The sequence below is a fragment of the Macaca nemestrina genome, chromosome 2, assembly GCF_043159975.1.
Source record: "Macaca nemestrina isolate mMacNem1 chromosome 2, mMacNem.hap1, whole genome shotgun sequence".
NCBI classification, from domain to species: Eukaryota; Metazoa; Chordata; class Mammalia; order Primates; family Cercopithecidae; genus Macaca; species Macaca nemestrina.
The window spans coordinates 2,608,032-2,733,339 of NC_092126.1; the positions used below are offsets into that span (position 1 = coordinate 2,608,032).

Consider the following 125,308-nt stretch of genomic DNA (forward strand, 5'->3'; position numbering starts at 1 on the left):
TAAGCGCCGTGTGTGTGTGCGCATGCGCGCATGTGTAAGCGCCGTGTGTGTGTGTGTGTACACGCGCATATGTGTAAGCGCCGTGTGTGTGTGTGTACGCGCGCATGTGTAAGCGCCGTGTGTGTGTGCGCATGCGCGCATGTGTAAGCGCCGTGTGTGTGTGTGTACACGCGCATATGTGTAAGCGCCGTGTGTGTGTGTGTATGCGCGCATATGTGTAAGCACCGTGTGTGTGTACGCGCACATATGTGTAAGCGCCGTGTGTGTGTGTGTGTGTGTGTGTGTGTGTGTGTGTGTGTGTGTAGGCCAGGCTGAAGCCCTGCAGACCAGTGTGTGTGTGTGTGTGTGTGTGTGTGTGTGTGTGTACACGCGCATATGTGTAAGCACCGTGTGTGTGTGTGTGCGTGCGCACGCCCGCGCATATGTGTAAGCACCATGTGAGGCAAGCAGGGACCCCAAATCCACTGCTAGGGGAGAAGATGCCACAGTGCCCTGCCATGGCACCACTGCTCCTGCCAAGCCTGCCCCATTGACACTGGCCCAAGCCAAGGCAAAACCAAGCAGACCCAAACCAGTAACAACCTATCCTGTCAGCCAGAGAGCACCTCCACACAAGTCTATCCTGAGTCCTAAAAGAGGATGTTAAAATCTCAAGTAAAAATCTCCAGGGCCAGAAGTGGTGGCTCACACCTGTAATCCCAGCACTTTGGGAGGCCAAGGCAGGCGGATCACTTGAAGTCAGGAGTTCGACACCAGCCTACCCAACATGGTGAAACCCCATTTCTACTAAAAATATAAAAATTAGCCAGGTGTGGTGGTGGGTGCCTATAACCACAGCTACTCGGGAGGCTGAGGCAGGAGAATTGCTTGAACTAGGGAGGCGGAGGCTGCAGTGAGCCGAGATGGTGCCATTGCACTCCAGCCTGGGAGACTAAGCAAGAGTCTGAAAATAATAATAATAATAATAATAAACAAATAAAAAATCTCCATAAACATTCCCACCCCCTCCATACAGCCAGCTCTGAGTCACTGGCTGCTGGCTGGCCAGTCACACAGCACCATGGACATGCAGAGGTACCAGTGGGCACTTGGTATGTGTGGCTCAGATGAGGACACAGAGTTAGTCAGAAGATTCTTGGGCAAATGTATCCAAAACAGTCCTGGAATGCAAAATGTGAAGTGTTTCCACAGCAGTGGCAGGAACACATGACTGGCACTATTTATAAGCGATAAAAGGGTTATTTCATGCATCCTCTTTAAGCTGCAAATGCTTCATGTACAAAAGAAAAAAATCTGTCCTTTTTATTCATGAGACTGGCTTAAGGATCAAATGAGATAGTTTTTTAAAGTGATAATTTGGCTTGAAGATATGAAGGAGTTTTGATTCCATTCTATAATAAATCTGTTTTTAATATAAAGATCTTTTCTCAAAATCGCTGTATGAAATGATCTCCAGAGAGACAGATTCACTGTGTTTGCCCTGAGATTGAGAGGCCCCTGCCTGCCACTCCACACCCTGCTTGTGAAGGCCCAAGTCACTCACTATGCAAACAAGTCAGGTTGGGTTATTCCCTTTGGTTAATGTTAAAACCAGTCATGGGTCTTCCTGGAATGGTGGATAATCCACACGTGGATAATCAAGAGTTGACTATATGGGTTCCTCCCTCCCCTCCCCTTCCACCAGGGAGCCCCGACAGAGGCCACAGAGAGACCCTTCAGCGGATGTAGATCATGTCAGAGATGGCTCCAGGCAAGTGGGTAATGATCTGCATTCGCAGCCACCAGTAGTAGTCCATGGGGTGGTAGCGGGTGTAGGGGGTGGTGGCGGTCAGGGCGTGCGTGACAGCATCGATGACAGGGGACGTGTCTGTGGAGCCACTGCTGCAGTAGGTCTCCATCTTGGCGATCTTTTCATCAAAGTACTTCTTGCCGTAGTCCTTGCGCACGACCTCAGGCAGCTCGTCCCACATCTTCTTGGCGATGGCCTGAATGCTCTCGGGGCTGTAGAGGCTGGTGGCAGCGATGAAGTTGCCGGGCTCCACCACACTGACCTTCACGCCCAGGGAGTGCATCTCATAGCGCAGGCAGTCTGAGAAAGCCTCTACCCCAAACTTGGTGATGCAGTACGGCGAGCGGGCCGGGTTGGCCATGCGGCCCAGCATGCTGCTGATATTGACCACGCGGCCTACAGAGGGAGACAGAGATACCTGCTAAGGCGGCACTGCCCTATGACATGGAGGGCAGAAGTCAGGCGTGTCTCCAGAGGCTTGGCTGGAACCACTTCTGACCCACCCAGGAGCCTTCTCATTCAGGAGGCAAGGCCAGCTCAGACCCACGCATCAGCATCGGCACCTCTGATCTTCCCTGGGAACCTGGCTGTGCCAGGCCGGACAGGGAAGGACAAGTGAGTGAGAAGCAGGAGGGCACAGTGTGATGGGCAACACATAACTCTGTACCAGGAGGGCACAGTGTGATGGGCAACACACAACTGACTCAAAAACCAGATCAAGCCCAATGCGGTGATAATTTGGGTTGAAAACACAAGGGGAGAAGTGGGAAGCGAGACAGCTGTCTGTGTGGATCTGAGCTTTCACTATAGGCAAGGTCTGGTGCTGGTTAGGGAGAAATACAGCCTAAAAGCTTCCCCTTCCCCTTATGGAGCTTAAAATCCAGCTCCAGTAGTATGATGTGCCAAGTGTCTATCCACTGATCGCAACACTGGAGATAGGGGTTGGAGCACAGAGGAGGAAGTACCTGGGGCTGCAGCTGGGAGGGAGCCCTCAGATGGCCCTGAAAGAGGACAGGGCCTGTGCTGTTAGAATCAACTCCCAACTCCATTCCACCCAGGTAGGGTGGAGCCTGGGTGGAGCCCAGGACAGCCTGGAAAACAGAGCAGCAGGCGGGGGCAGGGGCAGGGTTTCTGAACCTGACTTCAGGGCTAGGACATGAGGAGAGAGTCCTGGGCATTGGGAGAGTGTGGTGACCCCCCTACTCCTCTTCCTCTAAAGGCCCTCAGCCACAGGCCCAACCTGGGGACATCAGGGGCCTCCTGCAGCTCCTCTTGGCCCTGGGAACAGAGGGGTTGGAAGTGGATTGCATTTGGCCCAGCCGGGGAAGCCCAGGCGGATCTGGGACCAGTTTTCCCTATAGGTGTGTACCCGGGAAGGAACTCAGGCCATCTAGGTGTGTACCCGGGAAGGAACTCGGCCCATCTAGGTGTGTACCCGGGAAGGAACTCAGCCCATCCAGGTGTGTACCCAGGAAGGAACTCAGGCCATCCAGGTGTGTACCCGGGAAGGAACTCAGCCCATCCAGGTGTGTACCGGGAAGGAACTCAGCCCATCCAGGTGTGTACCGGGAAGGAACTCAGCCCATCCAGGTGTGTACCCGGGAAGGAACTCAGCCCATCCAGGTGTGTACCCGGGAAGGAACTCGGCCCATCTAGGTGTGTACCGGGAAGGAACTCGGCCCATCTAGGTGTGTACCCGGGAAGGAACTCAGCCCATCTAGGTGTGTACCCGGGAAGGAACTCGGCCCATCCAGGTGTGTACCCGGGAAGGAACTCGGCCCATCCAGGTGTGTACCCGGGAAGGAACTCAGGCCATCCAGGTGTGTACCCGGGAAGGAACTCGGCCCATCCAGGTGTGTACCCGGGAAGGAACTCGGCCCATCCAGGTGTGTACCCGGGAAGGAACTCGGCCCATCCAGGTGTGTACCCGGGAAGGAACTCGGCTCATCCTGGGTGGAGGCACCTTTCAGAAAACTCTTTGAAGTCACTGAAGGGTTGGGGTTTTCATCTAAAATCCTACAGCTGCCCTCTGTGTTCACGCCGACTGTTGCTAGGACTTCACCGTAGATATATGGATCTTACCCTTTTTGCCACCGTTGTTTGCTATGTCAGGGAAAAAATCCAAGTCAATGACTTCTGAAGAGGTTTGCTCACATTTGGCCACCCACATGGTTTGGGGGTTTTCTTGGTTTTCCAAATTTCTAATCTTGATTATTACTATTGTTTCCTAATAGCACAATGATCTCATTTTTTAAACTACAGTATAAATAACCATAGAATGAATATGCCAAATTTTACTTAACCACACCCGATTGATACAAAGATGTATACACACAGCTTTGTGCAAAGGGTGATTCTCTCTATAGATTAGGTTCCCAGAGTGGGTGGCCGCTAAAATCTTGAAGCTTTTGCTGCATAGACCACTGACCTCTTACCTGCTCTACTTCCTGAAAGCCGCACACCTCTCTCCCCCTACCTGGCCACAGCCCCTCTGCCCACCTTCACCCAGGCCCAGCACAGCCCCTGGGGCCACCCTTGCTGTGTTGTGGACGTTGGAGCTGCTGGGACAGGTATGTCCATTCTAAGCAAAGATGAACATGTGGGGCCGATTCAGGGGCAGGAGGGAGCTCCCTTTCCCACTCACCTTTGGCCCTTCGGATAAGGGGGAGAAAGGACTTCGTTGTCCGCACTGTGCCCCAAAGGTTCACTTCTGCCACCTCCTTGTAGGTCTCCATGCTGGTGAACTCCACCTCCCCGAACGTGGAGATGCCGGCGTTGTTAACGAGGCCCCACATCCCTGGACAGGAGAGGGATAGGTGTGCGGTGACCACAGGGGCTTGGCCCCAGGCATTGCCCATCAGCCTGCAGGCCAGCCTCCTTTCCACTCCTTTCCTGTGACTTCCCCGCCTCTTGCCCAGTGCTCTCCAGAAACTTTCTAGAGTCACTCAGGAATGACAGGAGGTAAAGAGGCCTAACGTGCTAACTGCCACCCTCCCTTACGTCTAGAATGTCCAGTGCTCATGTCACATCTGCCCGGCTCGATTCTCTGGGCCCACCATGACCCAGCCTGCCGTGTCCCCTAGCCTTGAATCTCACCTCACCTCAAATTCCCACTGCCACTCCACTCCACCCCATCCTATCCCCACAGCCTGAGTTTCACACCCCGTTCCTGTTTACTCATCTCTGCCTCTGAGCTTTCGCTCACATCTTCTCTTCTCTTGCCAGAAGCCAGGGAAATCACAGGGGAGGCGGGCACGCGGAGGCAGCTGTGTTTTGCAGGGACCTCTCTGAGTTCAGTTTTTTGGGGGGCAAAGGCTGGATGGGTCAGAGCCTCGGGACAGAGCTGGGCCCTGCCTCTTTGTTGTGGAAACCCTCAGAGTTCACTCTCCCGTGGCCAAAGCCCCGTGCTCCTTCCCAAGGCACAGCCTCAGAGCAGAGCTCCTGTCCTGGGACCATCCGTGCTTGTGGGAACTCGGTGCTGCTTCATTTTCCAAGTTAATCATGGAAATGAGTTTGTGTAAATGACAGAGTAATTGGTCTCTAGCTGCTTTCCTTCCGTGTTACCCAAATTAAAGCTTCATTCACTGCCCTCTGGTGCCTTCTCCTTCAATTACGGAGAATTAAGGGCATTTATTAGAGAAAGGAAATTGCTAGTTAACACAGTGTCCATGAAGAGCTCACACTCCCACTCTCCACCAAACCCTGTGGGTGTCTCCCTGCTCTAGGTCTCACCTGTGACCTCACTCAGATGCTAATGACAGGATCAGCGTCATCCACAACAACCCCAGAGCTCCCACTGTCTCCCTGCAGACGTGCCCTGAGTCTTCACCCTCTTCTCTTCCCAGGAGGAGCAGCCGGCCGCTCCCCACCTCTCATGGCTGACACTTCCACATTGTCTTCGAGACCATAGACACCGATCCTTCCCTCTCTTTTACGCAACTTCAGCTTTTCCATTGCCCATGACTCCAGCCCTTCAGTTCGATACACACAAATGTGTGTTAGATTAATGTCTACAAATGCCACATTTCCATATCCCGAAGATCCTTCTGTAACTGTGCTACCTGATCTCCCTCCCTCCACGCCAGGCTTCCAAGAACACACTCTATCCTGTAATACAAAGATTAGCCGGGCGTGGTGGCGGGCGCCTGTAATCCCAGCTACTCTGGAGGCTGAGGCAGGAGAATCGCTTGAACCCAGGAGACAGAGGTTGCAATGAGCCGGGATCATGCCACGGCACTCCAGCCTGGGTGACAGAGCAAGACTCCATCACACACACACACATACACACACACACACACACACAATCCTCTCCATCTCCCTTCCATACCACACTGGGTCCCAGCCCTGAGCTGTCCTCACTCTGCACTCTCCACAGTCTCCAGGGTGGTACGCCAAGACCTCACCCCCAGTCTTCACTCTCCTCAGGCTCGCTACAATATCAGTACTGCCAGGACTCCTCGAGGCTCACTTCCCCCTCGGCATTAGTGATCCCCAGGCATCTCCTGCATCCACCCTGACACCTTTCTTTCACCTGCCCCCAGACACAAGTGGCCCCCCATTTCCTGGCCTAATCCTGTTCCTCTCAAAGTTGTTTCAACTCTTAGGTGTCTTCATCTTCTTCATGTTTGTGAATTTTCCGGCTGTTTTGTGTTTGATTCATAAGGGACAATATCCCATGACTTAAAATGCAGACAGCCCTTTTTCTACCCAAAAATAAAACAATGACATTTGACACTACTATCCAAAAAAGTTTAATGAAACATGACCCGTGAAGACACACAGCCCCTGGATTACAGCTTTGATGAGTGTTGAGAGGTGGTGGACCTAGGTGCCACCTGGAGTCCTCAGCCAGTGTTCTGAATAAACTCACGGAGGCATTCCCGCTGGTTGGGCAACAGCAATTTTCCTGCAACAACCCCAAGATGGCCTCCACACCAGTGGCCTCCCAGTTCTCCTCGGGAGTCACAGCTCTCTCCTCGTCCCATCTCCTGTCTCACTTCCACCTGAATGTCCCACAGGTCCCTGACTCACCCTAACCACCACCCTCACATCAAGTTTCCAAGCTGCCCAAGCCTGCTCCTCCTCTTCGTTAATGATTTTACTTTCGTCTGAGTCCTCCAGCTCCTCCACCCCTCCCCCATCGAATGAGTCATCAGGTACTGCTAATATTACAGATCAAGATCAACATGACAGCCGGCAGGCCCCTAATTAAACCCTTTACATTCATTAACTTCCCTGATCCTCACAACCAGCCTGTAAAATAGATCCTAAATTGTCTCATATCCGGTTGAGGCAAGTGAAGCTCAGAGCGGTTAAGCACTTTGGTCAGTGTCACCCAGCTGACAGGTGGGGAGGGTGGGATTTGGACCCAGATCTGTCTGAGGACAAAGCCCCCACGCCCCAGGCTGTTGCTGGCTTCCTCTGCTGGGTCGGTTACTCCTTCCTGTTTCCACTGGCATTCGCTTGGGTCCTCTCTCCTGCGCTGCTGGAGAAGCCTCCTCCTGGGTCTCTTTGTCTCACTCACTCCTCCACCTCCGTCTTCACCCCACCCCTCAGGCAGACCCCACCATCAGTCACTTTCTGCTCTATGGTCTCCATCTCCCCCTCAGGCCGACCCCACCATCAGTCACTTTCTGCTCTATGGTCTCCATCCCCTCCTCAGGCCGACCCCCTCATCAGTCACTTCCTGCTCTATGGTCTCCATCCCCCCTCAGGCAGACCCCCCATCCCCCCCTCAGCCTGACACCCCCCCATCAGTCACTTCCTGCTCTATGGTCTCCATCCCCCCTCAGGCAGACCCTCCCATCCCCCCTCAGGCTGACCCCCCCCCATCAGTCACTTCCTGCTCTATGGTCTCCATCCCCCCTCAGGCTGACCCCCCCCCAGCCTGACACGCCCCCATCAGTCACTTCCTGCTCTATGATCTCTATCCCCCCTCAGCCTGACACCCCCCCATCAGTCACTTCCTGCTCTATGATCTCTATCCCCCCTCAGGCCGACCCCCCCCATCAGTCACTTCCTGCTCTATGGTCTCCATCCCCCCTCAGGCCGACCCCCTCATCAGTCACTTCCTGCTCTATGGTCTCCATCCCCCCTCAGGCTAACCCCCTCATCAGTCACTTCCTGCTCAATGGTCTCTATCCCGAAGCATGGTAGGCCAGGCCTTTCCCAGGCTTCTCCCTTACTCCCCTGCGTGTGTTTTGCTGCCCCGTCAGCCTGACAGCAACTTGTGTTGAAATTCTTCCCATGTTCTTATAGTGGTCTGATCCAGGCATGAGTGCTGGACAGCTCTCAGATCACTCTCCCACTTCACAGATGAGCAAGCTGAGGCCCACACAGGGGGCAGGTGCAAGCCCAAGGTCACATTTCTAATAAGAAGTGAAGCCCAGGTAGGGCATGGTGGCTCACGCCTGTAATCCCAGCACTTTGGGAGGCCAAGGCAGGTGGATCACCTGAGGTCAGGAGTTTGAGACCAGCCTGGCCAACCTCGTGAAACCCCTTCTCTACTTAAAAAAAAAAAAAAGTAGCTGGGTGTGGTGACAGGCGCCTGTAATCCCAGCTCCTTGAGAGGCTGAGGCAGGAGAATCGCTTGAACCTGGGATGCAGAAGTTGCAGTGAGCCAAGTTCACGCCATTGCACTCCAGCCTGGGCGGCAGAGCAAGACTCTGTCTCAAAAACATAAACTAATTAATTAACTAAACAAATGTTGACTGACTGGTAAGTGATGTGCCAAGATCAGGCCGTGCCCACAGCCAGCTCTCGGGCCCACTGGCTCGGTGTCCCCTGGGGTGGGGACAGGGAGGGCTGGTCCCAGGTTCCAGATGTCCCGTCCCTCAGCGTCCTGCGGGCGTCGGGACCGGTGGCAGACGGCTCTGCGGCTCTCACCAGACAATCTTCTTCATCTCGCCCCCCACCGTGCCTGGCTCCCTGGGCTTTAGCAGCAACTGTTCCACGGAGCCAGGCTGCAGGGCATCAAACTCGCCATTTAAATGTGCCCCCTCGGCGGGGCAAGGGGGAGAGGGCCCTTCTGACAGGTCCTGCGTGGGGTGTGGGTCGGTGGCGGCCACAGCGGGTGGGAACGCTCCGGGAGGGCGCCACCTGGAGTTCACAGCCGGCATTGCCTGAGGGGGGATTGCAGAGGCGAGGCCAGGAGCCAGAGTTCAGAGGGGAAGCAGGGAGAGGGAGGAGAGGGAGACGGGGAAGAAAGAGAGAGCGGGAGATGGGGGACACACCACTGCATATCTGACAGATGTGCTGTTTTTTCAGACCTAAACGTCTTCAAATCATTTTCCCAAAAAAATGCAATATTGGTTAAGGAAGTTCATGGTGAGTGGTTTACTCAGCCTCCGGAATGCACCGCGTGGAAAAAGCAGCAGGGGAAGGTCTGTGCATCAGGCTGGGGCTGGGGTTTGAGCTCAGATCCCGGGGCAGGGGGTGAACGCCTCCCTCTGTGTGGGCCGGGCCCGCCCTGCCTTGCAGGTTAGGCTACCTGGCCAGTCCAGTACACAGAGTGGAAGTGGTTCTGCCCCAGAGGCAGGGGGCAGGGGGTAGGGGACAAGGACCGCCAGCCTGAGCAGCCCCGCCTGGTGCGTTCTCTGCTCGGGTCTCCGGTGATGATGCCTTTCCCTGGGCATTTTAAATCACCACAAAACCCACACTATAATCAATGGCTTTATGACGCTGATGCAGCTGTTTTCCTGCCCAGTAGTTTATGAAGGCAATACAGCAGCTGCCCAGGGAAGGTGGGAGGGAGAATTTACCGCCAGGGAGGGGCGAAGCAGGCTGCAGGTTCTGAGCTGGTAATCATCCCAGCAGGACCCATCCTGCCTTTTCTTAACGGGACAGGAGCGCTGGCTCTGCCTGTTAATTCTTAAACAGATGTTCCGTGAGAACAGAGAACAGAGGGGCCTGTGAATGGCCTGTTGGGAGGATGGGAGGGACGGTGGGCTGATGAGGCGGCACATCACTGACAGGCAGAGCAGCAGCGTCACCGATAGCCACATGCGTAGCCTCTGAGGCAGCTGCTCTGAGAGACAGCACATCCGTCTGGCTGATACAGGCTCAGCAGAGCTCCCAGCATGGGATCTGGTCACTCCTGCCCTTTCCTCCTCCTTCCTCAGCTCCTGAGAGCTGCCCCACCCCATTCTGAGGGAAAGCAGAGGCCTGAATGAGGCATCCCTTTTCTGCCTGGGCTGTCAGGGAGCTCAAAGGTAAACGTCATAGATTCACTTCTCCAGATGCTGCTAGGCGGCCGGCTCCAGGGAGCTCCGTCCCCCATTGCTGTATTCTAGGTGAATGGCACTCCCGAGGTTGGAGGCAGAGCTCCTCCCACGAAGGCCCTCCACTGGCTGAACTGGAAGGATATTTAGTCCTTATGCCACTGAAACTTTCTGTAGCTTTTGACCCTGTTGGCTACTGGTACTGCCCCCTCCCCCAAACTTTCTGTTGTTTAGATTCTGGAGCACTGTATCCAACCTCTCTGACAGCTGTCTCTCCCCATCCTCTAATCCCCAAACACTCACATTCCCAGGGGTCCCTCTGTGCGTCTGCCTGACTCCCAGTGTCACCTCCTGCCGTGGGCACCGGCTCTTCCAGCCTGGACATTCCCTGAGGGTGGGTGCTTCGGTATCTCCCCATCTCCCAACCTGCTCCTGCAGTGCGGGGCACCAGGTGTCCAGGACAGGGACTTCACGTCTCACCTCATCCCCACATCCAAGTCACCAAGTCCGGCCAGCTTCGCCTTCTCAATACTCCTCACACCTGACCCTTCCTGTTTCCCATCACCTAGCACCCTAGCTCCGGACCCTCGAACCCACGCTTAACTCCCCCTTTCAATCCAGCTGCACATTGCCACTGCCGTCCTCAGAGGGAGCCTCACAAGTCTCACAACGACCAGGCCACTCCCTCAGGACGACCCCTTCAGTGGCTCCCCAGTGCTGTCGCGAGACCGGCCAAGCCCCCTCGCCTGGGATCCAAGACCTCCCTCCCCACCCTCCTTTGCCGCCACCCCCTCCAGGTGACCTGACCCATGGCTCATGTTGAGGTGCTGGGCTAATACCACTGCCTGACAAACAGCCCCCACTACCCTCCCTGTGCTGCTCCCAGCTGTGGTTCCTGCTCTCCCCTCCTCTTGGAACGGCCATCTCTGCTCTCTGCCACAATCTGCCTTAGCCGGCCTGTTTCCACTGCACCCCCACGGCTGGACAGACCCCTCTTTCCTGTGCTGCTCTGCCTCTCTCAATGCATGGCTCCCTGATTTTGAACTCAGTCCCTCGACTGAACTATGAGGTCCTGGGGACATACCGAGCCTTGAGCAGCTTTGTGTCCCCGGCACCCAACCCAGCTCCTGGGCCAGAGAGGGCATCACTGGGCGTTGGCTGAACTGACCTGAATCACTGCGTAGCCACCTAGCACTCCATGAACTCTGAAATCACCTCCTGCCTATATTTTTCCATTGCCCTATTGCACGGGTGTGTTTAGTGTCATCCCCTTCCTCCTATCGTGCAGGAGGAAGATTCTAAACAATAAGGAAAGGAGTGCGGTGGCAGGGTGCCAGCCAATGGAAGGTGGTGTTTAGCAAGCGCCCCTTGGAATGGCCGCATACACAACCCCTGCCGCCCGAAGGGGCACCCGACCTTTCTCAGGGTCCTTCAGGCTCGAGCGGACGATCTCCACCACTTTCTCCACCTCTTCACTGCTGCAGACGTTGAGCTGGACGGTTCTCAATCGGTCACTGTTTAGGCTGTCCAGCTCCTTGACCCCATCATGGCCTTTGTCCTGGGGAGGAGAGAAGAGCTGTTTCTACCTCCTTCCTTCCCACCCTGAGGCAGACCCTGGGGACCCCTGCCAAGGCAGGAGCTGGCCTCAAGTCCCGGCCAACGCCTCAGGCATGTTGGCAACTGCCCACGGGATTCTCTGGAGGCCTGGCCAGGCCTGGCCCACCAGCGTGCCATCCTTTTTAATCTGAGCACTGATGACCTATCAAGCACCGAGCTATATGCCACAGACACACCATGAACAGGATGGAGAGCCGGCCCCCAAGGCCTCACGACAGGATTCTTTCTCCAAGCAGGGGTTGCAAACTTATGTGGGGCAGGTGGGGGCCCTGGCGAGTACAGGACATGTCAGGAATTACCCATGTGGGGATGCAAGCCCAGGGTTGCCAGATGCTTACATTTTTAAGCTAGTAATTGGGAAATCTCTTAATTCTTTTAAGTGTCGGCAACTTACGCACATTAAAAACAAAAACAAAAACAAAACAAAACACTGTGTGGGCCAAAGCACGTCCACAGGCCACATAGGACCAGCAGGCTGCCAGTTTGTCACCTCTGTTCTAAGCCAAGGGCCCATCAACTCCAAACTGGTAAGAGGCCAGAGCCAGCCTCTAATCCCAGCTCAGTCACTGAGCAGGCTCTGTGCACTCAGGGGTGTCCCCTAACCGGTGTCCATTTTTTCTGGCTGTAAAACAGGAACATCACCACCTGTCCTGACCTGCTCAGACTCATAGAGTAAGGAAATGGATTTGTAAGAAGCCTGTCAGAGTCTAAAGCACCACACAAATTCAGGTACTGCTAAACACGAGAAAGGCGTCACTCGCTCGGCAAACATTTCTTGGGCCTCTATCGTGCTCCGGCACCGTGCTAGGAACTGGAGGTCAAGATCGATAATTCAGCCCGTTCCCAGAGTCATGTTCTAGGGAAGGAGACAGGTGAAGAGTACATAAGCAACACGGTGACTGTGTGCTGTATGGAAACTTGCGGGAGGTGGGAGGGACACAGGAGGGATGGGCAGGGGAGAACTTCCAAAGGCAGTGACATCTGAGGACATTCGCAAGAGGGGGCCGATGGGGATGGGGCACTGGGGGAAGAGATGAGAGGATACCACCATAAGCCATCGGTAGCAGGCAGTGCAGACACATAAGGAAGTGGTGGACACAGGGCTGGAGAGGTGAGGTGGGCAGGGGTCTGCCTGTGGGCATTGCCGAGCTGCCAGGGGGCTTTCATCTAAGCAGACGGCATTTCCTGAGTGTCCACTGTCCTGAGCACGGTGCTAAGTATGAGGCAGGTTGTATTGTCATATTTCATCCTATTCGATGAAACACGGTTTCTTTCACGATAGGCATGAGCTACACTCGATGTGAAAATTAAACAGAGTTGGTCATCAGTGACTTAATTGGCAGTGATTTTCCTGAGTGGTGCATGGCATTAGTGATGCCTCTTGTAAGAGGACTGGACTAGCTGCCAATAATAAAGGGGTAGAGAAATGCCCACTCTCCAGCCAAGGGCTTGCCCATGGCACACACAGCCGCTACCGAAGCAAACATCCCAGGCGCAGGCAAGGATGGAAAGCCCAGGACGGTCAGCGCATGTCAGGGCTGAGCCTTCTGAATGCTTTCAACCAGAAGAACCCTAACCCCAGGACAGGAGAAATCGCATCATGCAATTTCAGAGGGCAGAGGAGGAAATGGTGAAGGGACTGCCCAGTGGGGCTGGAGGTGCTGGACATAGTCACCCCGGAGAGAAGACTTGAGTGGAACATGACTGAGGGAGCCAACTTGTTCCATGCAGCCACAGAGAACAGAGCCAGGACCAAGAAGTCAAGTTCAGCTCAAAATGAGGTGTGATCTTCAGTCTGGAGATGGCATGGGCTGCCTGGGGGTGTTTAGGCAATGAGTGTGGGTGGGGGGTTGTTTGGGGGTAGGAGGGATGTTTGGGGGTTGGGGGCATGCTTGAGGATGGGGTGTGGGAAATGTGGTACAGAGACAATCCAGGCATTGGACAGGAGGTCGCGCTGATCTCCCCTAACACCCCTTCCTTTCCTTGACTGTCATCTGCACAGCCTGGTTTTCCATTGAAAGGAGCCTCCCCAGTGGCCCTTCGGAAAAGCAATGTGACGTGACCCACGGAGTCTCTGCAGGGGCCTGGCACCAGGGAGGCCTTCGGACAGGGCAGCCAGGCTGGAGGCTCGGTGGGTCTAAAGTTTGGCTCTGAAAGCCCCTAGATGTGCCGAGCTTCCCAAACAAGACACAGGCATGAGACGCACAGGACAGATGGGCCTGGAGCTCATGCTGTCATTCCCACAGAGGACCCCACCAAGAAAGAACTAATGCCATCTTCAAGTCTAGGGTGCCACGATGTGGTGCCTGCAGACCCCTCTCTTCCACAGGCGGCACACAGGTGCCAGGAAAACACGTGTCTTGCTTTAATACAGTCTTCCATCTGGTGGCTCTTCAAATGCCCCTTGGAGTGGAGCTCACGTGGACTGAACCTCGGGAAGGGGGATTCTAGCTGAAATGCACAAGAGGCGTCTAAATGTCCTTCCTCTTGGGACTTGGTTAACCCTGTTGCTATCATTCAGCTCTTCTCAGACCCCTATACAAGACCTCTCCAGTGATCCAGACAGCATCACAAGGTCCCTGCAGTCCTCAGGGGAACCCCCCCCGACTCCAAGTCAGGTTGCCCATGTAAACTCTTAATTTGGCAGTTTGACAGTGAAGAGTCTTCTTTCAGAGGAAACTAGGGGATTACTCTCACTGCCCATGGCTTCAGGCTTTAGCGTTCACGCTCCGCAGGAGAGCAACGCCACCCTCCTGTCTTCACCTGACAGGCCCCCAGGAACCCTCATTTGCCTTTGGGCAGCCTCCACACCCCGCTCCTGACAACCACGCCAACAGGGAGAGAAACTACCAGTGTGTCCCCAGTTATTCAGGGAAACCTTCCCAACCACCCTTAGCCTGCTGGCTGCAGACTCTGTTGGCCCGTCGCCTTCAGGGTCTACGTGTCCTCAGACCAAGACTGCCCCTTGGGCCATACCACCTCCCTGGCCCCAGAGTTTCTGTGCTCCCTCTGCAGGTCTCTGTGCTCCCTCTGCAGGTCTCTGGAGTCTCTGTCCACCTCTGTCCGGCTGCTCAGGGACAAGCTTTTGTTTCCACTGTGTTGGTGCCTGTGTTGGTGCCTGTGCAACTGGCTTATTGATAAACCCACTTCTTTAATCTTACTGTCCCTTTCAACCTCACCTGTAAGCTATTTTTTTCCAGCCCTGGATGAAATTTCAGGCGAGTCTTACAGCTTTTCCACTCATTCTCAGACAGTGGACAGACAGCCTCTTTGTTTTGGCATGAAGAATCCTGTTCAGTCTCTTAAGCCAATAATTCCAGCCCAGCCCAGTTTGAAAACCTAAACTCCCAAACTTGTATGCAAGGTAAAGCTTTCCCCTGCCCAGCCCTGAGGGCTGCGGGAAGTAGGTGCTGGTGGAGGTTGTCTTTCTCACCGTTTTCTAGCTCCTCCTCCCCTCCTATTATTTCTGATCCTTCCAAGGTTGGATCCGGGGCAGCAAATTAGGGGCAAGACTGTAGTCATCTGAGGCTGGCTGTTGTCTGTTGTTGCTGCCCCGAGACGGCAGGTGCACAAAAGCCAGCTATTCCTTCTTGGGGTGCTTCTGCAGAGTCCACAAATATTCTGCCCTGGAGACCTCCAACCGCCGCTCCAGAGGCAGGGCAGCGTGCCTCCCCGAGCCGGGCATCTGCTCCCTCAGCCCCTGGCCTCAGTGATATACCTGCTTCTGGCTGGGGCCACGCGGATCCTCCTAGCCAGCTCACTGGATGGTTGCCCTTAAGGTGACTCCAAGCAGCTCTCTCTATTGTCCACACAGGGCCAGGCAACTGTTACCTGCCCGGGTAGAAGGACAGCCCTCTCCCCACCAGCTCTCTGTGCTCTGCTCCCAGACCAGCCACTCCTACCTCAATCTCGGGCCTTTAGACTTCTTCTGGTAGACATTAGCATCACATTCTGTGGCCTCCAGACTCCAGGGCACACGTGGTAAGCCAAGAAGCTCTCCGGGGAGTTCCAGAACTTGGAGAAGTCCAGAAGCTCTCCAAGGCATTCATGTGAAGCCCACCTCGTTTTACTCGCCATCAGAGGGAAAATATCAGCACACTAGTCCAGAAGCTCTCCAAGGCATTCATATGAAGCCCACCTCATTTTACTCGCCATCAGAGGGAAAATATCAGCACACTAACAACTCTTTCCAGTCACTCAACCTCTTCTACCTCCATTTCTTATAATACTGAGGCAGCCAATGAGCTGATTCTGGCAAAAAGGTTTTAGTCTCTAGCATACATGTTAAGATGGTTTAGCACCTCAGGGAAGAACATGAGGACGCTCAACCCATGTTATATGTCAGCATCTTATCACACGTGTTAGAAACACTTCAGAGGGGAGCAAGCCTGGGCACCGTAATGTTCACAGGATGGGCAGGAGGAGGAGCTAGCAAGCAGACGGGAAGAACCCTGAGAGCATGGAGTCAAGAAACAAAGTGTTATGGGCAAGGGTGGTTTATTTGGTCAAAAGCTGCTGCTGGGTGGAGCACGATGTGGTCTGGGAAGTGGCCAATGGATTTGGGAAAATGGGGGCTGTTGGTATCCTTGACAAAAGCTGGGTCAGAGGCACTCAGGGACCTTCCTGGTCTGGTCCTGCCTTCTTTTCCCAGCTCACCAGGGCACTGGGCTTTGGCCACCTCAAACTACTAGCAGTGCCTCATATGCCACCTGCCCCCGTTTCACAGGGAGCTCCCGTTCATCCTTCCAGATGGTGGTGAGACGCCACCTCTCATTAAGCCTTCCCTGTGCTGATACAAGATCTGCTCCCGCGCCCCTCACTTCACGCTACTCCCCGCTCATTCTGCTTCAGCCACAGGCGTTTTGTGCTGTTTCTCAGGCACACCCTGCACACTCCCTCCTGGGGCTTTGTACTGGGCTGTCCCTCTTCCCCTGGATTTCTGTGACACTCATTCCCACACCTCCTTTGGATGAGGGAGCTCCAATTTTTACCTTCTTGGTGTGATCTTTCCTCCCTCTTGAAAATCTGACACCCCATCTACCACATTCATGCTGCATCTTCTTTTCCTGCTTTATTTTTCTCTACTGCTTTTACCAGCCCTTGGAGAAGCAATTTACTTATCTTATTCCTTGTCTATCATCTCCCCCTTGGAATCTAAGCTCCACAAGGGCAGGAACTTTTCACTGAGTTGTTACATGCTGTATCTCCAACAGGGAACACTGGCAGCTTATCGTAGGTGCTCAGTAAACATCTGCTGAATAAATAAGTACATAAACAGCGTGATGGGGCAAAGCCTGATCCAGGTGTGTTGCACCCCCTCTGGGGGTGCTTTTCTGCAACAAGGAGCAGAGATGTGGGGAGGTAATGTGCACAGGATATGGTGGTGTAGGTCTGTGTGTATGAGTGAGTGTGTGTGTGTGTGCGCGCGCGTATGTGCTGAAATGACCCAGGAGAGAGCGTGGAGCCAGTGACGTAGGAGGTGGCAGACATCTGCTGGAGCTAAGTCCTTGAGTTGGCCCAAGGCAATGAGATATGAGACAGAAGAGGAACACTAATTCTGAACAAGAGCAGACCGAGTGTTTAGGTACAGATGTGGCCAGAATCCGTTGTGGGGCTAACACTACAGAATCAGACTAGAAACAAATTCCCCCTTTCAACTCCCATGGTGCCTTATCCAAAGTCTCTGGTGGTGCTAACTGCTTTCTGACTTGCCTGACTGGTCTGAGATAGCAGATGGAATAGGTCAAGAGGTAGATACCAACAGACATAACCTGCCAATGAGCTTGTCTGGTACTTTCTTCAAAATACCAGTCAACCTATTCTAGAATCACTGTTGCAGGAGTGGAAGGACCTAAAACCGCCAGTCCAATCCTATTGGTGTAAGTAAGAGGAAACCGAGGCCCAGGGAGGAGACATGTTTGCCCCCTTCCGGGGTTAGTGGTCAATCTGGGACTAGAACCCAAGGCCTTTTTGAAGAGTCTTCTGCAGCACTGAGCAGCCTCTGCCCTGTGCTGTGGAATGTGAATGTAGCTCCCTGTGTCACTGGCCAAGCCAGCACAATGGCACAGAAGCCTAACATCGGACAAGGGACTTTAAAACATTTTTATGGCATCATGGTTCTTGCTGGGACCTGCTGAGGCAGGTCCACATTCTGCAGAAGAACCCAGCACCAGGGATGCCACACCCATTCCCCAGAACCTCCCCAGACGGGTTCTCTCAAGCACTGTCAGGAGTGCGACAGCCTTTCAAGGGAGCAGTTTGGGGATCTGAACAAAACCTAAAACCTGCACGCCTTTGCAACTTGCACTTTCACATCTACACAGTGTTCCCAAGAACCGCCAGTGGAAGGAGGCAAAGACGTACGTGCAACGTGACTCACCAAGGCTTTGTTAATACAGGTTGAGCATCTCTAATCCAATAATCCCAAATCTGAAATGTTCCAAAATCTGAAACTTTTTGAGTGCTGACATGATGCTCCAGGGAAATACTCATTGAAGCACTTTGGATTTTGGATTTTCAGATCACAGATGCTGAGCGAGTATAATGCAAATATTCCGAAATCTGGAAAAATCCAAAATCCAAAACACATCTGGTCTCAAGCATTTCAGATAAGAGATACTCAACCTGTAATAGCGAAAGTCACAAATAATGTACACACCTGCGTTTAAGCTGCCTTGGAACAAGAGACTGAGAAGACTTCACTTCGTTACATAATATACTTCTGTATTATTTGAAGTTATTATGAATATGTTTTACCGCTTTCACAATTCAAAAGAAGTAAAGATGAAAAGAACAAAAAACCTTCTCTGATCCAGATGGAAGGATGTTCAGAGCGTGTCAATATAAATGATTTCTTGTACTTGTTTATATTATTGAAATTTTACATTGAATAGGTATCAAATATTACAAAGATATCAAACATAGTATGGAAAATTCCTCCCCTGGGTTCCTACGGCCTTGAAATAAAGACAAACGTCTCACCCACTGAACAGAGAAAGCAAGTTGTCCTGAATACCCACACTTCCCTCCATCCTTCTTCTGCAGCAGTAGAATGCCTGACGTTTTAGGCCAGGTACATATTGTCTCAGAATACTCACTACATCTTCCAGCCTTCCTTGCAGCCAGGTAAGGCCATGTGACTAAGTTCTGGCCCAGAGAATGAGAGCACAGCTGATATCTGGGAAGCTTCTGGGTCATGTCCTTAAAGAACAGGGGTACGCGCTCGGAAGAGAAACACAATAAAAACAACACTGAGGTACATTTCCCACCTATCAGAGCGGCAAAAACCAACAGCTTGATGCATACGCTGTTGGTGAAATTGTGTGGAAATAGGCACTCAAACACTCCGGGAGGGAATGTAAAATTACATGACCCCTATGATGGAAAATTTGGGAACATCTTTAAAATGACAATATATTTTATTTACCCTCTGATAAGAGCAATCTCACTCCCAGGAATTTACTCTAAAGGTCGCCCCCCAATGGCTGGACGCAATGGCTCACGCCTGTAATCCCAACACTCTGGGGGGCCGAGGCAGGCGGATTGCCTGAAGTCAGGAGTTCGAGACCAGCCTGACCAACATGGTGAAGCCCCCTCTCTACTAAAAATACAAGAATTAGCCAGGGGTGGTGGTGGACACCTGTAATCCCAGCTACTTGGGAGGCTGAGACAGGAGAATAGCTTGAACCCGGGAGGTGGAGGTTGCAGTGAGCCCACACTGGGCCATTGCACTCTAGCCTGGGCAACGAGAGTGAAACTCCATCTCAAAAAAAAGTAAAAAAAGGGATAACCCCCCAATAATAATGAAACTACAAGGTTATTCATTGTGGCATTATTTGTAATTGCAAAATATTGAAAGCACCTAAATGCTTATCTACAGGAGATTTTGGTGAAGTAAATTGTGACCCACCCACTCAGTAGGGTGCTTCAAAGCCGTTATCAAAGTGAGAAAGATCTCTGTGGGGCCATACGGACTCTGTGAGGTCATACGGACTCTGTGAGGTCATACAAACTCTGCGAAGTCATACGGACTCTGCGGGGCCATACGGACTCTGTGAGGTCATACGGACTCTACGGACTCTGCGGGGTCACACGGACTCTGCGGGGTCACGCGGACTCTGTGGGGTTATGCGGACTCTGCGGGTCCATACGGACTGTTTGAGGCCATACGGACTCTGTGAGGACATACAAACTGATTTCCAAGATACATTGTTAATGTTTTAAAAAACCAAAGAGTGTATGCAATATGCAAACACTTGTGTAACATGAGGGAAAATGAAAGAATGGAGTGGAACAGATAGGAGGTGAAGGAATCACGCTACTTTGATTTTACCTATTTGTATAATTTTTGACTTTACGGCTTGTTAATGGTTTACATATTCAGAAATTAAATTATATCAACAAGAATCAACAACAAGGAAAATAGATCACAAATAAATGGCATTATATTTCAAATAAATAATATAGTGATAAAGAAAAAACAAAAATTAATACAAGTAACTTTTAAAAATAGTGCTTTGGGCCAGGAGTGGTGGCTCATGCCTGTAATCCCAGCACTTCAGGCGGCCAAGGTGAGTGGATCTCCTGAGGACAGGAGTTTGAGACCAGCCTGGCCAACATGGTGAAACCCTGTCTCTATTAAAAATACAAAAATTAGCTGGGCGTGATGGTGGGCACTTGTAGTCCCAGCTACTCGGGAGGCTGAGACGAGAGAATTGCTTGAGCCCGGGAGGCAGAGGTTGCAGTGAGCCGAGATAGTACCACTACACTCCAGCTCCTGCTGGGCGACAGAGCAAGACTCCGTCTTAGAAAAAGTAATAATAATGCTTTGTATACCTTCAGTCATACCTTTAAAGTCAAAAAACACTTTAACGAAATCCTAAATAAGCTCTACTGTGGCAACTACGGAGGTGCCCCACTGAGACCTCCCTTCAGGGAAGTCCGCTGCAGGAACAGTTGACAGCTACACCATCGCAACCCCTGCAACTTCACAGCCATGGCGTGAACGCCGTGACCACACGTGCCTGGCCTGCCCTCAGCCAATGGCCGCACACGGAGGGATCGCAGGACCATTCCCGGCCAACACTGGTCTCCTCTAACAAACAACCTTTCCTTGGGGCTTCCCCAGGGTCCCAGCCAAGACTCTCAGACGACAAACACGGCAGTCTGAAGCTCTGCCTCCCTAATCTTCCTTCCTTGCGATTTCTTTTTTTTTTTTTTTTTTTGAGACGGAGTCTCGCTCTGTCCCCCAGGCTGGAGTGCGGTGGCCGGATCTCAGCTCACTGCAAGCTCCGCCTCCCGGGTTCACACCATTCTCCTGCCTCAGCCTCCCGAGTAGCTGGGACTACAGGCGCCCGCCACCGCGCCCAGCCTCCTTGCGATTTCTTACCACACTCTGTATTGCAATCAAAAGCTTTCCCCGCCTTTTTCTGCCCCTTCCCCCTTGAAACATTCTAGGCATTTCCCTAATCAATCTCTTGCACATCTACCCCTATTTTGGCATTGACTTCTCGGAGGATCCAAGCCGACACATCTACTTAGTAAGTTTTGCCGTCTGTAATGGTATGAATGTAGCGATTCTGAAACTACGTTGTGTGTATTGTAGGACTAATCAATTGAGTAAATATATTGAGATGGGAATTAGGGTCTAACTGCAGGAGAAGGAGGAAACAAATTTGGAATGAGATAAGCAAGGAAGAATGCTTTGTGTTGAATTGGAGTAGATCAACATAACCTCATGATTTTATGAATAAATAAATAAAATCACAAGGTTACACTGACTTTATATGTATGCCATAGATAGAGTGTGTGCATGTGTGTGCTTTTGTGGGATGATATGATATATACATCTTGTAGCTCTGTCCACTGACGGGGGCAGGATGAACAATGCCCCGAGCCCCACTGGCGATGAGCTCACCTGATGCCCAGATCTTGGCTTCTAAATTTCATTAAAAGGAGCTAGGTAGAAAACACACATTTACAGAGAGACCCGTATGTGAAAGTTCATAGCATCATTATTCACAATCACCCAAAATCCAAACATTTTTATCCAGACATCCATTAACTAGTGAATGGATGTTTTAAAAATATAGTATAGCTGGGCACGGTGGCTCACGCCTGTGATCCCAGCACTTTGGGAGGCCAAGGCAGGCGGATCACGAGGTCAGGAGATTGAGACCATCCTGGCTAACACGGTGAAACCCCGTCTCTACTAAAAATACAAAAAATTAGCCGGGCGTATGTTGGTGGGCGCCTGTAGTCCCAGCTACTTGGGAGGCTGAGGCAGGAAAATGGTGTGAACCTGGGAGGCAGAGCTTGCAGTGAGCCAAGATCACTCCACTCCACTCCAGCCTGGGCAACAGAGTGAGACTGTGCCTCAAAAAAGAAAAAAAAAAAAAAAAAAATATATATATATATATAGTATAGGTGGCTGGGTGCGGTGGCTCACGCCTGAAACCCCAGCACTTTGGGAGGCCAAGGCAAGTGGATCACCTGATGTCAGGAGTTTCAGACTAGCCGGCCAAGATGGTGAAACCCCATCTCTAATAAAAATACAAAAATTAGGTGAGCCTGGTGGCTCATGCCTGTAGTCCCAGCTACTCGGGAGGCTGAGGCAGGGGAATCACTTGAACCTAGGAGGCAGAGGTAGAAGTGAGCCGAGATTGCACCCACTGCACTCCAGCCTGGGTGACAAAGTGAAACTCTGTCTCAAAAAAAAAAAAAATTAAATTAAAAAAAATATATATATATAGTATAGGCACACAATAGAATACCATTCAGCAATACAAAGGAATGAACTACTCATGCATTCTGCAACATGGATGACTCTCAAAAACATTACACTAAGTGTTCAAGAAGCCTGGCACAAAAGGCCACGGATTGTATGATTCCATGTAGATGAAAAGTCCAGGAAACGCAAACCTACAGAAATAGAAATCAGTGGCCGCTTGGGGCTAGAGGTGTTCGTGGAGACTAACTCCCAGTGGTGGAGAGAGAGAATTCCGAGTGACGGAGTATTCTGAAAGTGGACGGTGGTGGTGGGCGCACAACTCTCTAACTGGAGACCTGCCCACTGTTTGCTTTTGCAGTCTCAGGTCCCAGTGCTTCCCTTCATGCCCCTTAAATTCTCCTCAATGTGTCCCAAAGGAGCCTCATGCTTTCAAGCCTCTGCTTAGGATAGTCCTCCTGTCCAGCAGGTAACTCCTCCCAGTCCCCACCTATGGCAGCGTTACTTACTTGCCATGGCCCAGAACAAATGTCACTTCCTCTGGCCTGCCATCGTCTATCCCTTCCTTCTATATAGTCTCACCGAACATTCTCGCACACCCCTGAGAATCTTCTTCACTCTAATTCTTCGGCTGTGTCTACGCATGGCTGTCTCCTCACCACTTGACAGGGAGCAACTTCAGGGCAGGGACAAGATCTCATTCTTCTACGTACCTAGCAAAGTGTCAGGTACATGATAGCATTTGACAAATGATGGATGGATGAGAGGATGGATGGATGGGTGCATGGATGATGGATGGACAAAGCTATGAAGAACAAGTGGGACTGAAGCCAGTGGAAAATGGACAGGCTGGTTTAAGCAAAGGTGAGCCGGTTGTTAGGAAAGGAATTTTTAAAAGACTATAAAACAATGACTTTGTGTAAAAGACCATGGTGAAGAAGATAACTGTCTCTTACCTTCATCAAGCAGCCAGCAAACACAAGGAAGCCTTTTGAATGTAGATGCTTGGCCAACGAGAACCCAAATCCAGAGTCACAGCCTGTGACCAGGACAGCTTTGCTGCCAACCTGTTTTACAAGGTCAGATTCCATGTTAGGAACCAGGAGTACAGGGGCAAAGTGGCCAGGCCTCGCCACCCTCTGTGCAGTGAGAGCTAGTGCTTCCTGAGTGGCCCCAGCCTGGCCCTCCCTACCTTGTTCTTGCTGTCTGGAGAAGCACCAAGGTATAGTGGAAAGGCCAGGTTCTAACCCAGACTCTGCCACCAACCAGCAACGTTGCTTGGGAAAATTACTTCTGCCTTTAGAATCTCATCTACAACCCCCCATGCTACATGTGAGAAACAGTGGTCTTTGTTTAAATGCTCAGTGTAGTTAGTGATAGAGCTGGAACTGAAACCAGGGCTAAGAGATTCCAGAGTCTAAACTCTTCTTTCTTTCTTTCTTTCTTTTTTTTTGACATGGAGTTTCGCTGCTGTTGCCCAGGCTGGAGTACAGTGGCGCGATCTCGGCTCACCGCAAAACCTCCACCTCCCGGGTTCAGGTGATTCTCCTGCCTCAGCCTCCCGGGTAGCTGGGATTATAGGTGTGCACCACCACACCCGGCTAATTTTGTGTTTTTAGTAGAGATGGGGTTTCTCCATGTTGGTCAGGCTGGTCTCGAACTCCCTATCTCAGATGATCCACGCACCTCAACTTCCCAAAGTGCTGGGATTACAGGCGTGAGCCACTGCGCCAGACCTCCAGAGTCTAAACTCTTAACCCCTAACTTGCTGGGTGGGGCTGGGAGTTCTGGCTCCACACTAGGCCTCCACCGATACCTTCCTGGCTGGGAGGGGCTGGAGTGCCTCATTACTGCTTCCTTCCCACATGGAAGGATGGGGGTATGTGAGCTCATTACTGATGAGGGGCTTTGGGGGAGGTTTAAGTGAGAAAGTGGCTCCGAGTGTCCTGGAAACACTAAAGCCCCACTGTGAGGGTAGCTCAGGGCCCAGGGGCCCAGAGGCAAGGGTTCTGACCATCCAACTGGCTCCCAGGTAGCTGGGCTTCCACTCACCGGCTCCACTGCACCGGCATAAGTCCGACGGCCAATCGGGATAAAGGAAGTAGAACCAAGCAATAGTGGGTGTCTGCAAGAGAAAAGGAAGCCGTGAGTACAAGGACAGACCTTGTTCCTGGGCAGAAGCAGCTAGACAGACCCTCAGCCACACTGGCTGTGTCTGCAGCCCCGGCTCCTGGAGACAGCTTGCTGTACAACTGAGTAAGAGGCCCTCTTCCACCAAGGCTGCTGGCTGACAGGAAGTGAGCCAGCATTGGCTATGGCTATGTTTGCCACTGTCCAGGAAGAGCCTTCCTGAGAATAAAGTCAATTTCGAAGCTATTTTTGTTGGGCAGGCTCTGCCAAACCCTGGCCATCCAGTGTCCATTCCAACGAAGGTCCATTTTCTGCTTTCTAAGGTGACATAGATAGGTAATGTTTCAAGCTAATTCAAGTGTGAACTATCCTTGCAGTAGTATAGCTTTGCTAAAGCCTTCTACAATTTCGATGCCTTAATCCCCAGTAGGCTAAGCTTCCTGATAGTTATTTCAATCATACTTTTTATTTCAAAATAATTGTAGATTCGCATGCAATTAAGAAATAATACAGAGAGATGCCATATCTTACCTAATTTCCTCTAAGGGTAGCATCTTGCAAAACTGTATTACCGTATCACAACCAGGATATTGACACAGATACAATAAAAATACAGAAATTTCCATCACCATGAGAATCCTTCATGGTACCCTTTTATAGCCACACCTACTTTCTTCCCACCCCACACCATCTTTAACCACCACAAATCTGTTCCCCATCTCTATAATTTTAGCATTTCAAGAATGTTATGTAAATGGAATCATACAGTATGTATCCTTCAGGGGCTGACTTTTTTCATTCAACATAATCCTCTGGAGATTCACCCAGATTGTTATGTATCAATAATTTGCTCCTTTTTCATTGCTAGGTAGTGCTCCATGACACACGGGTATCACAATTTGCTTAACTATTTACCCACTGAAGGACGGCTGAGTTGTTTCCCATTTGGGCATATTATGAATAAAGCTGATTGAACGTTCCTACACAGGTTTTTGTGCAAACGTTAAGTTTTCATTTCTCTCGGATAGATGATCAGGGTGCAATTGCTGGGTCATATGGTAGTTGTAGGTTTAGTTTTTTAAGAAACTGACAAACTGTTTATGAAAGTGGCTGTAGCATTCTACACTCCCAGTAGCAATGTCTGAGCGACCCAGTTTCCCCATATCCTTGTCAGCATTTGGTGGTGTCACTATTTCTAGTTTAGCCATGCTGAAAATGGTATCATGATATTTCGCTGTGGTTTCAATCAGCATTTCCCTAAAGGCTAATAGTGTTGAACATCTTTTCATGTTTATGTGTCACCTGTCTTAGTCTGTCTGGGCTGCTATAACAAAATACCATAGACTGGGTGGCTTATAAACAACAGAATTGTGTTCCTTACAGTTCTGGAAGCTGGGGAGTTGAAGAGCTAAGTGCCAGCAGACTGTATTTGGTGAAGGCCCACTTTCTTCATAGACAGATGTTTTCTCACTGTAACCTCACACATGGCAAAGGTCTCTTTTATAAAGACACTAATTCCATTCATGAGGGCTCCACCTTCATGACCTAATCACGTCCCAGAGCCCCTACCTCCTAGTACCAATACCTTGGGGGTTAGGACTTCAACACAGGAATTTGAGGAGAACACAAATATTCAGATCATAGCACCATATGTTTGGTAAAATGCCTCTTCATGTCTTTCGCCCATATTCTATTGAATTGTTTGTTCTACCCCGTTGAACGTTGAGAATTCTTCAGATGTCCTACCTGCTAGTCCTTTGTTACATATGTGGCAGGCAAAATTTTTCTCCTAGTCTATAACGTGCCTTTTTATCCTCTGTAACAGGGTGGACTGCAGGGGAAAGTGTCTCACCTGGACTCGGAATCAGGAGACCAGGGGTTGTAACCCAGACTCTGCTACCAACCAACTACTTCTGCCTCCAGGATGTGTGTCCTCATCTACAATCACCCATGCACCACGTGGGACAACAGAGGAGTTTTAAATGCCCAACGTAGTCAGTGATAAAGCTAACTAGTAAAACCAGGGCTGAGAGAGTCCAGAGTCCAAACTCTTAACCCCTAAATAAAATCTCATTTTTCCTTTTATGGGGCATGCTTTTGGTGTCAAGTCTCAGAGCTCCTTGCCCCCAGAACACAAAGATTTTCTTCTATGTTCTTTTCTAAAAGTTTTATAGTTTTGGCTGGGTGTGGTGGCTCACGCCGGTAATCCCAGCGCTTTGGGAGGCTGACGTGGGCAGATTGCTTGAGCTCAGGAGTTCGAGAACAGCCTGGGCAACATGGCGAAGCCCCATCTCTACAAAAAATACGAAAATTAGTCAGGCCTGGTGGCTCACGCCTGTAAGTCCCAGCTACTTGGAAGGCTGAGGCCGGAGGATCAACTGAGCCCAGGAGGCGGAGGTTGCAATGACCTGAGATCGCGCCACTGCACTCCAGGCCTATGGGACAGAGGGAGACCCTGTCTCAAAAAAAAAAAAAGGGTTATAGTTTTATGTTTTACATCTTAAGTCTATGATCCATTAATTTTTGTATAAGATGTCAGACCTAGGTCTAAGTTTTGTGTCCATTTGCTCCAGCGCCATTTTTTGAAAACGTTATCTTTCCGCCATTGAATTGCTTTTGCACTTTTGTCAAAAACTGGTTGGGCATATTTGGGTGGGCCTATTTCTGGATTTTCTATTCTGATTCATTGATATATGTGCTGCTACTTTATTTTTCTTCTTCAAAATTCTTTTAGCTATTCTATTTCCTTTGCCTTTCCATATAAATTTTAGAGTAATCTTGTCTTTATCTATAAAAAATATGACTGGGATTTTTATAGAAAGTGTGCTAAACCTGTGTGTCAATTTGGGGAAAGTTGTTGAGTCTTCCAATTCCTGAGTACAGTATGGGGTTTCCATTTACATAGATCTTTGATTTCTTTCATCAGTGTTTTGTAGTTCTTAGCATTTAAATCCGATACAAGCAGCCAGGAATGGTAGGTCATGCCTGTAATCCCAGAACTTTGGGAGGCCAAGGCGGGTGGATCACCTGAGGTCAGGAGTTCGAGACCAGCCTGGCCAACATGGTGAAACCCTGACTCTACTAAAAATACAAAAAACCAGCCGGACGTGGTGGTGGTGGGGGTGCCTGTAATCCCAGTTCCTCAGGAGGCTGAGGCAGGAGAATCGCTTGAACCCAGAAGGCGGTCAAAGTGAGCCGAAATCACACCATTGCACTACAGCCTGGGCAACAAGAGCGAAACTCTGTCTCAAAAAAAGCCAACCAAACAAAAACAAAACAAAAAACAAATCCTACACATGTTTTATTATGTGTAATATGTTTGTTACACCTATTTGTCTCTTTTTTTGAGCAACTAGGAATGGTATTGTTTTGTTTTATTTTATTTTATTTTATTTTATTTTTTGAGACAGGGTCTCACTCTGTTGCCTAGGCTGGAGTGCAGTAGCGTGATCTCAGCTCACTGCAACCTCTGCCTGCCACACTCAAGCAATCTTCCCACCTCAGCCTCCCCAGTAGCTGGGACTGCAGGCATGCACCACCACGCTCAGCTAATTTTTGTATTTTTTGCAGAGACAGGGTCTCACCATGTTGCCCAGGTTGATCTTGAACTCCTGGACTCAAGTGATCCTCCCACCTCATCCTCCCAAAGCGCTGGGATTACAGGCAGGAACTTCCACATCTGGCCGAAATGGTATTGTTTTAAAATTTGATATCCATGTGTTCATTGCTAGTATACAGAAATGCAATTGATTTTTGTGTGTTATCTTGTATCTTGTAACCCTGCTAAACTTACTTATTAGTTCTGAGAGAGTTTTTTGTGGATGCCTCGGGATCTTCTATGTACACAATCATGTAATCTGCAAATAGTGAGTCTTATTCCTTCTTTTCCAATCTATATGACTTTTATTTCCATTTCTTACCTTATTGCACTGGCTAGAAATTACAGCATTATGTTGGATAAGTGGTGAGACTAATATCCTTGGTTTGTTCCCCATCTTAGGGGCAAAGCATTCAGTTTCACCCTTAAGTATGTTAGCTGAAGGCTTATGGTGTATACCCTGTATCAAGTTCAGGAAATTCCCCCTCTATGTCTATTTTTCCTGAGATTTTTGAAATCATAAATGTGTGCTAAATTTTGCATTTTCTGCATTGATAGAGAGCATCATGTAAGTTTTCTTCTTTTAGTTCATTAATTTGGTGGATGAGATTCATTTTCAAATAACGAACCATCCTTATATCCCTGGAATAAACCCACATGTTCTGTCTTACTAGGCTGGTCATTTGGCTAGAGAGAGCAGATTTTTGGGGGAGCTTTTTGCATCTGAGTTTACCGGCATTTCTGGGTTGCCAGCTTCTTCAACTCCAAATCTGGGACATAAGAAACAAAAAGAAAACCTAGAGAACTCATCACTGTGTTGTTTCTTGGGTCCTGAGGTCCTTAGCTGGTCTGCCTTCTTCTCTCTGCCTTTTAAGAGGCCTTTTATATATTACATATTTACTAAATTATTTATAGTTTATGTAATATCCAGGGTTTTTAGTTGTACTTAACAGAAAGAATAGAGAAAAGTACATCTACTCCATCTTCCCAGAAGCAGAGGTCCTGTTAGTTTTTAAACGAATATTAACCCAGTAATGACAAGTGGAGGAGGGAGTGGTGAATGAGCAGGTGGTAATGGGGGAAAAGAGATGGGAGATAGACTTACCGTTTCTGTATACCATTTTACGGCATTCACATTTTGTTTTTTGTTTTGTTTTGCTTTGTTTTTGAGACAGAGTTTCACTCTTGTTGCCTAGGCTGGAGTGCAGTGGCACGATCTTAGCTCACTGCAACCTCCGCCTCCCGGGTTCAAGCAATTCTCCTGCCTCAGCCTCTTGAGTAGCTGGGACTACAGGCTTGAGCCACCACGCCCGGCCAATTTTTGTATTTTCAGTAGAGACAGGGTTTCATCATATTGGCCAGGCTGGTCTCGAACTCCTGACCTCAAGTGATTCGTCTGCCTCGGTCTCCCAAAGTGCGGGATTACAGGCATGAGCTCCCCGCACCCGGCCTGCCATTCAAATTTTGTACCATGTGAATATATTACCTATTCAACATATTAAGCTTTTAAAAAAATTATTAAAATATGTTCTTAAAGAACGTTAAATTCACTAGACTGAAATGAGGGTTCTCTAGGAAAACCCACCAAGGTAACCCCCTGTCCTTTTGCTCTGCCACACAGGAGTCTCTTTGGAGTTTAAGTCTGCGTGTGGATGGCCTTGAGTGAGCAGGATAGTGTGGTCGGTACACCTGACGCTCGTGAATGACTCCATCCAAAGAGCATCGCTCTGTTTTCCCACGACCCCCAGTGTGGCTCTGCAGAAAGAATGAGAAGCTGTCATTGAAACCGCCATTGCGAAAAACTGAGACAGTGAAAGAGAGCGGACCTAACCAGCTCCATCTTACTTCTAACCTCCAAGCTGTCCTTGTTCATTCCAAGCTAGCTGTGGGCTGAGCTAGCTTTGGGAGGAACTTAGTTTATAGTTTATAGTTTTATTTTTTTGAGATGGAGTTTCACTCTTGTCACCCAGGATAGAGTGCAGTAGTACGATCTTGGCTCGCTGCAACCTCCATCTCCTGGGTTCAAGCGATTCTCCTGCTTCAGCTTCCCAAGTAGTTGGGATTACAGGCACTTGCCACCACGCCCGGCTAATTTTTGTATTTTCAGTAAAGACGGGGTTTTGCCATGTTGGCCAGGCTGGTCTCGAATTCCTGACCTCAGGTGATCTGCCCACCTCAGCCTCCCAAAGTGTTGAGATTACAGGCGTGAGCCACTGTGCCCAGCCTATAGTTTACAGTTTAAAACAAAGATGGCAGCCCTTTCCCAAAACAAACCTCCTTCTTGCCTGGGGATTAGACTGTTTTTGTAGGACTAACAAATTAGGCACAAGATTAGAAATTATAAACTATAATTTACAGTCATGCAGCTGGAAGCTACAAGATTCTGACCCTCCCTAAACTGCTCCTAAGGTCAGTGCTTGAGATATTTTGCAGACCCTGCCCTTGATGGGTCAGCTGGCACCACCCAGATGGATAAACTGGCTCATCTGATCTTGTGGCCCCGACCCAGGAACTGACTCAGCGCAAGAGGATAGCTTCAATTTCCCATGATTGCATCTCCGGCCCAACCAATCAACTCTCTCTCACCGGCCGCCTCCCACCCACCAAATTATCCTTAAAAACTCTCGATTCCTGAATACTTGGAGAGACTGATTTGAGTAAAAACTCTGGTCTCTTGCACAGCCGCCTCTGCGTGAATTACTCTTCATCTATTGCAATTCCTCTGTCTTAATAAACCAGTTCTGTCTAGGCAGCGAGCAAGGTGAACCCATTAGGCAGTTACATCCCTAGTGGAACTAGATGATTTATTCCTGTCTCCTTAAAGGCCACCCCCTTAGAACTTTTTTTTTTTCTTTTTTTTTTTTTAGACAGCGTCTCATTCTTTCACCCAGACTGGAGGGCTGTGGTGCAACCTCAGTTCACTGCAACCTCTGCCTCCCGGGTTCAATCGATTCTCGTGCCTCTGGCTCCAAGTAGCTGGGATTATAGGCATGCGCCACCATGCCCTGCTAATTTTTGTGTTTTTAGTAGAGACAGGGTTTCACCATGTTGGCCAGGCTGGTCTTGAACTCTTGGCCTCAAGTGATCCACCTGCCTTGGCCTCCCAAAGTGCTGGGATTACAGGTGTAAGCCACCGTGCCCAACCTACCTGACATTTTTTAAAGTAATAAAAAGCAAAAAGGTTGTGGCCGGGAGCAGTGGCTCACAGCCTATTAAAAAGCAAACTCCCAGGCCCCTCCCGTTGACATTCTGATTCGGTAGGAAGGGGCGCCCCAGAAATCTGTGTGTGTCATTCACCTCAGGGGATTCCAGTACAAAAGGTCCTGGGGGAAGAACTGGTTCATCTAGGTTCAGAGCAGTTGTTCTCTGGGCCCCTGTTTATCAGAATCACTTGGAAATGTGATCATGGTTGTGTGGTTATATTAATAAAACGAGTTCTTATCATTTAGAGATAAATACTAAAATATTTGCAAATGAAATACTGCGTCCAGGAATTGCTTCGAAAAAAATCTAGTATGGGGAGGGGGAGGAAAACGGAGATGCAGCTGAAACAAGACTGGTCATGTGCTGATAATTATGGAAACCCAGGTGATAGGTACACCAGCGATTAATATAACGCTTTCTACTTTTGCATTTGTTTGAGATTCTCCATAGAATGATTTTTTTTTTTTAATCACAGGGAAGTTCTTTAAAGTATTCCTTTGCCCGGCGTCACTCCTGACCCAGGGATGAGGCACAGATACTTTTCCCTCACTGTTCTCTAGGTGAGTCTAACCCACAACCAAAGTTCAATACCTCTGCCCTACAGAAAAAGAAAAAAAAAAAAGGCCTATCCCCAGGGGGTTCCCCTTTGAGCCTCTTGACTGCCAAAGCCCCAATATCCCTGTGAACAGCTGGAGGCCACAGCCCAGCTGAGCTGTGACAGACACTGCTCTTTGCCTGCCAGCATCCATTCTTCTCATCTGCCTCACTAACCAATTTCTGGATTCTGTCCGGGACAGCATGTGCCCAACTCTTTCCAGACCACCACCCACCTGGTGGTCACGTGACCTGCCTCTGGCCAATAGCGTGCAAGCAGAGGTCGACTGTGATTGCTGAGTTTTGCTTTCCCAATGCAGGTGCGTTGCTTCTTCCTGCCTGGACTGAGGCTGGAGGTGGAGGACTATCACAGTATCCTGAGATCCTGAGCTGCCTTCAGAATAACACAGCAGAAAAAAACAAGGAGCCTGGGCTCCCCAAAGCCACAGTGGCCCTGGACTTCTAGGGGTTCCTGCTACTCTCAGTGTGAAGCAATCCCAGCAGATACACTGGTCTCCCAGGGCTAAGAATGCCCATGAGGCATTAGGCCCAAAACCAGCACATAAAATACTGTGTATTTCCCTGGAGGGTCTCCTCTGCCCAGGAGGATCCTGCAGTGACAGCAAGCTGCTGGCCAACCAAGCCACTAACACCAACAGTTACGCCGGTCTCGGTCTCCCGGGAGGCACAAGTTAAGCTCAAGATGGTCAACACACTTTCTTTCTTTCTCTTTTTTTTTTGGGACAGAGTTTTGCCCTTGTTGCCCAGGCTGGAGCATGATGGTGTGATCTCGGCTCACTGCAACCTCTTCCTCCCGGGTTCAAGCGATTCTCCTGCCTCAGCCTCCCGAGTAGCTGGGATTACAGGCATGTACAACCACACCTGGCTAATTCTGTATTTTTATTAGAGACGGGGTTTCTCTATGTTTGACAGGTTGGTCTTGAATTCCCGACCTCAGGTGATTCACCTGCCTCAGCCTCCCAAAGTGCTGGGATTACAGGCGTGAGCCACCGTACCCTGCCGGTCAACACACTTTCTGAAGGGAGAACCCAAAGGGGTGGCTGTGAGATTCAAAAGACGAGAGCTTCCTGATTTTTGCCCTAACCCAGGAACAGAATTAGAGAGGGAGGAAGAGGTGCAGTCTGGCACCTCCCCAAGGCCCTGTGGAAGAGCCTACTGTCCTCAGAGCCCTGGCCGTCCCGGCTGCATTTGAGAGTGCTCCCTATGCTGGCCAGGGCTTTCATTCTGGCTTCTCTATCTTACCAGTATGTGTGCCTATACCTTTTATTGTCCCCGTCAGGAATCAGCAACAATAACCAGTAACCCAGTTTTCTGCTGAGAGGAGCCATGAGTCCATTTGAATCTAACAAGACAGGGCTTAGGAGGAACACAGGTCAGTGGCACAGGTGCAGCTCGGGAGAAATATGGCCTCGCAGCAGCATCTGTGAAAAAAATTCAGCCTGTTTGACCATGAATCACACATGTGATATGGCGGCCAAAAGAAGCTATGTGAGCCTGGGCTGGACAGGAAAGAAACTAGGATAGGGGAGGCAAGAGCCCTTCTCTACTCTGCCTGGGTCAGGCCACCCTGGGAGCATCATGCGCTGCACCTGGCCTGGGAGCTGAGCACTGGTGACCAAAGTCCAGGAGGCAGGTCCCAGATGTGAGGGTAAGGCACCTGCTCCAGGGATGCCAGAGTCTTCTGGCAAAGCTGGAAATCTGAGAAATCTGAAATCGAAGGGCCATGGGGAGCCAGTAAGCACAGCAGGTTGTCAGGTGTTGGGGTTGGGGGCCTTATCCAGCCACTCCTGGGAAGGTTTTCATCTGGACGGAGCCATGTGTACTGGGTGACGCCTGCTCTGGGCATGTCAACAGTGGTGGTGTTTTGTTCAGGCACCACATCTTAAGAAGCAGCACAGGCAAAGTGCAGATCATTCAGGAGGCAGTCCTGGATGATAGTGGGCAAACCATGAGAGATAAACAAGGAAAAACCACGTGGGGGGAAAAAGAGTAGGTGAGTGGGTGGGTACTGAGGGGGCACAGTGCCCTGGGGAGAAGGGAATAACTCGCTCAGTGTGAATGCTGGGGCAGACCCGAGAACAGGGAGTGGCATTAACAGGAGAAAAGATTTCTGCTCAATAAGGACTGCATGAAAGAGATGTCCAAACATAGGAGGCCTGCTGTGAGAGGTACTAACCTCTCCATCACTGGACATATTCAAACAGAGGCTATAAGGTCACTTGTTAAGGATGCTATCAGCAAGATTCACTCACAGGTGGAGACGAGTATGAGGCCCTTTCCAACTGAGATTCAAGCAAAATGATCAGGCCAAAGGTTTTCCCCATCACTAAGACGTCCTGTGGGATCCTAGGCATGGTAATTATCCACCATGACAGCCTCCTTTTGCACCTGGGTCCCCCTCCACGCTGCCCACGCCTTCACCCTGTGACATTGACTCTACTCTGACTCAGCTCTGCGGCTGTCCACCCACCGCCCAGGCCAACCTAACCTAACCCCTCAACCTAACCAAGTTACTTCTCAGTCCATCCACAAGATTCCGAATTCCCTTTGACAACCTTTCTTTCCCCTCAAGTGAGCCAGGAGCTTGACTAATGCCTCACTTTCCTTAAATTTGAGAACAAAACCTTTGTAAAAGTATTTTAACTTCCTGTGGGATTATTTTCTCCTCTGTAAAAACAACTCCAGAAATCTCTAAAAGCCATCATGGAGACAGATCTTGCCATTTTTATTAATCACTCACTGAAAAAACAATTGCAGCAAGTCACCTTCTTTCAAAAGCCCTTCAACAAAGCCAAGCTCCGTCCCTGCTCTGATGGCAGGGGCCTCCTGCCACCTGTGCCAGTGGGGTATTCTAAACTCTTCTCACGCGGGGTCCTCAGGTAGGTGGAGCCCCAACTCCAAGCCACGCCTCTGTATCTCTCAGAAATAAATTCAAGCAAATGCTGCTAAAAGCCTGGCTGGGGCCGGGCGCGGTGGCTCAAGCCTGTAATCCCAGCACTTTGGGAGGCCGAGACGGGCGGATCACAAGGTCAGGAGATCGAGACCATCCTGGCTAACATGGTGAAACCCCGTCTCTACTAAAAATACAAAAAACTAGCCGGGCAAGGTGGCGGGCGCCTGTAGTCCCAGCTACTCCGGAGGCTGAGGCAGGAGAATGGCGTGAACCCGGGAGGCGGAGCTTGCAGTGAGCTGAGATCCGGCCACTGCACTCCAGCCTGGGCGACAGAGCGAGACTCCGTCTCAAAAAAAAAAAAAAAAAAAAAGCCTGGCTGGGTGCAGTGAATCCCAGCACTTTGGGAGGCCGAGGCAGGAGGATCACTTGAAGTCAGGAGTTCGAGACCAGCCTGGCCAATATGGCAAAACCCCGTCTCTACTAAAAATGCAAAAAATTATCTGGGCATGATGGCATATGCCTGTAGTCCCAGCTACTCGGGAGGCTGAGGCGGGAGAATTGCTTGAACCCGGAAGGGAGAGGTTGCTCTGAGCCAAGAGGTTGCCACATTTCCTGGGCAACAGAGGCTCAGTCTAAATGCATGTTCTTCTAAACATATTATTGGCCTAGAAAATATCAGTGTTCTAGCTCCTGGGACTTTGAATTTAACTTAACCTTCAATTTCACTCCCCTCAAATATAACAGAAAGAAAAAGGCATTTCTTGTTTTTTCCTTGCTCAGACTGCAAAAGAGTCAACTGTGGCAGCAGAGCCCACTGAATCCCCTGGGAAAAGGCAATTCCAGAAGCTCTCAAAGAAGAACAGCTGCTTGTCTAATTTGTACTTACATAAAGCTGCCTCAAAATCACACAAATGATTCAGTGAAGTCTTGGGACATTTCAGTTAACTGATTTCATGCATAAATTTTTAAAAGAACAGTTATCCAGGTGGCTAAAGTGATGAGCCACATAAAATAATGTACCTCCTGGCACGATGGGCTGAGAAAAGTACCACTTCACTGCCGCAGGCTTCTTGCCACACGAACCCAAACTGAGAGACACTGTACAACATAACCAGCCAGAGTGTCAAGGTCGTGAGCGAAAAAGACTGAGGACCTGTCCCCGGTAGGAAGAAACTAAAAACACATAACACTTCCGTGCCATGTGAGACTCGGGATTCGATCCTGGACCAGAAAAAGGTCCGTCAGCCGCTGCTTGGCGACACTGGAATGAGGTCTGCAGACTAGTTAATAGTATTCTATCAGTGGTAATTTCCTGATTTTGATCATTGCAGTATGGTTTTGTAAGATGTTAACATTTAGGGAAGTTAGCTGAAGGGGATCCAGAAACCCTTTCCAACAAATTTTGCAACTTTTGTGTAAGTCTAAAGTTATTTCAAAATAAAAAGGGTTTTAAGAAGTGGTTATGGCCGGGCACGGTGGCTCATGCCTGGAATCCTAGCACTTTGGGAGGCCGAGGCAGGTGGATCACCTGAGATCAGGAGTTCAAGACCAGCCTGGCCAACCTGGTGAAACCCCATCTCTACTAAAAATATAAAAATTAGCTGGGCGTGGTGGCGGGCACCTGTAATCCCAGCTACTCGGGAGAATGAGTTGGGAGAATCACTCGAACCCAGGAGGCGGAGGTTGCAGTGAGCCAAGATAGCGCATTACACTCCAGCCTGGCGACACAGTGAGACTCCGTCAAAAAAAAAAAAAAAAAAAAAAAGCGGTTATGAAAGATATTCCTCTTTGCCCTGTGTGCCCTGGGAATATGTCTTCCCAGGACACCTCTGAGTTTCCTCTGCTGGGAGACATAGGTATTGAGGGACATCTTTGAGAATCAGGCCTCATTACTGCCTACGCCGTCCATGTGTGAAAAGCTCTGCTTGCCCAGAAAGTCACCCTCAAAGCCACCACCACTTCTAGTTGCTTACCTTGCTCCATTTTCTCTATCACAGGCACTTAGGGTTTTTCCTGGGAGCCGTGACAGGGGTCTGGAGAGGCGGGTGGCCAGCATGGTAGCGACAGGTGGTAGAATGGCCCAGTTCCTCCCAGTGGTTCTGAAACACAAACGCACCCTCAGCATTACTTTGTTGCCTTCAGGGCTTTAATCAGGAGTAGTCATGTTTCTTTCAGGTTGTGAAAGTCAAACTGGGCTGCATCTGTTCCACCCAGCTCCAGTCCTGGTACCAGGCAGTCCGCTCTGGGTCCTCTCTCAAGCTGCAGCCCCATGATAGAAAGAGTCAGGAGCCAGGGTGCCTGGAAGCCTGGGTTCTGGCTCTAGCTGTGCCACCGAACGCACTGGGCAACCCTGGGCAAGTCATCACCCATTCATAACGTGAGCAGGGTGGCCCCATCAGTGATCCTCAAACTCCCAATCGCTGGGAGACTCGAGGACCCAACCCCTCAGGGATTCTGACTTGGTAAATCCTATTCCTCTAACCTGCTGAAACACCCACCTGTGGTGCCCACCTGCCCCTGCAGGCAGCTTGGCCCCATGCCACATAGCATCTGACTCAGCTGTCCACCTCTTTCCCCCATCCCAACAAACAAGGGGGCTCTGGCTCTGAGGCTGAATTAATCAGTAATTCATTATAGCATGGAGTTTGGAGCTGCCAAATAAGAGACTCTTGTAATTGACAGACACACACACACACATACACACCCTCCGCGTCCCTCCCCATTTGAGGTTAAAGCAACCTTATTGCAACAAGAATCTCTTAGTAACACCTTAAGGCTACTGGGCGCCAGGACTCTTCAGCGTTATTGACTGCTGATCAGCACGGGCGTGCGTTGCCCTCCGATTCTGTTAACAGTGATTCCTCCAGGCCTAAGGGAAGGCAGGCGGGCTGCTGAATGGGTTCTAGCCTCTCCTCTGCCTACCTGGCTGTAGTCTGTCACACAGTTCCCGAGAACAAGGTACTGCCTGGGAGGCTCCTCCCCTGCCTGTTGGCTGCTACCCCAAACCTGACTGACAGCCAGCCCCCTGGGGCCAGAGGTCAGCAGTGTTGACTAAGCAACCACTGCCATGCGCCCTGTTGGAGGGAGGTTTAATTTGTTTAATCCTCAGGAAAGGAAAGCAGGCAGGAATCTCTCTGGTGTTATCTTTCCAAAACTACAGTAAACTCTCGCTTGTACTCCTGCCCCTATTTGCCACACCCCATTCTCAGCACAGCAGCCCAGAAACCTATTTAACTCTAGTCAAGCTATGCGACTTATGTGTTTAAAGAACTTTCCGTGCCCACTGGGGCTGGCCTCTCCCTCCCTGGAGGCCCCTAGCTCACCAGGCCACCCTCCTCTTTGCTCACTGCGCCGTAGCCAGCACTGACTCCGAGAGCTCCTCGCCTATGCTAGAGTGTTCCTGCCTCAGAGTCCTGGGTCCTCCTCTGCCCTCATCCTGGATGCTGAGTCCTCTGACTCCCTCACTAAAGTGGCTCCCATTCAACACACAGGTTGCTCTCTGTAAAATCACTCTCATAGCAGCTACCTTAATCCAAAATTACCTTGTTTACTTACTTTATCTTCCTCTACCAGATCATAAGTTCAGTGACACCAGGAACCCTGTCCACCTGGTTCACCACCAAATCCTCAGTGCCTAGAACGAGCTTGACGCAGAGGAGGCACTCTGAGGCCCTGGAGAGTGGATGGGAGCTGAGTGAGTTCCCACAGGACAGTCTGGGGGTGGAAAGTTGGCCTGTGGCCACAAAAGAAGTTTCCATGGAAAGTTCCTTGCAGAGAACAGCAGAATGGAGCCCAGACTGGCTTTTTATAGTTTTATGGAAGGCACAGGCCCGTGCTGGCTCAGACTTTTTAATGAGGAAACCCCTCCTGCCATCAAAGTACTGGCTGAGCACACACATCTCTACCTCCTCCCTCCAAGACCCAGGACCAGAGTCTGAGGTCACCATCACTGGGAGACTTCCCATCCAGTCATCTATAATCAAAGTCCTTTCCACCCCTTAGCTCAATGCCTGTGGCAGAAAATGCTTTAATATGATCTCCAAATAGACAGCTGCTTTCCATTTTGTTTTCCTTGAAGTCAGCAATATCTAAAAGTACTAAAGTCAAAATAGTTAAAAGTGCATAACAGCTGAGTCCCTTGGACAATGCACTGTTCTCGATGTGGTCTGCTGCGTGCGTGTTTCTGAAACATGCAGCTATTTCCACTGCAGGGCTCCCAGGACTGCAGGGTTGCTGTCTGCCATCTTCATGTTTTGTGCCAGGCCTTATTCTCTATAAATAATAAGTTCTCAAACTTCACACACCATTCTCTTGCCTTTTAGTTTGGGAACAGAAATGGCTGTGGGAGGTGGATGCTCAGTCTCCTCAGCCTTGAAAGTCAGGTAATTAGTTGCCCCAAGGTGACTGAGCACAGGGGGCGTGACTCCCAGGGACCAAACTCATAAGATACTGTCACAGAATCAAAATGCTCACATAGCAACCTGGAATCTTGGAGACATTTTTCTATTGCTAGAAGCACTTGAGCCTTCTCTCAAGGGCCCTCTCCACTGTCAAGGTATAACTCATGGAAAGCACTCCTACTCCAGAAAAGAAGAAAACAGTGTGTGCGTCCTTGCCTCACTGCTGGGCTTGCTGTGTTCCATTCTGACATGACTATCTTGCAGAGGTCATGGCTGGGGCTTTCCTGTGAGGCAGCAGCAGGGGCTCCCCTCAAAGGGGCAGGCACTCCCAGTGCTAACATTCTCAACAGAGGCAGGGCGTCCGCAGCAAACAGGGTCACAGGAGGCAGGAAAGAGAACTCAGGTGTTTCTGGACATGAGGCCTACATGGGCCCTTGGCACTCCCAAGTGGGAGGGGAAGGTCCTGCCCCTGAGGAGGGCAAGCTGGGTTGAGGCAGGGTTTAGGCTCCAATGCAGAGAACCCACACTGAAGAGCTTCAGACCAGCCAGTTTCTGTGTCAGGTTCCCAAATCCTACAACTGGCAGCCTACCTAAACGCATTCTACTTGGCTGATTTGTTTGGCCAGCCTGATGTTTTAAAAAACAGTGTAACTAGGCAGCTAAGCTATGCTCGAACTCAATACAAACAGTTTGTACTTACTACGTTAAAACTATCCATGTCATCTTTGTTAATTGCCTGGATACTATGGGCATTTGAGTTTTGAGATTCCTGACCATATATATATATACACACACACATATGCACTATAATCAAAGAACTGTATTTTTATATATATATGTATTTATATGATATATAAATATGTATGTTTGGCCATTCCTCTTCCGAATGGTTCGTAGAGTCTTGCTTGAAAGTTCCAGCCCAGCTCAGTTATACATGGGAGCTTCCTTGAGGTCATGCCAAAGGGAAACCTGACAAGTTTTCAAGCCCTCATTCAAAAAGACACCTAAGACTCCTCAGAGAAGCACCATTCTGAAACAAAAGTCAGAAATAATTACACAGGAACTCAAGTGATATAGTAGACAATGTTCTCACCACCACTGTATCATACACGCAGACGTGACACTCACATAGTTTGTTTCACAGGGGCCTTCAATAAAAGCCAAGGGTCTAACATTAGGCACACCCACTGCAGACACCTTGACTGTCCTGAGAGACATTCCAGGCACCAGATTAGGCTTGGGTGATGACCAGTTCTCCTCCGATAACACACCACAAATACAGTCTCTGCAGTGACTACCTTTCCAGGGTCTGTCCTGCTCACCTGACGCCCCTCCTCTCAGACCTGCCCCTCCCCCATAGGATTTGGCCTCTGCAGCTGCAGAGACTGCGCTTTGGTCATGGAGGACTGAGCCAGGAAGAGACATCAGACCTAAGGTGAACACATTGTTCTGTCCCCTGGCACCGTGAGAGAATGCGAACAATGCTCTGCGGCGCAGGGCCATGCCATGGGGTTGCTGGAGGATGGCAGCTATACTCCACTGGCCCTGAAGCCACAAAGAGAGGGAGAAAGCCAATCCGCAGGGGGTGGGGGGGTAAGAGGCTCATGCAGAAGGCAGCAGGGGTGGAGGTGGAGGGAGGGAGAAAAGCAACAGCAGCAGCCGCCGCTGCCCTCCTGTCCCCCAGCTCTGGAAGCCGGGCTGTGCCTTTACAGTCTGTGTAATGTAAGGCAGCTGATAGTTTCTGCTACTTGCCGCCAAATCAATAGCAGCTAAAACACACTGAAGGCAGAACATTATTATCTGTAACTTTTTATTTTTGTGGGTACATTGTAGTTGCATATATCTATGGGGTACATGAGCTATTTTGATACAGGCATACAATCGCCTCAGGGAAAACGGGGTATCCACCCCCTCAAGCATTTATCCTTTGCGTTACAAACAATCCAATTATACTCTTTTAGTTATTTTTATATGTATAATTAAATTAGTATTGACTGTAGTCACTCTGTTATGCTCACAAATACTAGTTCTTATTCATGCTTTTTAACTTTTTTGTACCCATTGACCATCTCATCTTCTCACAGACCCTCACTACCCGTCCCAGCCTCTGGTAACCATCATTCTACTATATCGCCATGAGTTTAACTGTTTTAATTTTTAGCTCCTACAAATAAGTGAGAACATGCAAAGCTTGTCTTTCTGTGCCTGGCTTATTTCACTTAACATAATGACCTCCAGTTCCATCCATATTGTTGCAAATGACAGGATCTCATTCTTTTTTGCTGGCTGAATAGTACTCCATTGTGTATAGGCACCACATTTTCTTTATCCATTTATCTGTTGATGGACAGTTAGGCTGCTTCCAAATCTTAGCTATTGTCAAAAGTGCTGGAACCAACATGGGAGTGCAGATATCTCTTCCATATACTGATTTCCTTCCTTTTGGGAATATACCTAGCAGTGGTACTGCTGGATCCTATAGTAGCTCTATTTTTCGTTTTTGGAGGAACCTCCAAACTATTCTCTGTTGTGGTTGTACTAATTTACATGCCCACCAACAGCGTATGAGGTGTATTAATTTTCAGTTTGGACCTCTATTCTGAGAATGCCTCATTTATAATGACCTTATAATGACAACAGGAACATGTGCTTCCCCCATTCCACTCCTCTTCTGTCCTTCCCCAAGACACAGTGTTACCCGAGCTGTCAAAACTGCCATAATTACAACTGCCAGGTCAAGCGGGCACTCTATCGCTAGGAGAACAGGGCTTGCCTACCAAGTTAAAGGCTGGCCACCAAACGACGGAGTCTCGGACTCTGTTCTTGGTCTGTTCTCAGCACCATGACGAGCACTGATAGCTTTAAATAAGATTCGCATGCCGCCAACTCCCAAAGGTTGACCTCCAACCCAACCTTCTCCCTTGAATTCAGACAACTGTGCATCCAACATCACCTGAACGTTTACTAGGCATCTCAAACGTAACCTGTCCAAACTGAGCCTGCGCTATTATCCTGCAGACCTGTTCCTCTAAATCTTCCTCATTCTTGACTCCTCTTTCCTGCACACTCCACAGCCCGGTGCTCAGCAAATCCTATCAATGCCACCTTCACAGTATATCTAGCATCCTCCACTACCAGCCTAGTCTAAGCCTTCATCCCTTCTTGCCTGGATTATTGCAATAGGCTCTCAACTAGACGCCTGCCTCCACTGTAGTTCCTCCAGATTCCGCTCAACACAGCCTGCAGGATCGTGCAGAAACATAAATCCGATCATGTCACGCCTCACCAAACTCCTGCCAGAGCAAAAGCCAAAATCTAGAGTTCGCCTACAAGGCCCTCCATGTTCTGGGTCTCCATTGTCTCTCTGGCCTCATTCCTACCTTGTTCACTGTACTTTGGTCACAGTGGCTTCCTTGCTGTCTTTGGAATATGGCAAGCCAGCTCCTGCTTTAGGGCCTTTGTCCTTACTGTTCCCTTTACCCAGAACCCTCTTGCCCCAATATCCACAGTCCTTTACTAAAATGTTTACTAAGACATTCTCTGGCCACCCCGTCTATCTCACCCCAACCCTGACTATCTATCCGCCTTCTCTGCTTCCATTTTTTCCTCCTCCTTGGCACTTTATTACATTATAGCATTCTATATGTTATACATATTTATCTTGTTTGCTGTCATTCAGTCTCATTAGAATATAAGCTCTTTGAGAACAGGAATTTTGGTCTGTTTTGTTCACCATTGTACAACATGTACAACAGTGCCCTGCACACAACAGACAATATTTATTTATTGAGATGGAATCTTGTTCTGTCACCCAGGCTGGAGTGCAGGGGCACAATCTTGGCTCACTACAACCTCCACTTCTCGGGTTCAAGTGATCCTCCTGCCTCATCCTCCTGAGTAGCTGGGGTTACAAGCATGCACCACCATGCCTGGCTAATTTTTGTATTTTTAGTAGAGATGGAGTTTCACCATGTTGGCCAGGCTGGTCTCAAACTCCTAACCTCAAATGATCTGCCCACCTCAGCCTCCCAAAGTGCTGACATTACAGGTGTAAGCCACTATGTCTGGCCAGTACATAATTAAATGAATTAAGAGAGTTTTGGCCGGGTGTGGTGGCTCACGCCTGTAATCCCAGCGCTTTGGGAGGCCGGGGCGGGCGGATCACTAGGTCAAGAGATCAAGACCATCCTGGCCAACATAGTAAAACCCTGTCTCTATTAAAAATACAAAAATTAGCTGGGCGTGGTGGCGCGCACCTGTAGTCCCAGCTACTCAGGAGGCTGAGGCAAGAGAATTGCTTGAACCTGGGAGGCGGAGGTTGCAGTGAGCCGAGATCACGCCACTGCACTACAGCCTGGCAACAGAGCGAGACTCTGTCTCAAAAAAAAAAAAAAAAAAAAAAAAGTTTTAAGAAGAGGAGTGCCATTATCAGACTTACATTTTTAAAAAGATAACTCTCATTGGGTTAATAAGTTGAAAATGGACTAGAGCAGAAGCAGGGAGACCAGTTAGGATCTGTGGCAGTAATCCAGGGCCACCATGTATAGTCATGCAGGTTGTATATTGCACAACTCCAGTGAGATGTGAAAACGTGTTCCTTAGAAATGTACAAAAAGGCTGCCAGCCCCGGTGAAAACCATGGAAGTGATTAGAATTGGTAAGTCTGGTTTTATATTGAAGGTAGAGTCCACTACCATTTACCAACAGATTGAGGGCAGGATATGAACGAAGGAAGAATCAAAGCCATTTCCAAGATATTTGGTGTAGGTGTAAAAAATGACAGTAGTGCAAGTGATTAAGGAGGCTTTCTATTCACAAGTGCTTACTGCATTTCAAACCCGAGTACACAAGCTGAGCCCCCGAGTCCTCACCTGGCTCCTCCAAACCATATCTCCAACTATACTTTTCTCCTGTACTCATTAAACCACTTGCTACACCATCCCTCAACAAGCCCTGTACTTTCCAATTTCCGGGCCTTGCTCATCTGACCAAGTCCCAGCTGGTTCAAATAACTCTCCCAAGCTGCCTTTCTTAATCCCCTAATTCAAAAATCTTTCGCCCAATCTCCTCCCTTCTGTGCCTTGTAACAGCACCTACCTAGCCAGGGTCGTATTCGAAGGATTTCTGTTTATAAACATTCACAAGCCCCCATCCTACCACCGATCCCCACGGGGACTGTGAGCGCCCTACAGACAGGACCCGCATGTTGAATCACTCTCTTCTTGCTCATCCGAATATCTACTGTGTGGTCCCTAACAGGAAGCAGAGGCTCTGTAAATGTGTATTGGGTGAATACGAAAGCTTCACAAATTTCAAGGGTCAGCTTCCTTGCCGGCCAGGGATATATACGCCCTGTGCAGAGCCAGGCTCCAACGCCTCTTGTAGAAAGAAGGACATTCACCAGGACATTTGCAGCGTCACAAAGGATCCTGGCAGCGCGAGGCCTGCAGGCGGCCCTCCATAAAGAAATATGTGCTTCTGCAACTCCTCGAAGTAGGAACTGCAGGGTGACTCTGCATCAGCTGACTACAGGCAGATTTCCAGGCTGGCTGGCTGGGGAAAAAAACCGCGGAGTTCGTCGCTGCGCGCAGCACCAAACCCTTCCCCAGAAGGGCGCAGCCTGGAGGCGGCCGCGCGCAGGACGCACGCCCAAGGCGCCGGGGCCGCTCGGGACCGATTCGAGCGCTCACACCCACAGGGTATCTATTCGGCGCGCTCCAGCACCGAAGCAGAGCGCGAGAACGCCCGAGACCGCGGCGCAGCCAATCCCAGAGCCGCGCTCCCCAACGGCCGGCCGGAGGGCGGAGAGCGAGGGGGCTCGGCCAGGGCAGCGCTTCCCATTGGTTGAGGCGGCACCGCCCAGACAAAGCCCCCTAGTCTCCGTGCGAGTGGGCAGCCTGGGCTCCCGCCCTGGCCAGTCCCGTGCCCACCACCACTCTGGCATCCCCAGCCTGCCCCCGCGGCTCCTCCTCCTTCCCGGCCCCGTGGCCTGCCTGCTGTCCAGCAATCTTCCCAAGGGCGCTGTGGCGCGGAGGGAGCACTCCCCGAACCCCGGGAACAGAGCCTCGCGGAGGACGCAGGACGAGGAGGCGGAGGGACGTGGACAGGACCAGGAGATTCGGTCCGGAAGGGGACAGGGCCTAGAGCCCGGGCTAGAAGGCAGGACACCTGGCTTCGGTCTGGGCTCGGCCTTGGACTACGACGTGACCTTGAGGGGACGGTTCCTTCCCTTCGTGAGGCCTGGGTCCTCTTCAGTAAGATGCGCCGGCAGGAAACGCTGAGTCGTTTCACCTGGGAGCTGCAGGGCCGCGTGTTTGACCCAGGGCGTCCTCCTGCCTGGCACATTATTCCGAATAATAAATGCCAGATCATACTGCTGGAGCCGCGGACCGAGAAGCCGAGAGGGAGGCGAGTGAGGACACCCTGAGGTCTGGGCGAGATCGGTCCGTCCTACTCTTACCCCGCTGCGGCCGCAGGGCTCGCCCCTTCCCCACCCGTATCCCAGCTTCCGGGCTAAAGGAACACGTGAGGCCGAACCAAACCGAGGGCGCCAGGGCATCCCGCCCGAGCTGCGGAGACGCGGACCCCTCCTCTTACCCAAAACCAAATGGGCAGGGGGCTCCGCTGCAGAGGGCTCGCCGAGGCGCTCGCCTTCACCCGGCGCCGCGCAGGTGCCCGCGCTCCTGCCGGGAGAGCCGAGTAGGGGCGCTGCCGCAGGCTCTCTCTGGAAGCCCCTCCACCAGCACTGCTGTGGCCTGCGGCCTCCGCCACCCGGACGCGCCTACACACTAAGCGCGCGCTGGGGCTACGCTGGGCGGGGCCCACGGCGGCGTGGCTGGGGGGGGGGGGCCGCCGAGCCTCCTCCTCCGCCCTGGGCGCCGGGCGTGGCCCTCCTCACGCCCAAGGTGCCAGGCGCCCGGTGCGGCCGTCTCGCCCCTAAGCCGGGCGCCAGATCCCCCGCCGCCTTCTCGCTCCCCGACAGCCGAGCCGGGGCAGGGGTCAGGGGGGTGGAGCCAGGTGCGGAAAGGGTTTCAGCCTCGGGGGCTGAGGCCGGGAGGTGAAGACGCTGCTCCCCGAAGTGAGGAAAACGCCAGTGAGGAAGAGGCCTTTCCAGGTCCTGTGCGTGTTGCTGTCTTTAGAGCTCACTAGGGTTGGTTGGTTTTTAAATTTCTTTTGATCAGATGAAATTTATTTAAAGGCTGGGGGCGGTGGCTCACGCCTGTAATCCTAGCACTTTGGGAGGCCGAGGCAGGTGGATCACTTGAGGTCAGGAGTTCGAGACCAGCCTGGCCAACATGGTGGAACCCCCGTCTCTACTAAAATACAAAAATTAGTTGGGCATGGAGGCGCACACCTGTAATCCCAGCTACCCGGGAGGCTTAGGCAGGATAATCGCTTGAACCCAGGAGGCGGAGGGTCCAGTGAGCCGAGATGGCGTCATTGCACTCTAGCCTCGGCGACAGAGCGAGACTCCGTCTCACCAAAAAAAAAAAAAATCGCTCTGCTCCTCAGGATCTTTAAAAATAATTAAAATAATTTAAGAATAGCAGTTTCCCAGAGTTTTAATAATAGAACAGCGGAGGGCGATCGGCCACAGATAAGGGTTTCCTCCCAACCCCGCCCCACCGCGCTATCGCCCTGCGCCAGCACTCAGTTTCCAGGATAAGAAACAGGCTGAGGAGAGAAGATAGCAGGACACATCAGTGGCGGCGCTATGTGAAAGGAAAATAAATCTTGGGGCCCCAAAATCACTAAGCTAAAGGGAAAAGTCAAACTGGGAACTGCTTAGGGCCAACCTGCTTCCCGTTCTATTCAAAGTCACCCTCTGCTCACTGAGATAAATGCATATCTGATTGCCCCCTTTGGAAAAGTTAATCAGAAACTCAAAAGATTGCTACCGTTTGTCTCTTATCTACCTATGACCTGGAGGCCCCCTCCCCACTTCGAGTTGTCCCACCTTTCCAGACTGAACCAATGTTCATCTTACATATGTTGACTGATGTCTCATGTCTTCCTAAAATGTATAAAACCAAGCTGTGCCCTGACCACCTTGGGCACATGTCAGGACTGGAGGCTATCTCACTTGCATGAGTTCTTAACTTTGGGACAATAAACTTCCTAAATTGACCTGGCTCAGATTTTGGGGATTCACAACTATGTTTAGGTAAAGTACAGAGAAGGAATGAATAGAATAAAGAGAATGAATGAAACTCACAAATACAGGAAGATGAAAACAGGAGGAGGGAAGTACTGGCCTGACGAAGATTTAAAGAAAACTGTAGACCGGGTGCATTGGCTCATGCCTATAATCCCAGCACTGTGGGAGGCTGAGCCGGGTGGATCACTTGAGGCCAGGAGTTCGAGACCAGCCTGGCCAATGTGGTGAAACCCTACAAGTCGTGGTGGCACATGCCTGTAATCCCAGCTACATGGGAGGCTGAGGCAGAAGAATAGCTTGAGCCTGGGAGGCAGAGGTTGCAGTGAGCTGAGATGGTGCCACTGCACTCCAGCCTGGGCAACGGTGGGAGACTGTCTCAAAAAACAAACAAAACTGTTGACTCTGTCCGTCCATTCTGTGAGCTTCTGGAGGGCTAAGGCTCTCTTCTTTATCCCCAGCTCCTGGCACATACAGCCTTGACGACTGGGAGAATCATGAAAGAAGGATGCACTTGGTTTTCTGTGCCCATTTCACAGATAGACTCAAGCTTGGATTTGCTGCAGTGACGGTGTTTCAGAACATTAGGCATACAGTACCACAGGGTTAAAAATAAATCACTATACTGAAATTACAGCTTGAGGATTATGCTTTGCTAGAAAAGCAGTTAAATGAAGAATTCATCTTTCCCCCAAGGAAAAAAAAACATAGATCCTGACTCTGAGAATTAAACTGAATTGTAGTTCTATTTGCATAAGACAGAAAAGGACATTTGACCTTTCTAAGGTTGTATTACACACCTCCAGTGTCTGGCCTTGCATCTTCCCAGCCCAACTTTGCTGTGAACAGGTGTAACCTGAGAGCACCTTGCCTCAGCTGCACCTGGTATTCCCCTGCGTCTCTGGGACTGCAACCTGGGACCCTTGCAGGAATCCACTGCCCACTCTGACACATGAGTAAACCTGGAAGTACAAAGGAACACCTCAAGGGACAAACTTTGACCAAAGGGCAGGCAGGAACTGCTGGAAAAATACTCTGCTCTTCCAGTCTTGCAGTGGGCAATTCTGGGATATGTTCTATGCAGCTCCTAAAATGATAGCCTTCTGTTTGCCCATAGTAGTGACCAATTGATCAACTCACAAATACACCCTTGGATGCCGTTCTCTTTCCCTCCTTCCCTATTTAACTCTTCCCAGCCCTCCCCTCCAATTCCTTGGGATTTGATTATGTAGCTTTAAATGACTCCAAACACTTTCACTTTGTTGTGAGAGTGACATTGTTTTACTGTAATTACAACATGGAGTGAACTCTCCCTGCTCAAGGGAATTATATGTCACTCCTTATCAGACCCCACATGTGAGCTACTGACACCAACCACTGGACTCCAAAACACATAGAAAGCCAAGATTTTGACAGACACTTGGAGAGCTTAGGATGTGGCCAGACCACTCTCTGGAGGCCCTGAAGCTATTTTTGAAGCCTCGTCTCACAACACTGGCACCGCTCTCTAGCATCAAGGGACCTCATGTATCTTCATGAATCTCCATTGTATTAGTCAAGCTGTCCCTCCCGAGAACCTCTCCCAGAAAGTTGTGCCTCAAACTCTGATTGGACTTTGCATCCACAAAAGCCTGCTTTCCATCTTAAGTGGGCAGTTGAACTTGTTTTTTTTTTTTTTGAGATGGAGTCTCACTCTTGTCGTCCAGGCTGGAGTGCAATGGTGTGATCTCAGCTCACTGCAACCTCCACCTCCCGGGTTCAAGCGATTCTCCTGCCCCAGCCTCCCGAGTAGCTGGGACAGGTGCCCACCACCACGCCCAGCTAATTTTTGTATTTTTAGTAGAGATGGGGTTTCACCACGTTGGCCAGGCTGATCTCGAACTCCTGACCTCAGATGATCCACCCGCCTCGGCCTCCCAAAGTTCTGGGATTACAGGCATGAGCCACCATGCTCAGCCTCAATTGAGCTTTAATAACTGGATTCTAAATGAAACTGGAGCTCACTCGTTATGTGATTAATATACCTTGTCTGTTGAGTGTATCCCTTGTGAGATTTGTTCTCATTATTCTCCCCCGTTTTAAGAATTCTGAAAAAGAAAGACCTCTTTGGCAATAAACTGTGTGATTCATGAAATCATACTTTGATCTTCTCTTATTTTAACCATACAAAACGGATTCATTCCCCAAATAAACTACCTGTACACCAGTCCTTGCTCAGGCTCTGCTATTTGGGGGAACCCAGATTAAGCCAATGGTTAACCCAAAAGAGACATCTCAGCTTATCTTTCCCAACCCTGCTAAGGAATAATTTATTTGTTTGGTTTGCACTTTTTCTCCTTTATTTCCCAAAGGCCCTGCCCCTTAGGGCATCAGTAGTAAACTCTGACACAGATAGTAGCAAGAGACTCTCAGGAGAAAGGGCCAGCTGAGGAGTTGGGACTAGGTTAAGGGGTCAGACAAAGCCATTCTCAGCCCCACCTTCAACCTTTCCCCTCCTTCTGCCATTCTGGTTGTTGACTTTGGAACTGGAGAAACATTCAGCTGTGAGGTTGAACACGCACAGTCTGTGGAAATCAGGTCACTCCCAACACGGCAGGCACCAAGATTCTGTCTCCCTCACCCTACTATAAAACCAACTCCTCTCTGTTCAGGTACAAGGTGTCAGACCAGAGTCTTCAGCACTTAGCATACTCCCTGCAACCCAGGGGGGTACTGTTACAAACTAGCAAGCTAGTTTTGGGAGGGAAACGGTCCTTAGCCCCTGCTTTCAAGGAGGTGTGAAAAGTAAAGTAGAGGTTCCTCTTCAAGGACTTTTCTCCCCGTCTAATTAGGAATAAATAGTAACTTCTCTTAGGAGCAAAATTTATTCAAAGACCTGTGCTGACATTCTTAAATATCTTCTTGCTGTAATGAAGAAATCATATGTTCTTAGCTCCCACAATTTAGCCTAAATATTTGCCCTGGCGTGCTTATACTGGTCCAAGCAAGCATTAGGTCATAGCCTCTTCCTCTTCCTTATTTGAAGGTGTTTTTACCTTTCTCAGCGTTTCATTACTTCCTCCTTCCTTCGTTCTCCTCTGCCTTTGCCTCTTTTGAAAAGTTCTAAGTTATCAGCCAACTGGGACAAATACAGAATGTGAGGTCCTGTTCCAGCCAGGACACAGCAGTAGGGCGGATGTGTTAGGTTATAAATGACCCTGTCTCCTTTGTTCGGTGTACGCTCGTGGCAAAACTGCTGGCGAGTGTACCCTTTCTGCAGAAAGTATAAAAATGGCCTTGCTTGCGGTGGCTCACGCTGTAGTCCCAGCACTTTGGGAGGCCATGGCGGGCAGATCACGAGGTCAGGAGATGGAGACCATCCTGGCTAACACGGTGAAACCCCGTCTCTACTAAAAATACAAAAAAATTAGCCGGGTGTGGTGGCGGGTGCCTGTAGTCCCAGCTACTTGGGAGGCTGAGGCAGGAGAATAGTGTGAACTCGGGAGGCAGAGCTTGCAAAGCAGAGATCAGGCCACTGCACTCCAGCCTGGGAGACAGAGCAAGACTCCGTCTCAAAAAAAAAAGGCCTTGCTGAGGAAATTAAATTTATGTTCAAGTGCTATTTCTTTATGGTACCAAGGAACAAGCATTTCAAACTGAAGTGTGAAAGGAAGATATCTTGGGGCCCCCACATCACTAAGCTAAAGGAGAAAGTCAAGTTGGGACCGACTTAGGGCAACCCAGCCTCCCATCCTATTCAGTCATCCCCCTGCTCACTGAGATAAATGCATATCTGATTGCCTCCTTTGGAGAGGCTAATCAGAAACTCAAAAGAATATAACCATTTGTCTCTCATCTACTTGCGACCTGGAACCCACCTCCCTGTCCCACTTTTGCTTCAAGTTGTCCCACCTTTCTAGGCCAAGTCAACGTTCATTTTACATATGTTGATTGATGTCACATGTCTCTCTAAAATGCATGAAACCAAGCTGTGCTCTGACCACCTTGGCACATGTCATCAGGACCTGCTGAGGCTGTATCACGGGTGTGCATCTTCAACCTTGGCAAAATAAACCTTCTAAATTCACTGAGACCTGTCTCAGATTTGAGGGGTTCACATTTTGGTAACCATGGAGGGATTCTGAGTGGAGATGCCCCTGACCTTTGACAGATCTATTGGTGCATGGTAGCAACATGTGCTAACCTTACGGCTCAAACCAATAGGACAATTTGCTGAGGTCTGGGAGCACCCACTCCAGAGAATCCTTGACTTCCCCAAATTTGGTCAAGATCTAGAGTTTATTTTTCTGTACAACTTCCCCCCACCTTTTTTTTTTTTTTTTTTTGGAGTTTTATTTGCTTCCAACAAGGAAGGCAAGATTTCCTCTTTCCAGGATGATAGAAGGCCAACAACTCCTTTAGGGAACTTGAGCTCACTCCCAGCAGGGAAGATGAATTCGACTTTTTTCCTGCTTCTAGGATGGCAAAAAGCAGTCTTCAGCCTGAGACCCATCCCTACGCAAGTAGCTAAACTGGGGTTTTGTCTTGGTTCAAGTGTACCAACCAGCTGGTCTGAATTTCTCCTCACCGTGAGAGTGCTCAGTGATCATATTGTTGGGGTTTTGTTGTTGTTGTTTGTTCTGACCAACTCTAACAGACTTGGTCCAATCTGAGTGAGAATTCCAAATTATGGGTAACAAAACCTCTCTAATCTGGCTGAAATTTCTCGCAGCTAAAGAAAACAAAAAACAAAACAACAACAACATAAAAACATGCACCTGATTTCTGTGTTTGCTTCCTGACTTAAAAAAAAAAAAAAATCTTTCATTTACTTTTCTTCCCCCCATACCTCCTTCCGCCTTTGCCATCTGCAGTACCAAAAAAATCTAGAGAAGGTTTCTAATGACTTGAACCCCTTTAAAGAATTCAGAACAAAGGGGCCACTCACCCCTTTGGGAGTGTTCTGTTTTCTTTGTGAAGTTTCAAGAGTCATGGGCAGATTCTTCTTAGGTTTTAAGCTCTGTTTTCCTGTATTGCATGACCTGACCTCTTTGGCTCTGGGGGAACCAGAGATGACTTTGCACTGTGAGAGGATTTGACCTTGGAGCATATCACGGCAGACAAGAACTACAAAGTTATGGGTGGCTGAGCACAGTTTACAGGAAGTGGTGTTGGCTGGTTTCTTTTCTTTTCTCTCCTAGGAAATTGTTGTTTAAGGATCCTAATTGTAGTTCGGAGATACATTCTAAATGGTCTTCTCTATTGCTTTTTCTCCCAAAATTAATATCAGTTCGGTTTGTCTGTGTGCATTTGTGTGAGGAACTGAACTGTTGTTTTCCTAGGCAAATGAGAAACTAAGTTTTCTCAGCTCCAAAGAGAAAGGACATTTGCTCTTCCCAGCGAAAGGCACCCCTGGGTGACCAGGGTCCTCATGGGAGTGTCTGGGGAGTTGACCCCCTGCAACATGTAGTGGCCCTGCAGGGAAATCCCCAACAAAAATTAATTTAAAAATAGGTCATCCAGGAAACACATATAAGGGCTGATCACCTGGCATTCTGAGCCCTCTCAGAGGTCATAGACCTCTGAAGAGAGAAACTGAGATGCTTAAGAGGCTGGAAACAACTCAGTGATGACACACTGTGGAGTCCTGCCCACAAGCAGCTCACATCGATCCACCACACAAAAACCCTAGGCCACAGCTCACTTCTTCTTTTTAAGAAAAAAAAAGAAGTGGGAAACGCATAATCCGAGAATGAGGAGAAAACAAGGAGAATGACCCCCTGTAGAGTACCTTATTGGTTTTATGGCACCTCTATTTGCCAGAGTAAAATGGAAGTAATATAGTCTTTGTGCAAATGTACATTAAGGAAAAAGAGCCCTAAGGTCAACCTGCGAATTCTAGAGTTCCTAGTCCCGTTTTCTCTATTTTTCTTTCTGCCTGCTTTAAATCTGCTGTTATTTTTCTACTGAGATAAAACCACTGTTTGGATCTAACAGTTTTTTGGGTTTTTCTTGCAAGCTGGCAAATTTGTATTAATCTCATGGCTAAAGTACTGGAGTAAAAGTTATAGAATCTGTGTGTGTGGGTGTATGTACATGTACGTGTGTATATACTTGAAGGCCTTTATAATAGATGTCTCTAATTTTATGTTCAATTGTTAATTAAATTCATTTTAATTTCCCTCTAGCTCACCAGACTTTCACTTTGTACTTTATGATGTAAATTTTGCTGTCTGACTTTTACCTGAGTTGTTTCCTTTAATATGCAATTTTAAGGCTATTTAGCTGACAACTACCTAGGGTAAGGTAGAAAAAAAAAAGCAGGGGGAAAAAAGGAGGTCTTTATGAACCTATAAGATATATTTCAGGTGGGCAGAGTGGCTCACGCCTGTAATCCCAGCACTTTGGGAGGCTGAAGCAGGCAGATCGCCTGAGGTCAGGAGTTGGAGACCAGTCTGGCCAACATGGTGAAACCCTGTCTCTACTAAAAATACAGAAACTAGCCAGGTGTGGTGGCACATGCCTGTAATCCCAGCTACTGAGGAGGCTGAGGCAAGAGAATCACTTGAACCTGAGAGATGCAGGTTGCAGTGAGCTAAGATTGCTCCACTGCACTCCAGCCTGGGTGACAGAGTGAGATTCTGTCTCAAAAAAAAGTGCTTCTATTGGCATGCCTAATAGGTGTATATATTTCTGTGTTGTGTACACAATATTGCACTACTAAAAACATATAAAAGAGCTCTAATTAATTGGCTGAAAAATAAAATAAAAGCACTTAAACCAAATGTATATTTAAAAAAAGACTAGTCAAATGCTTTTTCTTTTTCTTTTTTTTTTTTTTTTTTGAGACGGAGTCTTGATTTGTCACTCAGGCTGGAGTGCAGTGGCACCATCTCTGCTCACTGCAAGCTCCGCCTCCTGGGTTCACACGATTCTCCTGCCTCAGCCTCCCTAGTAGCTGGGACTACAGGTGCCCACCACCATGCATGGATACTTTTTTTGTATGGTTAGTAGAGACAGGGTTTCACTGTGTTAGCCAGGATGGTCTTGATCTCCTGACCTCGTGATCTGCCCACCTTGGCCTCCAAAAGTGCTGGGATTACAGGCGTGAGCCACCGTGCCCGGCCATCAGATGTTTTTTCAAGTTCATGTGACTTAAGTAAAATCTTTAATAAATAAGCTGGCTTTAAAATTATTGGTAAAATAATATTAGAAATGTCTTAAGAATTTGCCAGCATACATTTTTGTTTGCATTTACTAATCAAGCAATTTCATACCTGTCCCTGCCGAATACTATAAGGTGTCAAAATTTGGCATAGGTGTTACAAAACTATAAACCTAGCCCAAAACAGAATGATCTTTGCTTGTGTAATCTTTAATAAATAAGACATTGATACTGGTTTAATAAAAATAGCTACATCTTAAGTTTAGTAAGATTACTATAACTTGGCCAGGCATGGTGGCTCATGCCTGTAATCCCAGCACTTTGGGAGGCTGAGATGGGCGGGTCACGAGGTCAGGAGATCGAGACCATCCTGGCTAACATGGTGAAACTCCGTCTCTACTAAAAATACAAAAAAATTAGCTGGAGCTGTTGGCGGGCACCTGTAGTCCCAGCTACTCAGGAGGCTGAGGCAGGAGAATGGCATGAACCCGGGAGGCAGAGCTTGCAGTGAGCCGAGATGGTGCCACTGCACTCCAGCCTGGGTGACATAGCAAGACTCCATCTCAAAAAAAAAAAAAAAAAATTACCAACCATAACTTCTAATCTTGTGGCTTTAGGCAGTCCAGTCCACAGGGAGTAAGGTTTTTTATAGTCTTTGTTTCAAAACTAAAGTATAGACTAAGTTCTTCCCAAAGTTAGTTTAGTCTATGCCCAGGAATGAACAAAGAGAATTTGGAGGTTTAAAGCAAGATGGAGTCAGTTAGGTCAAATCTTTTTCACTGTCTCTGTTATAATTTTGCAATGATGGTTCCATAACTTTAAATGATGACTATCACAGTTTTCATAAATAATCTAAAACAATTAAAATAAAATAATTAGGTGAATGTAATAGGATAAATACTTGTAGACAAACTCATCATAATTCAGAATCTAAAGTTATATTAAATTAAGTAACAGATATTTCGTTATATGGGTATTTTTCAATAAAAATATATTTGTAGGAAAACATTCTTTTTAAAAAAAGTGTGTCGTTTTTAAAAACATGTACAGTTTTTGTCTAATTCAAAGCTTATTTAAAGGTCATGTATAAAACAAGATAAAAGGAACCAGGAAATAAAAGAGATATAGAGAAAGTTATGGCTGGGAGCAGTGGCTCACACTTGTAATCCCAGCACTTTGGGAGACTGAGGCAGGCAGATCACTTGAGGTCATGAGTTTGAGACCAGCCAGGTCAACATGGTAAAATCCTATCTCTACTAAAAATGCAAAAATTAGCCAGGCATGCTGGTGGGCACCTGTAATCACAGCTACTTGGAAAGCTGAAGCAGGAGAATTGCTTGAACCCAGGAGGCAGAGATTGCAGTGAGCTGAGATCTTGCCATTGCACTCTAGCCTGGGCAACAGCAAGACTTCGTCTCAAAAAAAAAGACAGTTATAAAAATAAAGAGGTTTTTTTTGGTAAGAAAGCTTAAAGAGAAATAATTTCATATAAGAAAAAATCTTATATGCTAAATTTAGTCTTAGAGTAAAATGACTGGTTGTTTAAGAAAGAGAGATGGATGTTCAGGACAAACCAGAAAGTCCAAGCATGTCATGAACAGTCTGTGTAAGTCACAATAAGAGGATTTATTTTTTAAAAATCTTCTATGTGATCAAGTTGTCATATTATTATTAAGTTTTGGTTTGCTTAGGGAAAAAACTGAGATTAAAATTTTTTTAAGTTAAGGTTATTACACCCATATATATCTCTGTATGAGCTTTTAAAGTACTTGTGACATTTAGTTACTGGGCTTTAACTCTTGAGTGTAAAACAGATACCAAGTCCTGCTAAATTTTGAACACTGACAGCAATTCAAGCTCCATCTTTAGTCTTGGTAGAAGATGCCAATCAAAATAAACTGCATTTCTGAAACACAGGGCCAAAAATTCAAGTTATTCAACTTCTCTAGGCCCAGGGAGTATCTCAGGAAAGGTAGGCATGTGAGACTGTAAGGGCCAATGATGAGAGATAAAATAAGTTCAGTTTCTCTATAAATTAATCATTAATGTCAAAGGCACACTGATGCAACACCAGCATATGAGCTCATATCAAATTTAAAAGGTTTTTATGAAGCATTAACCAACTCCTAAGTAAAGGTTATAAATGTTATGAAAGGCTTATGGAAGTTATAGCTTATGGTCAAGATTAAAATTTTATGGATGGTTTATAAAATTTTAGAAAACAAATTTAATTGGCTTCCTGCTGTGTTTTGTGTGTGTGTGTGTGTGTGTGTGTGTGTGTGTGTGTGTGTGTTTAGACAGAGTTTCGCTCTTGTTGCCCAGGCTAGGGTGCAATGGCATGATCTCCGCTCACCGCAACCTCCGCCTTCCAGGTTCAAGTGATTCTCTTGCCTCAGCCTCCCGAGTAGCTGGGATTACAGGCATGCGCCACCATGCCTGGCTAATTTCGTATTTTTAGTAGAGATGGGGTTTCTCCATATTGGTCAGCCTGGTCTCAAACTCCCAACCTTAGGTGACCAACCTGCCTCAGCCTCCCAAAGTGCTGGGATTACAGCCATGAGCCACCACCCCCAGCCAGCTTCCTGCTGTTTTTACTAGGGCTTATTGTTTTGAAAATTAACCCTCTTCACTCAAAGAGAAGGTTTTTGCCTTTTTAAAAAATCCTTGAGTTATCACTTTGGTCAAATGATTGACTTATTTCACAATAACTTGTGATGTCAAGTGTTTTAAACCTTTGATATTTGTAACCTTTACGAAATCAAATTATAAATTATGTCTTTTTCTGATCAAATGAATCCTTTAAGATATTAGGTTTCCTAAAGTCCAAAATGACATAATTTGGCTTATTTGATATAAAAATTATACAGGAAACTTTGTCAAATATGAAATGGAGTTTGGCTTTCTTTGGGCTGTATTTTTATAAATATGTTATTGGTACGTGTTTCAAAATCAGGGGAAACTCCTATAATTTTGATATGACTTTGTGTACGTTATCAGTAATAATTATAATTGTTATGTTAAATTATTGTTGCCACAGAGATAGTAAGTTTCTTTGTCAGTTGTGTCTTTGACTGTGGCTGCCCTAAATCCTTTTGTCATCCACAAACAATTGTCTTGTTTTGGTCCTCCTTAGAAAGTGGTTTTATAATCAACTATAGAACTCTAACAGGTGTTCCTAGATGCGGATTTCTAATAACTTTGGAGATTGGAACATTACAATAGAGAAAAAACTTTCAGGACTCTCATGGAGAACTGAAATGTTCATGAATATCAGGAGAAAAGTTAACTGCATGAGCTGAGCTAATAAAAGACTAAAGTAATCTTTTTAACTTTTTGCTTAAAATGTTGCTGATCCTTTGTTTTGTTTCTCAGAAACAAGAAGACATCTTTTAAGCTATTTACAGCTTTTAACAATTGAGTAAAGTATACTCCTATGAACAAAATTTAGAGCATATTTGTTTCTCTCTACATGCTTTCTCCAAAATTTGGGAACTATGTGTGAGTATTCTTAACTTATGCCAATACAGTTATTTGTATAAGTGCAATAAGAATCTGTTTTCATTTGTAACAGGATACAATTGGAGAAACTGGCTATTTTACTAAGGTTTTGACTGGAATGGTGTGCTTTCCTTTAAGGATTCAAACTTGACTTATGCAGCCAATAAAAGCCCATTGGATAAACTGCTCTGATACCTTTGTCTACACAGCCACTGTACAGGGTTCCTGACGTCTGGTAAGTAAAGAGTGTCACTTTCTGACAGGCCCAGGAACCCCAAGTTTATCTTGGAACCTCAAGAGGAAAGGATCACTCAACTTACAGGTACTTGACGGCACAAATCCATAGCTGGGCTTGGCTTTAAAAAAATGTCTTATCTGAGATTCCTTCTATGGAACAAAGTTCCATCAAAGCCAATTTAAAAGCCTATGTTAAAAAATAATTATTCTTGCTGCACTGTATACAAATAATTAGGCCAAGTGTAATAAAGCAAACCAGCCCTACCATGATTTTTCTTTTGTATAAAAATGGGAAACTGGAGAGAGAAACATTATGATTCAAAACTATAGTACAGCAGTTGTTAGATTCCAGTCTTCCTAACGTTTCTTGATTTTTATTATTTTTTACAGTTTGAACTGAATTCTAATTTCTCTTGGCTCCAAGTCTTCAAAGTAGTTTTTGTCACTTTGTTTTAATTTTTTTTCTTCTTTTTTTCCCCATTTTTCCTAATTTGGAGTCACTGAAAACTGAGCTGTACTTTCATAAAGCCCCAAAAATTGAAGCTAGACAACTTCAGAAGAAAATAACAGCAACCTTATTTACATACATTAGCGACTTTCATACCTGCCTACTGATGTATAAAACTTCAGAGTAATGTGGCTTATAACAATTTTCCAGGATTGTTTTTTCATTTGTTGTTGTTTTTCTACCTTCCTCCCCCTATTTTCTCTTCATACGACAAGAGACTTCACCACCTTCTACATATGAGCTTTCCTAATAACTTGGGACCTATCTATCTAGGAATAAACCATCCTAGCCATGAGACACCGGATGAAACCTGGGACAAGAGACTCATTTTCTCCTAAAATGCTTTCTCCAAGAGATTTTTAAAAAGAAAAGGAGGGAAATGTGAAAGGAACATAAATCTTGGTGCCCCCAAAATCACTAAGCTAAGGGAAGAGTCAAGCTGGGAACTGCTTAGGGCCAACCTGCCTCCCCGTTCTATTCAAAGTCATCCCTCTGCTCACTGAGAAAAATGCATATCAAATTGCCTCCTTTGGAAAGGCTAATCAGAAACTCAAAAGAGTGCAATTGTTTGTCTCTCATCTACCTGTGACCTGGAAGCCCCATCCCTGTCCTGCTTTTAACTCCAGTTGTCCCACCTTTCTAGGCCAAACCAGTGTTCATTTTACATATGTTGATTGATGTCTCATGTCTCCCTAAAATGTATAAAATCAAGCTGTGCTCTGACCACCTTGGGCACATGTCATCAGGACCTCCTGAGGCTGTGTTACAGGTGCACATCCTAAACCTTTGCAAAATAAACTTTCTAAATTAACTGAGAGACCTGTCTGAGATTTTGGGGGTTCACGGAGGGAAATGAGGCATGTATGTAAGCTAAATGAATCATTAGAAGTCCTGTAAGTCTTCTAAAAGAGGGACAAATAAGTGTCATCCGAGTTCTAATAAGAGTTCAGGACAGGCTTTGTAGAAGAGGTAGTATCCTGAAAGATTCTCAGTCAGAATGATATACCCTAAAAGAGGCCCTTGACCTGAGAGACCATGGTGTTCTCTCCTGTCTGTTCGCCTCCTAGCTCACTCTCCTCCAATACCAGCTGAATTTAATCATTCCTAGCCCTTCCCTTGCTGGATCTGGCCCTGCCCAGGGTCTGAATGCCCCTGGTCTTCTCTGCCCTCAGTATTAAGTTCTCAGTGTTGTGTTAATTCCTGCCCTTGGGCCGCCACCTCCAAGTCCTCACAGGTTAAATCCTGCCGTTAGGCCGCCACCTCCAAGTCCTCACAGAGCCAGTGTGCAACCTGCTTTGCTGAGTTCTGCTGGGGGGTAGAGAATAAAAACACTATCTACTGCCCCAAACCCCACAATCCTCTGTTTGTTTTGATGCAATTGAATTTTATTAAAGTTTTGTGGGGGTTTTTTTTGTTTTGTTTTGTTTTGTTTTGTTTTTGGCTAGAAATCACACCCTTAATTTGCAGAATTTTAGAGGTATTGAGTAGCTTTTTCTACAATTGACAGCAAAGGAAAGAAGCCCAATATATTATTCTGTGCTGCTTCTAAAACAAAGCTGTGGTGCTCAGAATCTAGTGGGTTGAAAAGAGCCTTTGACAACTGATCTTAACGTGACTGTAATACTGAATTCTGTGGATTAATGAGAACTGGAGGAGCTGCCTTTTCCTTGCAGTGAATGAGCGAGTAAAACAAGTGCTTGACCTCAAGGGGAAAAGATGGGGAGTATTAGGCATCCCCACCCACTTTCTATCTCTTAACTCTTACATGTTCATTAAGATGAGTGTTTGTTTAAGCACAAGCTTTTTGTGCATAGGAATGGGTTGTCTGTAAATTTAAGCAATGTTCTTTTGAGGAATTGGGATCTTGGAAAAGGGAACAATATGAGGATATTTGATTTAAAAAAAAAAAACACCTGTGCCCATCCTACCCTAAGCTACAGCAACCCATACAATTTATTCATTCATTCAGTTTGCACTGATTGAGTCCTTATGATGTCCCAGTGATTGTGCTATATTCTTAGAGTGGAATCATAAATCATAAAGCAGGCTCCCTGTTTGCAATAATACTACAATTTAGCAATAAACGGTTGATTTCTATGTACCAGCCACTGTGCCAAGTGCCCTCTATGCATCATTTCACTTACTTTTGCAACAATTCTAAAAGTAGCCTAAGATTATTCCCATTTGCAACTGAAAACATTGACAGTTAGCAGGTTCAAATAACTTGCCCACAACAATAAAACCAGGAATTGGCAAAGACAGATCCCATCCAAGTCTGTCCTACTCCAAATACTTTGCTTTAAGCACACCACCAATTGTCCTGAGGTTCTTTCTTTGAAGAAAGGGATTTTTAAAATCCCAGTTTCTGTGGCTATTTGGAGTACAGATTTTTTTTTTCTTTTTCTAGAGTTACAGGAACTCAGCATGGAGTACAGAATTTTTTATAATCAGCTGGGCATCATTCATGTGTCTAATCCAACAGAAATGAATTGCTTTGTTACACAGAAATTTCATTCAATGAGTACAATACAGATGGCAATTTCTGATGTCTTCAATGAGGAAAAGTTATAGGTTCTAGTTGATTATATTGATATGTTTTGGCTATGTCCCTACACAAATCTCATCTTGAATTGTAGCTCCCATAATTCACATGTGTGGTGGGAGGGACCTGGTGGGAGAAAATTGAATCATGGGGGTAATTTCCCCCATACTTTTCTCATGGTATTGAATAAGTCTCACAAGATCTGATGGTTTTACAAGGGGAAACTCCTTTTGCTTGGCTTTCATCCTCTCTCTTGTCTGCCACCATGTAAGATGTGCCTTTTGCATTCCACCATGATTGTGAGGCCTCCCCAGTCATGTGGAACTGTGAGTCCATTAAGCCTCGTTTTCTTTATAAATTACTCAGTCTTGGGTATGTCTTTATTAGCAGCAAGAAAACGGACTAATATAGTAAATTGGTACCAGTAGAGTGGGGCACTGTTGTCAGGGTACCTGAAAATGTGGAAGCGACTTTGGAACTGGGTAACAGGCAGAAGTTGGAACAGTTTAGAGGGCTCAGAAGACACAGGAAAATGTGAGAAAGTTTGGAACTTCCTAGAGACTTGTTAAATGGCTTTGACTAAAATTCTGATAATGATATGGACAATGAAATCCAGGTTGAGGTGTTCTCAGATAGAGATGAGAAATGTGGGAACTGGAATAAAGCTGGCTCTTACTATATTTTAGCAAAGAGACTGGCAGCATTTTGCCCCTGCCCTAGAGATTTGTGGAACTTTGAACTTCACAGAGATGGTTTAGGATATCTGGTGGAAGAAATTTCTAAGCAGCAAAGCATTCAAGATGTGACTTGGGTGCTGTTAAAAGCATTCAGTTTTAAAAGGGAAATGGAACATAAAAGTTTGGATAATTTGCAGCCTGATGCAATAGAAAAGAAAAATGCATTTTCTGAGGAGAAATTCAAGCTGGCTGCAGAAATTTGCATAAGTAACAAGGAGCCAAATCAACAAGATGATAGGGAAAATGTCTCCCAGGCATGTCAAATACCTTTGTGGCAGCCCCCTCCCATCATAGGCCTGTAGGCCTAGATGGAAAAAATGGTTTTGTGGGCTGGGCCCAGGGGCCCCCTGCTGTGTGACTTGGCACCCTACATCCCAGCTGCTCTAGCCATGGCTAAAAGGGGCCATGGTATAGCTCAGGGTGTTGCTTCAGAGGGTTCAAACCCTAAGCCTTGGCAGCTTCCATGTGGTGTTAGCCCACGGGTGCACAGAAGTGAAGAATTGAGGATTGGGAACCTCCACCTAGATTGCAGAGGATGTATGGAAATACCTGGATGTCCAGGCAGAAGTTTATTGCAGGGGTGGGGCCCTCACAGAGAACCTCTGCTAGGGCAGTGAAGAAGGGAAATGTGGGGTTGAAGCCCCCACACAGAGTCCCCACTAGGGTACTGCCTAGTGCAGCTGTGAGAAGAGGGCCACTGTCCTCCAGCCCCCAGAATGGTAGGTCCACTGACAGCTTGCACCATGTGCCTGGAAAAAATTGCAGACACTCAATGCCAGCCCATGAAAGCAGCCAGGAGGGAGGGTGTACCCTGCAATGCCACAGGGGTGGAGCTGCCCAAGACCATGGGAACCCACCTCTTGCATCAGCATGACCTGGATGTGAGACATGGGGTGAAAGGAACTTTAAGATTTGGCTGTCCTGCGAGATTCTGGATTTTCATGGAACCTTTAGCCCCTTCATTTTGGCCCATTTCTGCCATTTGGAATGGGTATATTTATCCAATGCCTGTACCTCCATTGTATCTAGGAATTAACTAACTTGCTTTTTGTTTTATAGGCTCATAGGCAGAAGAAACTTGCCTTGTCTCAGGTAAGACTTTGGGCTATGGACTTTTGAGTTAATGCCAAAATGAGTTAAGACTTTGGGGAACTGTTGGAAAGGCATGATTGGTTTTGAAATGTGAGGACGTGAGATTTGGAAGGGGCCATTAGTGGAATAATATGGTTTGACTGTGTCCCCACCCAAATCTCATCTTGAATTGTAGCTCCCATAATTCCCATGTGATGTGGGAGGGACCCAGTGTGAGATAATTGAATTGTGGAGGTGGTTCCCCCCATAGTTTTCACATGCTAGTGAATAAGTTTCATGAGATCTAATGGTTTTATAAGGGGAAACCCCTTTCACTTGGCTTTCATTCTCTCTCTTGCCTCCCCATGTACGATGTGCCTTTTGCCTTCCACCATAATTGTGAGGCCTCTCCAACTATGTGCAACTGTGAGTCCATTAAACCTCTTTTTCTTTATAAATTACTCATTCTTGGGTATGTCTTCATCAGCAATAAGAAAATAGACTAATACACATATAAACTTTGAATGATGGCCAAGCATAGCAGCTCATGCCTGTAATCTCAACACTTTGAGAGGACAAGATGGGAGGATCACTTGAGCCCAGGAGTTCAAGACCAGCCTAGGCAAAACAGCGAGACCTTGTTTCTGCAAAAAATTTAAAAATTAGCCAGGCAACATTGTGGCAGGCCAGGTCTCCATAATGGCTGAACAGGTAGGCCTCCATAACAACTGTTTCCGCACTGACTGAGTGCTGAAGTTAAGTGTTAAAAGCTGATAGAGTCAGTGCCCTCTTCAAAGGCTTGAATGTAAAAATAGCCCACCAAGAGTTTTGCCTAGGCCTTTCCTGGGCCTTGAAGCATGACAAAATAATGAAGGAATTCTTAACAGGACTCATTTAAGATTAAACAAGTTTTATTGTGGATCTTAAGGACCTCCCCAGACCTTCTTAGGCAAGCTTTACTGGGACTAAAGGAACTCCCCAAAACTCTGTGATTTAGCAGGACACAAGATAAGGTTAATCGCCCCAGCACCTAGACCCATTTAGATGAAGTGAATTTACTAAGGCTCCAGAGGAAGGCCTTCCGGACTCAGATCTTAGTTAGATTAGAAGAAGTTAATCACTTGCGTCTTTAGATGAATGCACACGTACACATAGACATATAGCTTAGAAGGTATATAAGCTCTGGAAAACTTTGTAATTTTGAATTGTTCTGGCGATATTTTCCAGACCTTCTCCCTGGACCCAGTTACAACAATAAACTCCCTTCTTTCCCAGTTCATCTGCATCTCATTACTGGGCTGCAAGAATAAGCAGCCCGACCCAAAGTTTGGTCTGGGAACAAGGTGAGGTGTGCCTGCCTATAGTCCCAGCTACTCAGGAGACTGAGGCAGGAGGATCCCTTGAGCCCAGGCATTTGAGGCTGCAGTGAGGTATGACTGTACCACTACACGCCAGCCTGGACAAGACCCCATTTCTAAATAAACAAATAAACCGTTTTGAAAGACAAAAGTATGTAATGAGATTCTCAACCCCTAAAACTGATTTGATTTTCTAAACTTCAAATTCTGTTTTTTTCAAAGAATATCTAATGTATTACAATAAGCTGCTTTAAAAAACAAGATACAAAACCCCATGCTTATTTTGCCTAATTCTCTTTCCAGTTCTTTTCCCAATGAATACATATTATTTTTTATTTCTCCCTATTGCTACCAGGGACAGAGCCTACTATTTCAAAAAGAAAATCTAATTGCAAAGCTGCTGCCTCTCTGTTTTGGGTTAACAGCACCTCTTTCCAAAGGCCTATTCACTCCTCTCCAACCTCCTCCCTTTCTACCACCCTTACCCATGGCTCGAATTTTCTTCTGCCGACAGCTCTCAGTGACAGCCCTCACGTTCAAGTTCAGCTGTCTCTCACCTTAGCCGGTGGGTGCTACAGGGTTCCCTCAGCACTATCAGCACGCAGGATCCTCTCCAGGTAAGTGACCAGCCAGATCCTCTTAATTCTCAGTTGACAGGGTGTATAGACACCCCTGGAAACCTTTTCCAGGCTTTCTGTATATTCTTTCAATGCTTGCCTTTAGCTGAGAATGGAAATTCTCACATATGTGTGATAAGTAAAGGTGGGGGGGCGGGGCTGGGATGTTTTTGTGTTTGTCTTTGCACAGGCAAAGTTCAACAGCTTTGTAACTGCTTGTTTTAAGCTTAAAATGTCTGTGAGTTTGGCCCTCTGACAAGCAAAGGGTCAAGGACAGATGCTGCTGCTTAGGAATATATTAAAAATAAATGATGCCAAAGGGCAGCTCCCGCTGACTCCATCTTTAGCTCTCCCTGCCAGGTATGTGTGGGCATAAATTAGCACAGGAACTGGCCTGAACAGGATGAGAAATCTTCAGAGACTGCCCTGAGCATAACCCAGAGTCAGGACCTGAGAAAGATTTCAAAATAGCCAAGTGGCTTTAGATAGGGCCATTTGCAAGAAGAGGCTGGGACTCAGGGAGGAGTTACAGTTTGAATCTGAAGGCAGATTCAAGGAGATAGGGCCAAAGCCATACGCCTTGAATATCACAATGGTGGTAAGGAAGAGTATGTCTGAAATACAGGAGATCCTTTAGGACATCTCTTAGTATTCCCATGCCCTGTGATTAAAGTCAATGGAAAATTACAACAACCCAATCCAGGCAGGACTACTAATGACCCAGACCCTTTAGGAATGAAGGTTCCGGTCACCTCACCAGGCAACAATCCATGACCAGCTCAGGTGCTTGCTGAGGGCAAAGGGAATATGGAATGAGTAGTGAAATAAGATAGTTATCAATACTAGCTACAACTACATGACCAGTTATAAAAACAAGAACTGTAATTGTCATGAGTGTGTATGCCTTATTTTGTTATGAATATGTTAGTGTGTGTATAGCACCTTTGTTTTCTTCCCTTTCGTATTCCTTTATCGTGTTACATAAGATGCCTTACTTGATCTCATAGAATTTAATATTGCTAACCTTACATCATAGTGTTTAAGTTACAGGATCTCAAGAAGAGTAAATATCACCTGTGAACCCCCAAAATGAGATAAGTCTCAGTCAATTTAGGAAGTTTATTTTACCAAAGTTAAGGACACACGCTTGTGACACAGCCTCGGGAAATCCCGAGGACATGTGCCCAAGGTGGTCAGAGCACAGCTTGGTTTTATACATTCTAGGGAGACAAGAGACATCAATCAATGTATGTAAGATGAACATTGGTTCTGTCGGGAAAGGTGCAATAACTTGAAGCAGGGAGAGGGCTTCCAGGTCATAGGTAGATAAAGAGACAAATGGTTGCATTCTTTTGAGTTTCTGATTAGCTTCTCCAAATGGGGCAATCAGAATATGCATTTATCTCAGTGAGCAGAGGGGTGACTTTGAATAGAATGGAAAGCAGGTTTGCCTTAAGCAGTTCCCAGTTTGACTTTTCCCTTTAGCTTAGTGATTTTGGGGCCCCAAGATTGATTTTCCCTTCACACACCTAAGGACTTTGTACCCTCTTCTGGGAAGAGGATTAGCGCAGTAGGATGCAGTTGTAGGAAGCATAGTTGTGTCATGTTAGACAGAACTGCAATCTTGTTATTGTCTTTTTTTGAAGGTTAAGTATGATTTAAGGAGATATGTGTGGGTCCCAAATTGACAAGGAGCGGACTGGTGATGGTTAATTTTATGTGTCAGCTTGGCAGGAGTGGAAATTGTAAATTTTTTTCTGTAAAGGTTTTATTATGCAGACAAGGGGCTCAGTTCTTGGCAGCTGCTTTCCTCATGGCGGCCCAGTACCCAGATATTTGGTCAAACTGATGGTGATGGGATGCAGTGAAATGCATAGTCAGGTTGGGGTGGGTCCCTGAGGTTTCTCCCCACCTTCACGCCAAAAACAGAGCTGAAAGACTGGACTGCTGGTCCCAGATGAAACCCATGACTCAGACTTAGAACTTCTATTCCTGTTTTCCCACCCTTTCCTGATTGATTCTTCTGAATAATGTCTTTTAACCAATTGAGTGTTGCCTTTTCCAATACTACCTATTGGCCTGCCCCACCCCTATTCTGAGCCCATAAAAAGCCCCAGACCCAGCCACTTGGGGAGATGAGAACCACCCGACTGTGGGGCTGGGGAACCGCCCCCCACCTCCCTTCTCTGCTGATAACTGTTCTGCCATTCAATAAAATACTTCTCCACCCCCTCACCCTTCAATGGCCAGCACATCCTCATTCTTCTTGGTTGTGGTGCAAGAGCTCGGGAACCATCGAATGTAGGTACGAGCTATAACACAGGCAAGCTGGGGCATGCCAACCTGGCTGAGTAAGGCCCGGGCAGGGCATCACCACCTGGGGGTTCCCAGCTTGCAAAGTGATCAAGAAGAAAAATCCTACATGAAAACATTATTCTGTATGTTTTTGTGAAGGTGTTTTTTGAGTGAGATTTGACTGATGGAATTTGAGTAAAGCAGTTACCTCTATAATGTTTAATCAGCTAAAGGCCTTAATGGAAAACGACTGACTTCCCCAGGAAAGCAAGAAATTCTGCAAGCAGACTGCCTTCAGATTCAAACTGTAACTCCTCCCTGAGTCTCCAGCCTCTTAGCCTACCCTACAGATTTTGGACTTACCATGCTGTTACAGGAAAGGGGTCCCAATCCAGGCCCCAGGAGCAGGTTCTTGGATATCATGCAAGAAAGAATTCAAGGCAAGTCCATAGAGTAAAATGAAAGCAAGTTCATTAGGGAAGAAAATGATTTTTTAAAATGGCTACTCCATAAGCAGAACAGCCCTGAGGGCTGCTGGTTTTGCCCCCCCGCCTTTTTTTTTTTTTTTGGTGATTTCTTGATGATATGCTAAACAAAGGGTGGACTATTCATGCCTCCCTTTTTTAGACCATATAGGGTAACTTCCTGACGTTGCCATGACATTTGTAAACTGTCATGGTGCTTGTGGGCGTGTAGCAGTGAGGACCACCAGAGGTCACTCTCATGGCCATCTTGGTTTTGGTGGGATCTAGCCGGCTTCTTTACTGCAACCCGTTTTTCTTTACTGCAACCTGTTTTATCAGCAAGGTCTTTATGACGTGTATCTTGTGACCTCCTATCTCATCCTGTGACTTAGAATGCCTAACTATCTGGGAATGCAGCCCAGTAGGTCTCAGCCTTATTTTACCAAGCCCCTATTCAAGATGGCGTTGCTCTGGTTCAAATGCCTCTGACAAGGCCTCTACAGTCACATGAGCCAGTTCCTTAAACTCTCTCTTTCTTTCTGTCTTTCTCTACATACACACACACACACACACACACACACACACACACACACACACACATACACACACACACACCTCACTGTATATAGATTGGTTCTCTTTCTCTGGGGAACCCTGACTGATATACTCACTCAGCGTGGTCTGCTTCCTGGACAGGACTCTGATACAGTATTGAAATAGATTCCTCTGCTGTGGAATTGGTCTATCCAGGACCTGCAGCATAGGTCAGAGGTAGGGGCCTGGTCTCAGGCCAAAGCAGGACATGTGAGACTTGCTTTTCACCCCCTCCAACCCCTGAGGTCTCTGCAGTCCCTGCTGTCCAGGTGCTCACAGCCCAAGGAAGGGAACAGGCACTCTGCAGCTTCTTCCCTTCCAGGACAGCTTCAGCTGGTGAGGCAAGTTAGGCATAGCCATGGAGCTCTGGGACGGGGAGGGAACTCTCCCTCCAGCTTGGGGAGGGTGACGTAAATTAGGCGAAGCCATGGAGCTCTTGACCGGGAGGGAGATGCTCCTTCAGGCTGGGGCAGGAAGGAGGGTGAGCAGCAGGAGATAAGGATGGCCAGGGAAGCTCAGTCCACGTTCACTGGCCTCTGTTCAGAGAGCACTGGAGGTGCATTAACTTTACATAAAAGCATCTCAAAGACCAAAAAGCCTTCAAGACCTAAAGACGTGAGTCTCAAATGGTGGTGTTCCAGGTTCCTGAAAGAGATATTTTGAACAATGGGGCCTTCCCAAGCATCCCCCAGACCAAAACGTATTATTAATTGGCAAAAAGAGAAAAAGAAAATCTCAATGAAATAAAAAGGAGCATGACTACTTTCGGTGCCATCCTTCCTTCTCTCACCATTGTGTACCAGCTCTGTCATTACCCATTTTCCTCAGAGATGTTTGCTGCAGCCTCTCCCATCCTTTCCCCTCCCTTCTCCCCTTTCAGTCACCCAGACGCCCTCCTGTTCACCACTTACATGCAGCACCCTGGTCCATCCCTCTGCACCCAGCATTACAAGGAGGTCAGGGAGGAGCTAGCAAGGACCAGGTCGCCGGGGGGTTGCTGTCAGGACTACCCTCTCCAGCAGCTCCAGGTGGTAGCCTTGGGACCTGCCCAAAGGCAAACACTTGGAGAAGGCCCTGTCTCAGGAGGGTGATGCAGGCTGTGAACAGGGCATCAGCTGTGGCCTGAGCCAGTGGCCAAACTGGAAGGAGGAGCATGTAGAAATGAAGAAACTGAAGAGAAGAGGCTGGGGAATGGCTGTGGGGGACCCTGGGGGGCTTATCTCCTCCAGGCAATGTGTCTTCAGGGGCGTCCCTCAGACTCACAGCAGATTCACTGAGTGATGGGTGTGCTCTTAAGGCAGCGTAACCACCTAGCAACACGTCTTTTTTAGGAAGCCCTGGCCAGCCAGGGTATCTCTAGGTTGTCCTGGCTTAGCATTGCCTCCTAGCTGGAGACTTCTTGAGGCAGACTAAAGGTTGCTGGAACCTCTCTTGCTTCTTCGCCCCTCCGACTTCCCCAGGTTCTGCTGCCAGCCTCCAGTGCAGGAGAAATTTAGCTTCTATGTCTCAACATCCTGCTTCCTCTATCCAATCACTAGGTCAGGTCTGGGGAGGTGAAGGATGTAGGACACAAGTTGGGGTCAATTAGGGAAAGCCAAGGAGAGCATGGGGCATGAGGAATGCACAATAGGGATACTGGGGAAAGCTGGAAACAAAAGACCACCAGATTGAGCAGCCTAGTCTCCCAATGCTGACTGAGCTAGAAGGCGAGGCCCAACTGGCAGTGGGAAAAGAAGTGAGCTATGATGGGCCCTCATGTTTGCTGACTTTCAGGCATGCCAGGCTATCCTTAGAGGTCATCCCTTGAATGGCTGCTTATCATCCTCGTGATGTGAGGCTGTGGCTGCCACAGGAGGGGAGCGTGGAAGCCATGCTTGCAGAAAGAGTGTGTTCTGACAAGCAGAGGCTGGCTCAGGAGATAAGCTCCCACCCCCACACAAAAATAATAGAGCTCCATCCAGAGTTGAGGGGACTGCAGCTGGAAGGCAGAGTTCAGAGTCATATCCCAAAGGCTGCCAAAGAGAGGCATCCCATCAAGACTCTGCAATGGCGAGGACAAAAGTCAGGAAAAAGAAATGAAGTATAAATAAAAGAAGTCAAACCACCATTATTGCAGGTACTAACTACTATTGTTACCCCAGAATATTTAGGAAAGTAAGCGCTAAAATTATTAGAATAATAATGGAATTCAGTAAGTTGGTTGAATACAAAACAAATGCAGGGAAAAATTAAAAGCTTTCCCTTTCAGAATATACAGTAGAAGAAATCATAAAAGTCACAACAGCAATAAAACCTAAAGACAACAAGAAAATGTAGAGTCATAAAGAATGTATGTCATTACTGACAGACATGAAAGATGAATTGAAAAATAAGGAGATGGGCCGGGCACGGTGGCTCACGCCTGTAATCCCAGCACTTTGGGAGATCACCCGAGGTCGGGAGTTCCAGACCAGCCATGACTAACATGGAGAGATTCTGTCTCTACTAAAAATATAAAAATTAGCCGGGCGTGGTGGCACATGCCCATAATCCCAGCTACTTGTGAGGCTGAGGCAGGAGAGTCTCTTGAATCCGGGAGGCAGAGGTTGTGGTGAGTCGAGATCATGCAACTGCACTCAGCCTGGGCGACAAAGTGAGACTCCGTGTCAAAAAAAAAAGAAAGAAAGAAAAAGGAAAAAGGAGATAAACCATGTTTTCAGATAGGAAAGCAACACTATAAAAGATGGATTTCCCCCCATATTTATCTAGAATTCAGTGCAGCTTGGGGGTGGGAGTGGCAGAGGGAAACATGATCAATTGATTTTGATGGATAAATATGCAAAGTTAAGCAGGAAAACATTTTTAAATGCATCATAAGATAAAAACATACTACAAAACTAAGCTAATTAGACAAGTATGTAAAAGCATTTTTTAAATAAAACATTTTTTAGTTAAAAAGACAATGACATGGTGCTGGTACATGTATAGAAAAAGCAGATTAATGAAACAAATAGGCAGTTCAGAAACAGATCCACAAATTAATGAAAATTTAATACACAAGTAGAGTGGCATTACCAATGAAAAAGATTGTTGAATGGTGTAGAAACAATTGTACATTTATATACCATACACCTAATAAGTTCTACATGAATTAAAGATCAAAAAATAAAAACTAAGACTATAAAAATACTATGAGAAAATATGAGACTATTTCTATAATCTTGAGGCTGGAAAGGATTTGCTAACTCTAACACAATATCCAGGAGGCATAAAGAAAAGCAAAAGATTCGATCACTCAGAAACCTAAACTTCTGTGCAAGAGCACTGCCCTCCAAATCATTGCCAGGGAGAAAACACTTGCAACATATAGAAAATATAAGAGCCAAAAATTCACAAAATATAAAGTGTTTCTACATATGAATAAGAAAAAGAGAAACAATCTAATTGAAAAAATACACAAAGGATAGATAAATCACAAAAAAGAAAAGCATCACTGATAAACCTAAGGAGACACGCTGAATTATGATGAACCGTAATTTTTAAAATGCAAAATAAAAAACAAATTTTTTTGTAAATCAAATTGGTGAAGATTAGAAATACTGGAGAGAAAACATTCTGGAGAGAAAACGAGGTGCTGGCAGGAGTGAAAATCGCCGAGTTTGGTTCTGTAGAGGTTTTGTTATGCAGAGCAAGGGGAGCTCAATCCTTGGCAGCTGCTTTCCTCACTGTGGCCAGGACGTCACTCAGCTCCTCCTACCTCCTCTTGGTGCGGATGTGTGGCCCCACCCTTTTCTTGATGAACGTGAGGGCCCATTTGTCTTTGGAGACCTTGAGCAAGTCCGTGGCATGGCGCTCATTCAGGGCAAAGCCACACAGCTCTCGGATCATGTCCTGCTGAACTTGGTGAGCGTGCCTGAGCTTGCTCACGTCGCTGATCCACCTGTGCCCTCACTGAGGCCCTCAGCCATGGGGTAGTACAGAGCCATGGCTGCTGCTCTCCGATGGCTGATGCGTTGGAAGAGCGAAAACTGCAATATTTTTTGAAAATAATTTAGCGGCATGATACCCATGGACTCAGCGGTTCCATTCTAGGACTCTAGCCTACAAAATAGTAACATACTTCAATAGATGAGCATACATAGGTATTCGGTGCAACAGAAAAAAAATGGAAAATAACTTAATAATGGAATGTTTCATCTGTCCACCAGGCTGCTCTTCTGGCATGGCCCTTCCTTGCATCCTGGCCTTCTCCATCCCCCAACCCTCTGTACATGATTCTTTTGGAACAACTCTACCTTCCTGGCCACAGCTGATTAATTCTGGTGTTCCCTTGATCCATGGCGGGCCAATCAGAGCCAATGAGAAAGAGAGCCAATCTAAAGATGTAAAATATTAAGCTCACGAGGGAGCCTGAGCTCAGGATAGGAGGCCTCTTAGAAGCCACATTTCCCTCCCTCCCCCATTCACTGAGGCACCAAAAAAAATATCCACCAAGATTCTCCAAGGTAATCAGAGGAGCAAAAAATTTGACATTTGGGGAATATGGTGGCCCCAACTCTTACCTCCAGAGTTCCCCTTCCCTTAGGTATGCCCTGCATTGCTACTACCACCCCAAGCCGATCTCAGGAGGGACTGCTCCCCACTTCCTTTCCACCCAGGCACAGGTGCAGACCTCATTTGAATGGGGTCTGGGAGGGCAGAGTTGTTCGGAAACCAGGCTAAGACATTTGCCCGGTCTTGGCCAAAGGCTCAGAGCTAACTGAAGGGAATCTCACACATGTGGTAACACAGCCTGTGATTCTGGAGGTGAAAGCCATGGAGTGACCCGAGGGATGCCACAAGAGGAGTCTAATGCGGAGAAGTTCCTGGGGACAACCACTCCTATCTACGCCCATCTTTACCTAAGCTTTTGAGATTTCTCTAGCATTTCTGCTCCCTACGGCTGGGTGAGACAAAAAGCGAGTGTTCACCACTTTTTCCTTGTCCTGAGGGCAGAAAGCCAAAGGCAAGCCCTGAAGAACGGTAGCGCCCACTCTTCCCAGCTGTTCGTTACTATCTGTCAGTTATCTGAGGGAAAGGATCTTCAAGGGCAGCACATCACAGGGACAACGTTGTGAAAAAATCCTACTCTGGAGTCTAAGAATAAATGAACGGCCAGGCACGGTGGCTCACGCCTGTCATCCCAGCACTTTGGAAGGCCGAGGTGGGTGGATCACCTGAGGTCAGGAGTTCGAGACCAGCCTGGCCAACATGGTGAAACTCCGTCTCTACTGAAAATACAAAAATTAGCCGGGTGTGGCGGCACACACCTATCTATAATCCCAGCTACTCAGGAGGCTAAGGCAGGAGAATCGCTTGAACTCGGGAGGCGGAGGTTGCAGTGAGCCGAGATCATACCACTGCACTCTGGCCTGGGAGACAGAGTGAGACTCCATCTCAAAAAACAAAAAAAAAATTATCAATTCAGTAGATCTACACGCTTCTCAAGTCAAAAAGTGGCATCCAGTTTCGGCCACTATCTAGCTGTGTGGCCTTAAACCTCTCCCCCGGACCTCCAGCTCTGTGTTCACAGAATGACAAGCCAGGCTTTGGTAAGACTGAAGATTGCTCAGAGTTCTCAGAGTTCTCATTCCCTTTTTTTTTTTTGGAGATGCAGTCTCAATCTGTCGCCCAGGCTGGAGTGCAGCGACGCAATCTCTGCTCACTGCAACCTCCACCTGCCGGATTCAAGTGATTCTCTTGCCTCGGCCTACCAAGTAGCTGGGATTACAGGCGTGCGCCACCACACCTGGCTGTTTTTGTGTTTTTAGTAGAGACGGGTTTCACCATGTTGGCCAGGCTGGTTTCAAACTCCTGACCTCAAGTGATCCGCCTACCTCAGCCTCCCAAAATGCTGTGATTACAGGTGTGAGCCACCACACCTGGCCATGATTCCCATCATTTTTTGCCAGCCTGATGCCTGTTCAAGTTCCCAAGAGCTGCGTATCTTGGGCACCTGAGCTGGAGACAAGACAGAAAGCCCACAAGGAGCCAAGCATCCATTCCCAACAGGCACCAGTGCTCGGGAGAAACTGCAGTGAACCAAACTGGTGACAGGGTGGAGCTCTCCATTTAACTGATAATTAAGCTGCATGTTGAGTTAATTGTCTAATTAAATATTATTATCGAACAATTTATCACTGAACATTTTAGGTAAATAAGACTCCCTCAAATATCAATAGCTTCTGCTGGTGAGGAGTGACTTGCCATATTTGCCATCGTAATTGCTTTGCCACTCTGCTAGGAGAAATTAATCTGACTGTGACAACTTAGTGTGGCCAGGAACAGTAACACATTTCATCTAATGGACTTAAATTAATTAGAAGCAGGCTTTGCAAGTTGCCTCTAAAATCTATGGCTGAACAAATACGGGTGCCACACAGTGGTGGATACTTATTCTTTTAATAAAATTACTGTATTAAAATGCACCATTTTGCTTCTGAATGCTCAATGGAATTTAGTAGCAACCCCAATCCTTACAGGGTGTTTATAACTCTGCTTTCTTGACCGCTACTCTCTCTCTCAAGTCCTTTGGATACTCCAAGCTGTATTTTTGTTTCCTTTTCTGTTTGTTTGTTTTCTGAGACGGAGTCTCGCTCTGTCACCCAGGCTGGAGTGCAGTGTTGCAACCTCAGCTCACTGCAACCTCCACCTCCTGGGTTCAAGCAATTCTCTGCCTCAGCCTCCCGAGTAGTTGGGATTACAGGTGCCCGCCACCACGCCTGGCTAATTTTTTGTATTTTTAGTAGAGATGGGGTTTCACCATGCTGGCCAGGCTGGTCTTGAACTCCTGACCTTGTGATCCACCTGCCTTGGCCTCCCAAAGTGCTGGGATTACAGGCATGAGCCACTGCGCCAGGCCCAAGCTAGGTTTTAAAGGTCTTTGAGACCCAGGCCAAAGGACTACTCTGGAAAGGCAGTGACTCTCTCCAAGATCCACGTCTATGGTGGCAGGGCCAGCTGGCAGGAGAGTCAGAGCTTGGCAGCTTCTTCTGCAAGATGCATCTGTGCTTCCTGCCACTACCGAGCCACCTGGCCCCTGAACGATGTAGCCTGTACCGTTTACTAATGAGCTTGGAATACTCCTGCGCTACTCGTGGCATTCGTCCAGAGTCATGCATCCTGACCTGTCTCCAAGTCCATGCTAATCGGTCCTAAACTTCCCAGCTCATGTCTTATTTTACTGTCTTTGGACTAATCTAACCTACTCTTGTATGTGTGTTGTTTTATTATTTTTGGGGGGGCGGGGGATGGAGTCTCACTCTGTCACCTAGACTGGAGTATAGTGGTGTGATCTCAGCTCACTATAACCTCCTCTTCCCAGGTTCAAGTGATTCTCCTGCCTCAGCCTCCCTAGTAGCTGGGATTACGGGCGTGCGCCACCATGCCTGGCTAATTTTTGTATTTTTAGTGGAGACAGGGTTTCACCATGTTGGCCAGGCTGATCTCGAACTCCTGACCTCAAGTGATCCACCTGCCTCAGCCTCCCAAAGTGCTGGAATTACAGGCGTGAGCCACCACGACCAGCCTAATCTTTCTCTTTAAACCTAATGCTTTTCACCCTTTGTCACATTTTTGCATTCATTCTACCCAGTTCCTTCCAGGTGTTCCCAGGCCTTGCAAGTGTTCTGAGCCGTACTGGGGAGAGGAAGAGGGGTTTCTTGTCATGGGAGAGATCTCTGAAGCAGAGGGACATCAGGGGCCCTGCTCGGAAAGGGAGCGTCCGTTCACAGTGAGGTGCCTTAGAGACGATGCAGCAGCAACAGGCCCTCAAGTCTGCCCCCGCTTCTGGGCATCTGCCCCTTACAGAATATCCACATTCCACTGGCCCCAGCACCTCCAGACCAAACACCAACCTCGAAATGTTGTCAGCAGGACTTAGGTATCAGGTTCTTGGTAAACACAGAACCACCTGCCTTTTCCATTCCTCCTGCCTCTGTCCTCCTGCTAAAGTCATGCTGTCCCTTTGGGGGGTCTACAAATACCAATTCTTTTATTTCACTCCCTTACGCCAAAAGGAGAGCTTCATTCATTCCACACAAATTTATTGAGCACTTACTATTTGCCAAATATTAGTCTAAGCACTGGGGATAGCTGTAAAAAAAACACACAAATCTGTGCATTTGTGGAGCTTAAATTCTAATGAGGGAGACAGAAAATCAACAAGATAAATAAATGAAGATTAACACTGCAAATAGTAATAATAAATTCTAAGGATAAAAACAAAGCAGGAAAGGACGATAGGAAGTTACTAGAGATGAAGGGCTGGGGGTGCAGTTTTAAACAGTCTCAGTCCAAAGGCAATATTTGAACAAAGACTTGAAGGAGATGGAGTAGTGAGCCACGCAGATATCTGGGGGACAGGAATAGATCCAAGATTTGTGGGACCCAATGTTGATACAACTTCGAGAGCCGCGTTAAGAAATAGAATATGAAATTATCAATACAAAAGTAGGTACAAGGCCTTGAGAGGGCCCATGTTGGTAAAGGGTGGGAAGTTTATGCTCCATTAGTTTATTGGTAATTCTGCTTCTGCTGGAAGAATGGTGTCCCATGCAGAGAGAACAGCGAGTTCTAAGGGCTGGAGCTTGTGTAAGGAGCATGCACCATGAGTGAGAACAGCACCAGGAAGCCAGGGTAGCTGGAGCGCACAAATGAGAGGCTGTGGAGGAGGAGGCATGATCAGAGAGGTAGTGGAGGCCAGATTACATAGGATGTCTTTCAGGCTGGAATGCAGTGGCACCATCTTGGCTCATTGCAACCTTGACCTCCCAGATCAAGTCATCCTCCCACCTCAACCTCCTGAGTAACGGGGACTACAGGCAGGCACCACTACACCCGGCTAACATTTTATTTTTTGTAGAGATGGGGTCTCACTATGTACCTAGGCTGGTCTCAGACTCCTGGGCTCAAGCGATCCCCCTACCTGGGCCTCCCAGAGTGCTGGGATGACAGGTGTGAGCCATTGCTCCCAGCCACTGGCAGTTTTTGAGCAGAGGAGTAATATGAGCTGACTTTGATTTTAAAAGAATCCCTCTAGCTGCTAGTTGAAGAATATGCTGAAGCAGGTCAAGGATGGAAGCAGGAGACCAGTTAGGAGCTAACTGGAATAACTTAGGAGAGAGCAGACGGTGGCTCAAGCCAGGGTGGAGGCAGCAGGGGAGTGAGAAGTAGCTCATTCTGAACACGCTCAGAAGATAAAGTCCACAGGATTTGCTACTGGATCCTTTCTGGGTAAAGGAGAAGGAGAGATATCAAGGATGACTCTGAAGATTTTGTCCTAAGTAACTGGAAGGATGTATTTCCATTAACTGAGAAGAGGAAAAATTGTTTTTGTTTTTTGAAACGGAGTCACACTCAGTTGCCTAGGCTGGAGTGCAGTGGCGCGATCTCGGCTCATGGCAAACTCTGCCTCCCGGGTTCAAGAGATTCTCTTGCCTCAGCCTCCTGAGTAGCTACGATTACAGGCTCCCGCCACCATATCCAGCTATTTTTTTTTGTATTTTTTAGTAGAGATGGGTTTTCACCATGTTGGCCAGGCTGATCTTGAACTTGTGACCTCAGGTGATCCACCCTCCTCAGCCTCCCAAAGTGCTGGGATTACAGGCGTAAGCCTCCATGCCCAGAAGAGGACAATTTGGAATCTGAGAGCCGATTTTAAGTGGAAAATTAGAGTTTAGTTTTGAACATGTTAAGTTTGAGATGTTTATACATCCAAAGGGAGGGATGGAGTCTGAAATTCAGTCTGGAAGAGGTCTGGGCAAGAAATGATAAATTCTTGGACCTGGATTGGATCACCAAGGGAGTGACTGTAGGAGAGAAAAGAAGTGGCTCTAGAGTGGATCCCTGAAGCCCTCTGATATTTAGAAGTCTGAGAGACGAGAGAACTGACAAAAGAGACAAAAAAGGAACAGGCCGAGAGGTAAGAGAAGAACCAAGAAAGAACGCCCTGAAGCCAGGTGAGCGACGTATGTCAGAGAAGCGGGAGTGATCGGGTGCTTCAGGTGCTGCTGATGTGACAAAACATGAGGACTGAAAATTGGCCTCTGAATTTAACAGCATGCAGAAATCACCGATGAGCTTGACAAGAGCGGGAAGGCGTATCAATTAGGACCCAGATTTCCGGAGCGTGACATACAAACTCCAATGAAACCTTCAGCCTGGTCTGTCTGGCTGTGCTCCCTTCAGCACCGGTAAGCAGTCCACGCTTTTTTTTTTTTTTTTGAGACTGAGTTTGCTCTTTTTGCCCAGGCTGGAGTGCAATGGCACAATCTCGGCTCACTGCAACCGCGTCCCGGGTTCAAGCGATTCTTCTGCCTCAGCCTCCTGAGTAGCTGGGATTACAGGCATGCGCCACCATGCCTGGCTCATTTTGTATTTTTAGTAGAGATGGGGTTTCAACATGTTGGTCAGGCTGGTCTCGAACTCTTGACCTCAGGTGATCCACCCACCTTGGCCTCCCAAAGTGCGACGATTACAGTGAACCACCGCACCTGGCCCTAGTTCACATCTTTTGGTCTGGTCTCTGGAACCTTCCACCTCCGTAACTTGTGGGCTGTTCCTCCAGGTTCTTTTCAGCCCTGCAAGCAGAACTCAGGCAACTCGGCAAGGATTTTACCTACTGGAAGCCACTAACCTGGAGAGTTAGGATTCTGCCTTTTCCCCACACAGGCAATAGAGACAGAAAAAACAAAACAGAGAGAGAGAGAAGGAGAGAAAAATAAGTAAAGTTGAAACAAAATGAGTTGCTCATTTTTACTTTTTACTGTCAGTAAGTAAACACTGCCTTTACCTTATGAGTTAGCTATTACAGGACTGTATCCGTGGCTGCCAACAGAGTGTGGTGGGAAGACAGCTGAAACGGCATTATGTTGATCTGTTTACAAAAGAACTTTTTTTTTTATGAGTAGGAATAGGTAATCATTAAACTACATGTGTCCAGTTTACCAGAAAGGAAATGGAAAGGATTTATAGCATCTATCTTTAACTTACCAGTCTATCTTCAAGTGATATTATAGTGTACACTAGAGTATAAGAACCCAACATGGCGAAACTCCGTCCTTACTAAAATAACAAAAAATTAGCTGGGTGTGGTGGTGCACGCCTGTAGTCCCAGCTACTCGGGAGGCTGAGGCAGGGGAATCTCTTGAACCTGGGAGGCGGAGATTTCAGTGAGCCGAGATCGCGCCACTGCACTCCAGCCTGGGTGACACAGCGAGACTCCATCTCAAAAAAAAAAACCAACCATACAATAATCTAATTCCTCCCCTCTTGACCTTTCTGCTGCCATTTTTACATTTATTTGTGCTACAAAGCCTACGCAACATTAGATAATAAGGAAAAGAACTTCTCTACTTACCCATGTAAGTTGCCCTTCATTCCTTTGTATATACTCGTATTTTCATCTGGTATCACTTTCCTTCTGCCTGAAGGACTTCCTTTAACCTTTCTTGTTGTGTGGGCACTTGGGATAAATTCTTTCAGCTTTTGTATGTCTCCAAAAAAAGGCTTCATTTCACCTCCTTCATTTATAAAGGATATTTAAGCTGGTTATGGAATTCTAGTTAACAGGATTTTTTTTCTTGCTATACTTCAAGGATTTTGCTTAAGGATTTTCTTTTCTTCTGCCTTTTCTTGTCTTTTCTTTTCGACATACAGGGTTTCATGTATTGCCGAGGCTGGCCACAACTCCTGGGCTCAAGTGATCTTCCCGCCTCAGCCCCCCGAGTCGCTGGGACCACAGGGGTGTGCCAATGCACCAGGCTTTCCACTGTTTTCTTGCTCACGTGTTTTTCCAATGGGAAATCTGGTGTCATCTTAATCTTTGTTCATCTATACGTTTGTCCTAAATGTTCCCTTGGTTCTTTTTAAGGTTTTCTATTGATCATTGATTTTGAGCAATTTGATTATGATGTCCATTGGTGTCATTTTCTTCACGTTTCTTATGCTTGGGGTTCATTGAGCTGCTTGTATCTGTGGGTCTGTAGTTTTAATCAAATTTGGATTTTTTTGCCATTATTTCTTCAAATATTTTTTTCTGTTCTGTCTTCCTTTTACTCTCCCTGAAGCTGATTTTTGACTGGTCCATATGTAATGATATGTCTAAAATGTGCTGGAAAAAAGCATGTGTTTTTCTTTTAAAAATGATCTCTCAGTGAGTTAGTTTAGTTTTTTTTTTTTTTTTTTTTAAGGCAGTCGCATTGGCTAAAATTAGGTTTTAAAAAAATATATATAAGTAGCATGTAAATAACTGCTATTTTTAAAAAAGAAGAGGCTGAGGCAAGAGGATTGCTTGAGGCCAGGAAGTTTGAGAGATCAGCCTGGGTAACACAATGAGACGCTGTCTCTACAAAAAAATTGAAAGGTAGCTGGCCAGGCACAGTGGCTCATGCCTGCAATCCCAGCACTTTGGGAGGCCAAGGCAGGAGGATCGCTTAAGCCCAGGAGTTCAAGACTACCCTGGGCAACATAGCAAGATCTCATCTCTACAAATACAAAAATTAGCCGGGCATGGTGGTGTGGGCCTGTGGTTCTAGTTATATGGAAGGCTGAGGTGGGAGGATCACTTGAGCCTAGCAGACTGCAGTGAGCTACGAGCACACCACTACACTCCAGCCTGGGGGACAGAGCAATACCTGTCTTTAAAATAAATAAATAAAAATTTAAAAAGGAGAAGAAGAAAGAAAGAAGAGAAAAGAAGAAAGAAAGAAGAGAAAAGAAGAAAAATGATGAATAAATTTGAAAGCAGAAAATATTTAAACATTTATATGGGAAAAAATAAATTTTAACGTCTGTCATAGTTATAAATATTTTTACATGTTATAAATATATACTATATATTTATGTATGTAAATATTTATATTTTATATACTTGTATATTTTAGATATATCCTAAAGGAAATCAAGAGATAAATGACAAAAAGAGGGGAGGAGAATATTTGCAACACAAACAACGAAGAGCTAATTAACTTAATACATGAAGAACGCTTAATACACAAAGATAAAAAAATGTTGGGCCGGGCGTGGTGGCTCACGACTGTAATCCCAGCACTTTGGGAGGCCGAGGCAGGTGGATCACGAGGTCAGGAGTTCAAGATCAGCCTGGTAAACATGGTGAAACCCTGTCTCTTCTAAAAATACAAAAACATTAGCTGGGCGTGGTGGCGGGCACCTGTAATCCCAGCTACTTGGGAGGCTGAGGCAGGAGAATCGTGTCAACCTGGGAGGTGGAGGTTGTAATGAGCCAAGATTGCGCCACTGCACTCCAGCCTGGGCGACAGTGCAAGACTCTGTCTCAAAAAAAACTAACTAAATAAAAATAAATGTTAAAAAGAAAGAAATGAGCAAAGGATATAAACAGGTAGTGCATGGGAAAAAATGCAAATGGCTAAGAAACATACATAAAGGTGCTCAACTGTATTAATTTCTTAAAATACACAAAGTTATATGTACCATTTTTCGCCAGCAGGTTGACAGAGACTGGAAATTTAGAAGTGACCCACCCCTAACCTTTGCAGGGTTAAAGCAGCAGTACAAACGCGTACCCATGTGTCATACAATTACATAGAGAAAAACTACAAATCATGCAAACAGGCCAGGTGCAGTGCACGCGTGTAATCCCCACATTTTGGGAGGCCAAGGTGGGAGGATTGCTTGAGCCTAGGGGTTTGAGACCAGCCTGGGTAACAGAGAGATTGTGCCTCTACAAAAAATAAAATAGGCCGGGCCCTGTAGCTCACGCCTGTAATCCCAGTACTTTGGGAGGCCGAGGTGGGTGGATTACCTGAGGTCAGGAGTTTGAGACCAGCCTCAACATGGAGAAACCCTGTCTCTACTAAAAATACAAAATTAGCTGGGTGTGGTGGTACATGCCTGTAATCCCAGCTACTCGGGAGACTGAGGCAGGAGAATTGCTTGAATCTGGGAGGCGGAGGTTGTGGTGAGCCGAGATCGTGCCATTGCACTCCAGTCTGGGCAACAAGAGCAAAACTCTGTCTCAAAAAATAAATAAATAAAATAAAATAGCTGGGCGTGGTGGTGTGTGCCTGTAGTTCTAGCTACTCGAGAGGTTGAGGCGGGAGGGTCTCTTTCCAGGAGTGACAGGCTTGTGTGAAAGATCTTTAATATATATTTTTGAGAAAAGTTAATTAAGGATCTGATGTATACGACGACCAACTGTGTGTACATCTACATACCTATATCTATCTATAGCTCTGTGTGTGTGTGTATATATATATATTTATGCTTACATTTGCCAAGAAACTTTCTAGAAGGAATTACAAGAGAGTTACTACCTCTGGTTACTAAGAGAAGGGATAGATGGGGCAGTTCTTACCTCACACTTCTGTCTGTTCAAATTTGTCAGAGCATTTGGTACTTCATAATAAAAACAATAACCAAAAAATACACTGAGTAAAATTTCTCAGACACATCTGGTAACAGCTTCTAGCCTCCATCAACACCAGCAACTAGAAGCATCTCACATTGCAGGCATTGCACCAGGCACGGGGCTACCCAACCACAAGTCAGAGAGCTGCCTTTCCAGGCCCGTGGAATTTTGTTCAGCCAGTTGCTGCCAGTTAGTTCTCTGTCTTTGTTTCCAAGATAGCAGGAACCCTACAGGAAGCCAGTAGAAAATATGCCACACCCCCAAATGTGTTTTCTTCACGGATTTCCCTAGAAGGCTGCCAGCCTGGGCAGTGGGTGAGAAGCCGCTCTGCTGGTTTACACATAGCAGGCCCAGCGCCCCACAGGCTCAGGGAGGAGCTCTGCCCTCACCGGGCCGAATCTCACCCATGCAGGTGGCGGATCAGAGGACTTTCTGCGACTGGGAAAACAACTCAAAGGTCAGCCCTTCCCAGCAATGAGTAAACACCAACATCCCCAGTTCTGAGAGGGGCCCGCAGAGGTGGCCTCTTCCCTAGTGAGAAGTCCCCCGTGGCTAGTGATGGATTATTGGTCCGGGGGCTTCTGGACTTCAAAGACCAGAGGTTTGGTTGGATTCATCTCTGTATCCCGGTTCTTGGGACAGTGCCTGGCACATGGGTGGTGTTTGTTGAGTTGCCATCAGGGCCTGTCTCTTCCCCTGCCACTTTCCACACCTCCGCAAAGAGCTAGCTGCTCTTGGGCTGCTTCCGTTGGGTTTGACCCTCACCTCTCCAAAGGGGGTATCCTTTTGCCGGATCTGCACTGTGCATCCAGGAAAACGCACCCGATGAGAAGCTCCTGATGACTGGTTCACACTAATATTGAAAGCTTATCCCAGAAAATGTAGAAATAAAGGTGACTAATAAAATACAACAAAAATTCTATTCCCCTCCCCTTCCTGCTCTAACAGAACTGTTACGCTCCCCTGCAGCCATCTCAGGTGGGGAATGTTTTTTGTTTGTTTGTTTTTGAGACAGAGTCTCACTCTGTCACCCAGGCTGGAGCGCAGTGGTGTGATCTTGGCTCACTGCAACCTCCCCTTCCTGGGTTCAAGCGATTCTCCTGCCTCAGCCTCCCGAGAAGCTGGGATTACAGGCGTGCGCCACCAGGCCCGGCTAATTTTTGCATTTTTAGTAGAGACGGAGTTTCACCACATTGGCCGGGCTGGTCTCAGACTCCCGACATTGTGATCCATCCGCCTTGGCCTCCCAAAGTGCTGGGATTACAGTCATGAGCCACCACGCCTGGCCCTGAATGTTTTATCTCCTGGAGTGAATGTCCTCTTTGCTGATGACTGCCTCTTCCAGGCCATTCTGCCACTAGTTTCATTGATTGACTAACCTCCATAGACCCTCAGTCTAGCAAGGAGACCACAATGATGCTTTGGGTGTCCAGGTATCCGTTTCAACTCAGACACTACATCGAGTAGCCCTCCAGACGTCTGGGGATTCCTTTCTCTTCCGTGCATGGTCACCCAAGTACATGGCCTTGGGGCCGCCTAGGGAAAGATTGGGGGAATCATTACAGTCTTTTCTCGCCAGTGCTGCCGAGTTCTTCCTTAGAGACCCGGCCTCTTCAGTCCCTGTGTTCCAGGTCGGAAAACTGGCTCAGGTCCAAACAACTGAGCAAGGGACTGTCAGTTTGTTTGAGGGCTCTGGGCCTCCTACGTCTCCACTCGTGCCTCTTGCTGGCTGGAGACGTTAAGCGGCACCTGCGTAGGTTATCCATTTATTCTGCCCCGGGAGTTGCTGTGCTCTGCAGACCACAGCTCCCTGTGGCGGGGCCCGGTTGGCTGCAAGACTGACTCTGCAGGTCATTGTGGTAATTGTGACCTCCTGGCATCTGGAAGCCGAAGGCCACCGCCTGGCCTCTATGACTGGGGGCGGAGGGGCTTCATTGCCATGGGTAGCAGTGAGCCCAGCTCTGTGACCAGCTCTCCTGTTTAGTGATGTTGGTGCCTCTCCCCTGAGCATTCCTGATGTTCGTGGCCAATCACGTGTTCTCTGGGCCCGCCCATCATACCTACCCACCCCGCACCCCCGGTGGCTCTTCCGGTCTCAGATGATACAGTGTGCCCACTCTCCTCAGGCTTTTATGTTTTCACTGCCATCTTCCAGGGCAACTTGGCCATTTCCATTGCAGCCATTGACACTGGCTGCCACTTTCTCCAGGCTTCTAAAAGCCACCCTTGAGTTTGCCTCATCACCTGGGGTCCTTGCCAGGAGGTTAAACTCGCATCCTGAGAAAGCGCCCCAAGGGAACTCTTGCTAGGCCCAGGCTCCTTGATTAAGCCCCCAGGGAGGAAGCAGCCAGCGGCGTGTGTTGAGGAAGCCACGGCTGCTCACTAACCTCCCACCTTGCATGTACTCTGCCTCCTTTCACTTCCTTTGTCCTTTACTCTTACTTTCCTGGAACTCGCCCCGCTGCCCAGAAACACACAAGCTTTGCCTCAGGCTCTGTTTTCTAAGGAAATTGGGCCAAGGCAGGGGTGTTCATGATTCCACATGTTGTAAGGAGAGGGGAGGCTCTTTCTGGCCCTGGAACTGGGGGTGTGCTCATAGTAAGTCCATCTAGCTAGGGATGAAAACAGAAAACCCAATGTCTATGGAAAAATACAAGGATGTGGAAGCGTAACATAAAGACTAAATCAATATAAGTTCAAAATATAATCCCTCCCTGAAATGACACAGCATTTTTTCACTGGAAGCAGCTGGGGGCTGGTGCTGGGCTGCCGCATCCCCAGGCAGCAGAGGGCAAGGAAGGAGAAGGGCAAGAGCTCGTACCACGGGGGTCTTTGGCTCACAACCTGTGCTCCATTTCTGTGTCTCTCGTGGTCCATAATACTGCAGATCCTGCCATGAGTAGGGGCGAGGGGAAGAGGAACTGGGCTCAGAACTGTTAGAAAGACTTGGTTTGGAAGAGTGGGGAGTGCTTATTAGGCAGAAGTTGGTGACCACCACACCAGCTGCCTCAAGATTTCAAAATCACAGGCCAGGCACGGTGGCTCACGCCTGTAATCCCAGCACTTTGAGAGGCCAAGGTGGGTGGATGACCTGAGGTCAGGAGTTTGAGACCAGCCTGGCCAACATGGTGAAATCCCGTCTCCACTAAAAATACAAAAATTAGCCAGGAGTGGTGGCGGGCACCTGTATTCCCAGCTACTTGGGAGACTGAGGCAAGAGTGTCACTTGAACCTGGGAGGGGGAGGTTGCAGTGAGCTGAGATCCCGTCATTGTACTCCAGCCTGGCAACAGAGCGAGACTTCATCTCAAAAAAAAAAAAAAAAAAAAAAAGCTAATACTTGGGTCCCACTCGCAGAGATTCTGATTTAATGGGTTCAGGGTTTGGCCTGGTTGTCAGAAATCTTACACCTCCCCAGGTGATGGTAAAGTGCAGCTCAAGCACCCTTTGGGAGGGAGACCACTTCTGTCCCTGAGCTCCCTTGTCTCCGTCTGTCACTCTCTCTCCTGTTCTCTCTCGCTGTGGGCCGCAGCAGCTCGCGGCTGCAACCCGTTTGGGGAGTGAAGTGAGCTCTTCCTGCTGTGCCCTCCTGTTTACCGGCGCGGGAACTCGGGCTTCCACTTCCTCCCCGTGATGTGAGTAGAATGAATTCCAACTCTCCTGGCAGCAAGTTGCGTACAAAACAAAGCTTGAGGGAGAGCACTTTGAGTAGTCCCGAAAGCTCCCTCAGGGAAGACAGACAGAAGCAGAAGAGGGCAGTGTGAGGGGCACACGGCCACAATTCCATTCACGTTCTTTCGATTGTATCTAGCCAAAGAAAAGCCCTCACGGGGGAGGATCAACGGTTCGTTTCCCCATTGACAAGTCTGTGTCCACAACACTGGTCTGTTGCAGTGGTAGCGTGAGCAAGTAAAACCGGTAAAAGTTTTTCAAAATTCTTTGAAAAGTGAATCAATATTCTATCGGGCTCAGACAAACTATTTCTGCTGAGACCCATCTGGAAATGTGAAAAGCTCTTCGTAGAAGGAAATCGCAGTTGATCTGAATAATTTCTACAGAATTCTACATTCTGGACTTCCTGGAGACCTAATTGTCCTTAAAAAAAGAAATGGGATTTTTAAAGTGTATTCGAATGGAAAATCAGTCACAGACATCAGAGGCAGAAGAGATAGCTGCTTTTTCTTTAAAACAAAAGTAAATTGGGCCATCAGATTGCAATGGTAAAGTGCTTTTGAACCTGCCACATATGAAATGCTTGGTAAAGGCAGTTTTTGTTATCCAGAAGTGGTATTGGCTAGGAAAACCATTAAACAAAAGTCACGCTACTTCACTTTTTAAGGAAGTCTGGGTGCAAACGGCCACAGGTAAAAAAGCAGTGGTATCAGGAGTTTAGAAAGGACAGCCTGGCAGGGGCAGGGGCTGGCGTGAGGGGATGGGCAGCGACAGGGAGAAGCGCCAGGAGTTTGCTTCTCTTCTCTCTTTGAAGCCAGGCAGGACCCTAAGAACAGCCCGGAACAGGGGTTCTCAAACCTCCGTGTGCAACAGAATCACTCCCAGTTTCGGATTCAGTGGGTCTGGGGTGGGACCTGAGAATTTGCACACGTAAAAAGTTTCTGGATGGTGCTGACGCTGCTGGTCTAGGAACACTTTCAGACCCACTGGCCAGGAGAAAGAGAAGCAGCAAAGAAGGTCGTGCGATAATGCTGGAAAATCCACTGCAGGAAAGAGGCCCACAGGCTGTGTGAAACCAGACTGGGAACAGCCTCTTCTTTACTTTTCTTTCTTTCCTTTTCTTTCATTCATCTTTCTTTCTTTCTTTTTTTTTTTTGCATTTTCTTAACTTGCAAATATATATATACCTTATTCTTTTCAACCAAGCAAATACCACAAGAAGATTTTATTTTGCTAAAATATGTTAGTAACGTTTATTTTATTTTATTTTATTTTGAGAAGGAGTTTTGGTCTTGTTACCCGGGCTGGAGTGAAATGGTGCGATCTCAGCTCACTGCAACTTCTGCCTCCCAGGTTCAAGGGATTCTCCTGCCTCAGCCTCCCAAGTAGCTGGGATTACAGGCATGCAGCACCACGCCCAGCTGATTTTTTGTATTTTTAGTAGAGATGGCGTTTCGCCATGTTGGCCAGGCTGGTCTCAAACTCCTCACCTCAGGTGATCCGCCTGCCTTGGCCTCCCAATGTGTTGGGATTACAGACGTGAGCCACCATGCCTGGCGTTAATAACTTTGTAAAATGACAATGACTGAAAACCATTTCTAGCCTCTGCGTCGGGGCCACCATGCCCACTGTGGTTCAAAACTCAGGCCTCTGAATTGTTTTTCTGTATCCTCTTCCCATGCCACACTGGCGGCCTGAGAGAGTTTCAGTGTCTTGGCGAACAGCGATTTGAAGCGGTATCAGCGTTTGGAACGAAACCGGAGTCTTAAGGCCAGTTGGTTTTACCACTGATTAACCATGTCGCTCCTCCCTCTCTGAACCTTGGCTTTCTCATCACTGAAAGAAGAGGTTTGGACAAGATGGTAAGCACGCAAATGATAATGTTTTGATGTTTATAGTTTATTTGGCACTTGAGCACATACGATATCAGTTAATCCCTGTGAAATAATTTTTATTCCCTCCCCGCTTTTCACAGAGAAAGAGAATTGGAAAAGCACAGTCATTTTTGAGCACCAAGATAAAGAAGATGGCCACATTAAAACTTCTGCAAAAACCCCACAGAGGACCTAGTCCCTTATGTTACTTAATGTTCCTCATATAACAATTTACGTGAAAAAAATCCTCCTAAAAGTGCCTGATAAATATGTCCCTCCAGAAGATGTAATATGCGTCATTTCATAAAAGGCAGAATAAACTTTCTGACTCCTCATGTTTTTCTTTTGTTTAACTGCCAAGAAGCTTGGAGCTAATTACGCCAAGATTATAATAACGACTTAAATCTCAAATTTCTGGCATTATCTCTCGTATCCTCTAAATCCTAATGCCTAAGTTGTCTTATGGAGACCATCTGTGAATAGGGGGATTGTGTAATTTATCATTGAAATGGGAGTCTTTTCAGAGAGAGCACACTATTAATAGATATGCCAGGTGACAGATACAAGCCAGGACTGTCCCAGGCAAACCGAGATAGGTGGGCACCCTACCTGTAATTGGAAACAGGTTTGCCAAAAATTATATACAAATAGCGGTCCTTTAGACCTTGTTGGTGCAGCATTTCGGGGTCTCATTAAACTCAGCAGAATCACACAGAGTAGAGACAGATGATAAGCCACAGGAAACAATAACAACAAAAGTTCTGAATGTATTTGTGGGTCTGGGAAGGGAACGGGTGAGCCCTCCTCCCGTCATGCAGCCCTATCCCACTTTATTTCCCAAAGCTTGTGCCTCCTCAGTACTATGGACATCGTGTCCCGTGGCCAGTCACAGCTCGGAGTCTTGCTCTCTCTCCCAGGCCAGAGCGCAGTAGCATGATCTCGGCTCACTGCAACCTCCACCTCCCAGGTTCAAGCAATTCTCGTGCCTCAGCCTCCTGAGCAGCTGGGACTACAGGTGGGAGCTACCACACCCAGCTAATTTTTGTATATTTAGTAGAGATGGGATTTCACCATGTGGGCCAGGCTGGTCTTGAACGCGTGACCTCATGATCCACCCGCCTTGGCCTCCCAAAGTGCTGGGATTACAGGCGTGAGCCACCGCGCCTGGCCAGCTCTCCAATTCTTTATAGGAGGGACTTAGGCTGGGAAAATCTGTTTAGAAGGGAAGGGCAGGGGGACTTTCACCCAGAATTGTAAGGCACTTTACTGAAGACTGGAACAAATGTGATTGTCCATCTCAAAAAAATGGGGTGGTGTTGATGAAGATGATGAGACCCTGAAAAGTCACAGTCACCACGCAGTCGGCTGTCTCACAGAGCATGCCATCCAGCGTTTGCCTGCTCAGATCCTGCTGAGCTTTTCCCCACGCAGAGGACAGTACCGACCTCCCCACCTTTTCCCCTGGCACAGCCAGTTTAGCTGCTCGCACCCTCACTCCTCTGCAGACAGGCCCAGCAGGGCTGAGGCAGGAAGAAGCCGCTGTGCCGCTCCTAAGAACCAACACTAGAGGTCGCCCTTCTCCAGCATCAGACAAGATTCCACCGAAGAGCGCGCTCCCTCCAGCTTCCGCTAAAAACGCCCTGTGCCGGGCGGGCCCCCCGGCCCTCATCACAGGTGACAGCTCCGGGCGGACCTCGCAACAGGTGGGAAGGCGCTGCTCTAGGCAGAGGAGGAGGCTGAGCCCACCCAGCCCCAGCGGAAGCCCAGGGTTGCTGAGGGGAAGCTGAGCTGGGCTGGAGGCAGGGACGGGCCCATCCTCAGAGGCGTTTCTCCTGCCCAGCCGTCCCCGGTGGAGAGAACGTGTGCTCCAGGGGAAGCCAAGCGCCTTGGGATCCGAGGAGCTGCTGGCGGCTGGGCTGGGAAATACCGAATCGTTTCCACGAGCGATGGACTTCTGGGAGCGACAGAAGCCTGTGCAGCCTGCAGAGTGCGTGACTAATGTGTGTGTAAATTGTGAGGGGTTATGCATGCAGAGGCACGCACATTCATCCGTAATTGGCCTCTCATTCTCTGCAAATAGACCCTGTCTAAGGAAGGCTGGGTGGCCCGTAAGAGCCATCGTAGCGGGGGCTGCCTGGCTTGTCTGTGGTTCTCGCTCCCTTGTGTTCCTGGGCAAGCTTTTCTCACCAAGCCCTGTCTGTCTGTGTAAAAAGGGAGGAGCTTCCAGTAGCAATTCTACACTCTTTTTTTTTTTTTTTTTTTTTTTTGAGAGGGAGTCTTCCTCTACGACCCAGGCTGGAGAGCAGTGGCGCGATCTCGGCTCACTGCAAGCTCCGCCTCCCAGGTTCAAGTGATTCTCCTGCCGCAGCCTCCCAAGTAGCTGGGATTACAGGCATGCGCCACCACAGTGGCTAATTTTTGTATTTTTAGTAGAGACGGGGTTTCACCATGTTGCCCAGGATGGTCATGAACTCCTGACCTCAGGTAATCTGCCTGCCTCAGCCTTCCAAAGGGCTGGGATTACAGGTGTGAGCCACCACGCCCGGTTGATAAATCCTTTTTATTATTATTATTATTATTTTTTTTTTTTTTGGTGAGACAGTCTCACTCTGTCGCCCAGGCTGGAGTGCAGTGGTGCAATCTCAGCTCACTGCAAGCTCTGCCTCCCGGGTTCACATCATTCTCTTGCCTCAGCCTCCCGAGTAGCTGGGACTACAGGGGCCCACCACCATGCCCGGCTAATTTTTTGTATTTTTTTAGTAGAAACAGGGTTTCACCGTGTTAGCCAGGGTGGTCTCAATCTCCTGACCTCAGGTGATCCACCTGCCTCGGCCTCCCAAAGTGCTGGGATTACAGGCGTGAGCCACCATGCCCCGCCCAATTCAACACTCCTTAGTTTTCTAGTCATAACCTATTTTCACCTGGAAACCAGAAAGGCTGGTTCTATGTGCAGATGGCAATGCTGAGGTTTAGAGGTAAAATACCCACCTGAAGTGAATAGAGGCTGGACTACCCAGGATGGCTCACCTGGAGACAGCGCTCCCACACTGCACCTGGCAAACTGTTTTGTGCAGGAGCAATACTTGCCTCCCTCAGCAAAAAATGCAGGGTTGAAAAGAAAACTGTCTGAGCTGAAAAGTTTTGTTGTTGTTGTTCTGAGACAGGGTTTTCCTCTGTTGCCCAGGCTGGAGTACAGTGGTGTGATCTTGGCTCACTGCAGCCTCCGCCTCCCAGGAGTAGCTGGGACCACAGGCGTGTGCCACAGCTGATTTTTGTATTTTTGTAGGATGTGGTTTTGCCATGTTGCCCAGGCTGGTCTCGAACTCCTGAGCTCAAGCAATCTGCCAGCCTTGGCCTCCCAAAGTGCTGGGGTTACAGGTGTGAGCCGCCATGCCCCACCTGAAAAGTTTTAATGAGGCAAGGGAGTCAAAACAAACAAACAAAAACAACCAGGAGAAGTGAGCATTGCCTCTCAGCCCCACGTGCGATCCCTCAGACGCCGAGGCTGGTTGCACCATCACCTGCCATGAGCCCTCCGACCCTGGCCTGTGGAGTGGAGAAAAGATGCCAACTGCTCCCCTCTACAGCACCCTGCACTTTTCTTCCTCCAGGCCCGGTGGCGGGCCTCAGCCAGCTGGTTACACACGAGTACGCGATGTGTCCAAAAATTAGCCAGTCTTGGTGGCATGCACCTGTATTCCCAGCTACTCGGGAGGCTGAGGTGGGAGGACCGCTTGAGCCTGGGAAGTTAAGGCTGCAGTGGGCTGTGACTGCACCACGGTAGTCCAGCCTGGGTGACAGAGTGAGATCATGTCTCAAAACAAACAAACAAAAATGAAATAAAACAACAACATCTATTTGCTATCTCACAGTTTCTGTGGGTCAGGAGTGAATACACAGCTTAGCTGGGTCTCGCAAAACTGCAATCAGGGTGTTGGCTGGAGCTCAGTCTCATCTGAGTCTCTACTGGGGAGGAATTCACTTCCAAGCTCACTCACAGTGGCAGAGTCCATTTCCTTGTGGATACATAGCTGAGGGCCTCCATGTCTTGCTGGCTGCTGGCTGCAGGCTGCCCTCAGCTCCTAGAGCCTATCTCTTTCCTTGCCAAGTGGGGTTTCCCAACATGGCCCCTGGATTCCTAAAAGCCAGTGAGGGAGACAGAGAGACCCCAGCAAGATGGGCACTGCAATTTTATGTAATGTAATAATGTAATCATGCACATTCTGTCACCTTCGCCATATTCTATTGATTAGAAGCAAGTCACAGGCCCTACCTACACTCAGCAGAAGGGATCACACAAAGGCATGGACTCCAGGAGGCAGGATCATAGGAACCACCTTAAGAAGAAGTCTGTGACAGGAGGTGACAACTGGAGGTGATGCTTCTCCTTTGAACACCCACATCCCTTGGTCTTATGTACACATCAACCTCTGCATCATATTACAGTTATTTATCCATGTATCTGCCTCCCTCACAAGACTGAGGGCAAGAACTGTTCTGGCTCGTCTGTAGAGTAGGTTCCTAGCATAGAGTTTGGCGTATAGTAAGTCATTCATTTGGGATGAAGGGGTCAAAGGGTGGCTTGAAGGATGGATGTCTCAAAGGATGGATGGCTGGATGGATGAATAATGAATGGATTTATGGAAGGATAGATGGAAGACAGAAAAGGAGAAAAATGTGGTAGTAAAACAAGGCTGAAGGCAAAAACACCTGGAATGAAGGACTGTGGCCCTCACCTAACAGGGGCCACTGATGTGAAGAGAGAAGGTATCAGCAAGAAGTTATAGCCTGCTCATAGTGCCAGCCCTCGTTCCTGGAACTGCGACTTGGAGCCTTTCCATTAGGGCAGCCAAGAGACCGGGGCAGGACATCTCCTTTTCTCCCTTTCTCAGATCTTCCATTTTCTCCTCAAGAAATGGGAGTGGAAAAAGTCATGAGGGATTTCTAAATAAGTATTCAATGTATGAAGACACCAATGAGATCCTGCAGGCTTCGTTTCTTGGGCAGATATGGAGGTAATTTCCTAAGAAATAAGCTGAAGGAAGAAAGCATTCCTTTGTAATCTTCTCCAAAGTTCTAGGCAAAGCTTTCTGATAACAAATACTTTCTAAAGGCTTCATGCAATAAACATTGAGCTTTGAGCTAAGCCTGCCTGGGCTCCTGCTGTGGTGCACACTGGTGAATACAGGTTGTTCCAGGTCTTGGCCACTGAGTGCAAGATGGAAGCCACATCACAGGTACATCCTAGCGCTGGAGGTAGGACCTCAGGTTGTCATTTCTCCAATGGGAAGGCTACACCGGGCTGACTTTACTGATGACTCTTAGCGTGTTTTCCATTCAGTAATGCTGTACAAGAGTGAAAATTCTGACTTGCTTTCTGACCAAGAGCTTTAGATGAGGCGACTTTGGAGTAAGCCTTTACATATGCATACGTTTTTCCTCCTTTTACTTGAATTTCTATGACTTCTTTTGCTCAGATGATCCATGACAGGCAATTTGCTTTATGTCAGGGGAAGGCCATTAACAGTCAAGGTGAGCGAACTGTGACAAAGTCACGCTGGAGGCTGTTTCGGTCTTTGCTGACTTGGCCATACTGTAAGACCAAGGAAGGCCATTGTTGAAGGTGATAATTGGGCCTTCTGCATGTGTCTGTGTTTGTAAAGACCCTTGTAACAGAAATCTGTGAAATGTTTGGTACTTAGTCCCTATGGGGCAAATGAATCACAAAAGCTCTGAGCATCCCGACCCATGAAGGGAATGTCAGGTTCCAGGACCAGTCACTAACTTGCAAATAACAATTGTAGCCTGGATTTCTCTTCCTGTGTTTTCTTCAGAACTTTTCAATCAGCATGTGGGCATCTAGCTAAAGGAGCTTAAAGCGAACCTGGAGAAGTTGATGAATAACACTGGGATCTTATTTGCTGAAATTTCCCTGAGAGCAAAACAGTAAGGACAACTTGGACTTCCAAAACACAATGGTCATCCCTGTCTTGAAAACAATGTCCTCATTTGAGGAGCGAGTTATTTTAATCTGTTCCTCACCCCACTGGCTTGTCTCTGAGCTTTTCGTTTGGGTTCTTCCTCTAAAGTGTAGAATTCCAAGCGTGAGGAACACATCTCCTCTGGATCCCCGACCAATGATTGGGCCTGGAATCATCACGAGAGCCCTGAGAAGACCCACTGTTCCTTGCTTGGGTCTGTGTCCTGAGTGCCCATGTCAGCTCCCAACCTTTAACAGTGCTAAGAGCCGACCTCGTGCAGCTGGAAGCTTTCGTGAAAAGCATTCACAGGATTCCCTGCTGGATGCATGGCGTGTGGATTGGCACAATGAAGGGACACAAAAGCAGTGAAGTGATGGTCCTTGCAGTCTAATGACAAATGTGAATTATTCCAGGGCCACCAGGAACCCCTGACTAAGGAACTGGCCCTATCTAGGGAGCAGTTTCAAAACATGTTCTCAGGTAATACCTGGTGCTCACAGCCAGTCGGAGTGGATTCATCCTGGGTTCCAGGGCAACGCCAGAGAAAACACAGAGCCATTGCCTCGCTCACTTCCCCCGGGATGGGCTAGACTAGTAGGTCTTCTGTGTAGGAAAAAGACTACACCACACACGTACAAACCCTCACATGCACACTCCTACACACACCTGAGTTGTTTGTGCTGAGCACCTCCGGCATATTCTCTCAGGGTCCATCCTGTATCCCATGCCTTTATCCTACTCCTATCATTTTTTGTTTTTGGGTTTTTTTTAAGATAGAGTCTTGCCCTGTCACCCAGGCTGGAGTGCAGTGGCGTGAGCTCAGCTCACTGCAACCTCTGCCTCCCGCGTTCAAGCAATTCTCCTCAGCCTCCCGAGTAGCTGAGATTACAGGCGCCCACCACCATGCCCAGCTAATTTTTGTATTATTAGTAGAGAAGGGGTTTCACTATGTTGGCCAGGCTGGTCTCGAACTTCTGACCTCAGGTGATCCACCTGCCTTGGCCTCCCTAAGTGCTGGGATTACAGGCATGAGCACCATGCCCAGGTAAGGATGCCCACTTTCACCACTGTTATTCAACATAGTACTGGAAGTCCTACCCAGAGCAATCAGACAAGAGAAGGAAGTAAACGGAGTCCAAGTTAGAAAGGAAGAAGTCAAATTATCTTTGTCTGCAGATTATATGATCTTATATTTGGAAAAAGATGAAGACTCCACCAAAAAAGTATTAGAACTGGTAAACAAATTCAGCAAAGTTGCAAGATACAAAATCAACATACAAAAATCTCTAGCATTTCTATGTGCCAACAGCAAACAATCTGAAAAAGAAAATTTAAAAAGTCATCCCATTTACAATAGCTACCTAGGATTCTATTTACTCTTTTAATATCTAGGATCTTATTTAATCTTTTATTACTTTGGTTAAGTTTATTAACCATTTATTTAATTAATTATTAGTTAACTAATTATATAGATCTTTCATTTCTTTGGTTAAGTTTATTAACCAAAATGTATATACATTTTATGAACCAAAGTAATTAAAGATCTCTATAATTAAAACTGTAAAACATTAATGAAAAAAGTTGAAGACCCCACACACACATACACACACACAAATGGCAAGATATTCCATGTTCATGAAGGAATCAATATTGTTAAAATGCCCATACTACCCAAAGAAATCTGATGATCCAGTGCAATCCCTAACAAACACCAATGACATTCTTCACAGAAATAGAAAAAAAAAAATACCAAAAATTTATGTGGAACCACAAAAGACCAAGAATAGCCAAAACTATCCTAAGCAAAAAGAATGAAACTTGAGGAACCACATTAGCTGACTTCAAACTATACTACAGAGCTATAGTAATCAAAACAGCATGGCATTGGCATAAAAACAGACACATACACCAATGGGACGGAATAGAGAACATAGACATAAATCAATACATCTATAATGAATTCATTTTCTACAAAACTGTCAAACACATACACTGAGGAAAGGACAGTCTCTTTAATAAATGGAACTGGGACAACTGGATATCCATATGCAGAAGAATAAAGCTAGAGCCCTATCTCTGACCATATAAAAAAATCAAAATGGATTAAAGACTTAGATCTCACTTTGGGAGGCTGAGGCAGGTGGATCACTCGAGGTCAGGAGTTCAAGAGCAGCCTGGCCACCATGGTGAAACCCCATCCCTACTAAAAATACTAAAATTAGCTGAGCATGGTGGGGCACCCCATAATCCCATAATCCCAGCTACTTGGGAAGCTGAGGCAGAAGAATTGCTTGAATCTGGGAGGCAGAGGTGGCAGTGAGCTGAGATCATGCCATCACACTCCAGCCTGGGCAACAGAATGAGATTCCGTCTCAAAAAAAAAAAAAAAAAGACTTAAATCTAAGATCTCAAACTATGAAACTACTAAAAGAAGACATGGGGGAATTCTCCAGGACATTGGACTGGGCAATTATTTCTTGAGTAATACCCCACAAGCACAGGCAACCAAAGTAAAAATGGACCAATGGAATCACATCAAGTTTAAAAAGCTTCTTCATGGCAAAAGAAACAACAAAGTGAAGAGACAGCCCACAGAATGGGAGAAAATATTTGCAAACTACCCATCTGACAAGAGATTAATAACCAGAATATACAAGGAGCTTAAATAACTTGACAGAAAAAATTATAATAATCCAATTTTAAAATGGGCAAAAGATTCGAATAGACATTTCTCAAAAGAAGATATAAAATGACAAGCATACATATCAAAAGGTGCACAACATCACTGATCATCAGAGAAATGCAAATCAAAACTGCAAGGAGATACCATCTCACCCCGGTTAAAATGGCTTACATCCAAAAATAGACAATAACAAACACTGGCAAGGATGTGGAGAAAAGGAAATCCTCACACACTGTTTGTGGGAATATAAATGAGCACAACCACTATGCATAATAGTTTCTTCAAAAAAGCTAAACTACCATATGATCCAGCAATCCCACTGCTAGGTATATGCCCAGAAGAAAGGAAATCAGTCTGTCAAAGGGATATCTGCACTCCCATGTTTGTTGTAGCTCTGTTCACAACAGCCAGGATTTGGAAGCAATCTAAATGTCCACCAACAGATGAATGGATACAGAAAATATGGTACATATACGCAATGAAGTACTATTCAGCCATTAAAAAGAATGAGTCATTTGCAACAACATGGATGAAACTGGTGGATACTATGTTATGTGAAATAAGCCAGGCACAGAAAGACAAGCTTCACATGTACTCATTTATTTGTGGGATCTAAAACTCAAAACAATTGAGTCCATGGAGATAGAGTAGAATGATGGTTACCAGAGTATGGGAAGGGTAATTGGGGGTGTGGAAAATGAGGGATGGTTAATGGGTACAAAAATATAGGTAGATAGAATGAGTAAGATCTAATATTTGATAGGACAACGGAGTGACTACAGTAAATTTATTATACATTTTAAAATAACTAAAAGAGTATAACTGGGTTGTTTGTAACACAAAGCAAGCATCAATGCTTGAGCTAATAGATACCCCATTTACCCTGACATGATTATAATGCATTGTATGTCTCTATCAAAATATCTTATGTACCTCATTAATATATAAATCTACTAGGTACCCATAAAAATGAAAAATAGGCTGGGCACAGTGGCTCACGCCTGTAATCCCTTTGATCGGCTGAGGTCAGCAGATCACCTGAGGTCAGGAGTTCAAGACCAGCCTGGCCAACATGGTGAAACCCCGTCTCTACTAAAAATACAAAAATTAGCCAGGTGTGGTGGCACATGCTTGTAATCCCAGCTACTCAGGAGGCTGAGGCAAGAGAATTGCTTGAACCTGGGAGGTGGAGGTTACAGTGAGCCAAGATTGGCACCACTGCTCTCTAACCTAGGCGACAGAGCAAGACTCTGTCTCGAAAAAAATAAAATAAAAATAAATTAAAAATTAAAAGTTGGCCAGGCGCGGTGGCTCAAGCCTGTAATCCCGGCACTTTGGGAGGCTGAGACGGGCGGATCACGAGGTCAGGAGATCGAGACCATCCTGGCTAACATGGTAAAACCCCGTCTCTACAAAAAAATACAAAAAAAACTAGCCAGGCGTGGTGGCGGGCGCCTGTAGTCCCAGCTACTCAGGAGGCTGAGGCAGGAGAATGGTGTAAACCCGGGAGGCGGAGCTTGCAGTGAGCTGAGATCCGGCCACTGTACTCCAGCCTGGGCGACAGAGCAAGACTCCGTCTCAAAAAAAAAGAAAAAAAAAATTAAAAGTTAAGACCAGGCTGTACCCTGAGGTAGTTTAGAAGGCTAAACTCCTATAACTTAGTCTTGGGAGGTCTCAAGGCTTAGCCAGCTCAAATTTTACATTTCTCCAATAGAAGTTCTCTTATGAATTCTGAAGAAATTGCAGCATTTCTTTTGCTTTTAAATCTATCTACGTCTCCATAATTTTAGGAATATCCACTGGAGTTTCTACCAATGTAGTGATTAATTCTGGTAAATTCAATGTAATACAATTTAATTTAATACAATCCAGGGAAGTGAGGTGGATGGGGAAAGGCGAGAAGTTCATCAAAGCGTACAAAGTTTCAGTTAGACAGGAAAAATAAGCTTTAGTGATTTATTGCACAGAATGACTATTAAATGATAATGCATTATATATTTTATTTTGTTTTGTTATTTATTATTTTTGAGACAGTTTCACAATGTTGTCTAAGCTGGTATCAAACACCTAGGCTGAAGCGATCCTCTGGCCCCATTCTCCCGAGTAGCTGGGACTACAGGCATGTGCCACCATACCACACCATTTGCATATTTTTAAAGTGCTTGAGTATGATGCTTACTATCTGGCTAATGGAATCATTCATACCCCAAACCTCAGCATCATGCAATATACCCATATAGCAAGTCTGCAATATACCCCCTGAATCTAAAATAAAAGTTAAAAATATTTTAAAAAAATAATACAATAAATAAATAAATAAAATTGCTAAAAGAGTGGTGCATGCCTGTAATTCCAGCTACTCAGGAGGCTGAGGCAAGAGGATCACTTGAACCCAGCAGGTTGTGGTGAGCCAAGATCGTGCCATTGCACTCCAGCCTGGGCAACAGAGTGAGACGCCATCTCAAAAAAAAAAGAAAAAAAAGAAAAAAGAAAAGAAAAAGAAAAGCATAGATTTTAAATGTTCTCACAACAACAAAAGATGATAAGTATGTGAGATTCTTAACCACAGTTGATGTACCTTACAGGAAGAGCTTCTCTTTCATGATGTGTAACCGCCCCACGGGTTCTTCCTGCCCACTGCACAAACAAAATCAGTTCATGGAGATCATGGCGTTGCAGTAAAGAAAGAGGTTAATTGACGTGATGCCAGCCACACCATGTGGGAGGCAGAGTTATTACTCAAATCAAACTCATCTAAGGCTTGGAGGTTAGGGATTTTTCAAAGGTCATTTGTTAGGTAGTGGGCTAGGGTATGGGGAGTGCTCATTGGTTGGGTCAGAGATGAAATCATAGGGCATCGAAGCTGTCCTCTTTCTCTGAGTAGCTTCTGGGTGGGGACACAGAAGCCGTTGGCTGGTCCCGGTGGAGCCATCAGTCATCAGACATGCAAAATTCTGAGAAGATATCTCAGAAGGCCAATCCTAGGTTCTACAAAAGTAACGTTACCAGCAGGGGTAACTGAGGAAGTTGCATATCTTGTGGCTTCTGGAATAATGCCTCACAATTGTTTATGTCTACACCTTAGCAGAATTTAGGCTCCTTTCCTCCTCCTAGCGTGGTGGTCTCTCATTAGTATTACAAGGGTGGTTGAGTTTGCTTCGTTTAAACTATAAACTAAATGACTCCCACATGTAGCTTGGCTTAAACCCAGGAATAATTAAAAGCAGCTTGAAGGCTAAGGGCAAGAGGGAGGTTGGCTAGATCAGATCTCTTTCGCTGCCATTATTTTCTCACTGTGATAATTTTTGCAAAGGCGGTTTCAGACGCAATTGGATTTTTGGATACTGTGAACCCTGAATATCTGAGACTGGTCTCAGTTAATTTAGAAAGTTTATTTTGCCAAGGTTGAGGCTGCATGCCTGTGGCATAGCCTCAGGAGGTTCTGATGACAGGTGCCCAAGGTGGTCAGGGCACAGCTTGGTTTTATACATTTTAGGGAGACATAAGACATCAATCAACATATGTAAGATGAACATTGTTTCAGTCCGGAAAAGCAGGACAACTCAAGCAGAGAGGGAGCTTCCAGGTCACAGGTAGGTGAGAGTCAAACTGTTGCATTCTTTTGAGTTTCTGATTAGCCTTTCCAAAGGAGGTGATTAGATATGCACTTACCTCAGTGATGACTTTGCATAGAGTGGGAGGCAGTTTTGCCCTAACCCATTCCCAGCTTGACTTTTCCCTTTAGTTTAGTGATTTTGTGGGCCCCAAGATTTCTTTTCCTTTCACATTTCCCCCCTTTTCTTTTAAAAAATCTTTTGGAGAAAGCATTTTAGAAGAAAACGAGTGTCTGGTCTCAGGTTTTGTCTGGTCTCTCACGGCTAGGGTGATTTATTCCTAGGCAGGTGGGTCCTGAGTTATTAGGAAAGCTCATTTTTAGCAGGCTGAGAATCACCATATCCTATGAAGAGAAAATAGGGGGAGGAAGGGAGAAAAACAACAAACAAAATAACGATCCTAGAAAATCGATATAGGCCACATTACTCTGAAGTCCATACATCAGTAGGCAGGTATGAAAGTAGCTTACAGGCCGGGCGCGGTGGCTCAAGCCTGTAATCCCAGCACTTTGGGAGGCCGAGACGGGCGGATCACGAGGTCAGGAGTTCGAGACCATCCTGGCTAACACGGTGAAACCCCGTCTCTACTAAAAAATACAAAAAAAAACTAGCCGGGCGAGGTGGCGGGCGCCTGTAGTCCCAGCTACTCGGGAGGCTGAGGCAGGAGAATGGCGTAAAAACCCGGGAGGCAGAGCTTGCAGTGAGCTGAGATCCGACCACTGCACTCCAGCCTGGGCGACACAGCGAGACTCCGTCTCAAAAAAAAAAAAAAAAAAAAAAAAAGAAAGTAGCTTACATATGTAAATAGGTTGCTGTTATTTTCTTCTGAAGTTTATGTTGTCTAGATTCAGTTCACAGGGCTTTAAGAAAGCCCAGCTTAGTTTTCAGTGATTTCAAATTAGGAAAATGGAGGAAAAAAAGGAAAAGAAAAGAAAAGAAAAATTTGAAAACATTGTTTTGGAGACCTGTAGCCAGGAAAAATTAGAATTCCATCCAAACTGTAGAAAATAATAAAAACTGAAAAACATTAGGCAAGACTAAAATCTAACAACAGGTGTATTATAGATCTTGAAATATAATGTTTCTCTCTCTAGTTTCCCATTTTTACTAATGACAAATCATGGTAGGACCAATTTGCCTTACTATACTTGGCCAGATAATTTGTATAAAGTGCAGCAAGAATAATTATTTTTTGCATAGTCTTTTAAAATAGGCTTTGATGGGGCCGGGCACTCACGCCTGAAATCCCAGCACTTTGGGAGGCCGAGGTGGGTAGATCACCTGAGGTCAGGAGTTCGAGACCAGCTGGCCAACATGGTGAAACTCCATCTCTACTAAAAATACAAAAATTAGCTGGGCCTGGTGGCAGACACCTATAATTCCAGCTACTTGGGAGATTGAGGCAAGAGAATCATTTGAACCTGAGAGATGGAGGTTGCAGTGAGCCATGATTGTGCCACTGCACTCCAGCCTGGGTAACAGAGCAAGACTCCATCTCACAAAAAATACATACATAAATAAAAAATAGGCTTTGATGGAACTTTGTTTCATAGAAGGAATCTCAGAAAAGACTTTTTTAAAGCTGAGCCCAGCCATGGGATTTGTACCATCAAATACCTATGAGTTGGATGAATTATTCTTCTCTTGAGGTCCCAAGATATTAGTAATTGGGGCCCCTGGGCATGTCAGAAAGTAAGTCTTTACTTACCATGGGTCAGGAACTCTGTACAGGGACTGCATAGACAAGGTATGAGGCCAGTTTTCCCAAGTGGCCTTTATTGGTTCCACAAGTCAAGTTTGATTCCTTACAGAAAAGCACACCATTCCAGTCAAAGCCTGGGTAAAATAACCAATTTCTCCAATTGCGTCCTGTTACAAATGAAAACAGATTCTTATTGCACTTATGCAAATAACTATATTGCCATAAGAATACTTACAAATAGTTTCCAAATTCTAGAGAAATCAGGAAGAGAGAAACAAATATGCTCCAAATTTTGTTCATAGAAGTATGCTTCATTGTTAAAAGCTGTTAATAGCTCAAAAGAAAAGTTTTCTTTACTCTGAAAAACAAAACAAAAGAACAGCAATGTTTTAAGCAAAAAGTCAAAAACATTGCTTCAGTCTTCTATAAGTTGAGTCCATGCACTTAATTCCTGTTCTGCTTGATGTTCATGAACATTCCAGCTCTTCATGAGTCCTGAAAGTTTCTCCTCTATTCTGATGTCACAATCTCCAAGTTATCAGAAACCTGCATTCAAGAGCACCTGTTAGAGTTTTATAGCTGATTATAAAACTACCTTCTAAAGAGGACAAAAACAAGACAGAATGGTCCATGGATGACAAAAAATTTTAGGGCAGCCATAGTCAAAGACACAATTGACAAGGAAATTTGTTACCTGTGTCGCACAAAATAATTTAACATAGCAATTATAATTATTACTGATAACATACACTAAGTCTTATCAGAATTATAGGAGTTTCCCATAATGTTTGGAACACATACCAATAACATATTTATACAGATACAACTCAAAGAAAACTAAATACCATTTCATATTTGACAATGCTTCCTATATAATTTTCATACCTAATAAGCCAGTTATGTCATTTTTGGAGTTTAAGGAACCTAACATCTGACAGGATTAACTAGGTCAGTAAAAGACATAGGTTATAATTTGATTTTGGAAAGTTTGTCAAATATCAAAGGTTTAAAAACTTGATATCATAAAATAGGATCACAGGTTATTGTAAAATAAGTCATTCATTTAACCAGAGTGGTAACTCAAGAACTTCAGGCCGGGCGCGGTGGCTCACGCCTGTAATCCCAGCACTTTGGGAGGCCGAGGCGGGCGGATCACAAACAAGGTCAGGAGATCGAGACCACGGTGAAACCCCGTCTCTACTAAAAATACGAAAAAAAAAAAATTAGCCAGGCGCGGTTGTGGGCGCCTGTAGTCCCAGCTACTCGGGAGGCTGAGGCAGGAGAATGGCGTGAACCCGGGAGGCGGAGCTTGCAGTGAGCCGAGATCGCGCCACTGCACTCCAGCCTCGGCGACAGAGCGAGACTCCGTCTCAAAAAAAAAAAAAAAAAAAGAACTTCAAAAAAAGGTGAAAACCTTCATTCTTTGAGAGAGGAGACTTAATTTTCCAAACAATAAGCCCTAATAAAAACAGCATGAAGCCAATCAAATTTGACTTCCAAAATTTCATAAACAATCTATAAAATTTTAATCTTGACCATAAGCTATAACTTCCATAGGCCTTTTATGACCTTTATAGCTTTTATCTGGGAGTCAGTTAATGCTCCAAGAAAATGTTAATCTGACACAGGGGCCCATATGCTGGTCTTGCCTTAGTGTGCCTTTGACATTAATGATCAATTTATAGAGAAACTGAGCTTATTTTATCACTCAACATCGGCCCTTACAATCTCATGCACCCACCCTTCTGTGATAGTCCCTGGCCTTTGAGGAGTTGAACAGCTTTAATTTCTGGCCCTGTGTTTCAGGAATGCAGTTTATTTTGATTTGCATCTTTTACTAAGCCTGAAGTTGAGGCTTTAATTACTGCCAGTGTTTAAGATTTAGCAGGACTTGGTGTCCTTTTTAGACCCAGGACTCAAAGCCCTGTACTCAACATCACAAGGACTTTAAAAGCACATACGGAAAGATACATGGATATAGTAACCTTAATTTTTAAAAAATTGTTTTAATCTCAGTTATTTTCTAAGCAAACCAAAACTTCACAATAATGGCATAGGAATTATTTTGACAAAACACAAAATATCTTAAGCCAGTTACCAAAAGGCAAAAGAAGAGACCTTCTGCAGTGCACAGAATATTATGTTGGAAGAAAACATTTCCCTTAGACCTTTAAGAAAACATTGTTAGCATCAGGCCACAAAAAACAGAAGTTGAGGGAAAAAAAAACTTATATGAGCCGAAAATGACTTTAAGGAGAGCATTACTATTTCATGCCTTTTAAAAGGGGTGCGAAACTGACAACAGCAAGATGCAATAAAAGTTGAACTTTGGGTTTAAAAAAATTAGAATCTCCTATAATTTACTAAATCAATCCCTTAAGAAAATTTTATTGTTCTAATCAATTATTTAGTGTGTAAGTGTATTTTTTACATCAAACCCAATTTCTATAAAGACCATTATAATTTCTCTTCAGTTATAGACAACTCGATCATATAAAAGTTTTGTTTTAAATAAATCCTCTTATTGTTACTTACACAGACCATTCATGACATGCTTGGACTTTCAGTTTTTTTCTGAACATCCTTCTTTCTTAAACAACCAGTCATTTTATTCTAGGACTAAATTTATCGTACAAGATTCTTTCTCATATAAAATTATTTCTCTTTAAGCTTTGTCTCAAAAAAAAAATTTTTTTTTTAAACAAAGACATTTCTTAGTGTCTAAACTACACTCTTCCTTAAAAACCCAAGAGCAGGCCGGGCGCGGTGGCTCAAGCCTGTAATCCCAGCACTTTGGGAGGCCGAGACGGGCGGATCACGAGGTCAGGAGATCGAGACCATCCTGGCTAACACGGTGAAACCCCGTCTCTACTAAAAATACAAGAAAATTAGCCGGGCACCGTGGCGGGCGCCTGTAGTCCCAGCTACTCAGGAGGCTGAGGCAGGAGAATGGCGTGAACCCGGGGGGGCGGAGCTTGCAGTGAGCCGAGATCGCGCCACTGCACTCCAGCCTGGGGCACAGAGCAAGACTCTGTCTCAAAAAAAAAAAAAAAAAAAAAAAAAAAAAAACCCAAGAGCAGCCTATGTTGCAATAACTATTTTCGTCAGTAAATCAGGTAGCAGTAAAAAGGCAAGCCATTTAAGAGCTGAGATGAACTTGTCTGTTTACACTCTTGCGGTTCCATAAGGAAAAACAGGTTTCTCCCCTGAAGGGAGTCTGGTGCTTTCTCCATTTTCTTTAAGGAACCCCAGGCTATTATAAACTATTTTAGGTCCCTCATGTGGCAGAGTATGCAAGAGAAAGGAGACACAGGAGAGACAGGAGAAGCAAATGAAGAAAACAGAATTCAGTCAACTGAGAAGAAAAACATTTTTGCTCAAAAAAAGAGACAAGGTCCTAGGAGAAAGAAAAAACAACACCACGAAGGCCTTTTATACACATACACACACACACACACACACACACAAACGCACACACACAAACACACACACATCTTGGATGTTGGCTTTTAATTAAGCTGACTTTTAACCACTGAGCTCCTTTTAAAACATCTTTTAAAATCTATTACCATATTTAAGCTAGGAAAAAAAATGCTGTTCTTTCAGAAGTACCAAGTACCAAAGCGGAAAGGGTTTGACTTAGGAACCAAAGCTAGGTTGTTGTGATAGAAAACAAAGAAGGTAGAACCCTTAGCTATGGAACTGCCATGCGGGGCAACAGTCATTGCTCTTTCAGCTTGGCCTGGCTGGCAAAAAGGGGCCTCGTTATGTAAATAAAGCCCCTTAAGCAGTCAAAAATCTTTCCTGGTTTTTTTTTTTTTTTTTTTGGTTTTGGTTTTTTTCCTTTGTCTGGCTGTTTTTCTCCCCACATCACACCACCCCCCCTTTTTTTCTTTTCTTGAGACAGAGTGTCGTTCTGTCCCCAGGCTGGAGTGCAGTGATGTGATCTCCGCTCACTGCAAGCTCCGCCTCCTGGGTTCATGCCATTCTCCCCACACAGCCTCCTGAGTAGCTGGGACTACAGGCGCCCGCCACCATGCCTGGCTAATTTTTTTTGTATTTTTAGTAGAGATGGAGTTTCACCGTGTTAGCCAGGATGGTGTCGATCTCCCAACCTCATGATCCGCCCGCCTCGGCCTCCCAAAGTGCTGGGATTACAGGCGTGAGACACCACGCCAGCCTTTTCTTTTTCTTTTTTTTTTTCTTGTGGGAATTTAGCCACTTCAGAGGGCTTGTTCCCCATAATTTGAAACTTTCCTTTAGATTTGACCAAGTCAGATAGAGTTGATCAAACCCAATGGGGAAAAGACCAAAACAACGAAAACAGAAACAAACAAAAAACAACAACAACAAAACCAGTTAAGCAAAACAAATGATGGCACAACTTATATGATCACTGAGTGCTCTAATGGTAAGGAGAAATTAAGACCAGTTGGTTGTTAATCTTAACTTTAGCCAAAACAAACCCCAATTCAGTTACTTACCTAGGGATGGGACTCAAGCTGAAGACTGCTCTCCATCCTAGAAGCAGGAGAAATCTAAAATTTGTTTTCCCTGTGGGAAGCGAGTTCAAACTCCACAGAGGAGTTACCTGCATTCCACCTTCATGGAAGCAGGAAAAACTTACCTTCCTTGTGTTGGAAGCAAGTAAAACTCCAAAAAAACACAAAGTAATTGTACAACATAATAAACGTTAGATCACGACTGAATTTTGGGAGATCAGGAATTCTCCAGAGAGGGTCGTTCCAGGCCTCAGCAAATTGTCCTGTTGGTTTGAGCCATAAAGATAGCTCAAGCTGGTCCCAAGCACCAGTTGGAGATTTGGCAAAGGTCAGAAGCACCTCCACTCAGAATCCCTCTATGGTTACCAAAATATGAACTCCAAATATATGAGACAGGTCTCAGTTAATTTAGAAAGTTTATTTTGCCAAGGTTGAGGCCACAAGCCACATGCTCGTAACACAGCCTCAGGACGTCCTGACAACATGTACCCAAGGTGGTCAGGGCACAGCTTGATTTTATACATTTGAGGGAGACATGAGACATCAGTCAATATATGTAAGATGAACATCAGTTCCATTCAGAAAGGTAGGACAACTCAAGCAGGGAGGGGGCTTCCAGGTCACGGGTAGGTGAGAGACAAATGGTTGCATACTGTTGAGTTTCTGATGAGCCTTTCCAAAGGAGGCAATCAGATATGCATTTATCTCGGTGAGCAGACGGGTGACTTTGAATAGAATGGGAGGCGGGTTTGCCTTAAGAAGTTCCCAGCTTGACTTTTCCCTTTAGCTTAATGATTTTGGGGTCCCAAGATTTATTTTCCTTTCACAATACAGATAAGGGTCTTTCCTTTTCTCCCACACTCTTTTAAGAAGCACTAAATTCAAGGCCAAACCAAAAGGGTACAGTCTCACAAAACTAACATTTCTTTTCCTTAATTATTTTCCCTCCTTATTAGTGGTCTTTTTTACACCTCTGCCAATAATTAGGGCTGGAGAAAACTTACAAAATTTAGTTCACCAAAGTCTAGAATGATCTCAATCTTCCATAACCACTACGATAGTTAATTTTATGTGTCAACCTATACCAGAGGTGTTTAAACCAGAACGACTCCATCTAGAATAGGGGCTGGGTAAAACAAGGCTGAGACCTACTAGGCTGTATTCCCAGGAGGTTAGACATTCTAAGTCACAGGATGAGATAGGAGGTCAGCACAGAGACAGGTCACAAAGACCTTGCTGATAAAACAGGTTGTGGTAAAGAAGCCAGCTGAAACCAAGATGGCTACAAAAATGACCTCTGGTCATCCTCACTGCTCATTATATGCTAATTACAATCATTAGCATGCTAAAAGACACTCCCACAAGTACCATGACAGTTTACAAATGCCATGGCAATGTCAGGAAGTTACCCTAGATGGTCTAAAAAGGGGAGGGACCCTCAGTTCTGGGAATTGCCCACCTCTTTCCCAGAAAACTTGTGAATAATCCACCGCTTGTTTAGCATATAATCAAGAAATAATCATAAAAATAGCCAACCAGCAGCCCTTGGGGCCACTCTGTCTATGGGGTAGCCATTCTTTATTCCTTTACTTTCTTAGTAAGCTTGCTTTTTACTTTACTCTATGGACTCACCTCGAATTCTTTCTTGCACGAGATCCAAGAGCCCTTTCTTGGGATCTGAATCGGGACCCCTTTCCAGTAACACTTGGGCTAGGAAATGCCCAGATTGCTGGCAGAGTTTATTTCTGGGTGTGTCTGTGAGGGTGTTTCTGGAAAAGATTTGCATTTGAATCATCTGATTGAGTAAAGAAAATCACTCTCACCAATGTAGACAGGCATCACCCAATCCATGGAGGGCCCAAAGGAGCAAAAGGGTGGAGGAAGGACGAATTCTGTCTCTCCTCTTGAGCTGAGACGCCCATCTTCCCCTGCCCTTCAACATCAGAGCGCCTGGTTTTTGGGCCTTCAGACCTGGAATGAATGACAGCACTGGCTTTCCTGGTTCTCCATCATGTCCTTTTGAGTTTTGGTCAGTATCACCACAAGATAAGGACATTCACCTCTGATCTCCTTTCTAGGTTTTTTGTTTGTTTGTTTATTTGTTTTTTGATACTGAGTCTCACTCTGTCACCCAGGCTACAGTGCAATGGCAGGATCTCAGCTCACTGCAACTTCCGCCTCTTGGGTTCAAGCGATTCTCCTGCCTCAGCCTCCTGAGTAGCTGGCATTACAGGCATGCACCACCATGCCTGGCTAATTTTGTGTTTTTAATAGAGACAGGGTTTCACCATGTTGGCCAGGCTGGTCTCGAACTCCTGACCTCAGGTGATCTGCCCACCTCAGCCTCCCAAAGTGTTGGAATTACAGGCATGAGCCACCATGCTCAGCCTGATATCCTCCTTTCTATGCACCTGTACTAGTTAGTAACTGGTGGTTCTGCCTGAGGCACAGATGGATCCAAGGGTTCAGTGATAGATCCACGGTTCCTCTGTTTTGCTTTATTTGCAAAAAGGCTCTTACCTGAAATGTGATTCTAAGGTGGTCCTTGGAAGTTCTGGATGGACATGGTCCTTCATGCTAGTGACCTAAGGAAGAAAAGGAGAGTATTCCCTGAAAGATTCAGCAAACATCTGAGGGAAGATTGACCGCTCTGGATGCAGGGTCCTGCCTGAGGGATTGCTCTAAGTGTCCGGGCTGGGTCATGTGCCTGCCCCTGCAGTGGTGGTACAGGATAAAGCCAGCCAGTCTCATCCAACCATATGGACTGGGCAGATTGCTATAAAATAGAGAAAGAAAAGCTTCCCAAAGGAAGGGAATATGGAGTCAACAAGAGGTAAGGTCACTTTTGTCCCCAAGTGACAACTCTGGTCTTCCTCTGCTTCTCCTCTTTTCTCAGAACTCTTTCTTATTCATTCCCAAGTTCAGCTTGTTCAGTACTGCAAGGGCTGATGGGTGGCGGTCAGGTGTGGGGCAGGATCACTGCCCTCCTCCATTATTTTCACCCAGGCAAAAATGGGTGAAATGAGCCTCAAGGGCCATGTCGGAGACAACGTGAGGGGTGGAGACAGAGGGAGAGTCCGGAATGGGCCCTCACTGCCCTAGAAGCATATGGAGGAGAGAGGACCAGCCTCCTTCTGAGGGAAGAATGATAGGAACACTGTGTGTGTGCCTGGGTTCCAGGTCTGGTTGGTACTTCATGAGAGTCATCTTGTTTTCCCACAAAAATGGTTCAAAATCGTCCAGACCCTTCTTTCTTCCCTCTTCATATTGGTCTCAGACCCCTCGCTAAAGTCCCAAGGCTGGCTCTGATCCCACCGTGAGAAGCTTTCAGAAAAAGGTGCTTTTCTCCCGGAGCTCAAGGGCTTCAGCTCTGGGCTGATCAGTACAACACCCCCCCCCCCCCCACACACACACACACAGTAATTAGTTATGGAATTTGGTGGAAGAATCAATCAGACCATTTGGATCATGGAATAAACTATTCTATGGACTCATGGAATGTTCCATGGAATAATGTCCCAGTTATTTTGTGCTAGGGAGACAGACATTTATATTCAACAAATGTCCTCTAGATTGAGTGCTGAACCACCTTGTGTGGATAAGACTGAGAATAACACACGGAGGAAATTCTTCTGGTTTCAAGACAAACTCCACAAAGACAAGATGTACTTGGAGTTTGAGTCTGTCTCTTCTGCTCTGTGGTGGGTTACTCCAGTTCATCTGCAAAATTGTTTGGAATTTGCAAAACCTCCAAATCCTCCCTCAGGGCTTCTGTGCCTCTTGGCTTCCTTACAGCTCCTTTGTGACCGTAAGATAGGTTTAATAACCACACTCTAGGTTGCACAACTATTATTATTACCATCAGAGACACATGGTGCAGAAAAATAGAATCTGTGTTTTGTATTTCCTTTTTCAGATAAACAGTTTCATCTAAGGAAAATAGCAGATGGTATTTACCCAGGAGGGTGGTCTTCCCCTGGTATTGAGGCTAGGGGGCCTGCAGTAGTTTCAAAATAGAAGCATCTTCCCCAGCTGCACTCTGCACGTGGCCTCCTTCCTCACGCCACACTACGTCTCTCTGGCTCTGCTTCCCCGTGGTGAATGCATATGCAGAAAAGAAATGGGGACCCGGTGAGTCTTGGTGTTTCCAGGAGGCCCACAGGCCCTGGTAAGAGCTGATGGTTTGGAAGATGGAAAGCAGCCAATGGACGTCAAACATTTAAAGATACAAGCAGAGTCATTAGGGGCCCAAGGGTTTGAATGGTTCCCAGGCTAATACGACCCTCCCCTGACTTTCCGTGCTGACTCCATCTTTTCCTCCACCTTGCTGGGCCCTGTCTTCCTCCTGTTCTAGGTATTGCAACACAGTCACAGGATGTGAAAGTAGCAAGAAAGAGATAAAGCTTGGATCCTGGCAAAGCGGATGCATTGCCAAGGCGAGAGCCAAGTTGACGACTAAGCTGGGCCTAGAACCCTCATGTTTTGGCTCACAGACCTGCACTCTTTCCATAAGCCTTGACTTGAAGAGGATTCCTTAACTGAACTGTTATAAGATTCTCACAGATACAGTCTCTTGGTGTAAATAACAATGACCTATCAAGATACCAAAAGTGAAATAAGACAAAATAGGATACATCTTAGTTGGTTATAACATCAAGAGAAGCCTGCAAACTGCCCCGTCCCCCAGAGTCTCAGGGGATCTGGGTAGGATTTCGCAGCGTAGAGGGTGGGTTCAGTCTGTGAGTTCTTCCTTCCCCTGCTGTCCACCCATCATTCACAGCACGGTTTGTCCCTAATAGTGTTTAGCTCTGGATCTCTATTAAATCACAGATGCTCAGAAACGTAAAGGGCCTTAAAGAGCATGTAGTCGATTCAACTCTCTGCGTGCAAGTGCAAGTGAGATCATATATGTTAGAAGTAGACACAGATCTCAGGCAGCCTCCTGATAGTGAAACCTACAGCTTGTGTCCATGGATCCCAGTGAGACCCGGAGATCTGGCAGTTGTCTGGTTGGTTGATATAGTTAGAAGATGAGCTGCATATACTCTGTTGCCAGGCTGGAGTGCAGTGGCGCCATCTTGGCTCACTACAACCTCTGACTCCTGGGTTCAAGAGATTCCCCTGCCTCAGCCTCCCGAGTAGCTGGGACTTCAGGCACACGCCACCACAACTGGCTAAGATTTGTATTTTAGTAGAGACAGAGTTTCACCATGTTGACCAGGATGGTCTCGATCTCCCGACCTCGTGATCTGCCCACCTCAGCCTTCCAAAGTGCTGAGATTACAGGCATGAGCCACCGCACCCGGCCAGAAGTTGAGCTGTATAATTTCAGCTGGAATGTTCACTATGCCATGTGAATTAGTCTACTTGCCAGTCTACATGGCAGGGTTCCGCTGGTAGAAGTGGAAAGCACCCTCTGCTCCTCTGATTTCCAAATCTAAACGCTGTGGCCCTCCCTCTGTTCTGAGGGTGTCCTCGTGTGGTCATTTATCCCCTGGGCCTCTCCCTAATCCCACGCTGTCCCTGGACCAGAGCTGTTTTTCCTCCCAGCCTATCACAAATGCTTTGGGAGGCCTGGGACAGTGGCCTGGGCTGGGCTGACCCCACCACTCCATCTGCATCTGCTCACGGGGACAGGGCTTCTTCCTTTGTACCATTGTTTCAGTGGCTTTGGGTTTTTTTGGGGTTTTTTTTTTTTTTGGTATTTTCGGTTGGGTTTATTTTTTACTTTTCCTTCTCCTCTATTTCAAACCCAGTCCCTTCAGAGCCTCAGTTGAAGCCAGCCCACCCAAGCACATCCCTGCAACAGAACTTGTAATAATTCCCTAAGCAGTCCATGGACGTCTTCCCAAACAACCCTCCTACAGCAGAGGGTTCTGGGAAATCTAGTCACTTCCCCTCACATGGATGCACCTGCCTCTGGGAACTTCCACAGCCCTGGTCCTTGGATAGGAGAATGAAGACACAGGGCTAGGGGGTTGGGGAATGGGTGATGTTGATACCTAAATCTTCAGGCCACTCATCAGCTGGGTCCTTCTGAGTGAGTGAGGGTAACTCTCAAGGAAGTGAAATTCTCAGCCTGGAATTTATGACCTGACCATCTCAGACCAAATTACAGAGAAAAAAGTCAAAGTGTGTGTTCACTCCTTAGGGCTGTGAAAGGCCCAGGAGCCATTCTTCAGATGAGCCTCTTGGCCCTCAAAATCGTAAGCCTTCTATTCATGATTGAACTTTTCCTATTTGAAGCACATTCACTGAGCCAAATCTTTCTGTCACATATTTTGCTTTTAAAAGTTGAGTTTGTTTGATTTCCTAAATTTTTGTTATTTCTAATTGTATCAAAGCAGCCCAGTTCAAAGAAACAGAATGTACCAGGGAAGCAGACATTTGATCATTAAAGGCAAAATGAATCTAAGTCGTGTCTACTTGAGTGCTCATGACACCAAAACCAGAAAAATCCCTGGCCTACATCAAGTCCGTAGGCTTTTTGTCCTGGAGGCCAGGGTCCCTCTGTGGTCTCAGGGTACCCAGGGTGATATGCTGCATGGTTGAACTGAGCACCTAAGATGCCAAGAGTCCCTAACCTTTGTCCTTCTCTTGAGTGGAGGTGGCCAAAGGAGGAGGGTCACATAAGAGACCACTTCCTGCCCCTGGATGGGCAGAACAGAGTTGCCCAGGGCCTGTCAGGACAGGATGCAGAATTCCTGACTCTTGGGGAGTTTGTCTGGTTAAAGGCCATGTCCAGCTTCTGGTATAAAGACCACTTGGTAACCCCCTGCTCCCAGAGAGAGCGCGATCATTACTGAGGCTACAGGCAGGAGACTGGAGCAACTGTTCAGAGGGAAAAGGAGCTAGAATAGCAGACTCCACAAGTGCAAGGTATTATTTTGTACCCCACATCTTCTGGGTATCTAGCAAAATGCCTGGTCCTTAGGAAGTACTCAGTAAATGTTAAACTAATAAAAGATTAATTTCTGAGAACAGGTCAAAGGTTTAGGCCTGGGGGCGGGGGACACAGAAAGAAGTATCCAGAGAATCTCAGTCAGTCTCAAAATCATAGCTCGACAGAGAAATTCCCTTCAATCCAAGACCCAGGTCCTAATGCAGCTCCCTCGAAGGCTGTGACGTGTATGGTGAGCTTAGTGGATCTCATACCTCCTCATGTCAAATTAGATGGTGGCCTGAGCTCAGGCATTGCCACTGGGGCAGGAGAGAGGGGACAAAGTAGAAATATTGGAGTCTGGATGGACAGAATGTTGAAACTGACAGTATGTGGGTACTGAAGGAAGTGAATGAGAGATGAGGATAATAGAGGGCGACACTCTTCCCGGGGTTGCTGTAAGGAGTAGTAAATGAACGCACAGTGCTTCAGGCCACACGGTAGGTTCTTTTTGTGGGGATTGGGGGAAACGGAGTCTCACTCTGTCACCCAGGCTGGAGTGCCATAGCGCGGTCTCAGCCCACTGCAACCTCCGCCTCCCAGGTCCAAGTGATTCTCCTGTCTCAGCCTCCCAGGTAGCTGAGATTACAGGAGTCCACCACCACGCCCGGCTAATTTTTTTGTATTTTTAGTAGAGACGGGGTTTCACCATGTTGGCAAGGCTGGTCTTGAACTCTCGAACTCAGGTTATCCGCCCACTTCAGCCTCCCAAAGTGCTGGGATTACAGGTGTAAGCCACAGAGCCCAGCCTGTAAGTTCTTAATGGAAGCTGCTTTCCTCCTCCTCCTCTTCCCTTTCCGTTTTCACTAAAGGTCAAACTCTCCCACCTGGAAACATTAGAGTGCCCGCCCAAAGAGACTCTGCCACCAGTGTCTTTCTATGAACCTCACCCTTGAAAACCGTGGACATGCTTCTACCTCTGCTGGTCCCCACCAAGAAGATAGCAATCAAAGTATCTTCTCTCTAGTGCTGTGTCAGAAAAACCCTGACGACCATCCTCCCATGAGCAGAATGTTTTCTTTGTTCATCTGAGATGAAATGAACATCTCTTTGGGGACAAACAGGCAGCCTGACTCACAAGCTGAGCAGACACTACGGGCTGGGCCAGGTGATAGCTGCACAATGGTAGCTGCGGCTGCAGCTCGTGAGGCTTCAATGCTTGCGGCATAGACTGTGACAATACACAAGAGATGTTTTTAAAGGTGAACAAGTCTATTTCTTTCTTTTTCTTTCATTTTTTTTTTTTTGAGACGGAGTCTTGCTCTCTCACCCAGGCTGGAGTGCAATGGCACGATCTCCACTCACTGCAACCTCTGCCTCCTGGGTTCAAGCAATTGTCCTGCCCCAGCCTCCTGAGTAGCAGGGTTTGCAGGCGTGTGCCACCATGCCTTGCTAATTTTTTTGTGTGTGTGTGACAGAGTCTCACTCTGTCGCCAGGCTGGAGTGCACTGGTGCAATCTCGGCTCACTGCAACCTCCACCTTCTGGGTTCAAGAGATTCTCCTGCCTCAGCCTCCCAAGTAGCTGGGATTACAGGTGCACTCCACCACGCCCGGCTAACTTTTGTGTTTTTAGTTGAGACAGTGTTTCACTATATTGGCCAGGCTGGTCTTGAACTCCTGATCTCGTGATCCACCCACCTCAGCCTCCCAAAATGCTGGCATTACAGGCGTAAGCCACCATGCCTGGCCCTAGAATCAGTACTGTTAAGATAATTAATTGAGAAGCCACTAGGCTGAGATGGCTCCAGGGCCTTGAGTTCCTATGTAACCAACCGAAACTCAACTCAGAGGGAATGATTTTAACCTAGGAAAACAAAATTTAAGATTAACCAATTAGGAACCACAAACTAACCTCGAATGAGGGACTTTTCACATTAACCAATCAAATATTTTCTTTGTCTTGCTTCCATGAGCACCTTATGAAAGATTTTCCCTGGCACCCCTTCACTGGAGCCCTGAATGATTTGTGGGCTTATTGTTGGATGCATGACTCACCGTCCGCTCAAGGAGACTCTTTCAAATGTTCATGTGCCGAAGTTTCTCATTTAATGGTAAGTATTTGTAGCCAGAGTGAAGGACCGCTGGGCTGAGGAAGGTGTGGAACAAGTGTGGAAAGGAAAAGCACAAAGATTACTATGAATATCTCACTCGACCAATAATTCTGGAAATGGGCTCTCGGACCCTAGACAAGGTCTATGGGACCCAGGGGTGCATTGCTCTATTCTAGAGTCTGTAGTGGGTCCACTCTATTTCTCAACCCCCTTCCAAATCTGGAAAGCAGTGAAATCTGTGGTTCTTAGTCACCTCCTCTCCCTTGTACCCACCTACTTGCCCCTCCAGGAGATGGAGCCCGTGAAAAACCACTTGCCATTCTTAATGGAGTGCACTGTGATTCTCAAACCCAATAATACTCTTTACATAGCCCTGATGAGGAGCCACTGGTAAATACTAATTCCAGAAAACTTAAAAGAAGTCTTCCAGGCCACACACAAACTCTAGACACAATACAATACCACTTTTGACAAAGTAGATCATGAGTACATACATACATACATACATACATAAAATAAGGTCATTTTCTTACAGACTTCAGTGAAGACATAGAAATCCTTTTCTTCACTTGTGGGCACGGCTGAGTCTGAGAGGGAGAGGGATGGCTGACACTGGGCTGAGAGGCCGGCCGGTAGTTCCCATTCACAGACAGTGCGTGCGGAAGAGCTTTGTCAGTGCCTAACAAACCAAGAAACATGCCTTTTGGAGCCAGACAGATCCAGGTGCGAATCTCGGTTAGGCCACTCACTGTGCCATGTCGGGCAAACTTGTTGACCTCTGTGAGCCTGTTCTCTCCCTGAGAAGATGGTTGTCATCATGCATACCTACATGGTTTCTACAAGAGAGAAACATAAACTGCCTGGCACAATGAGTGTCCACATCTGATACTGGCTGATCGCTCAGTGATACCTCTCTGAACCAGAACTTATCCTAACGTCATACTTTATGATCAGAAGCCGTGTTGTAGGAGTGGAAATGATGCGAGAGACAGGAGGATGGCCCAGGTCACAGTTCCTCTCCTGCTCCCACCCTTTCCCTCCCTCCCTCTCCTTTCTGTCTTGAGGCAGCACATGGCTTCCAAGACATCTCAGGCTGCAGCCTGCCCCTGCTCTCGGGGTGGTCCCCAACTCTGCTTATGAGTGCGTGGATGCTACGGCCCCCCTACCCAGATGATGGCAGCATGTGAGGCCCAAGGGCCTGGGTCTCTCCCTCCAGGGGCCTGGGCTCCAGCCCACTTGTGAACGGTTCCATTGCCTCCTGTTTATTACCTCTCTGACCCAGCATTGAGAAACTTCCCTTAACTCCTCCACAGCCAGATGGACTTGGTTAAAAGAAGCCCCAATCCCAGAAGGGACACTAATGGAAATGACAGAACGTTGAGTCACGCTGGGACCCCACAGATCTTCTGGCAGCGTTTCTACATTTCTGTGCCGTGTGCCCCTTTGACAGCTTGGAAAAAATATCCATAAATACATAAAATAAAAGACATGAGATCACAAAGGAATTCAATTACACTAAAAAACCATTCTACCCAATGTCCCATGGACATCCATGGATTTCAGATGATCAACACCTGACAGCCAAACCTCTTGCTGAGAACTTAGGAAACTCTCCAAGGTCACCCAGCTAAGAAGTGAGAGGCCTGGGACGGGAACCCCATCTCCTTATTCCTGCACCTGTGGTTTTGTGTTTTTTACTAATTTAATATTTCAGGAAACTAAGAAAAATGAAACAGAAATCTTGCTGCCTCTGCTGTGAACACTCCTGAATTTTCTCCATGTGGGGAGGTGTGGAGGAAGCCCTGCTGGCCCTCAGTGTATTCAGAAGAACTGACCTTGCTTTATCCAGGATTGCAACACCACACAAAGATTATTTCCCGGTAAACATCTGAAAAAGCTTAAGGCCACAGTAACTTGGCTGAGGATTTGGCCAGGGCCCTGGTGACCGGTTGAGATGTCCAACTCCTAAATGTGATGGGCGGTGCTGTTGGATTGTGGACTGAACAGATGGGTCAATTCCTCTGGGTCAGTTCCTCTGCTTTCAGGTGGTCAGTGTCAGGGAGTCTGGAACACTGGCCTCTGAGCCTGCCACCGACATCTCGGCCCTCAACCCTCGTTAGGAATTAGTGAGCAGTTGGTGTCCCCTTGCTCTGCTGGGAAGACTGGCAGGTATTTAACCTGAGGGCGTCAACACCTGGCCCATCTCCTAGCTGAGCCCTTTCACTCCTTTCTCTCCCTGCTGGGGTAAGAGAATGTAATGGTTAAAAGCATGAGTTTGGGGCAGGGTTTAAATTCTCACTCCATCACTTCAGAAAAGTTGCATGGCCATCTCCCCTTCCCCTTTGTTTGTTTTTTGAGCTGGAGTCTCGCTCTGTCGCCCAGGCTGGAGTGCAGTGGCACCATCTTGTCTCACTGCAACCTCTGCCTCCTGGGTTCAAGTGATTCTCCTGCCTCAGGCTCCTGAGTAGCTGGGATTACAGGCACCCACCACCACCCCCTGCTAATTTTTGTATTTTTAGTAGAGACAGAGTTTCACCATGTTGGCCAGGCTGGTCTGGAACTCCTGACCTCAAGTGATCCACCCACCTCAGCCTCCCAAAGTGCTTGGATTACAGGCATGAGCCACTGCGCCTGGCCCTCTCTGTGTTTTCATACCTCTAATGGGAATAGTAGTCATACCTGCCTTTCAGGGTGTAGTGACAATTAGAGCTAAGGTACAGAAAGCACCTACACAGGACCTGAAGTGTTGTTTTCTGTGGTTAGGAGCCATTATTCTAATGAGCTCTGGGTTGCACCTTCCACACTGTTGCAGGAAGTCAGGGACCCTGAATGGAGGGACCGGCTGGAGCCGTGGCAGAGGAATATAAATTGTGAAGATTTCATGGACATTTATCAGTTCCCAAATAATACTTGTATAATTTCTTATGCCTGTCTTTACTTTAATCTCTTAATCCTGTTATCTTTGTAAGGTGAGGATATACATCACCTCAGCACCACTGTGATAACTGTGTTAACTGTACAAATTGATTGTAAAACACGTGTGTTTGAAAAATATGAAATCAGTGCACCTTGAAAAAGAACAGAATAACAGCAATTTTTAGGGAAGGAGGGAAGAGAGCCATAAGATCTGACTGCCTGTGGGGCTGGGCACAAACAGCGGTATTTTTCTTCTTGCAGAGAGCCTATAGACGGACATGCAAGTAAGAGAGATATCGCTAAATTCTTTTCCTAGCAAGGAATATTAATATTAATACCTTGGGAAAGGAATGCATTCCTGGGGGGAGGTCTATAAACGACCAATCTGGGAGTGTCTGTCTTATGCGGTTGAGATAAGGACTGAGATACGCCCTGGTCTCCTGCAGTAGCCTCAGGCTTATTAGGGTGGGGAAAAACTCCATCCTGGTAAATTTGTGGTCAGACTGGTTCTCTGCTCTCAAACCCTGTTTTCTGTTAAGATGTTTATCAAGACAATACATTCACTGCTGAACATAGACCCTTATCAGTAGTTCTGCTTTTGCTCTTTGCCTTGTGATCTTTGTTGGACCCTTATCAGTGGTTCTGCTTTTTCCCTTTGTCCTGTCCCCTCAGAAGCCTGTGATCTTTGTTAGACCCTTATTAGTAGTTCTGCTTTTTGCCTTTTGAAGCATGTGATCTTTGTGCCTACTCCCTGTTTTACACCCCCTCCCCTTTTGAAACCCTTAATAAAAAACTTGCTGGTTTGAGGCTCAAGTGGACATCACGGTCCTACTGATATGTGATGTCAACCCCAGTGACCCAGCTGTAAAAATCCTCTCTTTGTACTCTTTCTCTTTATTTCTCAGCCAGCTGACACTTACGGAAAATAGAAAGAACCTATGTTGAAATATTAGGGGCAGGTTCCCCCAATACCACACTGTGTCTCTTATGAATAAAGCAGGTGCTAACGCAGGTATTGTTAGCCAAGTGGATGTATTCAGAGAAGCCCCTCCACCATTATCAGAGCAGACCTATTTCTCCCACACATCTCAGCAAAGGGCATGACTTGACCACAGCCACACAAAGAGAAAATCCTGCCTCAGCTTCTTCCTGATCTACATAGCTCTTCATCTGGGTGCCGACTCTCTGCCTTCCTCTTGTTTCTACAGACACAGAACCTTCATTTCTCCCAAAGCCCACCTCTGCCTGCACTCTGGATCCCTTCCCTCTCTCCTGCAGATTTCTCCTCTACTAGATCGTCCCTCTGTGCATGCTCTAAGTATCTCCCTTAACCTCCAGGTCTCTGTTTGACTACTAACTATTTCTCTAATTTCTTTCACATGTAAAGAGCATTGCTGCCTCCTCTTTCCCTCCCCAACCCACTCAAACTGGGCTTCTGCCCTCCTTGCTCCCCCTGCCTCTTTTCTTGGCTCCTTCTCCTCTAATCAGTTTCTAAAGTTTAGAGGGTACCAGGGATCCGTCCTGGGCATCCTTTTCTTCCATTTCTGAATGTTCTCCCTTAGTGATCCCATCCAGGCTCATGACTTTGAAGACCATGTATGTTCTGATGACTTCCCAATCTCTGTCTCCAGCCCTGATTTTCCCCCAAACTTCACTTGAATATCTAATTGCTTTCTTAACATTTTCACTTAGATGTCTGATGGGGCAACTCAAACAAAGCTTATCCATGAAGAACTTGAGTTCTTCTCCCAGACTCGCCCTCCAGGCTTCCTATTTGTAGCAGGTGGCAGGCACATTCACCCAATTGTTCAACCTTTACATCTAAGAGCCAGTCTTGACTCCCGGCGTTCCTGATCTTCCACCTGCGGCCCATCAGCAAGTCTTGTCTGCTTTATCTCCAAAGCACATTCCAAACTTGCCCACTTCTCTCCATCTGTATGCTAATCACTCTCGCCCACACCACCATCTAACTGTTTCCCAAATGACCGCAATGGCTCCTCAGCTGATCCATCTATCACCATTTTATTCTCCACTCTTGACAGTGAAGCCCAAATGGCCATGTCATGCTCTTGCCTAAAACCCTCCCATGACTCCCACTGTACTTGAAATAAAATTCAAAGTCCTCAAAGCAAGATATATTCTGGTTTCTGCCTACCCCTCTGCACTCACTTCCTCCTCACCTCTGCTCCAGCCACACTGATCTCTCCGTCCCTTAAAAACTCAAAGTCCGTTCCCACCTTAGGACCCCTGCACTGGTGGTTCTTCCTGGAACGCTCTTCTCTTTGATGTTTGAATGACTGGTTCCTTTTCATCACTCACATCTCAGCTGAAATGTCAGTACTCAAAGAGGCTCTTCCTGACCACGGGACTGAAGTGGGCACCCTTCACTTCCTATCACGTCATCCTATTCTCTTTCCTTACCTCCCAGAGGAGAGTCACACAGATAGACAGGAACAATAGGTATTTTCCTGTATTTTTCCTGTCTCTCTCTCTTCCAGGAGGTAAGTCCCACAAGGGCTGAGACACTGTCTTTCTTCTTCACCACTATATCTGCAGGACTCAGAACAGTGCTCTGCCGTGTGTGTGTGTGTGTGTGTGTGTGTATGTGTGTGTGTGGTGTGTGTTTGTGTGTGTGTCGTATGTGTTGCGTGTGTGTGTTGTGTGTGTGTGTGTGTGGTGTGTGGTGTGGTGTGTGTGTGTGGTGTGTTTGGTGTGTGTGGTGTGTGGGGTGTGTGTGGGGTGTGTGTGTGGTGTGTGTGTGGTGTGTGGGGTGTGTGTGTGGTGTGTGTGGTGTGGTGTGTGTGTGGTGTGTTTGGTGTGTGTGGTGTGTGGTGTGTGTGGGGTGTGTGTGGGGTGTGTGTGTGTGTGGTGTGTGTGTGGTGTGTGTGTGTGGTGTGTGTGTAGTGTGTGAGGGTGTGGTGTGTGAGGGTGTGGTGTGTGTGGTGTGTGAGGGTGTGGTGTGTGTGGTGTGTGGTGTGTGTGGTGTGTGTGTGGTGTGTGTGTGTGGTGTGTGTGTGGTGTGTGGTGTGTGTGGTGTGTGTGTGGTGTGTGGTGTGGTGTGTGAGGGTGTGGTGTGTGTGGTGTGTGGTGTGTGTGTGGTGTGTGGTGTGTGTGTGGTGTGTGTGTGGTGTGTGTGTGGTGTGTATGTGGTGTGTAGTGTGTATGTGGTGTGTGTGGTGTGTGTGTGGTGTGTGTGGTGTGTGTGTGGTGTGTGGTGTGGTGTGTGAGGGTATGATGTGTGTGGTGTGTGTGTGGTGTGTGTGGTGTGTGGTGTGTGTGTGGTGTGTGTGGTGTGGTGTGTGGTGTGTGGTGTGTGTGTGTGGTGTGTGTGGTGTGTGGTGTGTGTGTGGTGTGTGTGTGTGGTGTGTGTGTGTGGTGTGTGTGGTGTGTGGTGTATGTGGGTGTGGTGTGTGGTGTGTGTGTATGTGTACATACATGCATAGTGTTGCTATATGTTGTTGAATGCATGAATGAATGGATAAATAAATTAGTAACAGAGCTAGGACCAGAACCCAGGCCTCCTGCCCCAGTTCAGCGTTTTTTCCTGCATGCCTTATCAAGCTGCTGTTTTCACCAGTTTGATTGCTGTCTTCCTGTTGACCAGATGCTTGGCACCATTCAACTTTCAACTGGTTCCAGAGCCCAGTGAGAAGGGAAATGGCCACAAGGGGGCAGGAGGGAGAGGAAAGAGGGCCTCTGAATGAATAACGAGGTCTATAAGAAGCCCAGCAAGGACTGAGAATCTAGCATTCTATTATTCATTCCATCATCCACGGAATAATATTTAGTAAACACCTGTGTGTCAGGCATCATGTAAGGTACCAGGGATAGAAAGACAAACCTACTTGGACGGATCTGACCGTCTCCAGAAGGAGATGGAGGCATAAGCACAGTGTAATGAGTGAGGACAGGGTGACACGAGCCACGAAAACACAAAGCAGACGGGAGAACGCTGCGTGGGGTGGGTTAGGAATCCGGAAGATGACCCAGGGAGGGGGACATTTGAACCGAGTCTTAAAGAGTGAAGGTGAATGATCGAAACCTCTCAGTCTGCATTTTCACATGAAAAGTACATTTGTCCGTCCCCTTTATTCTAACTGACAAAAGAAAAATCACTTTAGAAAGGCATACAGGATGACTCTGGTAGTGGAAAGAACCACTTATTAAGAAATACAGAATTCTTCTTCCGGAAACGTGTTTTTTTAAGAGATGAGATAGTTCTCTATTTCTTGCCACAAAGAGTCCACTCAAATAACTGCATCTTCCCTGCGGGTCTTGGAGTGAAACCACTGAGGCAATCACCTACATGAAGAAAGATCACCCAACAGAAAACTGCTTTCCGGAAACACCACAGACCACAGACTGTCTCTTTAAGAAATGTGCTGTCAGGTAAAAGCAAGATTTTGCAGCAGGTGAAAGAATGAGGTAGATGTATGTGTATTGATATAGAGAGATAGATTCATTGCTACATTTTTGAAAAGTTTCTTGGCTGGGTGTCTTGGCTCATGCCTGTAATCCCAGCACTTTGGGAGACCGAGGTGGGCGGATCACCTGAGGTCAGGAGTTCGAGACCAGTCTGGCCAACATGGTGAAATCCCATCTCTCCTAAAAATACAAAAATCAGTTGGGTGCGGTGGCCTGTGCCTGTCATCCCAGCTACTCGGGAGGCAGAGGCAGGAGAATCACTTGAACCAGGAAGGCAGAGGTTGCAGTGAGCCAAGGTTGCACCACCGCACTCCAGCCTGGATGACAGAGTGAGTGAGAGTCGGTCTCAAAAAAAAAAAAAAGTTTCAGAACATTGAATATTGTTATTATTACGTAGGGATCTGTATAGAAAGATCTAGAGGAATAATTACAAACAAAAGTGTGGGATGATGAGGTGCTCACGTTTCTTGAGTCCTGCATTTTGGTACTATTTTAATTGTTCTGAACAAATGTGTATTTATTTTGGGACTTGTTTAGAACATAGCTCTGATTTGTTTTATGACGCTTAAGAATGTGTTACTGGTATACATTCCAGAAACATGTGAGGACAGGATTTCCCTAACGTATACCACTTCCCAATACTTACAGAAAAAATAAACTGAGACCCAGGAAGATGGTGCGGCTTTTCTCCTAGACTGGGACCTTCAGCTCCATGGTTGCCAACTTCAGTGCTGAAAGCTCAAATACACAGGTATCTCCAACTCCAACATACATATTTGGAAACTTAGGCAACATTGCTTTGTGGAAAACTGTGCAACTCCTTACAGGAGAGAGAATTTTTTGTATTAAGCTGAAAAGCGGCTAATTGTGTATTTCTTCAACGACAGGCAATTCTTGGTGGCAAATGTGACACAGGTGAAGAAGACAGAAACATACAGGCTAGTGCTTTTCCAGAAATACAAGTGAAATCAAAATCGCATGGATATTACCTCTGGTGCCTTTTGTCTATCTTAGAAACTCACTAAGTTCTTTGGATAGCATCCATTTAATTTATAAGTGTTTACTGAGCACTTAGCATATGCTTAGCCACTGGGGTAAAACGCAGAGTCACAGAGGCAAATTCTTGGCACCCCTCGAGCTCCTATCCTCCTGGGGAAACATACTAAGCAAGGTAATGTATAAATAAGGGAGAGAATTTCGGGTAAAGATATAACGAAGCAGGGAAAGGAACGGTGACAAGAGTGCTATTTTTGTAAAGGTCAGGAAGCCTTTTAGGGAAAAGTGCCATTTGAGCAGGGACCTGGAGTGAGGCAGGGAGCTACGCAGAGCTCTCAGGGGAGGGCAGCAAAGGAGGTCAGCAAGAGGCAGGCCCTGGGCAGGAATAAGAATTTCTTATGTTTCTCAAAAGGCGAAGAACATCTTAAAGAGCTCACAGCATTTGGAATGTTAAGGTTCTGTGTTGCTGTTTTCATGTTTATAGACTCAGTGCTGTAAATGTAGCTCTGTTGCTTACATATTTTAGAATGAATTTTATTTAGGAGTCTAAATCTACTACGAAGGCACGGCCTTATCTAAATGTCTCTAAAAATACCTCCTGCCTATCACAAAAAAGACAGAATTTCACTCACAAGAGTCAAAGTTGTTCATTCCACCAGGAGAGAGAAGGCTAGACCAACAGCACCCCTGGGTTTAAGTCCACACTCCCCACTCCCTGACAGACTGCCTTGAATATGTGGCTGGAGGGGTCACAAAAGGGACAGAGAACAGAGTGACAGAAGATGCCTTCTGCAGTCTCAACTTTTAGCCCCAGTTGTTTGAGAACTGGTATCTCCCCTACACATCTGGCTCTGGTGGAGACAGAAATGACAGCCCCTACTTACAACGAGGAGACTGTGGCTCAGAGAAGTCAGGCGGCTGCCCAGCACCCTGGAGTAAGCCAGCTCTGCCTCGTAACCCTCGCTCCGCTGCCTGGCTCTGCCTGGCTCCCATCAGAGTCCGTGTGCCACTTCAGGAAACGAGCTTGTTGATTTTTCATTTACACAAAAATGAAAAATAAACACCAGATGTTTAAAAACATGTTGCAACACGTCCTGCTGGAACTTAAAAGTGCATTCTGACCAAAAAAATTAA

General features: G+C 46.9%; 1 protein-coding gene and 1 pseudogene across 3 annotated transcripts; one reads left to right on the forward strand and one right to left on the reverse strand.

Annotated features, from left to right (window-relative positions):
- Positions 1-1,277: 1,277 nt before the first annotated feature.
- On the reverse strand, positions 1,278-65,161 carry LOC105470797 (3-hydroxybutyrate dehydrogenase 1). 3 transcript variants are annotated; one of them, XM_011723058.2, is made up of 7 exons: positions 64,999-65,161; positions 36,765-36,890; positions 24,404-24,476; positions 23,308-23,418; positions 11,425-11,566; positions 4,434-4,586; positions 1,278-2,185 (listed from the first exon to the last, which is right to left on the reverse strand). In XM_011723058.2, exons 2-7 carry the CDS (start codon positions 36,845-36,847, stop codon positions 1,716-1,718), a joined length of 1,032 nt encoding a protein of 343 aa, XP_011721360.2. In that variant the 5' UTR covers positions 36,848-36,890; positions 64,999-65,161; the 3' UTR covers positions 1,278-1,715. The 3 variants fall into 3 exon arrangements, with proteins under 3 accessions (XP_011721360.2, XP_011721359.2, XP_011721361.2); XM_011723057.3 differs by lacking the exon at positions 64,999-65,161 and adding an exon at positions 45,789-45,928; XM_011723059.3 differs by lacking the exon at positions 64,999-65,161 and adding an exon at positions 38,347-38,607.
- On the forward strand, positions 44,933-50,618 carry LOC139361822 (actin nucleation-promoting factor WASL-like; annotated as a pseudogene).
- Positions 65,162-125,308: the final 60,147 nt, after the last annotated feature.

Bases quoted from the DNA above. Each gene is read 5' to 3' on its own strand.
- LOC105470797 (XM_011723058.2), bottom strand. From the start codon at position 36,847: ATGCTGGCCACCCGCCTCTCCAGACCCCTGTCACGGCTCCCAGGAAAA. The intron at 24,477-36,764 runs GTAAGCAACTAG...TTTCTCTTGCAG, and splicing joins GATAGAGAAAATGGAGCAAG to ACACCCACTATTGCTTGGTT. The intron at 23,419-24,403 runs GTGAGTGGAAGC...CTTGTAAAACAG, and splicing joins ATGCCGGTGCAGTGGAGCCG to GTTGGCAGCAAAGCTGTCCT.